The following is a 144,179-nucleotide window of genomic DNA, read 5'->3' as shown; positions in this document are numbered from 1 at the left end:
AGATTGTTCTCTTCAGAGCAGAGAAGTTTAAGGGGAGACCTAACAGGTCTTCAGAATTGAGGAGTTTTAACATAGAAAGTAGGGAGAAACTATTTCCTCTGGCAAGTGGGTCAGTAACTAGAAGTCATAGATTTAAAATAAATAGCAAAAGAACTAGAGGGGAAGTCAGGAGATATTATTTTACTCAGTGTGGTATGATCTGGAATGCACAACCTGAAAAGGTGGTGGAATCGGATGCTTATAAGAATGTGTGCATGCACATAACTAACCCATATAAATTTTAAAGTCAGGATTTTATGTATTGTAAAACAGGAAGCTATAAATTACCCTTTTGTTCCAATTGGTTAACTATAAATCAGAGATAAGGAAGGGGAGTCCTAACAGAGTAGGAACTGACGTTTTGCTGCAAAGGATGTAGCAAAAAGGTTTTACATTTACATAATTCTGAAAGCCAATGATTGTAATATTTTTACATAGCTCCCCTTTTGCCACCAATGAAAGTTTAATTGAGAACTTAATAATCTGCCAGGCACTGAGTGGAAAATTGACAAAATTTGAATAGCGATCCGTACAAAACTCCTTGCAGCTTTTCACATGAAATCTGACGAGGGATAGAAATTTAGTTTAGTTTAGAGATACAGCACTGGAACAGGCCCTTCGGCCCACCAAGTCTGTGCCGACCATCAACCACCCATTTATACTAATCCCATATTCCTACCACATCCCCACCTGTCCCTATATTTCCCTACCACCTACCTATACTAGGGGCAATTTATAGTGGCCAATTTACCTACCAACCTGCAAGTCTTTTGGCTTGTGGGAGGAAACCGGAGCACCCGGAGGAAACCCACGCAGACACAGGGAGAACTTGCAAACTCCACACAGGCAGTACCCAGAATTGAACCCGGGTCACTGGAGCTGTGAGGCTGCGGTGCTAACCACTGCGCCACTGTGCCGCCCTACAATTGTTACAAGGGGTTGATTTCACTAAGGCCAATCAGTTATTAAAGTTGGCTTGTGTGCCAGAATCATCAACAAAACCTAATTACAAAGAATTAACTGGGGATTGGCCTTTTAAACATGCCTGTTGCTTTCTCTTGCAATGCTTTAGATTTGGGGAATAGATCAAATGAAGCCTGCTGTGACAGCAGGCAAATCCATCAAAACAACCACCACAGCACTTAATGACAGGTGATCACACTTTAACGAGGTGCAAACAGCTGCTGAACTGTCCAAAATAGCCAGCACGCTTAATACGGTTTAAGCAATGCCTTTGTAATTAATTGACAACAATGATGATGGGAAATGGTTCGCTCAATGTAGGCGACTATCCGGGTTAAGCAGGGATAGTGTAAGTGGTGGGGGAGTAAAATGACGCCCTCCTCAACTCTCAACCATGGACGGGATCAATACAACAGTTGGCTGTATACCTTTTAACTGATCTATTATAATCACAAATGCAATCTGCAAACCAGTCTTGATGCTGTTCGTTTTCTGTAGTGCCTTTTATAATGAAAGACGAGATGTTTTTGCACAGACCTAAATATTGAAAGCAACAGCTAGGAAGATTAGTTCCCACTGAATTTGTCAGAGTTAAATAAGCATTGCAAATCTCCATGTTTGTACAGTGGTAATATAAGTAAGCAGATGCAGGATTTATTATAGTTGTACAGCAGTTGTGCTGACTTCCTGTAGCTCTGCAGATCTATAGCCAACCTGGGGAACAGGATTTGAGTCAGCATTATAGTGACACTTTAGATTAAGTGACATTCCTATGTCACTTTCAGTTTATCGATGAGAATTCAAGTTAAAATATGAATTATGAGCTATAAGACATAAGTTACAAGTAATTTTTCTCAATTGAAAATTTCTTTTAAAAAAAAAAATCTGCAAACCTGCTTAAGAGGTAGAGTTTCGAAATTGATTTCCACAGCAACTAATTCAGCCTCTTAACTAACTGAACTTGTAGTTAATCACAGAGCATGAATTCCATTTTTCTCTTCTATGCTTGTGAATTATCCAGTGACAGTGTTATGCAAGTTGGTTTCAGCTTTGCACTTTTAAATCCTACACTTAAATAAAAACATTACATTCTTAAACTTTATGAGCAACTACGTTTTCATATATTTTATTCATCTTTTATCTTTCCCTCTGCCTGTCTACCCCCCTGACTAACTTTTATGTTTTTTTCCATTGATTTTTCTGCTTGAAAGTAGTTCTTTAACCATGCTGTCAAAATTGTGTTAGAACAATTTCATCAATGGTTATGGACCTCCTCAGTTGGTATTGATGAAACTGTCTTAGGTATTCTCTCTTTTCACCCATTAATTTTGCTTTTCAACCAGATTATTGACTTGTATTTAAGTAAACAATTTTACTCCTTTATATTAAAAAAGGACGTCCACAGTTGTAAAGTTTTAAAAGTAATTGTATGGCTTTCATATTCTTGTGATTAATTCAGTGGTGTGTGCTTTTATTGTTGTAGGTACTACCATTACCTGTACACTCATTACCTGCCTGCCAGTCTAAAGAACATGGTGGACCAACTGGCCAACTGTGAAGATATCTTGATGAATTTTTTGGTGTCAGCTGTCACCAAGCTGCCTCCAGTTAAAGTCACTCAGAAAAAGCAGTATAAAGAGACAATGATGCAGCAGGTAACTTAATTGTGTGAAAAGTGAAAGAATCCAGACATCCTGGATTTTATAGCCTGTGAGTTGGATTTGTTGAACTTCGAGCCTGATGCAATACCGAGGTTTAGGGATTGGATTAAATCCCAAGCTTCTGGCTTTTGTGGAAACTGTGTTGAATTCAAGTGTTTTTTTTCTTTTAATCGTGCCTCTCCTGAAGATAATGACCACAAAATTCATTTGCGTAGCGCCGCTTCTCACTATGCAGACTTAGCTTGATTCCTTGGGGGCAGACAGTGCCACAGGCTCCTGCAGCGTTCACCTTTGATTTGGATGCACACAGATGCGCCTCTGCATGTGCCTGAACATATGAAAGCGACATCACAGTTCCTGGCAATGTCTGCATTGACTATTCTTAAAAGAAGTGTGAAGCAGCCTGGCCCTGAAGTAGCATTTCTTAAAGGGCCAGGCAGCTTCATTGCAGTTAAGTAAAAATTATGGAACTTTTTCTATTGGGAAGTGTCTGATAGTACCCTGGAGTATTTTTGGAGGTATTTTGGAACATTTGCCAGAGAATGTTGCTGCATCTGCACAGTGATGGCAGAGAAACAGGTGGCCTGTCCACACACAGTCTGCAACTGGATTTGGGGCAACAGTAGCAGTGCCTCTGGATCTGCAGCATGGCAAGACGATGAAGCAAAGGCTGCGGAGAGGGCACTCTCCGCGCCATGCCCTCTGCCAAATTGGAGCCGGACTACTCTTCATACTCCTTGACAGTGACAGGAGGCTGTCTGGCAGACCAGTCAGTGCTCCCAACATCTCGATGTGCATGCCCATTCAGTGGTCTCCTGCATGCCATCCATTGAGGTCCTCATCTGAGTCTTCTGCAGTAGTACTTATCTGCCACCTCACCCTTCAGTGAGCTGGCAAACAAACCATCCTTTAACACTGTCATGCTTGCAATCTGTTTCTGCCCTATCATGTGCTGATCCTAACTCTATGCTAGCCTCCAAGATAGGTGCAGTACCAGTGTCTGATCTATTGGCTATGAGTGTCAGATCAAGTGATAGGGCCTCTTCATCAGGGCTGATACTTTTCTCTCTCCCTTTCTCCTTGGATTCCTGTGGCTGGGCAGGTGGCAGTTCTTGAGTGTCTGAAACCAAGAACTCAGAATGGGAAGAGGATGGGGTGGGAAGCAAGAGATCCAGGGTTATGCCATTAGCAGCCAGCTTATCATGCCAGATAGCAGGATGAGGGTATGCTGGGAGTTGAGAAGTAGCATAAGGCCCTGCTGCTGTTAACGTTGAGAAGAAGAGACTGTCACTAGAGTTGAAGGTAATGGTGCTGAAATCATTGCCATGCAGATGGCAGTAGACCAGTTTTGTCATACCCACCAGGAAGATGGATGGAGTCAGTATCTAGGGAATTGAGTTTGTGCTGGAGAGTGAAGACAGTGGTGTTCCCGATATTTAGTTGGAAATTTATACTCATCCGGGACTGAATGTTGGACAAGCATCATAACAAATCAGAGACAGTCGAGGAGTTGACTGAGGTGCTGGTGAAGTAAAGCTGGGTGTCATCAGCATATATGTGAGGTGAGAGTGATTGTCCTCGATATCAAGGCAGCATTTGACTGAGTATGGCATCAAGGAGCCCTAGCAAATGTGAAATCAGTGGGAATTGGGGGTGGGGGGAACTCTCCACTCGATGGATTCATACCTAGCACAAAAGAAGATGGCTGTGGTTGTTGGAGGCCAATCACCTCAGCCCCAGCAGGAGCTCCTCAGGGTAGTTCCTCAGCTACTTCATCAATGACCTTCCCACCATCATAAGGTCAGAAGTGGGGATGTTTGCTGATTGCACAATGCTCAGCCCCATTCACAACTCTTCAGATGCTGAAGCTGTCCATGTCCAAATGCAGCAAGACCTGGACAACATTCAGGCTTGGGCTGATAAGTAGCAAGTAACATTCATGCCACACAAGTTCCAGGCAATGGCAGTCTCCAAGAAGAGAGAATCTAACCATCTCCTCTTGACATACGATGGCATTACTATCGTTGATTCCCCCACTATCAACATCCTGGGAGCTACCATCGACCAGAAGCTGATCTGAAGTAGTCACATAAATACTGTGGCTACAAAACCAGGTCAGAGGCTGGAAATTCTGTGGCAAGCTAACTCACCACCTGAGTCCCCAAACCTGTCCACTATCTACAAGGCACAAGTCAGGAGTGTGATGGAAAACTCTCCACTTGCCTGGATGAGTGTGGCTCATATAACACTCAGGAAGCTCGACACCATCCAGGACAAAGCAGCCCACTTGATCATCCACCACGATAAACATTCACTCCCTCCACCAGAGACGCACAGTGGCAGCAGTGTGTACCATATACAAGATGTACTGCAGCAACGCACCAAGGCTCCTTCGACAGCACCTTCCAAACTAGCAACCTCTACCACTTAGATGGACAAGATTGGCAGACACATGGAAACACCACCATCTCCAAGCCACAATCCTGTCTTGGAAATATATCACCGTTCCTTCACTGTCAAAATCCTGGAACTCCCTCCCTAACAGTATTGTGGGTGTACCAGCATCAGAAGGACTGCAGCAGTTCAAGAAGGCAGCTCACCACCACCTTCTCAAAGGCACTTAGGGATGGGCAGCAAATTCTGGCCTTGCCAGTGGCGCCCACATCCCATGAAAAGCAGATTTAAACTCACGTGTCTTCAGATAATGTTGATGGACAGCATGTATATGAGAAATGAGGAAGTCTAGGATAGTGCCTTGAGGAGCTTCAGAGGTGTGGGAACAGGAAGGGAAGCCATTGTAGGTTATTTCCTGGCTTCAACTGGATAGATAAGAATGAAACCAGGCAAAAGCTGTACCACCCAGCTAGAAAACAGAAACAAATATGAAGAACAACATGTTTTCAAGACTTGCAGCCCTAGAAGAGCAGTGGTCATGATACAAGCAGTAAAGATAAAAAGAATGCATTGACAAAAGGTTTATGCCTGAAAAATTAACCTGTTTTTTCTCTCTCCACATATTGATGGACCTACAATTTTTACCAACATATGCTTTTTTTCTTTTATTAAGCTTAACCTATATTGTGTGTATTGTGTTTTATTGTACTACGTGGCAAAAAATTCTGTTCACACTGTTCCTGTATTTTTGAGCTCAGATAAATGTAATTGACTTTCTACTTTTCAGTCCTCCAGAGCTTCCCGATGGGCTGATCCTGATCACTTTGCTCAGCGGCAGACCTGCATGAACACGTTTGCAAGTTGGTTTGGATCCATGCCTTTGATCCACTCCCAGATGAGACTAGATCCAGTTCTTTTCAAAGACCAGGTCTCCATACTGAGAAAGAAGTATCGGGACATTGAGCGACTCTAACAAACACAAAACCATTGATTGTTGGGCAGCATTCTGATTAAAGCCAGTATATAGAACGTCCATCCTGAGCTCAGCAAATAACACTCTGTGCAAGGTGACTCTTGGTTGTCACACTTTGACGCACCTGAAAAACTTTCCTGACTCGAGGATTACTACCATTGGCTTATTGACTGACAGATCTATATGACCATTGAGATTTAATCTTTTTTAATCGTTTTATCAATCCTGAGTGACAGGTTTGATGCCCTGTCAAGAGGAATATAAATCAAAAGTCCATGAATTGCAAGTGTGAAGATCAATGAACTATTATTTCATCAGCACTGTGAAGAACAAAGTGAAACACTACTTAGTTGATCACAATCGAGTGTCTTAATTTTTGGCCTGAAATGATTTAAGGCCAACTTATACCACCTAAGCTGAGTTTGCATTAGGAAAAGCGAACAATGTTTGGAGTGGGTAGCCATCAGACTTGTATAGGAATGGGCAGTAGGGCTGTCATGACTGATGAGCGTGTGATTGGGTTTCACCAATAATGTCTACTATGTTTACTATTAGCATGCAAAATAATTTTTTTTTTAGAAAAGACACACACAACCATATTTACTACAGGATAACCCTTTAATATGTATGTAGGAACTCTATCCTCATCAGCTGAGGGGGGGTGGGGGTCGGTGTCTGATGCTGCCACGCAAATACAAATTGCTAGTTGAAATGTGTGCACATACCTGCATGTTAATATGCCTTACAGATGACTTCCTGTATGGCTTTTACAGGGTCACTGGGCTGACCTTTGGAATTAAACATTGGCTGTGTGTATTTTAAAGTGAATGGCACATATGGTGCTCAGACAAGGGGTAGCTCCTTGTTTCTATATAAAGTTCTATTTTTTAAATGGCAAGGCTATGTTAGCCTTTGCTCACAGGTACTTGAATGTCTGAAGACTTGAAGGAGTGCTGAGCGTGTGGCCTTTTAATCACTTTATTTTGGTTAATAATGTTTCAACCTAGTTTTTATATCTGTAATTCATTTATTTTAAATAGATATCCCAGTTCATCTCATGTGCTGAATTTCCAATCAATGTTTAGTCATTTCATAATTAAGGATGTGAAAAATGGGCCTTGTAATGTACATAATCTTGTATATTTATTATTTTGACAGAATTGTGTATAGTGTATGGTTACAAATTGACAAAGCAATGTGGGAATAATTAGATGGTTAACTGTAAAGCAAAACAAAAAAAATATTTTGTATAAGATGTACATTTCTGAGGTTTTCTAACATATTTCCAATGTTTTTCATAGTGTATCATTGCTTTATATAAAAAAAAATTCCCTACTGGTTGGGAATGACATGACTACACACAGTTAGTGGGATTAAACCTACAGAGGAGTGAAAAGAATACAAAGCCATATATTGTGATTTACTGCGTTAGCTTTCAACACATTATAGTTCCATCAAAGGTAGCCTTTGTATAGATAGTATCACCAAAGACTCTTCCATCTGATACGCAGATGTTTTCATTAAATTAATTGTATTCTTAGAGGCATTTGCAACTTAAATATGTCTGTGCTATTGAACATGAATATTGTAAAATGGATATTTGTTTTTTCACTACATTTTCTGCTGCTTTTTCTGTTTCCCCTTTTTGTAGCTTGGGAGCATTTGCACTCTTCCTATTGGCTACCATTTTACCATTTACAAATGTATGCTGATTTAATTGTATGTCATAATTCTCGCTAGTTCTGGTAAAGGAGAGTTTACATGCTGGGCTGCTGTCACTCCAGAGCCATTACAGTTGCAGTTTTCTTTCCCCCACACAATCTCTTCATCACTTGTTGATCCATTTCATACATTTGGAATGAACTAAGTGTTCATTTTTCTTTTGTGCTTAAGACTGATGTAGAAGCAAGGTGCTATCTAAGGGGATTACTGCAATAAAATTTACCAACAGAGCAGAGAGGAAAGTAGAGTTGCAAAAAAAAGCCAGAAAAATTAAGGACAAGGAAAACAGCTGTAGGTATTAAGTCCCAAGTTTGCTTTATTGCCTGTTAACTACCTTTCAATGTTTATTTTTTAATTCTTAGTTTTACATTTTCTGCAAGTTATCAGTGGCATGAGTGGTGGTTATCTGTGGTGTGAAAATATTGATCTTCAATTAAATTATCAGTGCAGTTGAAGAAATTCTGCCAAGTCAATATGATCATTTTAAAATTTAGTGCTGGAAGGTAATTTAGTTTTGAAAGTTGTTGACTAATTTGTTTGAACTTTTAAATCAACTTTTTAGAATTTTACATTTTAAGGAGTAAACATTCATCAGATTATCTGCTAAAGTGGGTTGAGCTTGCTATTACCACATTTGAAATAAATACAGCTGAGAAAAATATTCCTTTAAATCCAAAGGTCCTATTAAAATATGACCAAGAAAATGGCTTCCTACAGTTATTGTTGAGTGAAGCTGAAATTTTAAATTTTACGGGGTGGGGGGGTTGCGGGGGAAGGACCTAAGACTCAGTTGTTTTTAAAATAAATAATTGTATGAGTCATTTTGCTCATAGAATTGCAGTCAAAAATTTGGGTTTGAATGTGGCCTTTTTTCAGAACATGTACAGAAAGCTGGAACTGTATCTCTCTGGAGCCACTCCACTGACATGAAAGCTCTTTGAGACTTCCATACCACGTACAGAAAAAAACTTTCCATGTAAACCTTTAGACCAGTCCTGCCATGTTTTCAAGTCTTACCCAGAGGCAGAAATGGTTGTATTAGGGGAATTCAGAATGTTTTGTCTTTAGTTCCTCTTCCCTAAGGTGGCCCTTTTGCTTCAGGAGCACTGGAATAAATATTAGATGATTATTGACATTCCTGGGGAATTTTTCTTTTCAGTCCCAAGGGTACAGATTCTAGTGCTGCATGTTTCTTTATGGTTATTAATTTTGCCTATTTATAATTTTGTTCCACACGCAAAGTATTCCATTATCCCTTGTACCCCACCATACCCTAAGTTTCTGCCTCTGTAATTAGTATTACATTGGTTCACTTTTCTAAATATAAATGATTAAAAAACTAGAAAATAAATGGAAATTTTGTAAGATTTGTTTTTTGTTAAAAATAAATGATATTTGATAATACTGTCATTTGATATTTTAATTTTCTTAGTCACTAGAAGGATTACTATTTTCTTTGCTTCTCTCTTGTGCTTCAGGTGGTTTTCCAGTAACCTTTTCAATGTATTATTTACCTGTAGCCAAGTTTGTGCGCTGCAACTGATATGCTTCTTCCTCTTGTGCACTTTGCTCTTTAGGTATTGTATTTTATAGGTCGATCTGGGAAGGCCAATCAAATGGCTTGTTATTTTGTCTCCTCAGTTTACAGAAATGACTGGCAACGTCTTTTCTGCTAATGGCCAAGATGAATTTCTACTCCAGTATCTCTGCTTTAGGAAACTACTGCCACATGGCATAAAGATTTCTCAGCAGAGGTTTGCATATATAAAACTTAAAAACATATGATGGCAAATGCTGTAAAACTAGTTATTTTTGTGCTCATTTTTTATGGGACTGCTGACTTTGCAAATACAGGAAGTTAGTGCCATGCATTGACTTTTCTTCCTCAGTTTCTTGTGGAAAGTGTGGTGCCCTTTTAAGTTTAACACTTTCTCTGTATCCCTAAAGACATTACACTTCTTTGGCTGTTTATCAGGCATTGCAATAAATTTATTGCAGGCTGTGAGATAGATTATGTGGAAGGTAAATAGCTAATTCCTGAAAATAGAATAGTACAGCACAGAAGGGTGCTTTTCAGTCTGTCAAGGCTGTGCCAGCTCTTTTGATGAGCAATCCAGTCAGTCCCACTTCCTGCTTTCTCTCCATATCCCTTAAATGTTTTTCTCTTTCAAGTATTTATCCAATTCACTTTTGAAAGCTACTGTTCAATCAGTCAGGTACTGCATTCCAAACCCTAACCATTCATTGCGTAAAAGAGATGTTTCTCCTATTGACTCTGGTGTTTTTGCCAATTACAGGAAGTCCGTGGCCTTTGGTTATCAGCCTTTCAACAATTGGAAATAGTTTCTCTTTTCTACATCTAAACCCTTCATGCTTTTGTTTAGTGTTACGACCAAGGCGGGAAGAGTGCATTGTCTTTTTCTAGTTCCACTTCTCCACAGGTCACAGCATATATTTAAATGTTTAACCAGTTACTGATGCAGTTAATCACAGACTCTACTTGTTATCCCAGAATAGAATACATGAACCAGGTTTCTTTAATAGACAACAAAATTATCAGTTTATTATGAAACAAGACTTATCCAGTAACAAAGCAAAGCATTGACACACAGGTTGAAATATAAAAGTTCCCTTTTTAAATACCTAACACACACTCAGAGGTAAAAGAAAAAAAATGTTTTAAATTTTCTCACTGCAGAGGTCTTTTACAAAAAAAGTAGACAAAAAATAATACTTTGGCCAAATGCTTGCGAATTCTTGAAAAAGGATGAGATATGTTGTGTCCTAAAAATGGCATACAGTCTGGTGTCCCAGTACACATAGATAGTTCGCTGGGATATTTTCTGGAGCAGTTCTTTTCCAGTGGCGTCGAAAAGTAATCTGGCAGGCTTTCCAGGTGCTTATCAGGAGAAATGCAGCATCAGGGGTTTTAGCTCTCACACATTGGATTCGCAGGGTTTTTTCAAAGAGGTAGAGAAAGAGGAGCTGGGTGTTTCTTTTCAGCAGGCTACAAACCCAACTGCCTTCAAACCAGTCCGTACCCCAACTGAACCAAAACAATATCCCAAAAACAAAACCTCCTGACCACCATTAATCTTGATATGTCACTTCTCCAAACATCTTCCCCGAGTCAGATCCTTGTAAAAACAAAATCCATGGAATCTTTTCAGTTTTTCCAAATGAAGCAACGTCCTTAATTATAAAATATGAGCCCATTAAAAATAGAAGTACTTTCATAACAATAGATTTAGCATAATTTTCTAGCTTTTGTACTCTGCTTTCATTTATAAAGCTCAGGATCCCATATGTTTTATTAATTTTCTTCATTAACCTGTCCCGCCTGCTTCAAAGATTTATGCACAAACACTCCCAGGTCTCTGTTTTTGCACCCCCTTTAAAATTGTACCATTTAGCTTGTATTGGCTGTCCTAACTTTTCTTCCCAAAATGTAGTATCTCTGTGTTGAATCATTAACCTGTTGAAATCTATCACTATCTTCCACACTGTTTACTACACTTCCAAGTTTCCTGTCAACTGCAAATTTCAAAATTGTGTCCTGCAGGCACATCCCTCCCCCACCCCTCCCCCAAGTCTTGGTCATTGATGTATATCAAATACAGCAGCATCATATTCGATAAGGTGCCACATAAAAGATTATTAGGCAGGATAAGGTCTCATGGTGTTGGGGGTAATATATTAGCATGGATAGAGAATTGGTTAGACAGGAGGAAGCAGAAAGTGAGCATAAATGGGGCATTTTCAAGTTGGCAGGCAGTGAATAGTGGGGTGCCGCAAGGATTAATCCTGGGGACTCAGCTATTTATGCTCTATATTAATGATTTGGATGAAGAGACATGTATCTAAGTTTGCTGATGATACAAAGCTCGGTGGAAAGGTAAGCTGCGGGGACGATGTAGAGAGGATGCAAAAGTTATGTGACTGGGCAACAAGATGGCAAATGGAGTATAATGTAGGGAAGTGTGAAGTTGTTCACTTTGGTCATAAAAATAGAATATTTTCTAAAAGGTGTGAAACTGGTAAGTGTTGATGTTCAGAGAGACTTGGGGGTACTCATACAAGGAATGCACAAAGTTAACATTCAGGTGCAGCAGGCTATTAGGAAGGCAAATGGCATGTTGGCCTTTATTGCAAGAGGATTGGAGTACAGGAATAAAGAAGTCTTACAAAAATTATACAGAGCTTTGGTGAGACTGCACCTGGAATACTGTGTGCAGTTTTGGCCTCCACATTTAAGAAAAGATATGCTTGCACTGGAGGCAGTGCAGCAAAGATTTACTAAATTGATGTCTGGGATGAGGGGGTTGTCCTATGATGAGAGGCTGAGTAAATTGGGCCTATATTCTCTGGAGTTTAGAAGAATGAGAGGTGATCGAATTGAGACATACAAGATTCTGAAAGGGCTTGATAGGGTAGAAGCTGAGAGATTCTTCCCACTGATCAGGGAATCTAGAACACGGGGACACAGTCTCAGGATAAGGGGTCAATCATTCAGGTCTGAGATGAGGAGAAATTACTTCACTCAAAGGGTTGTGAATCTCTGGAATTCTCTACCCCAAAGGGTTGTGGATGCTTCATCATTGAATACATTTAAGGCTGGGATAGATCGATTTTTGGTGTCTCAGGGAATCCAGGGATATGGCGAATGGGCAGGAAAGTGGAATTTTTTTTTATTCATTCATGGGATGTGTGTGTCGCTGGCTGGGCCAGCATTTATTTCCCATCCCTAATTGCCCTTGAGAAGGTGGTGGTGAGCTGCCTACTTGAACCACTGCAGTCTATGTGTGGTAGGTACACCTACAGCGCTGGTAGGAAGGGAAATCCAGGATTTTATCCCAGTGACAGTGAAGAATGGCGAAATAGTTCCAAGTCAGGATGGTGTGTGACTTGGAGGGGAACTTGCAGGTGGTGGTGTTCCTACGCATTTGCTGCCCTTGTCCTTTTAGGTGGTAGAGGTCGCGGGTTTGGAAGGTGCTCTAAGGAGCCTTGGTGTGTTGCTGCAGTGCATCTTGTAGATGGTACATACTGCTGCCACTGTGAGTCGGTGGTGGAGGAAGTGAATGTTTGTGGATGGGGTGCCAATCAAGCGGGCTGCTTTATCCCTGATGGTTCAAGCTTCGAGTGTTGTTGGAGCTGCACCCACTCAGGCAAGTAGAGAGTATTCCATCACACTCCTGACTTGTGCCTTGTAGATGGTGGACAGGCTTTGGGGAGTCAGGAGGTGAGTTACTCGCCCTAGGATTCCTAGCCTCTCACCTGCTCTTGTAGCCATGCTATTTATATGACTACTCCAGTTCCGTTTCTGGTCGATGGTAGCCACTAGGATGTTGATAGTGGAGGATTCAGCGATGGTAATGCCATTGAAGATCAAGGGGAGATGGTTAGATTCTCTCGTTGGATATGGTCATTGCCTGGCACTTGGGTGGCACGAATGTTACTTTCCACTTGTCAACCCAAGCCTGGGTATTGTCCAGGTCTTGCTGCATTTCTGCATGGACTGCTTCAGTATCTGAGGAGTCACGAATGGTACTGAACGTTGTGCAATCATCAGCAAACAACCCCACTTCTGACCTTATGAGTGAAGGAAGGTCATTGATGAAGCAGCTGAAGATGGTTGGGTCTAGGACACTATCCTGAGGAACTCCTGCAGTGATGTCCTGGAGCTCAGATGATTGACCTCCAAAAACCACAACCATCTTCCTTTGCGCTAGGTATGACTCCAACCAGCAGAGAGTTTTCCCCCTGCTTCCTATTGACTTCAGTTTTGCTAGGGCTCTTTGATGCCATACTCGGTCAAATGCTGCCTTGATATCAAGGGCAGTCACTCTCACCTCACCTCTTGAGTTCAGCTCTTTTGTCCATGTTTGAACCAAGGCTGTAATGAGGTCAGGAGTTGAGTGGCCCTGGTGGAACTCAAACTGAGCATCACTGAGCAGGTTATTACTAAGCAAGTGCCGCTTGATGACGTTGATGACACCTTCCATCACTTTACTGATAATTGAGAGTAGGCTGATGGGGCGCTAATTGGCCGGGTTAGACTTGTCCTGCTTTTTGTGTACAGGACATACCTGGGCAATTTTCTACATTGTTGGATAGATGCCAGTGTTGTAGCTGTAATGGAACAGCTTGGCTAGGGGCGCAGCAAGTTCTGGAGCACAGGTCTTCAGTACAATTGCTGGAATATTGTCAGGGCCCATAGCCTTTGCAGCATCCAGTGCCTTCAGTCGTTTCTTGATATCACACGGAGTGAATCGAATTGGCTGAAGTCTGGCATCTGTGATGCTGGGGTCTTCAGCAGGAGGCCAAGATGGATCATTAACTCGGCACTTCTGGCTGTTGCAAATGTTTCAGCCTTATCTTTCGCACTGATGTGCTGGGCTCCCCCATCATTGAGGATAGGGATATTTGTGGAGCCACCTCTGCCAGTTAGATGTTTAGTTTATCACCACCATTCATGGTTGGATGTGGCAGGACTGCAGAGCTTAGATCTGATCCGTTGGTTATGGAATCGCTTAGCTCTGTCTATTGCATGCTGCTTATGCAGTTTGGCACGCAAGTAGTCTTGGGTTGTAGCTTCACCAGGTTGACACCTCATTTTGAGGTGTACCTGGTGCTGCTCCTGGCATGCCCTGCACTCTTCATTGAACCAGGGTTGGTCTCCTGGCTTGTTGGTAATGGTAAAATGGGGGATATGCCGGGCCATGAGGTTATAGATTGTGGTTGAGTTCAATTCGGCTGCTGCTGATGGCCCACAGTGCCTCATGGATGCCCAGTTTTGCATTGCTAGATCTATTCGAAATCTATCCCATTTAGCACGGTGGTAGTGCCACACAACATGATGGAGGGCATCCTCAATGTGAAGGCGGGAGTTCGTCTCTACAAGGACTGTGCGGTGGTCACTCCTCCCAATACTATTATGGACAGATGCATCAGTGGCAGGCAGATTGGTGAGGACGAGATCAAGTATGTTTTTCCCTCTTGGTTCCCTCACCATCTGCCGCATACCCAGTCTAGCAGCTATATCCTTTAGGACTCAGCCAGCTCGGTCAATAGTGGTGCTACTGAGCCACAGTTCATCTGCTGCTGAAATGTTCATTCATGCCTTTTTTACCACTAGACTTGATTATTCCAACACACTCATTACAGCCTTGGTCCAAACATGGACAAAAGAGCTGAACTCAAGAGGTGAGGCGAGAGTGACTGTCCTTGATATTAAGGCAGCATTTGATAGAGTATGGCATCACGGAGCCCTAGCATCACTGGAGTCAATGGGAATCGGAGCAATCTCTCCGCTGGTTGGAGTCATATCTAGCACAAAGGAAGATAGTTGTGGTTGTTGGAGGTCAATCATCTCAGCCCAAGGACATCACTGCAGGAGTTCCTCAGGGTAGTGTCCTAGGCCGAACAATCTTCAGCCATTTTATCAATGACCTTCCCTCCATCATAAGGTCAGAAGTGGGGATGTTCGCTGATTGCACAATGTTCAGCACCATTTGTGACTCCTCAGATACTGAAGCAGTCTGTGTCCTTATGCAGCAAGACCTGGATAACTGGCCACCTCGACATGAAAAATATAAAATGGGCCTGGGGTATAAAAGCCACCTAAAAAAAAAAAGGGGGGGTGGGGAAACGGGGTTAGATACAGAGTAAAGCTCCCTCTACACTGTCCCCATCAAACACTCCCAGGACAGGTAAAAAAAAAAGGGGGAAAAAAACAGGGTTAGAAAAAAAAAAAGACCTGGATAACATTCAGGCTTGGGCTGATAAGTGGCAAGTAACATTTGTGCCACAGAAGTTCCAGGCAATGACCAGCTCAAACAAGAGAGAATCTAACCATCTCCCCTTGACATTCAATGGCATTACCATCGCTAAATCCCCCACTATCAACATCCTGGGGGTTACCATTGACCAGAAACGGAACTGGACCAGCCATATAAGTACTGTGGCTACAAGAGCAGGTCAGAGACTGGGAATTCTGCGGCGAATAACTCACCTCCTGATTCCCCAAAGCCTGTCCACCATCCACAAGTCAGGAGTGTGATGGAATATTCTCCACTTGCCTGGGTGAGTGCAGCTCCAACAACACTCAAGAAGCTTGACACCATCCAGGACAAAGAAACCTGCTTGATTGGCACCCCAATCCACCACCATAAACATTCAATACATTCAACATTCACTCCCTTCACCACTGATGCACAGTGGCAGCAGTATGTACCATCTACAAGATGCACTGCAGCAACTCACCAAGGCTCCTTCAACAGCATCTTCCAAACCCACCACCTCTACCACCTAGAAGGACAGGGCAGCAAATGCATGGGAGCACCACCACTTGCAAGTTCCTCTCCAAGCCACACACCATTCTGACTTGAAACTTTAGGGTGGCGCAGTGGTTAGCACCGCAGCCTCACAGCTCCAGGGACCCAGGTTCACTTCTGGGTACTGCCTGTGTGGAGTTTGCAAGTTCTCTCTGTGACCGCGTGGGTTTCCGCCGGGTGTTCCGGTTTCCTCCCACAGCCAAAGACTTGCAGGTGATAGGTAAATTGGCCATTGTAAATTGCCCCTAGTATAGGTAGGTGGTAGGGAATATGGGATTACTGTAGGGTTAGTATAAATGGGTGGTTGATGGTCAGCACAGACTCAGTGGGCCGAAGGGCCTGTTTCAGTGCTGTATCTCTAAATAAAATAAAATAAATATATCACTGTTCCTTCACTGTCGCTGGGTCAAAATCCTGGTACTCTCTTCCTAACAGCACTGTGGATACACCCTAAGGACTGCAGCAGTTCAAGAAGGCAGCTCACCACCACCTTCTCAAAGGCAATTAGGGATCTGTAATAAATGCTGGCCTAGGCAGCGATGCCCACATCCCCAGAAAGAATTGAAAAAAACATTCCTGGCTGGCCTCCCAGATTCTATCCTCCATAAATTGGAGGTCAAGCAATACTCTGCTACCCATGTCTTTCCTTGCACTAAATCCCACTCACTTATCAGCCCTGTACTTGCTGGCCTACATTGGCTCCCGGTCAAGCAATGTGTTGATTTTAAAATGCTCGTCCTTCTTTAAAATGCCTCCGTGACCTCACACCTCCCTATCACTGTAATCTCCTACAGTCCCACAACCCTCTGAGATATCTGCACTCATCAAATTCTGGACCCTTGAGCATTCCAGACTTTAATTGCCATTTTGGTGGCCGTGCCTTCAGCTGCCTCAGCCCTACGCTCTGAAATTCCCTCCCTATACCTCGCCGACTCTCTACTCTTTCCTCCTTTAAGGTGATCCTGAAAACCTACCACTTTGACATCTGTCCTAATATCGCCTTATGTGGCTCACTGTCTAATTTTGCTTTATCACGCTCCTGTGAAGCACCTTGGGATGTTTTGTTATGTTAAAAGTGCTATATAAATATAAGTTGTTAAGCAACCAAGAAACATAATTTCCTCTACTGCCTATGAGTAATAACATAATAAACAAATGTGGGAAACAGTTCCTGCTCTGGATTTGGAACATATCTTCCTGGATTTTCTGAATTTGTTTACAAAATCACACAAAATGATGAGAAAAACTATCCAAAGTGATGGAAGGCAGGGGTTTCCATGCTCACTGGAGGTGAAAAAAATTCCATTGAGTTGCTAACCAAAAGATTTGCCAAATATGCCCTTGTCCATTTGGGCTGTCATGGTAAGAAAATAGAGCCCTGGTCTTGCTATCTTTGGTAATTTGAATGAATTGATTTCAGTACTTTTTTTTGTTAAGTAAGCATGAGCTATATTTAGGGACCATCTGGAGACTGGGGGAGGGGGTCAATATGCATCTTTTTTCTTATTAATAGTGGAAACCATGGGTTGGCAACAGTTATCTCCTTTGAGACGGTGAGAATGCAATTTAATATAGTCCTCCTTGCTTCATTTTGTGAGTTGTAATTTATGCAGCAGCTGACAATTTGGAGAGTCTCCAAACGACCTCACTATAATCAACATGAGACAGAATTAATACATTGTATACTGGTAATTACTGTGCTTTGTAGGCCTTCTAATTCACACGTTTCTCTTTCAGCAAATCCCATTATCCCCAGTGGACTTTGTTTCTTGAGATAAGCTGTTGAGTGCCAACGTTTTCAGAAAGCTGGAAAAATGTAATTTAAAATTTGATGTATTTAAAAATAAATTCTATTTTTCTAATATTTCACTGCTGTGATGTGATCCTTGAAGACAATGTTCCTCTCTAATTGCATTATCCACCTCACCATCTGTTCAACGAGGGGAGATGGAAAATTCCCTCAGGCTTACGGCATTTTCAAAGTATAAAAAAACTTCTTGTCTTGAATCACATACCAACTACTTCACCGATGCATACCAGAGACTGCATCACTTCCCTATTTTTCTCCCACCGTTCTTTTCCCATGTGACCTACTTAAAACCTATTACATTTTAACTTTTCCCAGTTCTATGAAAGGTCATAGAGCTGAAACGTTAACTTTGTTTCTTTCTCCACATATGTTGCCAGGCCTACCGAGTATTTCCAGCATTTTCTGTTTTTATTTCACATTTCCAGCAGCTGCAGTATTTTGCTTTTATTTTAGTGTTTAATTCACTGCCACTTCTCTTCCAGGAATGCCAACCTTGAAGTTCTGCTCTTCTCTCTGACGGGATTTCCATTTGTCTCTTTGTCCTTGTTCATCTTCATTGCTTTCTATTTCCCTTCACGTATTTGATTCCAACTAAAATTCCACCCTTCATATTTCGATTCCACCCTGGATTACAGGTATCTCCGATGCATACAATGTTCCTTGGACTGCTATTCTTGCCACATCCTGAGATCCACACTCAGTGCCATGCGCCGCCACATGTACACACTCGACATCTCTCTTCAGCAACATCATCTTACCCGATCTCAAAGTGTCCTGCTCCGCAGTTTCATTTCATCCTTTGTCTCATCCAACACTTCACCAAAAACATTCCTCTACCTTTCAGGTTAAGGATCACAAGCTCCAGCAGCTCATGGGTACCAATGCCCCTCCAGATCCTTTTTCCCCTCACTTCCCTTTGACCCCATCCCTTAATCTCACCTCTTGTCATGTATTCATGGTACCCTCTGACCTTCCCACATCTGACCCTAAGAGATCTGTCCTTCGAAAAGGATTCAGCTTTATCCCCTTACGCCCTCACCTCAATGAATTTTGAACCTTCACCTCCACGCCCACTCATTTGGCCAGGAGTCCTCACTCTGCATAGAAGGCCCTTTTACCTGTCTCCAGTACTTTCCCTCCACCTGGACCCATCCCTCTGGCATCTTATCCTCTCTTGATCTTTTCATTAAGAACTCACGGCATGACATCAGCTGTCTCAATTTCTTTGCCGCTCTCACTTACTCTAACTTGTGTCCCTCTGAACCTGTTGCATTCCGCTCTCTCAGATCCAACCCTAACGTTGTTATCAAACCTGCTGACAAGGGTGGTATTGTTGTCTGGCAAACTGACCGCTACCTAGCAGAGGCTGAACGCCAACTCTCCGACACTTCTTCCTTGGCTCATGACCCTACTACCAAACATCAAACCGTTGTTTCCAAGGCCATCACTGACCTCATCTCTGGAGATCTTCCTTCCACGGCCTCCAACACTTCTACCTCCTTCCCAAGATCCACAAGCACCACTACCCTGGTAGACCTATCATTTCAGCCTGTGCCTGTCCCTGCCCCACTGAACTGATTTCTTCCAATCTTGACTCTTTTTTTCCAGTCTCTCCCCACCTACATCCGTGACTCTTCCGATGCCCTCCATTACTTTAACAGTTTCCAAATTCCTGGCCCTAACTGTCTCCTCTTCATCATGGACGTCCAATCTCTCTACACTTCCAACCCCACTGCGATGGTCTGACAGCTTCTTCCTCGAACGGAGGTCCAACCAATTTCCATCCACCACCACCCTCCTCCATCTGGCTGAACTTGTTCTCACATTGAACAACTTTTCCTTCAACTCATTTCATTTCCTCCAAATAAAAGGTGTTGCTATGGGTACCCGCATGGGTCCTAGCTACGGCTGTCTTTTTGTGGGCTATGTGGAACATTTCTTGTTCCAGTCCTACTCAGGGCCCCCTCCCTCAACTCTTTTCCCGGTACATTGATGACTGTATTGGTGCCGTTTGCTGCTCTCACTCTGAACTGGAGAACTTCATCAACTTTGTTTCCAATTTCCACCCTTCTCTCCCCTTCGCATAGTCCGTCTCTGATTTTTCCCTTCCCTTCTTTGACTTCTCTTGTCTCCATTTCTGGGGATAGGCTATCCACATATATTCCTTATAAGTCCACTGACTTCCACAGCTATCTCAACAACACTTACTCACATCTTGCTTCCTGCAAGGACTCAGTTCCATTCTCCCAGTTTCTCTGTCTCTGTCGCAATTGTTCTGATGATTTTTTAAAAATTCATTCAGGGATGTGGGTGTCGCTGGCTAGGCCAGCATTTATTGCCCATCCCTAATTGCCCTTGAGAAGGTGGTGGTGATGCAACCTTCCACGCCAACGCTTCTGATGCATCTTCCTTTTTCCTCAACTGAGTATTTCCCCCCCCCACCATGGTTAACCAGGCGCTTGACTGTGTCCAACCCATTTCCCGCACGTTTGTTTTCACTCCTTCCCTCCCTCCCACAACCACAATAGGGTTCCCTTATCCTTATCTTCCACCCCACCAGTCTCCAAATTCAACGGATCATCCTCCACCATTTTCCCCTTCCCTCCCCTTTCAACATTCCAAAGGGACCATTCCCTCCGCGACACCCTGTCCCCTCCCTGGGGCATCTTCCCATGCAAGCACAGGAGGTGTAACACCTGCTCTTTCACCTCCTCTCTCCTCACCATTCAAGTCCCCAAACACTCCTTTCATGTGAAACAGTGGTTTATGTGTACTTCTCTCAATTTAGTATGGTCATCAACCTGAAATGTTAACTCTGTTTCTGTCTCCACAGAAGCTGCCAGATCTGCTGAGTATTTGCAGCACTTTCTGTTTTTAGTATTCTTTTCCCTTTGCTTCCTTTGCTGAACATGGTAACACCTGTTAATTCCACAGTAGTCAGTCGCGATTTTGTACCTCCCCCAAATGGCTGTTATTCATGTGTGAGCAGGTCATTTTCATAAGAGGTAGGTTATCACAGCTGAGCAATTACAATCATACTCTTCTAGTAGAGGTTATTAAATATTGTTCAGGATTGGGAATCTGGCTGATTTTCTGCTCCCTAGCCCAGGGATGCTGACACCAATTGTAAATCCCTATTACTGTGCCAACTGAGTTTATCTAATTCAGCATATACTAGGAATTGAACCTGGAGCCTTGGTCTTTATGACTTAGATACTTTATTTTGATATTGTTCTTAGCATGTGGGTGATGCTGACAAGGCTGCACTTATCCCTCGTTGCCCTGAACGTGATAGTGGGTTTTCTCCTTGAATCACTGCAGTTCTAATGATGTTGCTCCCATGATGATATTAAGCAGAGATTTCCAGGATTCTGACTTAATGACAATGAAAGAAAATTGATATATGTTCCAATCAGGATTGTGTGGAACTTGAAGGTGATGATGTTTCCATGACATTGCTGTGTATGTCTTGGTGGTAAAGTGTTGGGACCTTTGCTTTTCCTGATATATATTAATGACCTAGACCTTGGTGTACAGGGCACAATTTCAAAGTTTGTGGATAATACAAAATTTGGAAACATTGTGAACTTGAGAAAGATTGTGTAGAACTGCAAAGGGACATAGACAAGTTGGTGGAATGGGTGGATAGGTGGCAGATGAAGTTCAATGCAGAGAAATGTGAAGTGCTACATTTTGGTAGGAAGAACATGGAGAGACAATATAAAATAAAAGGTACAATTCTAAAGGGGGTGCAGGAGCAGATGGACCTGGGTGTGTATGGACATAAGTTATTGAAGGTGGCAGGACAGGTTGAGAGAGTGGGCTTTATTAATAGAGGCATAGAGTACAAGAGCAAGGAAGTTATGTTGAACTTGTATAAGACACTAGTTCGGCCTCAGCTGGAGTATTGCATCCAGTTCTGGGCACCATACTTTAGGAAAGACGTGAGGACATTGGAGAGAGTACAGAAAAGATTCACGAGAATAGTTCCAGGGATGAGGAACTTCAGTTATGAAGATAGATTGGAGAAGTTAGGACTGTTTTCCTTGGAGAAGAGAAGGCTGAGAGGTGATTTGATAGAGGTATTCAAAATCATGAGGGGTCTGGATAAAGTAGAAAGGGAGACACTGTTCCCACTCATGAAAGGGTCGAGAACGAAAGGGCACAGATTTAAAGTAATGGGTAAGAGAAGCAAAAGCGACATGAGGAAAAACTTTTTCACGCAGTGAGTGGTTAAAGTCTACAATGCACTGCCTGAGAATGTGGTGGAGGCAGATTCAATTGAAGCATTCAAAAGGGAATTAGACAGTTATATGAACAGGAAAAATGTGCAGTATTACGGGGAGAAGGCAGGGGAATGGCACTGTGAATTGCTTTTTCGGAGAGCCAGTGCAGAACATGATGGGACGAATGGCATCCTTTTGCGCTGTAACTATTCTGTGATTCTGTGAGGTCTCAGGGGAGGGGGATGCTGCAGTGCATCGTGTAATATTGCAACCAAAATGTACTTGGTGTGGAGGGGATAGTAGGGGTGCTGACAAATGATCTGCTTTGTTCTGGTTGCTGTTGAGCTTCTAGTGTGTTGTTGCAGTGGCACTCATCCAGGTGAGTGATAACTATTCCAGCACACTCCTGACTTGAGCCTTGTAGGTTGGGTAGAGGCTTTAAGGAGTCAGGAGATGAACCACTTGTCAAAAAATACTCAGTCTACTAATCAGTTAATCTGCTGGTTAATATTGGCCCCAAGATTTTGATGGTTGAAAGTGGTGTTGTCATTGAAGGTTGGGCTTTCTAACTGAGACATCTGGGAGCTGTACGTGATTTTTCAAGCAATTTCTCATTACATATCTGCTTAAAGCTTAGAAAAACATGATTGATTATTTCCGAGTTAATGCAAAAATAATTTTAACCAAATATTCAAAATATACTTTAATCTCAGGAATGTTAATTTTATCAAATATTCAAATTATTTTCAATAGCTATTAAGAGGATTCTCTGGCATGTTGCGAGTATGAAGCAGACATATAATGAATTTGTTTAGAGTGAGATGCCTATCATCTCTGGGAGAAAAATTTCATCCTTTCTTCAACTAATTCCCTTTCAATGGATTTAGCTTATTTTTGATAGTATGTTAAGACATACAAGGGTATTAAGAGTGAGTTCAGGATATACAAGATTTTAAAAGACAAGCACATCTTATGGATTTCATTATTTCAACATATGGGGAGTAAAGGTCCAAAAACAGACCCTGCGGAATAAAATTTCAACTTGTTTTAAATTACTTTCTTTTTGAATACAATACATTTGAGGTAGGCCTGAACAAAATTTCTTTCACCTTTACTTCGATTAAAAGTTCTTAAATCTGTTCCAAAGGATGTCTCCATTCACCACATTTCTGCAGCTACTGATCTTAACCATGCCCTCACCTCCACCTTTGATGCCACAGTCCCCATCAAAAACATTACTCTTTCGCATTCTGGCCATTCCCCTAGTACGGCCCTCATCTCTGCTCCCTTAAGTCCAAGGGATACAGACTTGAACACATATGGCAGACAACTGGGTTTAGCCATTCATCACTAGATCTGGCTGGACCACATGAAGCACTATTGGGTCCTGCTCTCATCCACCAAAACTGCTCACTGTTCCAGGATCATCTTGGAATGCAAAGATAGCCCCCAGCTTCTTTTCTCTACTTTACACCATCTTTTTAAACCTTTCCCCCTCCCCTGTCTCCTCTACCCTCATCTCCAACAAGTGTGAGAAGCTCATGGACCTCTTTGCTGCTAAGATTGAGATCATCTGATCAACTGCCTCTGTCACTTCCCCCTCTTCCACTAGTCCACCAGGCCAAACTTCCTCTAAAGCTCCCCGCTGCCCTAGCCCTGAACTCACATTGTTCTCTAGTTACACTCCCATATCCCCACATGCCCTCTCTGAGATCAGCTTGTCCATGATACCCGCCTCCTGCTCCCTTAACCCTATTCCCACTGAACTGTTGACCAATTTCCCTTCCTGGTTCTCTTGTTGATTGATATTGTTAATGGTTCTGTCTCCTCAGATACTGTCTCCCTCTTCTTCAAATCTGCCTTTATCACACCTCCCCTCAAAAAAGAATCCCTGAATCCACCGTTCATGCAAGCTACTGCCCCATTTCCAAACTCCATTTCCTCTCCAAAGTGCTTGGACACGTTGTGCCTCTCAAATCCATGCCCACCTTTTACGGAACTTCAATCTTTCCAATCAGGATTCCACCCCCACCACAGTCCTGAAAAGGCTCTTATCATCTCATATGCCTAATAATAGCATCAGATTCTTCTGTGCTCTAATAGATATTGGATACAATAAGTTTCTTTCAGCTCTTGAAGGCCATCGGAAATATTAAATATGGGGGTATCAGTCTCGATCGTGTTTGGAATCAAGGCACACATGTCCTCCTAATGTTGCTCTGACAAGAAAACTCATCTTAAAAGTTGGATTTGGCTCCAGTGTGATTTATGGTTCCAAATAGATGAAAGTTCTTGATAAACATATCTATTCTGCTGGCATAAATGCACAACTGCAAATTGCATTTAGTGTCTTTAACATTAAAAAAATTCCAAACTGCTTTACATAAGAAAAACATGCTAAAGTGAGAAAAGGAGGGAGGTCATAAAATGTGTTTAAAGGTTTTTAAGAGAGAATAATGGAATGGGTTTATGGAAGGAATTCCTGAGTGTAGGCCTCAACACCTGAAGGCTGTGCTTCCAATGGTGGGATGGAGGAAGGGATACCCAAGAGATGAGTTAGAGGAACTGAGATGGAATATAGTGCTGAAGAAGATTGAAGAGGATGTGGGCCAGGCTATGGAAGATGAGAACTATAAACTGAAGGTGTTGAGTGCAGGAAGCCAATGTCAGTCAACAAAGAGTTTGATATTGGGCAATCAAACAGAGTGTTGCAGAGTTTTGGATAAGTTGGAGTTTATGGAAGAAGCATACTCAGAGGTTGCTAATGTGCACCCAACTTTGCTAGCTTGAGTGAAGCACCATTCTGCATGGTGCTCCGAGGCCATGCAGATCTAAACTTAGCTCTCGTAAATCCTCTGTCGAAGATTGTCCAAAAGTTAAGTCCTTCATCGTGGTAGCACTGTTTGAAATAGTCTATATACTGTCTCAAATGGACAAGGAGAAAGCATCAAAGACTTCTATGAGTTAATAGGAAGTCCTAATAATTTCCCTTCATCTCTTGCTTGGAAGACTTGAAATTTTCTGTGCAATGTTGGAGAATTGTCCACCAGATAAATACTTCATGGTGGAAGGATGCACCTTGATATTGATATCTATTAATGACTTAAACTAAGTAGATAACATAACTGGTTTTGGCTTTAAATTGTGTTCCATTTCTGTTGCACAGCTTTATCTAGACATGACTTTTCCAATTCACTCCTGGCCAGCCTCCCATCTTCCACCCTTTATAAACTTAAGTTCATCCAAAACCCTGCTGCCCTTATCTGACCTCACAGCAAGTCCCGTTCACCAATCACCCCTGTGTTCGCTGACCTACATTGGCTCCTGCATAGGCAACACCACAATTTTAAAATTTTCATTCTTGTTTTCAAATCCCTCCATGGCCTCACCCTCTCTATCTCTGTAACCATCTCCGGGCCAAAAACCTCCAAGAAGAGACGGGTGGGAGTCGTTTATAGGCCCCGAAGAGTTGCCTCACTGTAGGACAAAGTATAAATCGGGAAATAATGGAGGCGTGTAAGGGCGCTACAATTGTCATGGGTGATTTTAATCTGCATATTGACTGGACAAATCAGATTGGCAGAGATAACATAGAAGACGAATTTGTAGAGTGCATCAGGGATTGTTACTTAGAGCAATACGTTGCAGAACCTACAGGGAACAGGTTATTTTATATCTAGTAATGTGTAATGAGGTAGGATTAATAAGAGATATCGTAGTTAAGGATCCTCTAGGGGGTAGTGATCACAACATGGTAGAATTTCAAATTCAGTTTGAATTTCAGCAACTCGGGTCTCAAACCAGTGTCCTCAACTTAAACAAGGGCAATTACAGAGTTATGAAGAAAGAGTTGTCTAAAGCGGGCTGGGAAAATAGACTAAAGGGAAAGGTCAGTGGATGAGCAGTGGCAGACATTTAAGCAGATATTTCATAACGCTCAGCAAAAATTTATCTCTGTCAAAAAGGACTCGATGAGAAGGATGAACCACCTGTGGTTAACAAAGGTGGTCAAGGAGAGTATCCAATCAAAAACTAAGGCATACAAAGCAGCGAAAACTAGTGGTAGGCCAGAGGATTGGGAATTTTTTAGGAACCAGCAGCGGATGACTAAAAAGCTAATAAAGAGGAAGAAAATTGATTATGAAAGTAAATTGGCAAGAAATATAAAAAGAAACAGCCAGAGCTTCTACGGGTATATAAAAAGAGAGTAGTTAACGTGAGCGTGGGACCCTTGGAGGATGCGACTGGAGAATTGATAACGGGGAACAGGGAAATGGCAGATAATTTAAACCAATATTTTGCATCAGTCTTCATGGTGGAAGACACTATAAACATCCCACAGATATCAGATAAGCAAGGGGCTAATGGGAGGAAAGATCTTGTAACAGTCTCTATCACGAGGGACAAAGTATTTGACAAACTAATGGGACTAAAGGCAAACAAGTCACCAGGACCTGATGGCCTACATCCAAGGGTTTTAAAGGAAGTGGTGCAGTGATAGTGGAGATATTGGTCGAAATATTCCAGAACCCTCTGGATTCCAGGAGGGTGCCAGCGGATTGGAAAACCGCTAATGTGGCACACCTGTTCAAGAAGGGAGGGAGACAAAAAGCAGGAAACTATAGGCCAGTCAGCCTAACATCGGTCATTGGGAAAATGCTAGAGTCCATTATTAAGGAAGAAATAGCAGGACATTTAGAAAAGCTTAACGCAATCAATCAGAGTCAACATGGTTTTGTGAAAGGGAAATCATGTTTGACAAATTTGCTAGAGTTCTTTGAGGATATAACAAGCAGAGTTGATAAAGGGGAACCGGTAGATGTAGTGTATTTAGATTTCCAGAAGGCATTTGATAAGGTGCCACATAAAAGATTATTGCACAAGATAGGAGCTCACAGTATTGGGGGTAATGTATTAGCATGGATTGAGGATTGGTTAACTCACAGAAGACAGAGGGTCGGGATTAATGGGGCTTCTTCAGGTTGAAAAGACGTAACTAGTGGAGTGCCACAAGGATCAGTCCTCGGGCCTCAATTATTTACTATCTATATTAATGACTTGGAGGAGGGGGCAGAGTGTAATATATCCAAATTTGCTGACAATACAAACATAGGTGGGAGGACATGTTGTGAGGAGGTCATAAGGAATCTGCAAGATGATATAGATAGGTTGAGTGAGTGGGCAAAAACTTGGCAGATGGAGTTTAATGCAGGAAAGTGTGAGATCATCCACTTTGGTAGGAAGAATCAAAAGGCAGACTATTATTTAAATGGAGAGAGACTTCAAAAAAGTGCAGCACAGAGGGATCTGGGTGTTCTTGTGCATGAAACACAAAAGGTTAGCATGCAGGTGCAGCAAGTAATTAAGAAAGCAAATGGAATTTTGGCCTTTATTGCTTGGGGGGGTTGGAATTTAAAAATAGGGAAGTCTTGTTACAACTGTACAGGGTGTTGGTGACGCTGGAGTACTGTGTACAGTTTTGATCCCCGTATTTAAGAAAGGATATACTGGCATTGGAGGCAGTTCAAAAGAGATTCACTCGGCTGATTCCTGGGATGAAGGGGTTGACTTATCAAGAACGACTGAACAGTTTAGGTCTTTGTTCATTAGAGTTTAGGGGAATGAGGGGTGATCTTATTGAAACGTACAAGATTCTGAAGGGGCTTGACAAGGTAGATGTTGAGAAGATGTTCCCACTAGTGGGGGAATCTCGAACTAGGGGACATAGTTACAGAATAAGGGGACACTCATTTAAAACTTAGATGCAAAGGAATTTCTTCTCTCAGAGGGTAGTGAACATCTGGAATTCTCTGCCCCAGAGAGTTGTGGAGGCTAGATCACTGAAAGTATTTAAAGAGGAGGTAAATAGATTTTTGAAATATTGGGGAGTTGAGGGCTATGAGGAGCTGGCACGAAAGAAGAGTTGCGGTCTGGAACAGATCAGCCATGACCTTTTTGAATGGCGGGACAGGCTTGAGGGACCGAATGGCCTACTCCTGCTCCTATTTCTTATGTCCTTATGTTCCTCTAATTCTGACCTTTTGCTCATTCCCAATTTTAATCACTCCACCACTGCTGGTTGTCCCTTTAGCTGCCATTCCCCATGCTCTGGAATTTCCTCCCTAAATCTCTCTGCCCCACTACCTCTCTTTCCTCCTTTAAAGCTCCCTAAAACTTGCTCCATCTGTCCTAATATCTCCTTCTGTGGGTCGGTGTCCAACTTTGGTTGACCACACTCCTGTGAAGTGCCTTGGGACGTTTTACTATGTTAAAGTCACTTCATAAATGGAAGTTGTTGCTATTGCATGCTCTCTGCTTCTGTATGCTTTGATTGATATATTTATAAATCAAGCACTGTCAACTCTAATCCTATTTCCCTGCCCTTTTCCAATATTCTACTTTAAAAATATTTAATCCAATTCCCTTTTAAATTATGTTATATTCTCTACTTCAATATATGTCTGTGGTAAAGCATTTCAAGTTCCAATAGTCCTCCGTGCAAAAATATTCTTCTAGCTTCCCACTTCGTTCTTCTTGTGATAACTCAGAATCTATGTCTCCTTGTAACCATTTTGCCAATCAGTGGAAACAATAATTATGCTTTCCAAATCTTTTATAATTTGGAAGATTTAAGTTGAAGAGTTCAATGGCGTACCACTACCAACTATTTATGGTACAACAAGCCATAGTTCAGTACTGGATTTTATGATCATTGAATTTTCCGTATTTCTCTTCCACCTCCTTTAGGATCTGCGACCAACTCTTTCATTTCACACAAGTTCCCATCTGTGCACCGCCTTCTAACTGACGTTGTCTTCAGCTGCCGTTCCTCTAATGATTTCCCAAGCTTTTTCACTGTGGCTTCAGAATCTATTGCTGTCTGAAATACCTGCAGGGCATACTGGGTTATCTCTATTTTCCTCTTGTTACCAAGACAAATGTCATGATGTAACTAAACCCTCTGTAGACAATCTTGGGAGTTTATGCAGAGTGAAAAAAAAATTATCTTGAAAAAACTTTCCCCACTGAGACCTTGTTCAATCTTCTTGACAAAATGGCAGCTGTTTCCCAGCTATTAACTCAAAGTAAACGATGATATTGATAACAGTGCCCCACCCACCATCACCGCTACCATGCCTGTCATGAGGAGAACTGAGAAGGTTCTGGAAAAGTATGCCATTTTTCCTTTGGTGAAGACCGTACCTGCGGAGTTTGGGATTAAAATGAAACTGCTGTCAGTCGGGAATTGTGGATGCATCTTGGAAGACAGGATACGGAGACCTACCTGAGGAATTTCAGGGTTCTGAAAAACTGTGTAACTGTAATTTGGGGCCATACATGCTGAAAGGACTACCAAGAGGACTCCTGAGACCCATCTTTGTTACATCTTATAATTAACGTGTAATCTTTAAGGCTATATATATATATATATCGACCGTGATTTAACTGTTAGTTCATGTTTAATTTATGTTGGTCTTGGTTTGAGTGTTAAAGTAAAATTTATAAAAGAGAAATCTTGCCTGTTTGGTTTTTGTTTCCTAAATTGGGGTCAGTCGGCAGATTCAATTCTTTTGGTTTGCTGGTGATCTCCACGGGGATCATAACAAGACTTGGTGTTCACCCTCATCTGTAAAGAATGATTAGTTGGAATTGTACGGCAGGGCTGCTGATACCCATGGAACTATATCCCACGCAAGTCACCATTTTCAGGGGAGGATGTAAAGGATTAGATTGCTGGAAAGAAAAGAGAGCACCACATAATCCAACAAGAAAGCTGTCACAACTTCTCTGTTGTGGATCACTTGGTAGTATTCTAGGTGATAACAACAAAGCCCACGTTTCCTGAAATTGAATGCTTGGCTTGGAAAAGTATATTTGAACAAATGTGGCCTTGCCTATGTTTTCCACAGCCTGAGAACAAATTTAAAAATGGCCTTGATATGGCCATTGGACTGACCTCTGAGTGGTTGTAGCACTAACTATATGAAGTCATCAAGCATTCCAAGTCTGCTTAACCACAGTGATCTTAAAAAAAGAACAAAAGCATTTGTTAATTTAAAATTAGGCACCAAGAGACGTAAACAAAATGTACATCAGGGTAGTATTGCATTACAACAAATTAATCAGTTAGGATGGAGTGAAATTAGTCACTCATGCCTGCTGTATTCATGGGTTATGTGGCTCCATGTTCTTTGATGATTTATTTTCCTTAATCTATCACTTACTGACATATGTCCACTAGGTATTTACAGATAGATTTCTGAAGTGTATCATTAGGCTCAAAATGACTGAGACAGTAATTTGGTATCAATCTGATCTGTGTGAATCATGTCTGCGAAAAGCTTCAGTAAATGTTGATGGGGAAAGGGAAACAGGATTTGACAAAATTTGGAACAATCAACATAAAGATCTTAAGTGCATTTTGACTAGTGAGACTTTCTCATCAAATCTGTGCCTCATTTGGTTAAAGCTCACACCTGCAACCTGTTTCTCGGTTGTTAAGTGCTCAATTTTTCCTCTTAGCCTAATCCTTTGACGAGCATATTGGAAATCAACTTCAAATACACGGGGCTGAATTTTATAGACCCCCCGATATTGGGGGTTGTGGCTGTGGGAGGCTGGAAAATGCCTCCGGGAGAGGCCTGCCACGGATCTCGACACTGGGATGGCCCGGCCCCATATTGCCAGGGCCGGCGAGGCCACGTGGCGGCCACCCGTGCCACTCAGCGATGGGAACCTAATTTACATATGTAAAATAATTTACATACCTGAAATAATGACCATTGCACTCCCGCCGTCTATCCTGGAGCATATTGGTCCCAGTGACCGGCACGCCCGCGCCTTCGGATCCCTGGATAGGGATCTGATGTGGAACACTGGTGAGGAGGGGGGAGCAGGTAAGTTTTTCAGTGTGGGGTGGGGGGGGATGGCAATAGAGTGATTTCATTGGTGTAGGGGATGGTGGGAAGGGGTAAAGATTAAGTTTATGAACTTTGTGGGGGGGGGAAGGTCAGGTGGGCAGGGGATGTGTTTTGCGGGGGAAAGGTCAAGTAAGTAATTTTATGGTTATTGGAGGGTGGGACAGGGGCAATTTAAATGGATCTAAAAATTTTTTATTGCATTTATCCCTAAAAATTTAAATTAAATGGAAGGGCTCGAAGCCCTTTAAAAATGGTGTCAGCGCCTGCACAAAGGCTGCTGACACCATTGCCAGGGACGGACAGCACACCCCCTCCAAGACATGGGGGTGGGCAGTCCACCCCAGCTATTTAAATGAGCCGCCACACACATCGCGGCAGCAATATAAAATGAAGCCCACTATGATATATTTTTGTTAGGCAAGGGTATTAAGCATTATGGAATCAAGGCTGGTAGGTGAGTTAAAATGCAGATCAGCCATAAGATAATTGACTAGCCAAACAAGCTTGAAGGACTGAATGACCTACCCCTGTTCTATTATGCATTCTCTTCCATTCTGACAACATGGTCATCAAAACTTTAGAGTAAGAAGATAGACCTGGCATCCAAACTTTACATCCCAATACTTTTATGTATTTTGTATTGGGGATGCAGATTATTGCTTGATAGACTTATAGTAACAATATCCTGATTATTAGTCCTCTTGTAGCAGTGTCATGGAGCACAATGAATGTTACTGCTGGCACAAAACCAGTCAAAAATAGAGTAAAACATAACATAAAAGCAAACATATTTCCTCAAACAATTGATGCCAAGTAATGTAAGCAATGCCAAGAGTTCATATGCTGTCAAATGCTGCTCAGGCTCAATTAATTGCTGAGAAGATCTTAAGTATGTTAAGACCCCTATGTCCTTTGTGGGTTCTCAGGATGGTAGGTACACATCCACAGAACTGAATTATACAAATCCAGGTGTGATTTGTGGTCAGTGTTGAGCGAGCTGATCTCAAATGGAACGGTGATAGGCTATGGTGAATTGGTCTACAAAATTGTGGGAGAGGCAGTAGAAAAGTCAGCAACTGATGCCACCTGCTGGAAATGTGTGTGTTTGATAGTCCAAAGTAAGATTGGGCTCAGTCATAAGGGGGCTCATTAGTGATTATCCTGCTGAAATTCAATGTACAAGCTCAAGAATGAAGAACTGTGATTTCAATAAGGTACCACAGGTTTATATCCCAGCATAGGTCAGCATCTTTATGAGGACAGGAAAAATAGAAATTGTGGTGCTGCTGTCCTCTTTAAGATATTCAGATCATTATTTCGTAAATTGCTCTCTGATCTCTTCCCAACAGAAAACAACAGTCATGACCTCCACATGTTTTTTATTATTGATACAGGAAGAATTTCAGACTCCACTCCCATCACATGCACCCTCCCACCCCCAAAGAAAGGCCAGTTTGATGCTAGTCAGAGCTCTGCTCTGACAAAATAGTTATCTCTGACAGATACTAATCTGTTTATTGTTGGAATTAGATCAGAACGAAAGCTCCAGAGCACAGAAATCAGACAGTCTGCTGATGTTCAGAGATTGTGATGTGTAGTCTGACTTCAGTAACAGCTGAGTAAGCTATTTCATGATGATAAACAATTGGTTTATATCCATATCAAGACTCAAGGTTGGTGCAGGCAGTGGTAAATATGTTTATATAACCTTTGAAGTTTTGAATTACTGCTGTACAAAGCATTAGGGCTGGAAGACCTCTCATCTGTTAAATGACTTTAACCAGAAACTGAGTGTAAAAAGAAATAGGAAAATGTTTGATTTGGATTAGTTTCTTTAAATGCTTCACATTGTGATATATAAAGAAATATTTTTGATTCACTTTCTACTCCTAAGTTTTTGAAGATGGCTTAACTGAAAGTTTTCTTAAAAGCTTAAGACCACATAAAAACATTAAGCAATACCTTGAACAATTCCCTATCAGACAACTCCCAGGCCTATACAATGTGTAACAAATCATTCTGGTGTTCTGATATTGTATTTCCTTTATAAATTTGTGTTCTCAGGTATCTTGACACTTAAAGTCTGTCAGTCACATCTACACATTTTTCAATAAAAGTTCTTGGTTGATATTTTTGTAGATGTACAATATCAGAGCAGCCCAATTATTTGAGCTGGGGGGAAGGAGAGGGAGAAAAAGACCTCCATTGTTTCCTCAGTAATGTGCCAGAGTGGCACTTTGGTAACTCTGTGTTCCAGTTTCAGTTGGGCTGATAAGGAAAAGGGTTGAGCCAGTTAAAAGTAAGGAAATAGAAAGACAACTCAAACTGCAAAGCTGTTGTACTCCTGGCAGTTGGATTAATAGGCCAGTCCGATTCTCAGTTGGAGAATGGGGGAATAAAGGGAAAGTAGCAAAAAAAATGTATTATGCGGAACTGGTCTGTTGTGCAGGTGTTTACCCACAGGAGTGTGCCTGGGTGCATGTGTGCACATGCAGGTATGTGTAGGGGAGTTGAAATGAATCATGGAAAATAATGTACATGAGAAAGAAAAGCATTTTATCACATATCAGTCACAGTGTTTTGCATGCTTCTGTGGTTAGATTAATAACACCATTAAGTCAGTCCACTTTTTGAAAGCATTTGTCAAAGTTGCAGAACTTTGGTTTGGATGGTGGCCATTCAGCAATACTACCTGTACTAACTCCTGTACTATCTACACCCCGCTCAAGTTTTGCCAATTGTATAATTGTTTGGGCCTCAAAGATAAGAATATTCTGACTTCCATCACCTTAGTGAAGAATCACTAGATCAGAAAATAAAGATGTGGAAGGCCATTTTAGGTAGTACAGTAAATAGTGTAGATGGGAATAGAAAGTTGCAAAGAGATATTGATAGATTGAATGAGTGGACAAAATTGAATTCCATCCATCACAATTTGGGTAAATGTGAGATCATCCACTTTGAGACGAAGGAAGATGGATCAGAGTATTTCCTGAACGGTGAGAAATGTGGAGGAGCAAAGAGATTTACAGGTTCAAGTACAAAATCACTAAAAAAACTAATAAGTACAAAAAATAATTTTTAAGGCTAATGGAATTTTAGCCTTTATTTCAATGGGGCTGGAATACAAAAGCTTGGTAGTGATGAACAGTTATATAAAGTTCTGATTAGATCCCATCTGCAGTATTGTATTCAGCTCTGGACAATGACCTCAGGAAGGATATACTGGCCTTGGAGGGGGTGCAGCACAGATTCACCAGAATGATACTAGAACTAAAAGGGTTAAATTATGAGGACCCGTTTCATAGACTAAACTTGTATTCCCTTGAGTGTAGAAGATTTAGGGATGATCTAATTGAGGTATTTAAGATGATAAAAGGCTTTGAAAGGGTAGGTAGAAACTATTTCCTGATATATAGAGGAGTCCAGAACAAAGGTGCACAACTTTAAAATTAGAGCTAGGCCGTACAGGGATGATGTTGAGAAGTGCTTCTTTGAACAAAGGGCAGTGGAAATCTGGAACACTGTCTCCCCCAAAAAGCTGTTGAGGCTAGATCAATTGAAAATTTCAAAACTGAAATTGATTTTTTGTTAGTTAAGAGCATTAAGGGATAGGAAAGTAAGTCATAGAGTCACAGAATTATACAGCACAGAAACAGGCCATTCAGCCCATCGTGTCCGTGCTGGCCATCAAGCACCTATCTATTCTAATCCCATTTTCCAGCACTTGGTCCGTAGCCTTGTATGCTATGGCATTTCAAGTGTTCATCTAAATACTTCTTAAACGTTGTGAGGGTTCCAGCCTCTACCTTCAGGCAGTGTGTTCCAGATTGCAACCACCCTCTGGGTGTAAACGTTTTTCCTCAAATCCCATCTAAGCCTCCTGCCCCTTACCTTAAATCTTTGCCCCCTTTTATTGACCCCTCCGCTAAGGGAAAAAGTTTCTTCCTATCTACCCTATCAATGCCCCTCATAATTTTGTATACCTCAATCAGGTCCCCCCTCAGCCTTCTCTGCTCTAAGGCAAACAACCCTAGCCTATCCAGTCTCTCTTCACAGCTGAAATCCTCCAGCCCAGGCAACATCCTGGTGAATCTCCTCTGCACCCTCTCCAGTGCAATCACATCCTTCCTATAGTGTGGTGACCAGAACTGTATACAGTACTCCAGCTGTGGCCTAACTAGCATTTTATACAACTCCATCATAACCTCCCTGCACTTTTTTTCTATGCCTCAGCTAATAAAGGCAAGTATCCCTATGCCTTCCTAACCACCTTACCTACCTGTGCTGCTGCCTTCAGTGATCTATGGACAAGTACACCAAGGTCCCTCTGACCTTCTGTACCTCCTAGGGTCCTACCATCCATTGTATATTCCCTTGCCTTGGTATTCCTCCCAAAATGCATCACTTCACACTTCTCAGGATTAAATTCCATTTGCCACTGCTCTGCCCATCTTACCAGCCCATCTATATCATCCTGTAATCTAAGGCTTTCCTCCTCACTATTTACAACACTGCCAATTTTCATGTCATCTGTGAACTTACTGATTATACCTCCTATATTCACATCTAAATCATTAATGTACACTACAAACAGCAAGGGTCCCAGCACCGATCCCTGCGGTATACCACTGGTCACAGGCTTCCACTTGCAAAAACAACCCTCAACCATCACCCTCTGCCTCCTGTCACTAAGCCAATTTTGGATCCTATTTGCCAAATTGCCCTGGATCCCATGGGCTCTTAACTTCTTAACCAATCTCCCATGCAAGACCTTATCAAAAGCCTTACTGAAGTCAATGTAGACTACATCAACTGCTTTACCCTCATCTACACATCTAGTCACCTCCTTGAAAAATTCAATCAAGTTTGTTAAACATGATCTCCCTCAGTTCAGGTAAATGAGTTAAGATACACATCAGCCATGATCTAATTACATGGAAGAGCAGGCTCAAGGGGCTGAATGGCCTACTCCTGTTCCTATGTATTTTCTCTATCTTGATTTATTCATCCAAAAAGATGTGAAAGCCCTCCATTTTCAACATTCAAGTGTTTCTTGAGTGATTCCTGGATTTTCCCTCCACAATTCCATATGTAAGTCCCTGCTGTGTGTGATTACTTATTCTGTGAGGAAGAGCTACCTAATTCAATTTGGCTTTTACTAATTTGAACTTGTATCCCTTCATTCTGATCTTACAATTTATTTTAAAGTAGTATTTTGGATTGATCTTATCCGTTCCCTTAATGTACCTCTGTCATATCACCTCTAAGACACCTCCTTTCCAGGCTTTAAACCTAAGTTTCTCCTGTCTTTCCTCATAACTCAGACAACAACTTGCATTTATATAGTACCTTTCACATAGTAAATACTTCTCAAGGTGCTTCACAGGAGCCTTATCAAACAAAGTTTGACACCAAGCTAAATAAGGAGCCATAAGGACAGGTGACCAAAAGCATGGTTAAAGACGTAGGCTTTAAGGAATGACTTAAAGGAGGAGAGAAATGTAGAGAGCTGGAAAGGCAAGAAGAGAGTCTAGAACTAGGGGACATAGTCTCAGGATAAGGCGTCAACCATTTAGAACTGAGATGAGGAGAAATTTCTTCACTCAGATGAATCTTTGTTGTGAATGTTTTGAAATCTTTGAAATTCTTTATATCAGAGGTCTGTGGATGCTCAGTCATTGAGTATATTCAATGCTGAGATCAATTGATTTTTGAACTCTCAGGGATTCAAGGGATATGGAGATCGGGCAGGAAAATGGTGTTGAAATTGAAGATCAGTCATGATCTTATTGAATGGTGGAGCAGGCTCAAGGGGGCCATTATGGCCTAAACATTCTCTTATTTATGTTCTTATGTTAGAATTGGAAGAGTGGAGAGATCTCAAGGGAAGGTGATCCAAGATGCAAACATGAATCTCCAGGCAAGTGATGGAGGCACCCAGCACACAACTCAGTATTTGATGGTGGCTGAAGTGGTGGTGCAGCATGTGGTGGGAGTGAGGAGGTTTACCCTTGGTACCAATCCATCCTCATCGATCAACACTTCAGCATGCCTGCAAGGAGGTGGAGCAAAATGTTAGGCCACAGCTATTGCTGTCGCTGAATCTGCCACCCTGTGTTGCATGGCAGATATTGGTGTGCTTGCCGCAGATAGTACAGTGCAGCAATCATCACTTTGCTGGCACAGGTACTGAGAAAACTGTTCCCCATGGTCATTACCAGGTAGGTATGTTGGGCCTGCAGAAATGGCATTTTGGTGGGTATGGAACATCAGGTAATGCTGGCTTGTGATCAGTCTGGCAGGCCTTCTTTCATGCTGTGCCACTGAAAGGATGACATATCTGATTGCCTGGACTGGTTACCAAGTGGGCCATGAAACCATCCGCTGGGTTAACACAACAACCCAGGTTGGCTCCTGGCAAAGTTTTCCAAGTCCACTGCCACCCGCTCCCGCCTCCCCTCTTTTCACTTAGAGGAGCAGTCAAATGTTGACATATGGCCCATATGTAGCATCTTCCAGTTTGTACCCTTTAAATCACCCTCTCCAGTATATCTTATGTCTCACTCTTCAAAGTATTTTACTTTAATCTCTGCTACACATCACCCCTTCATACATTTGCATTCATTAAGTCTCTCAGTTACAATGCACACTTTAATTCATTGCAGCATATCTTTTGATGATAAATCTGAAGTACATAGACATTTCTGGACGTCATTTCATCATAAGCCAGTACAAGAAGCACTTCAACACCCATATGCCTATGTTGCAGGTTCTGGGGAGATGAATTCAGCAGGTAGTTGAAGTGTTTGAGTCTGTCCAGAGATTTGTCAGCAAGCACAGACAAGTGGACACAAGTCAGAAAGCAGTTACTTTTAGTGTAGAATGCTTCTAGTTGGCAAGTGCTGATATTTCTGTCTAATCACGTTGAGGATACTTTAAGATTTGAGGTGAAATAAGGGCAAGATTCTGGGACTGCATCTTCTGTTTTGGGTAAGAACATAAACACCAACTTGATTCCAATACCAGGGGAGCAGCACTGAAACATAACAGATCATTTTATGAAATACAACATGACATGGGCTTAAATATCATGATAGAAACATGACCCCTCCGTAAATGACTCTCAGAAAAAATAATTATTCGTAACATATCCATCAATGAAAGAAAGTCTGTGCCAATGAAAGCAGTAGATGCTTCTGAATATTGCAGTATATTATTGCGCAACATATTATTAAAATAATTGAATTGAAAGAGTTTTTTTTCAATGATAAGGCTAACGTTTTCATCGCTGAATTCACCACATCCCCAACTTCCTCTAACTGTGGCCATGATCTAATTGCTGTGTTTTCACTCTGTATTTTCCTGACTGATAGTTGTTAAGAATCCTTGAGGCTCTGCACTAATGACACTGAGGCACCTATTTTGTGGATGACATAGCATCCTTTTGATTGTAACTGAGCCATTAGAGCTTTGTGGTACAAGCAGGAGCACTTTGCAAGAGGCAGGCAGGGAGGATAAGCTGGTGGGTTAGTGAATTTGGTTTACTTTTATGCACTTCCTGACAGTAATTACAGTGCTATTGCCAAAAGCCTTTGAGAAGACTAGTCATATAGTCTTGCAATTAGAAAGATGAACAGACTTGTGAAAGGGATGGAAGAGAAGGCAAATGAATTAAGCATGGCAAAGGTAAAGAACTGTCAGCTTTGGCTCAGTGGTAGCATTCTCACCTCAGCCAGAAGGTTGTGGATTCTAGTCCTACTCCCGAGATTCATGTGCAGTAAGTAAAGGCCTGCTTGGGTCGGCAAAAAAAAAACCAGACCCGAACCCAACAGAACCACATTCGACCCAGCCCGAGCCCTTCCATTTTTACCCGCGCCCGACCCGACCCGACCCGACTCAACCATCAGTTAACTCGCCTTCCATTTTTCACTTTGTTGCTGATTTGCAGAAGCTTAAAATAACTGTAACAAAATCACCTTTCTAGTCAAAAAATTACAGTGGAGCCACTTACCTGTGATAGAGCATGTCCGACCCGGCCCGGCCCGACCCGACCCGAGCCCAAATGCCACACCTGGAAGTGCAACCCAACCCAACCCAAACCCAACACATGTCGTCGGGTCCCATCGGGTTCGGGTCGGGTAGTAGGCCTTTAGTACTGAGGGAGTGCTACACTGTCGGAAGTGCCGTCCTTTGGATGAGACATTAAACCAAGGCTCTGTCTGCCTTCTCAGGTGGAAGTGAAAGATCCCACAGCACATTTTGAAGAACAGCAGAGAAGTTCTCCCTTTGTCCATGTCAACATTTGCCTCAGCCAACATCACTAAAAACAGATTATCTGGGCATTTCTCACATTGCTGTTTGTGAGTTCCTGCTGTGTGCAAATTGGCTGCTGAATTTCCTACATCATAACATTGACTATACTTCAAAAGTACTTCAATGGCTGGAATGCCCTTTGAGAAGTTCTAAGGTCATGAAAGGCAATATAGTCTTTATTTAACTATACATCCTCATTTATCTGTTTTCACAATAAACCTGAAACATTTTAAAATAACTGACACTGCAAATAGAACATACATTAAATTACAATTCTGCATCATTACTTCATGTTTGATCAAATGTAAAGTAGCGGAGTCAGCAGTTTTACATTCAACATTAATTAGAGTCATAGAGTTATACAGCACAAACAGGCCCTTCGGCCCATCGTGTCCGTGCCAGCCATCAAGCACCTAACTATTCTAATCTTATTTTCCAGCACTTGGCCTGTAGCCTTGTATGCTATGGCATTTCAAGTGCTCATCCAAATACTTCTTCAATGTTGTGAGGGTTCCTGCCTCTACCACCTCTTTAGGTAGTGCGTTCCAGAGTCCAACCCCTCTCTGGGTGAAATTCTTTTTCCTCAGATCCCCTCTAATCCTCCTGTCCCTTACCTTAAATCTATTCCCCTGGTTATTGACCGCTAAGGGAAAAAGTTTCTTCCTATCTAACCTATCAATGCCCCTCACAATTTTGTACACCTCAATCATGTCTCCCCTCAGCCTTCTCTGCTCTAAGGAAAACAACCCTCGCCTTTTCAGTTTCTCTTCATAGCTGAAATGCTCCAGCCCAGGCAGCCCAATTCTGACAGTGTTAAAATAATAGGACTTAAGAAAGTGTATTTACTTAAAGGCTTCTTACCTGGTGCCAAGCCAATGCAGGAGCCACCAGACTGTATATACACACAAGCTCTGGAATTACACATGTCCAGAACAGAATTGTGAGGTGTTCTCAGGTAACCTGAGAAGGGAGCCAGGTTGTGTGGAATGCACATCATCACACATGTGCAGAACAAATTGCAGGGCATTCTGGGCCAACCTCATTGGCAATGCTGATTTTGTCAGCAAACACTAGTGACTATTAACTGTCAGTTCCAATGTATGGACTTGAGATCTCTGATCTCAGCAGGAAAATGGCAACACATATTTCAACTAAGTGCAGCAAAATTTCCTCAGTAATAGGCTGAAATGGGTGTAACACTTTCTTTCCTTACACTTATTTTCATGTTCATGGCTAAATTATAGTTTCCATAAACAGCCAAAAACTGTACCTTTATTCACTGCATGTACAGGTTACTATGCCCAGTCTTAAGAATTAATCTTCAATTGTAGTATCTCATTCACAGGAGAATGTGAAGTGTTAATTGCATCCTCCTATTACCTTTAAACACAAAGTAGCAAGTCCCCATTCCAATGCCTATAAGCTAAAATAATTGGGTCAGATTGATTTGCAGATAAAATAACATACATTACTGAAGTGAGAACTGCATAATTATCTGACGAGAGAAAATTTGCAGAGCTATGGGGAAAAGATGGGGGAGTAGGACTAGGTGAGTTGCTCTTTTGGAAAGCTGGCATGGACACAACCGGCCGATTGACCTCCTTCTGTGCTGTAACCATTCTGCGATAAAGTACATAGCAAGATACCAATACAGTTCAGTAACTAAGCGTGCACTGCATGCAAACTAAGCTGATTATTTGATCTTGATTGTAATCCAACCCATCATCTGGAACAAGGTGAATCAGCAGCTAAAATCAGTATCATCAACTTACTGCCCACTCCCCTCATTAATTTGTGACTGCTATTATTACTCTGCAATTGCTTGAGGCCACAAATGCACCTGTCAGAAGTCCTGCCCAGTGTCAGAGTAAAACTTAGCACCATTGACTTCACAAACTGACTAAAGAAGTACAGGAATACAGAAAGTGTAGGGGTGAAATTAAAAAAAAAAATTAGGAAAGGAAAGCGAGTGCATGGAAAAATATTTGCAAGTAAAATCAAGGAAAACCCAAAGATGATTAAAAAATACACGGAGCTATTCAGTCAGTCCCACTCCCCCACTCAATCCACGTAGCTCTGCAAAATCTATTTCCTTCAAGTGGCCATCCAAATTTCCTTTTTGAAGTCATTGATCGTCTCCACTTCCATCACCTTTGTGAGCAGCAAGTTCCAGGTCATTAACACCCACTGCGTAAAAAAGTTCTTCCACATATTCCCCTGCATCTCTTGCCCAAAACCTTCAATCTGTGCCCCCTATTTCTTGTACCATCAGTTAATGGGAACAGTATTTCCTTGTCTAACTAATTTACACCTGTCATAATCTTGTACACCACTATCAAATCTCTCCTGTATCTCACACAGACATACACACACACACCAGGTGCTGGGAACTGGAACAGCGGTTTCCCAACTTCGACAGATTTGGGGTTTTCCGGCGGGTTCCAATATTTTACACAAAGAAAAAAAAGGATAACTAAGGGAAGACTATAGGCCTATTAGAGAACAAAAATGTAAAACTGTATGTGGAGGTGGAAGACGTGGGCATGCCTAGTTCTTCAGCACAAGTCTCCAATACTACAGCCGGGATGTTGTTGGGGCTCACAGTCTTCAGCCGTTTCTTGATATCATGTGGGGGATTCAGCGATAGTAATGCCATTGAATTTCAAGGGGAGATGGTCATTGTTTGGCACATGTGTGGTGCGAATGTTATGTGCCAATTATTGGCCCAAATGTTGTCCAGGTCTTGCTGCATCGATCTTCAGTATCTGACAAATTTTGAATGGTGCTGAACATTGTGCAATCGTGAGCAAACATCCCCACCTCTGACCTTATGATGGAGGGAAGGTCATTGATGAAGCAGCTGAAGATGGTTGAGCCTAGGACACTACCCTGAGGAACTCCTGCAGTGATGTCCTGGGACTGAGATGATCGGCCTGCAAGATCCACAACCATTTTCCTTTGTGCTCGGTATGACTCCAATCAGTGGCCGCTGGAAAACCCAGAAGCCATCCGAAGTAGGGAAACTGCTGTTCCTGTTGTCAGCACCTGTTAGCTATGAAACTGACAGTGTGAATCTTTTTTTAAAAACTGACCAACCACAAAGCTGCTGTGCTAACTGCTCTCACTCTCTGCAACTGTCAGAGAGACTGGGAGGGGGGAGAGAGAGAGAGATGGGGGCAGAGAGAGAAAGAGGGGGCGCTGAGAGAGAAAAGGGGGGCCAGAGAGGGAGGTACAGAGAGAGCAAGGATGACATGGTGGGGAGTGGGGGGGACAACACACAGAGAGACAGAGGGAGAGAGAGTGATCAAGATCACTTCTGATAGATGGACATCTATCCGGAATACTTTGCATCCGTGTGGGCCAACATTGACAACTTGTGCAACCAAAAACTGCCAGGCATGTCACTAAATCAGTATCTAACATAGTGATGAGAAAATAAGTCAATAAATTAATCTTCTCATTTAAAGCTTCTTCACAAAAATGCACATTTGTTGTTGTTTTGATTAATAGTAAGATAAATTTTTAATGCCTTTATCTTTCTGAAATTGTCTCACCGGCCCCCTATGTAAGACAAAAATTATAATGTGGCCCCCCCACACAAAAAGGTTGGACAACCCTGGTTCAGCATAACTTCCCTGCTTTTGTACTCAATGCTGCTATTTATGAAGCCCAATATCCCATATGCTTTACTAACCACTCTCTCAATATGTCCTGCCACCTTCAAGGATCGATGCACATGGACCCCCAGGTCCCTCTGTTTCTGCACACTCTTTAGAACTGTGCTATTAAGTCTATTTGGCCTCACCCTGTCCCCTCTGCCAAAATGCATCACCTCACACCTGTCTGTATTAAATTCCATCTGCGACTTGTCTGCCCATTCTGCTAGCCTATCTATGTCCTGTCGTAGATGGTTTGTATCATTCTCACTGTTTGCCACTCCTCCAAGTTTGATATTGTCAGCAAATTTTGAAATTCTACTCTGTATTCCAAGATCCAAGTCATTTACATGCAGCAAGAAAAGCAGTGGTCCCAGCACTGATCCGTGGGGAACACCAGTGTCTACCATCCTCCAGTCTGAAAAACAACCATTTACCACAATTTGCTGTTTTCTGTCTTTAAGCCAATTTTTTATGCAGTTGTACACTGACCTTCCTGTTCCACAAGCCTCAATTTTGTTAGCCAGCCTTTTATGTGGTACTTTATCAAAAATGTTCTTAAAATCCATATAGACAGCATCCCTTTACCAACCTTCTCTGTTACTTCATCAAAACATTCAATTAGATTAGTCAAACATGATCTGTCTTTTAGAAATCCATGCTGGCTGTCTTTAATTAACCCAAACCTCTCCAGGTGTCTGTTGATTTTTTTCCCCTGATTATTATTTCTAAAACTTTACCCATGACTGATGTTAAACTAACTGGCGTGTGGTGGCTAGGACTGTCTTTACACCCTTTCTTGAATAAGGGTGTCACATTTGCCATTCGCTAATCCACCGGCACCTTCCCCATATCTAGGGAAGATTGGAAGATTATGGCAAGCCTTTCCGCTATCTCCACCCCCATTTCCTTTAGCAACCTGGGATGCAAGCCATCCGGACAAGGTGCCTTATCTACCCTAAGCATAGCCACATCCTATGAATGAATAAATAAAAAATCTTCCACGAACTCCTCCCCCTTTTTTTTTGCAGTTTGCTGTTATTTTCCTGGCCTATTTTAGGATAATTGAAGGTCCACATTATCAGTACTCTAAAAAGGTGCAGGAGCAGATGGATCTGGGTGTATATGTGCATAAGACATTGAAGGTGGCAGGACTGGTTGAGAGAGCAGTTAATAAAGTATGCATTATTCTAGGCTTTATTAATAGAGGCATTGTGTGCAAGAGCAAGGAGGTTATGTTGAACTTATATAAGACACTAATTCGGCCTCAGCTGGAGTACTGCGTCCAGGTCTGGGCGCTGCACTTTAAGAAAGATGTGAGGGCATTGCAGAGAGTGCCGAAAAGATTCACGAGAATGATTCCAGGCATGGAGAACTTCAGTTATGAAGATAGATCTGAGAAGTTGGGACTGTTTTCCTTGAAAAAGAGAAGGCTGATTTGATAGAGGTATTCAAAATCATGAAGGAGCTAGACAGAGTAGATAGAGAGAAACTGTTCCCACTCATGAAAGGATCTAGAATGAGAGGGCACAGATTTAAAGTAATTGGTAAAAGAAGAAAAAGTGACATGAGGAAGAACTTTTTCACGCAGTGAGTGGTTAGGATCTGGAATGCGTTGCCTGAGAGTGTGGTGGAGGCAGGTTCAATTGAAGCATTCAAAAGGGAATTAGACTGTTATATGAAAAGGAAGAATGTGCAGGGTTACGGGGAGAAGGCGGGGAAATGGCAGGATGAATTGCTGTTTCAGAGAGCAGGTGCAGACACAATGAGCCTAATGGCCTCCTTCTGTGCTGTAACAACTCTGTGATTCTGCGATTCTGTGAAGTTCTTGCTTTTTTCTGCAATTTGCCTGCAAATATGTTACTCTCTTTTCCACTATTTGATGGCCAATAATGTACATTCAAAGCATAATCCTCTATTGTGCCTTAATTCAAAGCAAATATGTTCTGTCTTTGAACCCTCAAAATCATCATCGCTTTCTAGTGTTGTAACAGTATCTTTGAACAATATTGCCAACCTGTCCTATATTTCCTTCCCTATTGTCCTGAATATATTTTAATCATTAATGTTAAGTGTCCATCCCTCACCTTGTTTGAGCCAGATCTCTGTTATTGCCATTAGATGAACTAATGGCACAAATGGAGGTAAATGATTAAGATCTAATCGCCATCATAGAGACATGGTGATCAAGGTTGGGAAATAAATATTCTAGGGTACACAATATTTTGGAAAGACAGACAGAATAGCAAAGGAGGAGGAGTAGCACTGATGGGAAAGGATCACATAAGGACATTAGTGAGAAAGGATCTGGTCTCAGATGATCATGAAGTAGAATCAATATGGGTGGAAATAAGGAATAGCAAGAATCAGAAAACACTGGTGGAAGTAGTTTATAGGCCCCCTAACAGTAGTTATACCATTGGACAGAGCATTAAACAAAAAATTATTGGAGCTTGTTACAAAGGCAATTGTGGGGCACTTTAATCTTCATATAGACTGGGACAATGAAATTGGCAGGAGTGGTCTAGAAGAAGAGTTTGTAGAATGCTTTTGGGACAGTTTCTTATAGCAATACGTTGTGCCAACTTAGGATAAAGCTATCTTAGACCTAGTATTGTGTAATGAACCAGGGTTAATAAGCAATGTCATAGTAAAAGATCCACTGGGAAACAGTGATCATAATACCATAATTCCATGTTAAGTTTGAAGGTGACATGCTGCAATCACAAACAAGAATTTTAAACTTAAACAAAGCCATTAGGTAGGTATGAGGGGAGAACTAGCTAAGGTAAATTGGGTAAATAGACTAAAAGGTATGGCGGTAAATGAACAGTGGGAAACATTTAAAGAAACAATTCAAAATGTTCAACAAAAATACATTCCTTCGAAAAACAAATACTCAACTACAAAGACCCATCTGTGGCTCATTCAGGAAGTTAAGGTTAGTTTTAGATTAAAGGCTTACAATGTTGCAAACAAGAGTGGCAAGTCTGAGGATTGTGAGTGTTCTAGAAACCAAAGAGCCACCAAAAAGTTGATCAAGAAGGAAAAAATGGAATGAGAGTAAACTAGCCAGTAACATAAAAACAGATTGTAAAAGCTTTTATAGGTATATCAAAAGGAAAAGAGTAGCTAAAGTAAATGTTGGTCCTTTGGAAGCAGAGACAGGAGAAATTATCATGGGGAATGAGGAAATGGCAGAGGTATTGAACAAATATTTTGTGTAGAAGACACAAGTTCCATACCAGAAATAGATAGTAACCTAGGGACTAAAAAGAGTGAGGAAATTAAGGAAATACATATCAGCAGAAAAAAAGTATTGGAGAAAGTTAAGGGACTAAAATCTGAAAAATCTCCAGGACCTGATGGATTACATCTTCGGGTTCTAAAAGAGATAGCTACAGATATGGTGGATGCGACTCAGGAACGGTCCCATCAGATTGGAAGTAGGCAAATGTTACACCCTTTTCAAGAAAGGAGGGAGAGATTAAACAGGGAACTACAGGCTAGTTAGCTTAACATCTGTCATTAGGAAAATTATGGAACCTATGATTAAGGAAGTCTTAACAATGCACTTAGAAAAGCACAGTATGATTAGAACAAGTCAACATGGTTTTACTAAAGGGAAATCCTGTTTGATGTATTAGAGTTTTTTGAAGATGTAACTGGTAGGGTAGATAAAGGGGAACCAGTAGATGTAGTATACTTGGATTTCCAAAAGGCATTCGATAAGGTGCCACACAAAAGCTTAATTGGCAAGATAAGGGCTCATGGAGTTGGGGGTAATATATTAGTGTGGATAGAGGATTGATTAACAGACAGGAAGCAACGAGTGGGCATAAATGGGGTATTTTCAAGTTGGCAGGCAGTAAATAGTGGAGTGCCACAAGGATCAGTGCTGGGGCCTCAGCTATTTATTTAATTTAGAGATACAGCACTGAAACAGGCCCTTTGGCCCACCGTGTCTGTGCCGACCATCAACCACCCATTTATACTAATCCTACAGTAATCCCATATTCCTACCACATCTCCACCTTCCCTATATCCCCCTACCACCTACCTATACTAGGGGCAATTTATAATGGTCAATTTACCTATCAACCTGCAAGTCTTTGGCTGTGGGAGGAAACCGGAGCATCCGGCAAAAACCCACGCGGTCACAGGGAGAACTTGCAAACTCCGCACAGGCAGTACCCAGAATTGAACCTGGGTCGCTGGAGCTGTGAGGCTGCAGTGCTAACCACTGCGCCACTGTGCTGCCATATTACAAGCTATATTAATGACTTGATGAAGCGACAATGAGTATAGTATCTATATTTGCTGATGGTACAAAGGTAGGTGGAAAGGTAAGCTGTGTGGGGAGGACATATAGAGGCTGCAAAGAGATATAGACAGGTTAAATGAGTGGGCAACAAGATGGCAGATGGAGTATATTTTAGGGAAGTGTAAAGTTATGCACTTTGGTCATAAGAACAGAAAAGCAGAATATTTTTTAAAAGGTGTGAAACTTAAGTGTTGATGTTCAAAGAGACTTGGGTTTACTTGTACAAGGAATGCAGAAAGTTAACATGCAGGTACAACAGGCAATTAGAAAGGTAAATGGCAAGTTAGCCTTTATTGCAAGGGGATTGGAGTACAGAAATAAGGAAGTATTATTACAACTGTACAAGGTTTAGGTGAGACCACATCTGGAATACTGTGTGCAGCTTTGGTCTCCACATTTAAGAAAATATATACTTGCATTGGAGGCAGTGCAGCGAGGGTTCACTAGATTGGTCCCTGGGATGAGGGGTTTGTCCTATGATGAGAGACTAAGTAAATTGGGCCTGTATTCTCTGGAGTTTGGAAGAATGAGAGGTAATCTCATTGAAACATATAAGATTCTAAAGGGGCTGGATAGGGTAGACACTCCGCTGGTCGGGGAATCTAGAACACGGGAACACAGTCTCAGGATAAGGAGTCAATCATTCAGGACTGAGATGAGAAGAAATTTCTTTACTCAACGGGTTGTGAATCTTTGGAATTCTCTATCCCAGAGGATTGTGGATGCTCCATCGTTGAATACATTTAAAGCTGGGATAGATAGATTTATGGTCTCTCAGGGAATCAAGGGATATAGTGAGCGGGTGGGAAAGGGGAGTTAAGTCCTAAGATCAGCTATGATCATTTGAATGGCAGAGCAGACTCAATGGGCCATATGGTCTACTCCTGCTCCTGTTTCTTTTGGCCCTTGTGTCCTATATCATAATCCTATGTGGCTACTTGTGCCTGCATTTTACCAATCTTATTTAGCATGCTCTGTGCATTTACTTGCACATACTTCAAACCCATTTTAGTCTGCCCTGGGTCTGACTCCTCCTATTCCTGAACTACTCTTTATTCTAATGCAGTTTGTCTTTCATAGTCCTCTGTGTATCTCCTCTCTGCTGCTTCATACTGGTTGCCTTTCCCCTGCCAAATCAAACTCTCCCCTACAGCACTAGTTAATCTCCCTACAAGGACGCTGGTCCGAAATTTGTTGAGGTGCAACTCTTCCATCTTGTACAGGTCCCTCCTGTCCAGAACTGGTCCCAATACCCCAGGAATCTGAAGCTGTCCCTAATGCACCATTTCCTCAGCTACATGTTAACCTGTCTAATCTTACTGCTGCTATATTCACCAGCACATGGCATTGAATAATCCACAGATTGAGTTCCTGCTCTTTAACTTCCTCCCTAGTTCCTGAAACTCTGTCTTTAGGACCTCAGCCCTTTTCCTACCTATGTCATTAGCTTCAATATGGATCACAACTTCTCATTGTTTTCTTCCCCTCACAGAATGTCCTGCACCCATTTAGTGATATACTTTACACTGGCACTAGGGACTCACAGCGGTGGTTGCAGAAGTGCCGATCTATCTGCCTGAGTATCAAATCCCCTAAGACTACTGCATTTCTATACTTTGCTTTGCAGTAATTTGCACAACAGTGTAGTGGATGTGCTCTAGTCTGCACTACCCTCGCGTGTTGGCACCCTCACAGATATTTATCACTGTAAACCACTTTGAGAGTGCCACATTGCCAGAGGATTTCTGCACCGCCTATGCTGTAGGATGGCCACCCACTTACTATCCTCTTGAACTCTGTAGCTGGGGGGTGGCCACCTCCTGGAACGTGCACTCCGGGAAATTCTCAGCCTTCCTTATGCCCTGCATTGACTCCAGCCACTCCTCAAACTCAGAAACTAGAGGCACTTCCTGCACATGTAGTTATCCAAGACACGGGTGTCTGGAGTTCCCACCAGGCACAGGAATTACAGGCAACAGGTTTCAGCTGTCCCACCACTTTACTTAGGAGTCTATCTACTATGTTACATATATCCCCTTACTCATTTATTATTGAGATATACCATATTTTATTTAATGGAATTCAGATCCCTTTAATGTTGGCATCCAGTACTTAGTAAATTTCAATTGTATCCCCTTGCATCTAATTAATTTTTATGATAATTTATATATTTGCTTATTTATGGTTGCTCCATGATTTAATTACTTAGCACCTCCTTACCCACTTCATTGAAATCCCCCTCTCACCAAATCAGTGTTGTCAATCTGTTTAGCAGATTCACCCAACTCTGCGCTGTGGCAAATATCCCTCTAATATATATCCTTTAGAAATCCAGTCAACTTCTAACCATGATAATTAACACCTGGCCAGGGACCCACTTACAGCAGATTGATTGTTAACTGCCACTGACTTGCAGTTTTTTTAAAGATAGAAAGGCAAGTTAGGTTTCAGTTTGATATCTGCTCTACTCACCCACTACCTAACAGTGAATTTGCACTTGCACCACAACTTTCTGTTGTCACTGTTTAGCAAGACACTCTGATCATCAAATTCAGTCAACTCTCACCTAGCTCTGTACTCACAGTTCTTTCTTTTGATGACTTCATTGGGCCAAATGACATGGAGAGGTTTCTAGCACAACAGTAAGAAAGAGCTGAATTGCTCTTTGGCAGAAATCATGGGTTATATTTTATGATTTAATGTTCCCGGCAAGGAGCTTTGAGCAAAGATAAGTGCACACAATTTTCAAACCATTCCAACTAATGGATGGAGAATCATGCAAGCCTTGGCTAGGCAATGACATTCTGTTATGTTGCTAGATCTTCTCTAACCTTCTTACCTTAGAATATTTTAACTGTCATACCTGAGATCACCCTCACTCCCTGCATCTTCGAGAGTTTCTACACTTGCCTTGAAGGTAAGAACTATGGGTCATAAATACAGAACAGTCACTAATGAATCCAATAGGGAATTCAAAAGAAAGAAAAACTTGCATTTATATTGCACCTTTCCTGATCTCAGGCCTTCCAAAAACACTTTACAGCCAATTAAGTACTTTAGAAATATAGTTATTGTTATAATGTAGGAAATGTGGCAACCAATTTGTGCACAGCAAGCTCCCACAAACAGGACACTGGGGATAACTTCCCTATTCTTCTTCAAAATAGTGCCATGGGGATATTTTACGTCCACCTGAGGGGCCTCAGTATAACATCTCATCCGAAAGACGGAGTTTCGGGAGAAACCTCTTGATGCAGAGAGTTCTGAGAATATAGAACTTCCTGTCACATGGAGTGGTTGAGGCGAATAGTTTTGATGCATTTAAGGGGCAGCTAGGTTACTACATGAGGGAGAAAGGAATTGAAGGATAGGCTGATAAGGTTACATGAAGTAAGGTGGGAGGAGGTTCATGTGGAGCTTAAACACTGGCATAGACCAGTTAGCTGAATGGCCTGTTTCTGTGCTGTAAATTCTTTGTAATCTATATAATTCTCAAGTAGTTAAAATAATTTTTTAAAATGCTGTTCCAAAAACTAAGCTAATCTTTTGTAATTAACTTTCATATACACACAGCATTTCACCTTTAAGGAATATTGAACTGGTTGATAGGGGCTGTGTTTCTCTGAGTTCTTAAAATGCTTCCACATGAAGTATTCCAACTAATTTAAAGTGAAATCACTCTTCATATCTCGGAATAGAGTTACCAGGACCTCTTAGGGTAAATTTTCCTCTATGGGTACCCGCTGGGCATCCAACATATGCAGTGTACCTGAAGTGCACCTCAGAGGAAGCAGCTGCCCATGTGTTTCCTCCTCCAGGCCATTTGTATTGTCCAGAGAAACGTCAGGGACAGGTCCACCCCATGGGTAGGCTTTGTGGTTTTGTACTGAGAAGGAAATTGGTGCATAGCTGCCGGGGTTTGCAACCCTCCAAGATTGGCCTGGAATCTTCAGGAATTAAACATTAATCTCCTGGACACTGCTGCGAGCAACCCAGGAGAAAAATCAAAAGCATTTTAATAGAATGTGTTTTTTTTTTGTTTTCTTTGAACGCTTTCATTTATTAGTTCTAAAAAATATTGGTAGATGTGGATCTGCAGGTGTTTGGAGATGGGAGGTCATGTGATGAAATCTCCAGGAACATGTCCAGCCAGCACTGGTAACCCTAACAGTTATGCTCCTGACCATCAATGAGGGGGCCTTCTGGCTGCAGTTGGCAATCAGCAGCTAGAAAACCCTGAGTGTTCCAAATCATTCTAGTTGGTGTAACTTTTTTTTTTGAAACAAGCCTACATCCTCCTCAGCTTGCCTCCAGTGTTCCTGCAGACCCTTGAGTCTATGGGGATGGGGGAGCAAACTCTTGTACCATTACAATACCAATCCCGGGCCCATTTACATTGGGGAAGCCTCAGAAAATCCTGAGATTTCCAAGGTGCAGAGAAGAAAAAATCTGCCCTTTTTAGTTTTGAAAAAAAAAATCAATTAAATAAAAACCGAAGCAATCACACAATATTGTTTAAATCTCAATTATTACCCTCTCAAGCCTGAAACTGGTGAATGGCCTAAAAAAAATCTCTTCTTTTACCTTTCTCAAGAGATTATGTGATGGTGTGAGGGATGATATTGTATGAAAGTTACACCATGTCAGAACGGGACAGGCTTAATGGACCAGCTGGTCTTTTCATGTCCTTTTTCGTATATTGCCTCAGTATATAAGACAGTAAATAAACAAAATACATTTAGGATTAACAGGAACATAAACAGGAACTTTGAGATTTAACTTTTGACCCAGAATTTTGTATTCTGCTTCCAAAATATTATCACTTGAGTCATTAACCAGACCAAGGAAAGTGAGAAACATGAGCAATGCTCAGGAAATCTCTTCTGGATGAAAAGAAAAGCAAGACCAAATGCACACAGGAAATAGGAGGCTAGATTGCAGAGGAATCATAGGATCACATTTCTATCCCACAAAGAAAGATAACCTGATAAATCACAGGGAACAAAGCTGCAAGTAAGTTCCGATTATCAACATAATCTTAAACGACTTAAACATCGTGTCCCTTCTTGTTTTTCAGTTTATATCATGTTAAGTTAATATGATTAAAGTTAGGTTAAATATGCATTTCAAATGCAATTAAATTGACCCACAGGTTCCAGAGTGATTACAGTGTATTACATGAAAACATTTGCTAGCTTCTGTCAGGTTCATTTGTTCTGCAATTTGACCCCATTTTCATAGACTATGCAAAATATTAATTTTCATGTATTATAAATAGTTTAAAATAGTGGATTTGTTCTCATGAGAAGGCACAAGTTTATAATAAAAATAAAAACAGAAAGTGCTGGAAATACTCAGCAGGTCTGGCAGCATCTGTGGGCAGTGAAAGAGTTAACATTTCAGGTCTGTGACCTTTCATCAGAATTGGCAAAAGTTAGAAATGTAATAAGCTTTGAGTAAGCGAAAGTGGTGGGGAAGAAGAACAAAAGGGAAAGTGTGTGATAGGGCAGAGGGCAGGAGAGATTCATGACGGCGATGTCACAGAGCGAAAGGCAAAGAGAATGCTGATAGTTGTAGTAAAAGACAAAGCATGTGTCAAGAGGGATGTTAACGGCAGAAATTTGTTTTGAGTAGTCAGAGAATTCCTTGGGTGCATACACTGCCCAGTGGAGTAATGAGATAAAAATGCTTATCAACAGTCATTGTCCTAGTGTCTATACTCGAGAGCTGGCTGAGTGGGAGGGGTGGAAACTGAACTCCTGGTCATTAACAAGTCATAGGTGGATGTCAGGCAAAAGGTGGATTGGACTTGGTTATGATCCCCCACACTGAATACCCTGCAGGACTTTTACTGTCTCGCCTCAGTACATATGAGGCATACCTCAGTTAGAGAAGGGGAGAAAATTAATAAAAAATAAATTTAAATCTTTATTGCATCATCCTATTAAAAACTATTGAGCACACCATATAATCTGACACTTGGCTCATACACAGAAATAGCAGTAGGCCACTCAGCCCCTCAAGTCTGTTCCACTATTCAATTAGACCATCTCAATTCCATTTATCTGCCTTTGCTCGATATCCCTTGGTATTCTTACCGAATAGAGATCTATCAATGTCAATCTTGAAAATTTTAATGGACTTGGCATCCACTGCCTTTTGCAGGAAGAGTTCCAGATTTCTAATATCCTTTGTGTGAAAAAGTGCTTTCTAATGCCACTCCTAAAAGGCTAAACTTCAATTATAAGATTATGCCCCCAAGTCATAAATATATATTGTGAAAAGCTGAGGCCCCAGTTCAGATCTCTGGGAGTTGAGTGGAGTTTGAAGGCCTCTGAGCAGAAGGCTTGTTCTCACTCATGGGGGCTTATAGTTGCAGTCTCTCTTGGGCTGTAGCATGACAGGGAGATGAAGCATAGGCAGCAGAGAAGGGGGGGAAGAACTCTCAACAGAAGGCCATACCTACCTAGGATATTCAGACAGCATTTCTCCTACCTCCCCCTCAGCCAGGTACAATATCTGGGGTGGCTATGATTACCGAGGAGGTGGTCACAAACTGCACCATGTCCTCCATCCAGACCTGCAGCCACAGAGCAGATGAGGATGGCACTGCCAGTGCCCATCAAGGTCACCATTGCTCTCAATTTCTATGCATCAGGATTCTTCCAGGCTGGAGCCGGCAACAGCAGCAACATTTCTTAGTTTGCTGTGCATCACTGTATCAGGGTGGTCACCGAGGCCCCATATGCGTCTTTCTAAGTAGACAGAAGCAGGAAGAGCAGGTGCGTAGCTTTCCCAGGGCAGCAGGATTCCCCATGGTGCAGGAAGACATCTCAATGCACGTGCATGGCTTTGCAGGCGCCACATATAAACAAGGAAATGGACCACAACCGCAAGGGTTACCATTCCCTTAGTGTGCAGTTGGTGTAAGACCAAGCACAGAGCATCATGTTAGTGAATGGTAGCTATCCTAGCAGCAGCCATGACACTTACATCCTGCACCAGTCAGCTATTCCCACCATCTTTGAGTCGCCACAAACAACCAGAGGGTAGCTGCTTGGTGACAAGAGTTACTTGCTTTACACATTGCTCATGATTCCCCTCCACCACCCAACCACATGTGGCTGCAGCATGGCTGGTGGAAGGCTGCTGACTTTCAGGTGGGGAGACTGCAAATGGCTTTGCAGGGTGCCCTCGGGCAGTTCTGGATCTTGAGGGCACTGCTACAGACTGCACACTGTGATGGAATACTCTCCACTTGCCTGGCTGGGTGCAGCTCCAATAACATTCAAGAAGCTCGACACCATCCAGGCCAAAGCAGCCCGCTTGATTGGCACCCCATCCACAAATATTCACTCCCTCCATCACCGACGCACAGTGACAGCAGTGTGTACCACCTACAAGATGCACTGCAGCTACTCACCAAAGCTCCTTAGACAGCACCTTTCAAACTCATGACCTCTACCAACTAGAAGGACAAGGGCAGAAAATGCATGGGAACACCATCCAAGCCACACACCATCCTGACTTGGAACTATATCACTGTTTCTTCACTGTCGCTGGGTCAAAATCCTGGAACTCCCTCCCTAACAGCACTATGGGTGTATCTACCCCACATGACTGCAGCGGTTCAAGAAGGCAGCTCACCACCACCTTCTCAACAGCAGTTAGGAATGGGCAATAAATGGTGGCCTAGCCAGTGACGCCCACATCCCATAAACCAATTTTAAAAATCCCTCCTCGGCATGGGCAGCAGCAGTCTGGACTGGTTGGTTGACAGGCATCAGCAGGGGCACTGGCAGAGTTGCAGTGCTGGGAGCATGAATGCTGTTGGCCTGAGAGTGAGCAGCAGGTTCATGCTCCATTGAGCCACTGTCACTCCCCGGGGTGAGGCTGCGCAACCCTAGTAATCTGTTGGAGCATAGATTACTGGGCTGATGTGAGACCCTGCAAGCCCTTTTGAACACTGGTATCTACAGCCACAATGTCAGAAATCTGAGCCTGTATGGCACCAAGCTGGCTTACATGGCAACAAAGATTTAATGGCCTCAGTCTGAGCTTCCACTACAGCACTCAGATGTTGGGTGGTTTCTGCAATGGAAGCCGAGACATTGGCGATTAGGTGCTGCATCAAGATTGGGTCCGCAAGTGTTCTCATGGAGTTGGCTACCACTTCCATGCTGGAAAGGATAGCTCCAAGCTCTGCACAAATCCCTGTGCCAAGTTGGAGCTGGACTCTTCCATGCTCCTTGACAATGGCAACAGGCTCCCTGGCAGGTTTGCCAGTGCACCAAGCATTTCAGTGTGCATACCCATCAGACTTTTCCTGTATGCCACCCCATCAAAGTGCTCATCTGAGTCTCTGCAGTGAAACCCGTCTGCAACCTAGCCCTCCAGTGAGCCGGCACATTATACTTCCCATTTGTGCCAATGACTCACCCTATCCTAATTCTACCTCTATACTACCCTCTAAGATATGTGTGGTGCCTATATCTGAGCTGGTGGCTGCAGGTGTCAGATCAAGTGACTGTGCTTTATCATCAGGCGTTTGTTCTTGCTTGCCCTCCATCGTGAGACGAAAATACAGCTTGGATGGGGGTGAATGGAAAGCAAGAGGTGCATGGTTACATAATCTGCAGCCTGTACATCATATAAGAGTATGGGATGACAGTGAAGGGGGGATTTGAGAAGGTGCATAAGGCAGGAACATATGATCATCCTTGATGGTTTCATTGACACCAGTTGTAACAGCGTCAGTCGCTGCTGTGCTAATCATCTCTTCCAAGGGGCTCAGATGATGCAGTTATGCCTAACCCCCACTGTCTCTCTGCTGCCCCATCCTGTTATGTACCACCTACTTGTGTAAGGGAGAGGAAAGAGTGTCAGTGAGTGCATTGCATTGTGTTTGGGTAATGTGCCTGTCATTGCTGAATAGCTGGAAGTTTGTAGAAGCTTTGAGACGTGGATGTGAGGCTTGCAATAGTGGTAAATATGAGGTTCAGGTGGAGGATAGGAACATTAGGCTTAAGTTGATTGCTAGAGATTGCTGATGTAATGAGGCTATGATGCATTAAGCAGTGTGTGGGGTTGGTGATGGAATTTGAAGATGCATTCACTGATCTTGACCACTTGTGTGAGGTCATTGAACTTTTTGTAGTATTGCACCGAGGTCCTTGGGGCCATACCCCTTGCCTCTGTGCCTACCTGCTCCCATTCCTTTTGCATTCTATGCCTGGAGAGCCTTCTGTGGACACATAATGTCTCTCCTCCTTTCTATCTCCTGAAGTAAGGCCTCCAGTGCTGCATCAGAGAACCTAGGAGCCCTTTCTCTGGTCTGCTGCGCCATTGTTATTCTTTATTCCTAAGAGAATCACTTTTCCCAATAGTTCCAATAGCTGCTGCCAGAAAGTACTTCCACTTTAAAAGGTTCAGGCTACCTTTAACTCATGCTATCCTCGCAGGCAACTGGGCTCCATTCTGAGTGTGCAGTTAGTGTGTTTAGCACTGGGCAGCACACTGCAATCATGGTGATGAGCAGGCAGCATAAAATTTGCATGTTGCCTGTATCACCTCGACCCAGTGCAGTGCAATCATGCATCGCGATCTTCACACCCATGAACTGGCCATCATCAAATTGTTAGCTCTGCATGTATCATTAAGGAACCTGTGATCTGATTGGTTAAGGAGATACACAGTTGTTTGCCCTGTTCAGTGGTTCCTGATCCAGAGGGCACTGTGCTCTTTTGGATTTTGAATCACCACAAGCTCCAGTGCAAAAACCCATAGAAAGTCTGGGGACAAGTGTAAATGTACTGAAGTGAGCGCGCTTCATTCACGGCTTTCCTTAAAATTTTGGCCAATGATGCATTTCTATCAATATCAAAAAATGTGCACTTTTTAATGCATAAAATAAAGGTATATTTGTGTTATGTTTCTGCCCTTTCAGTATTCTGGTCTATTAATAGATTGTCTAGTTTCTGTTCACATATCTAATGTGAGACATTCAATTATGAATTATGGCAAATCTAATTCAGCATTTTTCAGTTATTAATGTGACAAATCACAGACGAGAGACAGACAATGCTTCTGGCAGTGCAAATAACTACATTGTTACTGCATTATTACATCTTACAATGATTGAGGTGAGCATTGTTGCCAAAGACCAGGATTCATTTCGCAGGGCAGTTGTACATTATTGAAATTATGACAACAGTAAAATAAACTGCATCTTCCTCCACTTAAACTGAAGTCATGCAACATTAAATTTAATCCATATTTGGTGCATGTTCCATTAATTTTCAATGTTAAGTCAATTAAGTGCTAGCTTTGTAGCTTTTAATTAAAAGAAATCTAATTGGTGTTCTCTGCGATCTGACACCTTATTGTACCTGTGATTAGTCACATTAATCATTCAATAATTACCATGAGTTAGATGACAGAGGTTTCAGTGTGTAAGCAAGCTTAATTATTGATAGACTGGTGTATCTAGGATTGGTATTGAAACATCTAGAATTATATTGATATGTAAACCATAATTTTTCAGTAGAAGGCTTTTATTTTTTTTTTAAGAGATACAGCACTGAAACAGGCCCTTCAGCCCACCGAGTCTGTGCCGACCATCAACCACCCATTTATACTAATCCTACACTAATCCCATATTCCTACCACATCCCCACCTGTCCCCATATTTCCCTGCCACCTACCTATACTAGGGGCAATTTATAATGACCAATTTACCTACCAACCTGCAAGTCTTTTGGCTTGTGGGAGGAAACCGGAGCAATTATATGCAATTATAGAATAATTTCTAGGCTTGAATCTTTTACAATGCAAGCTAAAAGTGCCACCACATAAGCTGGACAAAATGACCAGTTTCTGGTCTTCTTTGACACGTCGGGATTATGCCCTTATACATCCCAAGAGCTTAAAATCCTTCTTTCAGACTTTGATGTAAAGCATGTTGAAGCTCCAATTGTGCTGGGTAACAGACTCATACAAACACAATTGTGTGCGCCAAATCCTGCATTATTAAATGTAGGGTAACTTAGTTCAAATTTATTTATTTGGATATTTAAAAGATGATTTCACCCAGTATATTTTAAGTAATAAAACATTTTTGTGCAGTTTCTTAAAACAAAGACTGCAATAAAGCAAAAAGAAAATTGCTATTTCATTTATTGTTTTTAAAATTTTTGGTCAGTTGACATTCCAAATGTCAAGAGTAAAAGGTCAACAGAAATTTCCCATCATTAGAGTCATCTGGCTACATATATAAATTTAGATGTTTGTGGATCCAAGATGAATTTCTCTCTCCAGATTTTAACATTTATTTCAATTAAACTAGAAAATAAAACATAAATATACATCCAGCACATAAAGCATTATCCAGTAGTTACACAAGAGGCTCAAAGAACATATTTCAAGGTGCAATTTGACAGAATAAAATAAAAAAGCAGGATTAAAAAGTACAGACTTTACAAAAGAACAATGCAATGTAACAATACTCAACTCCACAATTGTGTTTTTAAAGCAATGAAACTACAAAAAAAACAATGTTTATCAATGTCTTTTAATGCTGATTGAGAAAGCATACTACTGAATTTGAGAAATTTATATGGAGCTTAAAGCAGTTATTTTATCAACAAAATTTTATGTTGACGAACAATGAAAATCATGTATATTATGTAAAGTACTTCAAACTGGGCCACAAGGTGGGTTATCACACTGTTCTTTCACCACTGGAATCTCAAATCCAATCCAATAAATGATAACCAATTTTTAAACAAGATCAAGTATTCTTAAAAGAAATTGTAGATCAATGAAGGCAACCCTTTCCTTGAACTGCTCATTATTTTTTTAAGCAATGTCCTGCTCTGTTTAACCTACATGGTTTGAAAGATCCAAGTGTTAAATGTAGTGCACACATTCATTTTATCATGACATTTGTGTTCATTAAACTTAAGGGTTTGAAATTCACTGCCACTATTATAAAATTTCAGCTTGAAATGCTTTTGTGCAGTGCCTCCCCTCCAAAAAAGTAGAAATGAATCCAATGGTTATGCAAGTCACAAACAACAGTTCTTACAGCTTCATTAAAAGACATGCTATGATGAACTTTAAAAGGCTGGAATTTACAGCATGTTAACGTCAAGTAAATTTTTCAATAACATTTTGCCTCCACTCCTCACAGTTAATCTCGTGCAAGCATAAACCTCAAGTAAGTTTGGGTAGGTGAAGTGTGTGAGATGGTGATGGTAAGGAAGAAATCAAAGAAAAAGAGCACCACTGAATCAAACAAATCTTGAACCTGTCATTACCAGATGTCCATACTCATACTCTCACCCACACACACGCAGGGGCCCGCTAAATTAGGAATGGGGTCCTGGCCAGATTTATCTTAATCTAGTAGTACTAAGGCAGATTGTGGCACACTGCCCTGGCTGAGATTACCCATCTCTGCACAAACTAGTAATTCAACCAGGGGCACTTCAGCTAACTAGTACTAACATCAGGGGACTTGTGCAAAAATTGGGAGAGCTATCCCATAGATTAGTCGAGTGACAACCTGACTTAGTCAAACTCTCAAAATCAGACCTTTCAGCCCATGTCCCAGACTCCTCCATCACCTTCCCCAGGTACGCCCTGTTCCACTTGTACTGCGGAAAATACTTAGGAGTGGCCCTGGGAGATCGCAACATTGACCAGACTTCATGAATTCTCATGGCAGCAGCTCAAATATGGGCTGATTATCACCTACCACCCTCCCTCAGCTAATGAATCAGTATTCCATGGTGAACACTGCCTAGAAAAGTGCTGAGGATAGCAAGGACAGAGAATGTACTCTGAGTGAGGATTTCAATATTCAGCACCAAGAGTGGCTCAGTGGCACCAGTACTGACTGAGCTGACTGAGTTCTGAACGACATAGCTGCCAGACTGGGTTTGCGGGTAGGTGTCGGGAGAGCTGACACAATGGAAAAATCCACGACCTCATTCTCACCAATCTACCTGTCGCAGACGCATCTGTCTATGACAGTCTTGGTAGTGGTGACCATTGCACAGTCCTTATGGAGACCTGTCCTCTCATCACACTGAGTGGACCCTCTATTGTGTTGTGTGGCACTACCACCTTGCTAAATAGATTCAGAATAGATCTAGCAGCTCAAAGTTGGGCATCCATGAGGTGTTGTGGCTCAGCAGCAGAAAAGTTTTATTCCACCACTATCTAACCAAATAGCCTGCCATATCCCTTACTCTACCATTACTATTCATCTAGGGGACCAACCCTGGTTCAATGAGAAGTGTAGAAAAGCATGTCAGGAGCAGCACCAAGCATACCTAAAAATGAGGTGCTAATCTGATGAAGCTACAACAGAGGACTACATGCATACCAGTGAAAGCAGCATGCTACAAACAGAGTTAAGCGATTTCACAAACAATGGATCAAAGCTCTGCATGCTTTGCCACATGCACTAGTGAGTGATGGTGAACCAGTAAATAACTAATAGAAGGAGAAGGCTCCATGAACATCCCCATTCTCAATGATGGCGGAGTCCAACACGTGACTACATAAGACAAGGCTGAAGACTTTTCAACCACTTTCAGCCAGAAGTGCAGAGTGGATGATCCATCACGGCTTCCTCTTGCGATCCTCACCATAGGGAAGCACAGTGGTTAGCACCGCAGCCTCACAGCTCCAGCGACCCGGGTTCAGTTCTGGGTACTGCCTATGCGGAGTTTGCAAGTTCTCCCTGTGACCGCGTGGGTTTCCACCGGGTGCGCCGGTTTCCTCCCACAGCCAAAGACTTGCAGGTTGATAGGTAAATTGGCCATTGTAAATTGCCCCTACTGTAGGTAGCTGGTAGGAGAATGGTGGGGATGTGGTAGGGAATATGGGATTAATGTAGGATTAGTATAAATGGGTGGTTGTTGGTCGAAGGGTCTGTTTCAGTGCTGTATCTCTAAATAAAATAAATCACAGAAGCCTGTGTTCAGCCAATTCAACTCACTCCACGTAATATCAAGAGAGCTGAGCACACTGGATTCTGCCCTACAAGGCTGAAATCAATAGATTTTTGGACTCAAAAGGAATCATGGGACATCAGGATCAGGTGGGAAAGTGAAATTGAGGTGGGTATCAGCCATGATTTTATTAAATGGCAAAACAGGCTCAAGGGGCTGTATGACCTACTCCTGTTCCCATTTCTTATGTTCTATATTCTAAGGTGATACCAGAATGACAATGAATCAAAAAAGCGATAAACCATTTAAGTATGAAATACAAATGCATGGAAATTAGGGAATTATTCATAAAAACAGAAATCGAATTTGCAATATATTTCATGTTGTGTTTCATTTATGCAACAACTTTAACCTAATGTTAAGTAAGATCATAGCTCTTTTAATTGCAAAATGTATTTCAAATCACAACAGCAGATCTACACCAGGGCACAGCAGATGCCATTCCTAAATTATTTGCAGTAAAGCAGTGGCATAGCAAGATGTGAATCAATTACAGCAATAGCACGATGCAGAACATTAAAATGACAAACACAACTATAAAATCCTGCAAAAATTTGTCCTTACCATCCCAACTGCTGCAATATAAAGTGGCCTAAGGGCAAAAAGGTCACTATAAAGCAGCTCAGTTGCAAGTATCTGCGCTCCACCTCCCCTTTCTGATCCAAATTTAGTTTACACGACACCTGATGAATAGAACCATGACCTTTGGACTAAACCTCTGTTCCAAACATGCATTGTGAAATTACTAATTGTTCTAGGGAACAAAAGGATTCCTATTAATATACAAATTAGTCCAATTTGAAATCAGCAACTTCTAAGTAGGTAAACAAATTTGAATTAACACGTGATCCAAAGCAAAAACAGCAAGAAATACAGTAGAGATCCGCATTTAAAGTTGTAGTGCATTTCACCAATCAATTCCTTGCACTTTATACCATATGAGCTGTGGTTGCACAGAGGAATAAAATGGGTCATGGATAAACATTTTGATGCCCCGATTGAATTAAGAGGTGACTCTTAAATGTTCGGTTTGTTTCCTTTTAAAAAGGGACAGGCAGCAATGCACACCTTTTTGATATTAGAACAAAAGGGATACTCTTAGTGTTAGAAGAAAAAAAACAATTCTTTCAGCACTGCATTATCTAAATTATAAGATTAGATAGATATCTGCAAATTAAAAACTTTGCAGTCAATAAGAATGTGTAGGGAACAAGTTTTGCAGAGCTCGTGGTAGCTTAAGAAAGCTTTCAGAACTCAACGGTTTAATGTTCAAAACAAACAAAATCTGACAATATACATACTGGACACTGAATTTTTCATTAATAAAATTCAGCTTTTATCTCAATAAACATGAGGTGCTGATCGCAGTCATTAATCCACTCAGCAGATCATCGTCCTGCATCAACATGGACTGTCGGCATTGGCAGCCAATAATGTCTTCTCCTCTAAAAACTAAGATCCTAGATAAAATTACAACTATTTGTATATTATAAAATACAATTGATTTCAAGGCTGAAATTTAATTTGCAGGTTCAGCTAATCATAAACGACTTGAGGCTTGTCCTTGTGGTTCATTATGTCATCTGAACTCTGTTGATTAGACTTATTGCCTTGTACCCTGTATAGCAATTAGTCCCAGGATTCAACTACTTTCTGTGGATGTGTGGAATAGCTGTTCATTGTTGCTCACACTTTTCCAAAAACAAATATCCTCTATGTATTACTTTATAAAACTGACCTTAAATTATCTAATATTTTTACAGTACCCTGGAACAAATCAAGTGTAAAATATAGAATTATCAAAATAAAGATTTACAGTTCAGCAGAAATAAACAAATAATTTTCCAAAAAGCTCTCAAAAGATTAGAATTTCTATACAACAGAAGGAATGAACTGGAACAATGTAGTTCAATAAATCAGGACTTCTACATCAAGGGAATGGGTTGCAACAATGTTTTACAGATCAGGATTACACTACATCTAAAGTGATTGATGTATTGGAAATCTATTCTTGGATTAGGCATGAGTTTCTCTAAACTCATGTTAAGTTTGAAAAGTTTTAGAGCAAGCCCAGTTTCAAAGACAGCAGCCATGGACATTGCAGATTTTAAAATCTAATCAGGACATCAAGAAACAAAAGGCTCAGCTGCAAATGTAACATGAATTCTCAAAAGGAAAAGCAAACACAAACCTGTTTAAGAAAAGGTAAACACACTAATCCTGTGGCTCCAGCAGTCAGCTACACAGAATTGGAGTAAGGGTTAGCGATAGAGCTACCTCATATAATCACAATTCCCTTTTTTCAGCATTGTACCCAATTCCCTGTGGGATTAGTGTTTCTACCCTATACTGTATCAACATGGATAACATGATGTTTGTTACACAAGTAGATTAAATATGTTTCTAAAATTAATTTACTGTATCACAAAGTGACCTTCAGCTCTGGATGAGTTTTTCTGTGCACATCAAGGTACAATTTTTTGCATACGGATTTAAAACTGCACATCAGCCATTAACCTTGGTTAACAGGTGCTGGCTCCGATTATCATCATGAACGTGCATACATTCAGTCAAAATATTAACAGATTAAATACTTTGACTCAGTTTCTCATTGCTAGCATTGCATTAATGTCCCAAATCAGGTTCCGCAGTTGATCCATTATTTGCTTCAGCTGCTGGTTTTTCTGTTTAAGGTTCTGTGAAGAAAGACATTGAAAATGTTCAGTCAACAACTGGGATCATGCCTTTCACTTTATTTTTGTCAGTGTTACAAAGGAAAGCCTTATTTCCCACATGCAGATTAAGCAATCTCATTTGCTGCACGGCACACCCTGGGAAATAATCAATGGGAAATAATCCCAAACACTATAGTCCTCTTGGGAATTTTTCCATTTACAGGATTGCAAATCTATGCATGTTTGGTGTGTGTACTGGATCGAAGGCAGTGTTTTTCCTGAAGAGTACAACAGATCCACTTTCTATACTTTTTTTGTTGGGTGGTTGGGGGGGAGGGGGGTGGTGGAGAAACGGAGGAGGAAATGTGAAACAAAAATGTTAAAGACTAAAAAGTTTGATAACATTATTACAGCTGTCCATATGAAGTTAGTTTATTTTAAATAGTTTTCAAATGCCCATACCAAAGAGACCAATAGTACAATTCTCCAAAAAGCATAACTGCAAACCATTACCCACACTCGTTTTCACCCTCTTATTTCTGTGGCAATTCTAGAAGAGAATTGTATGCACTGGATTCCAGTGACAGTACCTTCAACTGTAAGATGGCAATAATGTGGTATAGTTATAGTGGGATGCACGAAGGTTCTCTGTACATCTGAGATTCACCTGTATGTAGCCACCAAAATGAATGTAGGATAAATAACTTGGTTGTACTTTGCAAAAATCCCAGGATGTGCTGGAATGTATTTGATGGAATTAAGGTGAAGCTTGGATACAATTACATTTTTAAATAAATCCAAAAATTGGATCTTCTTGCACTTGAAGGACTGAATCCTTTACAGAAACTCCTTAGGGTTCCATATGTCTCCATCTGCACCCATTGAGGCACTGGCAGAACCCCAAGTTAGGCTAGATATCTGCTGTTTCAGAATTTCCTTCATACCTTGTGAGGGATAGAAGGTCTGTCTGACCATTACAAGTCAAATGACAGGCTGCATAGGGACTTCACTGAGCTGGGAATTCCTGCTCGTGTACCTGGAAGGAGGCCTGACAGTGCAGTGGCAGCCGATATGTACAGTGAGATGGGGCGTACCAGTCTCCTCAATGAATGCAGGTCCCAGCAGTCTGATCCAGGCTGTTCCGAAGAAGGGTCACTGACCCGAAACGTTAACTCTGCTTCTCTTTTCACAGATGCTGCCAGACCTGCTGAGTGGTTCCAGCATTTCTTGTTTTTATTTCAGATTTCCAGCATCCGCAGTATTTTGCTTTTATTTTAGACAACTGGCCTGATGGATTGGCCCTCTCATCTCACCCCCAATCCAGGCAGGACGAGGCTGATGTTGGCATAGCAGGTGTCTGAAATATGCCCAAAGTGTTGTTTATGCTTGCCTGCTCCAAGGCATGAGGTACCCTCTCACTGATCCTACAAGTTCTGGCAAGGTTGATGTTGGAGGGCACCGTCAGGCATGACCCCAGCACAACGGCCTGAAGAGACCTGAGCAATTGAGGTTATAGTTTCTTTCCCAAATATAAGTAATTTTATTGTACAGTGCATATAAAATAGGCTTCATTACCCATGTTGATTTCCCCCTCCCAAAAGTGGTGAATGTTGGCAGGCTAATCATATCAGGGATCATCATAGCAAAGCCTGATCCTGTTCTCACCCAAAGTCTGTTGGTTAGGTGTTGCTATTCAAGACTTTATATTTATCCCAGGTTTCTGTGGCTAACTGGATTACACCTACCATTATGCTGGCTAAAATTGGTTAATCCAGTATAGATTAGGGATTGTATCAGAGAACTTCCAGTTGTAAGGCTGACCTACTTATTCTGGGTAGCCTGAGGCAGTATTTGCTAGGATATCAAGAGGGAAAACCTCTTCTCATAGGAAGGGAGAACATAATAAGTAGATGATTCTATACTTGATCATTTTGAATGAGGGTTAAAACCTGATGTTTGGCTTACTTATGGTATGGTACTAAACCATCAAATCCAAGGTTCAATCCTTCAGGCAAGACAAGAGAATTGCACACAGCAAATAGCCTCGATATACCTGGCTGGTCAGGATGGGCCAGGCTGAGGGGAGAAAAGTGAGACAAAAACATGCAGGGTTCCAACTCTTGACTTCAAGCTATTGATCACAGAAGTATGAACGCTGTGAGTTGCCTGTTGATGCTCACTATTTGAGTTCACACAAGATGTAACTACTTGCACAAGGTATCAAAGGGTTTTTGGCACTCTACATGGGTATGAGTTATTGCTTTAAAGGGAGGAAAGACACATCTGATGAAACATTACATTGGTGCGCTGGATGGATTACTTAAATTCGTGAATGATCACAACATAAATTCTTCCTCTTCCTCTGGACAATGGCATAATAAACTGTATTCTATTTCATAATTCATCATCAAGCTGACAAATTAATTAATACCCCTATACATACATATATATTTATCCATTTAACTGAGGCCGTCTTCCAGCTAAAGGGCTTCCTATTATGCACATTTTACTACTGTTATAAAATATGCAATTATAATATTCAGACACTCATTGCCACGTGACTCATTATAAGTATTATTAGGTCTAATTCCACTGTAATTAGCTTGGTTGAAGTATAAAGCTTACAAACCAGAGGACTACAGTACAACATAATAGCTACTGCAAAGCATACTGACACGAGTGCAGGAACAGAGAACAAATTGCATATTATACCTCACTTACGAAAATCATGATGCTTGGTACGCATCTGTGATTAGCAACATTCAGACACCCACAAGATTTGCATACAGCAATATGCATACTTGGAGTGTCACATTTCTCGGTTTCAAAAAGTGGAAGTGAGAAATTACACCACAACTAGCAAGCAATTGGCTTTTTGAAAGAATAGGAAAACCACGTTCAGGATTCTCCCAGTGGCTCAATAACCCATGTGGTGCACCAAAGATGCCAAGTTCTCACAAATTCTCCATTTAAGCTGAGTTAGCCATTGCAAGCCAGGCCAGTGAGCAGGCACAACCGTCCTCAGTCTTCTCTCTTCCTAGCCTGGAGGCACTAAATAAAATGAAAAAGTCAGCAGGTTTTCCATCCCTAACTGTTTTTCAGAGGACAGAATTTGGTCAAGGAAAAAGGAATATGTGGAATTGTACGAAGTTATCAACTTTAGATGATGAGTTCTCATCATTACTTAGTTTGCCAGAATTTTAGAGTCAAGTATCAATTATCATTTATACTCAGTTAATTTTGTCTGGAACTACACATGGCAATGTATTTACTAAATGAGATTTAAACTCCAGTGCCTGATGTTGTTTACCCTCCCAGGTCCCTCCCACCCCCAATCCCAACTCTCCCCTTAAGCATACTTTGGTCACTTATTAACTGTCCTCGATTACTGGCAGGCTTTCCACTTACTACATAAAATGTTTACAGCCATTTGCCCTTTCCATTTATTTATTTTCTCTTAATTTCCAATTAACTGTCCTGACTTCCACCAGTGCTTTCCTTAGCTATCTATCACAGTGTACAAAAGAACCCTGGGATGACCTGCCCTCTGATTATATTGCTGTCCAGGAAATTTTCTGGCTTTGGGCTTGTTACCTCCTACGGATAGCATATCCAAGATCAAGAATTCACTGAAGCTGAATAAAGTATTTTGACACAAACAACAGGTACTCTCACTTAAATCAGGAGTGGGTTAATATAAGCACAAGGGTGTACTTCTGAGAACCTGTAAGACCCAATTAAACTGAAGTAGAATGTCAGAGTCATACAGCATAGAGACAGGCCATTCAGCCCACCACGTCCATGCCGACCATAATGCCTATCTATACTAATCCCACCTGCCTGCATTAATTCCATATCCCTCTGTGCCTTGCTCATTCAAGTACTTGTCCAGATGCCTCTTAAATGTCGCTACTGTTCCTGCCTCCACCACCTCCTCAGGCAGCTCATTCCAGATACCCACTATTCTTTGTGTGAAAAATTTACCCCTTTGATCCCCTTTAAACCTCCTCCCTCTCACCTTAAATCTATGGTCTTTAGTTTTAGTCACCCCTACCATGGGAAACAGACTCTGGCTATCTACCCCATCTATGCCTCTCATAATTTTATATACTTCTATCATGTATCCTCTCAGCCTCCTTCGCTCCAGGGAAAACAGACCCAGCCTATCTAATCTCTCTTTATACCTCAAGCCCTCCAAACCAGGCAACATCCTTGATGAATCTTTTCTGCACCCTCTCGAGCTTAATCACATCTTTCCTGTAGCGCAGCGACCAGAACTGCACACAGTACTCCAAATGCAGCCTAACCAACGTCATGTACAACTGTAACATGACGTCCCAACTCTTGTACTCAGTGTCTCGGCCAATGAAGGCAAGCATGCCATACGCCTTCTTCACCACCCTGTCTACCTGTGTTGATGGTGACAAACTTTTGAGGGCAGCCAAATTTGAGCAGGATGTTCTATAAGCCTGTACAATTGACAGAGTCAAAGGCTTTTGTGAGGTTGAGAAAGGCCGTGTGCAGCGGTTGGCATTCCTGCATTTCTCTCGGATTTGCTGTGCAATGAAGATCATGTCGGTGGTGCCTCTTGGGCAAAACCACAGTGACTCTGGAAGGAGCTCTTCGGCCAATGGGAGGAGGACGATCCTTGCAATGATCTCATGTGCTTTAAATTCATCTATCCTTTTACAAATGTTAAAAACCACCTCCAAAAAAAGTCTTTATAATAGTTCACACTCGTCAAAATGTCATGCATCTGTTATTTTCTGATGTTTCACTCCAAAATAAAAGTCAAAAGTATTTCTTCAGGTAGATTTAAATCACATCATCCATTTTACAAAGATAACATTGTGGGCCATTGTGCTGTTATCATAATGTTCCTCTTTCGAGCTAAAACTATTTACGACTGGAGTGCTCCAGTCTCATGCATTAATAATGAAAGACACTCTTGTCAGCTACTAAACTTAAAGGCAGCAACAAACACTCTCCAGATCTCTATGAATTCTCTTATCAAGATATGGAATTCCAAGGAAACTTAAAATCTCTAAACATCGGAAGTTCTGACAGGAATGTTCTTTAAACTTCCACCTCTTGTAGTTTGCAGCTGCATTACAGTTAGGAAAGGAGGGATGAGGCTAGCATTCCAATTGATCTATATCTGAGATCTAGCAAATTCCAAGGAATCTGAGCAATAATGGCTAAGGAAAACCATAGATAGTTTGCATTGCTTCTATGTAAATTGAAGTTTTAGTCTGAGATTTAGGTATTAGTGCTCCTGTTAACGCAAAGATCTTTTCTTTATCTTTCAAGAACCGTGTGAAATAAAAGAATGTATTACATTCAGTTAATACTACCCTGCTGGGCTTGGACTGGACAGGCAGGTTTCAGAGTGGTCTGTTTGGTGTACATTTGAGAGAAATTTCCAGGCATCAATTGGTCTACAGATATTTTTTTAAATGATCCACCCTCTACTTCTGTATTTAATGATGTGCAAGGATCAATTATTCGGTTTAATTACGTTTCATTATTAGAGTGCAGCAGTAAAGATGTTTCAACTGGCCTTGGTATCCCTGGGTTATGAGTTATAAAGGGTAGTGGAAAAAAGGAAGAAAATAATTAGCTAGGGCTACTGTCCTGAGTGCATTTAAAAACAAAAATCAAGCTCAGCAATGATAGTCAAATAGGTTGATGGAACTGTCCAGGTTCACACAGAAGGAATGGCACATGGACAAGGAACTAGAAAGCACCCAAGGAATCCTATCCTCATGAGTCACTACTATCAAGAGAGAAGGTGAGCACTTTGAAAGGAAAAACAGAAACAAATTATCTAGTCAAAAGTTCTATGGATAATCCTGTGGCTTTACTATAGGTGTAGCAGCCATGAAAAAGGTCATCCTTAATATTAGTTAAGTTTCTGGGAGCACAAGTCAAAATATAGTTTGAAGATCTCAGCATTTTGATTGCATACATTTTGAAAGCTTTTAAACATTTGCTGGAAGGGCATGAACTAATCTTTGACATTTCAAACACAGCATAAGTTATAAACAGACATCAGTGAAACCTCAGGTCCACCACTAAACTTTTTCAGCAGCAAGAAACAGAAAGACTAGCTATAAGAAGAAAGGTTCCTTGCATAACCCTGGTGCTTGATGGTTTGGTTTAGATCTGTGGTATACACAATATATTGAAAATAAAAGCTCTACAGGCTGATTTACAAATGTTATCAGTAATCTGATGGATTTAGATTCAGGACAGAAAAATGTATAAACTGCTTCAGCACAATTTTGCATTTTGGAAATGTTTGGTCAATGCTTTGCAATTCCTGGAATGCTATTAACTGAGAATGATGGATTACAACCAGTGACATGAACAGATACTTAACTTTCACATATATTTAAAACATTTTAATAGCCGCTGAACAGACTGGACAACTTTTTTTTAAAAAAACAAAAATCACTTTCATAAAATACATGAACTTCAATTTACACTCAATGACATTTCCTTTTATTTTAAAAATAAGGCAAACTGATGTGTCATGCTCATGAGAAGTGCAACGATGAAAAAACTCAAACTGAAGTTGATATTACTTTTTTTTTTAAATGGACAATGCTGCAAAAGATGGCTGCATGCATATTCAAACATTGCCACACTGCCTGTTTAGAACAACGGATGCCTAACCAGGTTGAGGGGTGTCAATTACCCCCATCCTGAATTGAATGGGTTCTTCTGAAACAAAGGTGTGAAGTAGCCACATTCTGGGCCATTGTCAGTTACTACAGGGAAGAAAATCGCTGTCTCCCAGTGGAAGTGAGATATGAGAAACTTTTAGCTTTTAAGGTAGCACTCTGGGGGTGGGGGGCATTGGGGAACAAAGAGAGAGGGAGAGCCAGAAAGAAGCATCACCAAAAAGCTTGTCCAGCTATGAGGCTGGGAGAAATCCAGTAAGCCAGAAGGGAGACACCCGGCTGTGAATTCTACATTTCGAAACTATGCAGCAGTGAATTGAAAATGATGTTCTGTCTTCAAAATAAACTTTCAGCCAACAGAGAAATCTACAGACACCGCAGGCCTGCAACCAATGAGAACTTGACTTCTGAGAGAATTCAACAGGTTTACCGTGCTACCTACCTCGCTTGAAAACCATTTACCCCTTTTCCTCTCCATCTGTCTCTTGTTGTGTGCTTGTGCGCATGTGCATACGTGAGTGGATGCAGTTGCGACAATTTTGGGATAAGGTGCCTTGCTCAATAAATAATTAATCTTCTGTTTTAAACCTACAAGAAAACCTGTCACTGTCTGTTTATTTGACAAATAAAACAAAGGGGTTAAAACCCTAATAACAAAAAACACTTGCTGCAGTCAGGTGGAGTTGAACAGTGAGAACCACCAACACCCCTCACCATGTGGCTGTAACAGATGTCATAATCTAAGCTAATACATATATTTCAATAGATACCATATCTGCTGTTCTCAATTACTATCATACTTGAGCAGCAAACTGCCTTTTCAGAGAGAGATGAAACCTTACGTTTTGCATATTATAACCAAAGTGCTCATCTTGAAGTTACTGTAGACCATGCATGCATATCCAAAACTTGTGGGCTCTCAATTATTCACCAATTTCGATTACCTACGAGAGTATCAGCTACATTATGACAGATGATGAAAATACTGAAATCTTGGAGGGAAAAAAAATGTTTATGCCAATTTTAGCAAGATGATGTTGCAACATCTGTATCTGTGAATTACAAGAGGCAAAAGTGTTACCCAATATCAGATCAGTTCATATTCAAAGGGGCCCAGATGGTGTACAGCTTGGTCACCCTATTTCAAAGGATACAGATGCCTTACAAAGGTTGCAAAGACTGGCCAGATACTTACAGGCCTTATGGAAATAAATTATGAAGAAATCCATAATTTCTGGCTTACAACTGCACAATACAGACACTGGGTGCCCGCAGTGCAGAAGCTTTCTATTGCCCATCATTCACTTCCCAACCTTGATGAGCACAACACGGCACCAAAAATCATGTTCCATTGCATTTGTTCATAATTGCTTTCATGAACATTAAACCACATCTTACAACAGGCACGGTTTTAGAAACGATAATCCGGAATAAAATTAAAAATTGGACAAATGTGGATTAATTAAGGAAACCCAGCATGGATTTGTTAAGGGCAAACCATGCTTAACTAATCTGATTGCATTTTTCCATGAGGTAACAGAGGGTTGATGAGGTGTACATGGTCTTTCAAAATGCATTTGATAAAGTGCCACATAACTGGCTCATCAGCAAAGTTGAAGCCCATGGACTAAAAGGGACAGAGACAGTATGGATACAACGTTGGCTGAGTGACAGGAAGCAGACAGTAGTGGTGAACGGTTGTTTTTCGGACTGGAGAAAGGTATATAGTGGGGTTCCCAGGGGATTGGTATTTGGACCACTGGTTTTCTTGATCTACATCAATGACCTCTAGACTTGGGTTTGGAGGGCACAATTTCACAATCTGCAGATGACACAAAACTTGAAAGTATTGTGAATTGTGAGGAGGATAGCGACAGACTTCAAGAGGACATAGATAGACTGATGGAATGGGTGGACACATGGCAGATGAAATTTAATGTAAAAAAGTGTGAGCTGATGCATTTTGGTAGGAAGAACAAGGAATGGCAATATAAGATAAAGAACACAATTCTAAATGGGTGGTGCAGGAGCAGAGGGATCTGGTGGTATATGTACACAAATTGTTGAAGGTAGCAGGACAGGTTGAGAAAATGGTTAATAAAGCATATGGGATCCTGGGCTTTATAAATTGAGGCAGAGAGAACAAAAGCAAGGAAGTTGTGTTGAACCTGTATAAAATACTGGTTCGCCTCAACTGGAGTAGCGTGTCTATTTCTGGGCACGACACTTTAGGAAGGATGTGAAGGCTTAGAAGAGGGTGCAGAAAAGATTTGAGAATGGTTCCAGGGATGAACGACTTCAGTTACATGGATAGGAACATAGGAAATAGAAACAGGAGTAGGCCACTCAGCCCCTCGAGCCTGCTCTGCCATTCAACTAGATCATGGCTGATCATCTACCTCAATGCCATTTTTCTACAGTATCCCCATATCCCTTGATATCTTTAATTAAGGAGACCAAAACTGTGCACCATGCTCCAGGTGTGGTCTCACCAAGGTGCTATACAACTGGAGCAAGACTTGTTTATTCCTGTATTCAATATAGGCCAACATACCATTTGCCTTCTTAACAGCTTGCTGCACCTGCTTTCAGTGGCTTATTAACAAAGACATCCAGGTCCCTTTGGATATCAACACTTCCTAATCTCACCATTTAAGAAATACTGTGCATTTTTGTTTTTCCTACCAAAGTGAATAACTTCACATTTTTCTACATTATATTCCATCTGCCTATTTGACAGATTGGTGAAGCTGGGGCTGTGCTCCTTGGAGAAGCTTGAGAGGAAATTTGATAGAGGTGATTAAAATCATGATGGGTCTGGACAGAGTACATGGGAAAAAACTGTTCCCATCGGTGGAAGGGTCGCGAACCAGAGGACACCAACTTAAGGTGATTGGCAAAATAAAACAGAGGCGACATGACGAAAAACCTTTTTTTTAAACCACAGTGAGTGGTTAGGATCAGGAATACACTGCCTGAGAATGTGGTGGTGGCAGATTCAATCATGGCTTTCAAAAGGGAATTGGGTAATTATCTGAAGCGAAAAAAAATTGCAGGGCTACAGGGGAAAAGGCAGGGTAGTGGGACTAGCCAAGTTGCTCTTAGAGAAACTGTACAGAAATGACGGGCTGAATGTGCCATAACCATTTTATGATGCTATGAAAACCACAAAACTTGCATAAATATATTTTAATAAAATTAATGAAAAAAATTTGCTGTACCTTATTTACCTCTACAATTTCCCGCCTCTCTTCATTTGCTAAGTGGAGTTGATTCGCCAAACTACGATCTTCGTGTTTTGTACCATCATCATCCACATAAGGAATAAGTTGCTATGGACAAATAACAAAACTTTAATGAAATTGTGCTTTATTCCCCCAAGTGACATGCAGTGCCTTCTGTTCAGCGGGCACTGTTTTTACTCGTCCCGAGTTGCATATTCAAATGCCATCTGGAGGAACTGAGGCACAGTCCTTCTTAACATACAGACTGTCGCCTCAGTACTAAGTAAGGAAACACCATCTTTCAATTGATGCATTAAATGTATGCTCTGTCTGCCGGTCCTGGATGATACTCCACTAACTGCAGATTAGTCCTGGTAAATATTCTCCTCACTCAACCCAACAGGGAGTAATATTTTCAACTTTCCTGCATTACCTTGGGTTAAGGAATATCCTATAATGGTCTGATCCTCAAGTACTGAACTACTATTCCTAAGACAGTTTAATGAGACATGACATTTCAGTGCCCAGCCTCAGCCTACCTGCAAATCCCCACTGTTGCTTATTCACAGGAACATTTCTTTGTCATTAAAAGACATAGAAGCAGAGGTTTTATGTTGCTGTTTACCTATTTTATGATATTAACAAAAAGAGACATTGGACAAAACTTTGAAGATAAAGTTTCTTTTTATCTCAGATGTTAGAAAATATGCTTTAAATTCCAACTGCAATTAAATAGAGCAAGATTCATTCACATTTCTGTAGCATTACTCAGGGGCTACCATTGACCAGAAACTGAACTGGAGTAGCCACATAAATACCGTGGCTACAAGAGGTCAGAGGCTAGGAATCCTGCAGCGAGTAACTCATCTCCTGACTCCCCAAAGCCTGCCAACCATCTACAAGGCACAAATCAGGAGTGTGATGGAATACTCTCCACTTGCCTGGATGGGTGCAGCTCCAACAACACTCAAGAAGCTCGACAACATCCAGGACAAAGCAGCCCGGTTTGATTGGTACCCCATCTACAAACATTCACTCCCTCCACCACTGACACACAGTGGCAGCAGTGTGTACCATCTACAAGATGCACTGCAGCAAGGCCCCTTAGACAACACCTTCCAAACCAACGACCTCTACCAACTAGAAGGACAAGGGCAGCAAATACATGGGAACGCCACCACCTGCAAGTTCCCCTTCAAGTCACACACCATCCTGACTTGGAACTATATCGCCGTTCCTTCACTGTCGCTGAGTCAAAATCCTGGAACTCCCTTCCTAACAGCACTGTGGGTGTACCTACCTCACATGGACTGCAGTGGTTCAAGAAGGCAGCTCACCACCACCTTCTCAAGGACAATTAGGGATGGGCAATAAATGCTGGCCTAGCCAGCGACACCCACATCCCATGAATGAATTTTTAAAAAGTTGAGACTTTCAAAGCTTTTGAATCCAATTTACATATAATCTGTGCTGCAGTGGCTTCCTAAAGGGGCTCAACACTATACAAACCACCAGGCAGAAGACTCCAGTTTCACCTGGTCTGTGATGCAAACCAATAGACTGCGGTATGACAAAGTGGGCCATGGTTCTTTAATCATGTTAATAGTGATTTTAACATAGAGCCCTTGTTTGAAATGCAGGAATTTCCAGACAGTCTCCTTTTTAAAAATATCCACAGTTCCAAGCTTTTTATTTTAATTCCCATTTTGCCAAGGGTTACAATGATGAGAATCCACTTCTATAAAAAAAGTTCACAAAACTTGAAGAGTCCTAACATGGGCAGCTAATAGTACAATTCCATTAATTATATGTTGTTAGTTTACTAGAAAACAAACTTCACACATTATTTCCAAAATGAAGTTATCCTACCTTTATAAAGGTTGGAAGGTGGATGCACATGGTTCGGGATTTATTGATGAATCAGGTTACTGTATAATACATGTGTAAAGGATGTTAGTTAATAGATCCTCATATTTTAAAACTACATCCTCTGCTTTTAGCTTTTACTCTGCAACAAAGAGAAATGCTAAGGAATGGAATTTCCATTGATGTAAGGTTTGGCAAAATGGAAATTAAAACAAAAGATTAAAATTTAAATCCATTAAAGGAAGCTGGTCTACAAATCTCTTGAATAAAATCGGACTCAAAACAACTTATATTTATAGAGTGCCTTTGACATAATAAAACGTCCCAAAGCTCTTCACAGAAGCTTTATAAAACAACACGACACCAAACCACATAAAGAGAAAGTCGGCTGAATTTTATATTGCCACCACCGGTAAAAAATGTCGGCCCGCACACACGGGCTTTACTCCACGGAACCGCCGCAACATTAAACGCAGCGGCTCATTTACATGGCCAGGGCGGAACACCCCCCCCCCCCCCACCCATGACGTGGGCAGGACAGTCTGTCCCTGGCAATGGCATCCGGCGCCATTTTTAAAGGACTTAGAGCCCTAAAGTAGAATTCAAATTTTAAAGGGACATTTGTTGAAAAATAAATTTACTGATCGACACCCTCTCCCAACGCCCCCCAACAATGGTAGTTCATTCCTTGCTCCCTCCCCCTACAAAATACTTACCTTGTGTACCCGACCATTCCCCTCCCACCAAAGTTTATAAACTTTTACCTTCAACCCCTTCCCACCATCCCCTAGACCAATCAGGATAGTTTGACCCTGCTCCCCCACACTGAAATACTTACCTGCTACCCCCTCCCCACCAGTGTCCCGCATCGGATCTCCGAACAGGAGTGAGTATTTAATTCATTAATTTACCTAAATTAGCATATTTAAATGTTGGTTCCATCGCCGAGTGGCGTGGGGGCGGGGGCACAGGGCCTCGCCGCTGCCAATATCGGGCCAGGCCTTCCCAGCAAGGAGGCCCGTAGCGGGCCTCTCACGGATGCATTTACTGGCCTTCCACCCTCACCACGACCTGCGACGTCGGCAGGCCTGTAAAATCCAGCCCATTAGGTCAGATGATCAAAAGCTTGATCAAAGAGGTAGGTTTTAAGGAGTGTCTTAAAGGAGGAAAGCAAGGTAGACTGTCGGCGAGATATAGTGAGGTAATTCCAGAGCTCAGGGCCTGGGCAACTGAAGACACAGTCACCATTAGTATAGCGATTAAAATCAGGAATGCTCAAGAGAGTTGTGGGGCTAGAGGAGATTATAGACATCGGGATGGGTGAGGACATGGAGTGATTCGAAAACAAGGATGAAAATTTTAAAATCAAGACACCGCTTGACCGGGAGCCAATGCAAGTATAAGGGCGACAGATGAACAGGACTCAATCTAGTAAGGACACAGGCAGCAGAGTTTTGGATGACCTCAAGTTTATGGAGAGTAGAATGTGGGAGATCAGCCAGGAGTATGCTGAAAGAGTCAAATCCAGAAGTAACAAAGGCATGAATGAAGCAGGGGCGAAGCTGGGCAATATATCGGAGATTGAAATAGATGGTCTTAGAGATGGCACGTGTATGTGGTTGGAAGATCATTTCAGGGTCAAATATAACACCAAGTTTGCTAACAGTTTAGTTTGGTCTCAAACAGTTGCTAGGGAATGGAGTTTGCAGCAGGAACTGAAAATGATGGCTTCAATCTTCCCAATATTTAATTAGAGGAAATGTCTGCGCATCCAGTACTGGATGTCGGATAAGCAGTCTGATAACTAAGCAACAGTGGAGTCGTCGAGAGACGTGGTACTGAGGTAGAGCTGAGTGTTGTCAGCATACATGTGAAAACTAACGCTGTGCTTTCAGATGATGTTGCCGAGGGGCAGCATCTAGATGAGAAATAAGAGGGGGCCAAAGGTAAACCCCTTGGGGCACACCAGATGTAAAGTTGTGGGAGCAGGAAGAGAAACCAAAGAGACACATGTACCAAAATCAGCATTATAGTGATTTAAGAACTATGTTACAGAAACTGGAAAAGACGTAGGAGCCCATCCCTTTTGCAAGGAAATCATGAACAGCACCCAGTGGAATCTTGGTGTCAAATGTGGCAACTGCAACATTTATTTAAAAGAATTAAAACATACCCCAAATTCCTTTTACTATTAGTGTTGTAGCACCTCAGTTTTACACCTCACAGCTCTTCAACCTGTAGAGAAACTCCTTCTCCGATCGACTCTACTTCCCAAATTGCTTTATCCTCACGTAAAAATAAGTATGCCTTTAAAATGGGGACTAAACTACCTGTATGCACCCTGGTCCAATTATTCCTCACTTCTAACTTTAACATATTAACCTGCTTCCCCTACCTTTGTCTTGAGTCCTCACGTGAAATGCCACAGGAGATAAACTAGTTTACAATTATATTCATACAAAAATACTTCACAATGGAGTGATGCTTCAACATACACCAAGTCATCCCTATTCCATTCTACTTGGTAATTATTTCTTCCTGAGGCAATCATTTAGCAGCTGAGGGGCCAACAAGCTACTTCCTTCCAGGTTTCTGCTTGTTTCACTCTAGGTAGTTGCAACGAGATGCACAAGTGCCTTCCCTGCTGGCTCACTTGGCTGACTATGCACTCACCCTAACCTGCTTTACACAATTGGTAAAATATACTTGGGCACATCTGGGTTTGATCACCATTAGCACTGCACATTAACACGCCAATGCACTGCACCACACATGGTCCTGAATGCAATTTTCAGAGTGATGGAGCTCATGGAATATATTGATAAAGCCTTACTTCAAATGAAGTCCAAGTAAAAGTGACACAAGCATTTCTATAAGAACAAACAATTTCTCTTGGGCAGAAATTACTTTTCAGAAATGTGAACCAAATGTTTAGGTGCAAAGATTTTATTTTATTACATACTTAACCCCAATTGATTCTCACGTCAGATCAAACCCACCTTATTCTACTGGTGCAGCAGCCCAGTCTCAGATAAACACAACATTAAACCAAAATGTCATTAATAGAATTAAATACCTTAAAAAAAAATTAGCCAAAATCAGCTAGAGGCTTTTTTTTTTTTGAAGAGTGTGGAGCAGAACAGAATATAGACCTGGCTACCAGACAGAGGTTAAAGACTTTTTTTTAAAAATTTGTTCATTAAATATGGGCGTCACTGGCAAGGCCAGCATTTATTGCCTATCCCTAATCAAGGAGGTAATGGTGAGTCACCTTCTTGACCAGCTGCAGTCCATGCGGTGTAGGTAAACCCACAGCGTTGTTAGGGAGGGAGTTCCAGGATTTTGGGCCAGCAACAGTGAAGGACGATGCTGAGGGGTCTGTTGGCTTTATTTTCATTATGATTTGATACAACTGAGTAGCTTGCCAGGCCATTTCAAAGAGCAGTTAAAAGTCAACCACATTGCTGAGGGTCTGGAATCACATGTAGGCCAGACCAGATAAGAATGACAGATTTCCTTCCCTGAAGGACATTAGTGAACCAGGTGGATTTTTTACTATTCAGTAGTTTCATGGTCACCACGACTGTGATTAGCTTTTTAATTCCAGACTTATTTAATTGAAATACGTTCACGAGTTCCTCGGCCTGTTTCACTTGCAGTTCTGATGAAAAATCACTGACCTGAAACGTAAACTCTGCTTCTCTCTCCATAGATGCTGCCAGACCTGCTGAATATTTCCAGCATTTCTTGTTTTTATTTCAGATTTCCAGCATCCGCAGTATTTTGCTTTTATTTATAGGAGCAGTTGTTTCCCTTCCCATTCATACATTTTTGAAATGATTCATACCCCCCCTCTCTAACTCCTAGAGTTACCCAGGACGTGCCAAACTCTTTACATATTGTTGTGCCTCTGACAGTTGTCCTCTAAATAAATCACAAACCAATTCCAGATGTTTCTTACCTCCATCGGAACAGGATCCAAGCCAGCACAATTTTCATTGCATTTGTCATAGACTAGTCGCAATTTCCTGAAAAGCACAGACAGTTGGCGAAGATGTTCTTGCAACTTCCCCTGCCTGTCCTGGTGGGTGGCAGTGTGATATGATACACCATTTGGTAACTGAAATTCAGATAGATTAGTTGAGACTTTTATCTTAAAAGATAAATAATTATCACACCACTGTGGCTGTAGGCAATCCATTAACAAATCCTTGAGACGATCCAAAGCAACACTGTTTGGAGTTAACAAATAAAATAGTGTTATCACAGAAGTCATTGGGTGCTATAAGAATTATTTATTGATGAAGATTTCTCTCAAGTTTGCCACGAACATGGGTGTAGGTTTAGTTTAAGCACAATATACTTTAGTCAGAAAGTTTGCAAAGTCAACATACATACAAAAACACTTGCCTACGGAAAGAGCAGATATTTTACTTAGCTGAGCTGTAGGAAGCTGTGGACTGGTGTGCACTACCACAATGACCAGTTCCTACAGCAACTGGGCAACAAGCGCCGACGTCAAAAATAATTCAGCGTCACTTGGCAGCTTCACCTGCAGCACTTGTGGCAGAACCTGCTTCTCAAGGATTGGCCTTCACAGCCATCAATAAAGGTGCACCAAGAGAAGACACCCCACTTAAATGGACTGTTTGCTGCGTGTCCATCATCTTTCGTAGATGGAAGGATGCCAACCATTCATTCAGGAATCAGGAAAACTTATGACGATCCAAGTGTGGTGACAAAATTATATATTTTCCTGACAGGTTAGATCTGCCAGACTTAATTCAATATTTCAAAAGCAAAAAACCGTTTCTATTCAACCTGGGAAAAGAGGGAACCACGGAGATCTGGATGGACGATAGAGATGAGCAGGAAAAGACAACTAGATTAAGAGACAAGAAACATGTAGTCAGAGACTAAAACAGTGATCTTTCTAAAGAAATGTTTTTGCCATACTGAAGTATCAGAAAAATCCTTCCCCCATCTCCAAAAACCCTGGCAGTTACATAGCTGACTTGGGGGAAAAGGTAGGCTCTTTTACAGTATGATTCCCTTTGCAGTTACACAAACAGCCTTCTCCCATATACATGGGTAAAAAGATACAGTAGATGAAGATAAACAAATACACTAACTGCATTTCTCCTCATTTAGATTTTTGCCAATTATCTTAAACCTGTGACCTCTTGTTACTGACCCTCCCGCCAGTGGCAAAGGTTGTTCCCCATCTTCTCTAACAAAACCCTTCATTGTTTTGAGCAACTCAACAAATCCTCCCCTTAATCTTTCCTGTTCTAAAATGAACAATACCAGCATCTTGTCTTTCCACATAACTGAAGTCCCTCATCAATGACACCATTCTGGTAAATACCCTCTGCACCCTTCCCAACCTTCCTGAAGTGTGGTTCCCAGAATTGGACAACATACTCCAGCAAGAGCCTAACCAGTTTATCATAACTTCATTGCTTCTATACTCTATGCCTTTATTCATAAATCCAAGGGTTCCAAGTGCATTTTTTTTTTAAAAAAAACCTGATCAACTTTTCATGCCACCTTCAAAAATGTATTTGTGAACCTCCCATGTCTCTCTATTCCTGCATCCACTGTAAAATTGTATCTAGTTTATTTTGTCTCATTTTTTCCTTTAAAAATTCATTACTTCACACGTCGCTGCATTAAATTTCATCTGCCATGTATTTGTCAATTTTGTCAGTCCATCACTATCCTCCTCACTGTTCACTACATTTCCACCTTTGAATCATCTGCAAACTTTGAAATGATGACCCCCATACACAAGTTCAGGCCAGTGATGTACAACAAGAGAAGTAGTCCTGATACTGACCCCTGGGAAACACCACTGTGTACTTCCCTACAGTCTGAAAAACAACTACCTTAATTCTCTCGGCAAACCAAGGATGCATCCCATCTGGATTGGGTGACTTTTCTACTTTTGAGCACTGCTAGCTATTTAATTACATCATCTTTGTATTTCTAACCATCTAACTTCTTTACACCTTCTTCCTATACTGTGACATTAGCAGCATCCTTTTCTTTCGTGAAGACAGATGCAAAGTACTCATTTAGTATCTCAGCCATGTGCTCCATGGCCACAAAATTTCCTTTTCAGACCCTAATCAGCACCATTCTTCCTTTAACTATCTTTTTATTCTTTATGTTTATTAAATACTTGTGTTCCTTTTATGTTACCCATTAATCTCTCATACATTTGCTTTGCCCCTCTTATTTCCTTTGTCAGTTCTCCTTTGCACTCTCTGTATTCTGCGAGATTCTCTATTGTATTACGATCCTGACATTTATCACAAGCCTGCCTTTTGCCAGGGATGGACAGTTTAGCTCCTCCACATGATCGGGGGTGGGGGAAAACGGTCCGCCCCAGCTATTTAAATGAGCCGCCGCTCTCTGGCGCGCGCCCACGTGGGTGGGCGGCCAGTCATTTTTTCACCCATGCCGAAATTGGCGACGGGCTTATAAAATTCAGCCCATTGAAATTAGCCTTCTTCCAGTTGAATATTTTCACCTTTTATTGTTCCTTGCCTTTTTCCATAACTATTAGAAATCTAATTTTTAAAAATTCTTTCATGGGATGTGGGCATAACTGATGAGGCCTGCATTTGTTGCCCATCCCCAATCGCCCTCGAGAAGGTGGTGAGCTGCCTTCTTGAACCACTGCAGTCCTTGTGCTGTAGGTGCATCCACAGTGCTGTTAGGAAGGGAGTTCCAAGATTTTGATCCAGTGACAGTGAAGAAACAGCAGTTATAGTTCCACCAGGTAGTGGTGTTGCCATGCACTTGCTGCCTTTGTCCTTCTAGGTGGTAGAGGTCACGGGTTTGGAAGGTGCTGTCGAAGGAGCCTTGGTGAGTTCCTGCAGTGCATCTTGTATATAGTACATGCTGCTGCCATCGTGCGCGGCGGTGAAGGAAGTGAACGTTTAAGGTGGTGGATCCAGGGCTTTCAGCCGTTTCTTGATATCACATGGAATGAATCAAATTGGCTGAGGATTGGCATCCGTGATGCTGGAGATCTCAGGAGGAGGCCGAGATGGATCATCCACTTGGCACTTCTGGCTGAAGATAGTTGCAAATGCTTCAGTCTAGTCTTTTGCACTAACGTGCTGAACCTCCTCATTGAGGATATTTTAATCATTGTTTCCCAAATACACTCCCACTAAAAGATACTCCACTTACCCCTGAACAAGATCCAACACTGCCTCCTTCCTCATTGGGCTGGAAACACATTTACAGTCCAACTTAAAGTTAAATTTTCTCTTACGAGTGCAATGCCAAACAAATCTTAAATGATTCTGTGCAGTACAATGGTCCGAATTAATACCAATTCATCTGTTTACCATATGATTCTCAGAAATTTGATTTGATAGAAATTGCAACAATTCAGGTTGTTCTGAAGGAAAACTAAATTTTATCTCTAGCCTCCTCCACACACACCCTTACCATAAAACGATAAAACAATTCTCCCTGCAGAGGCTATGTGAAAGATAGTCAAGCTTCTAGCGTTTTTAATACTATATAATTCAAAGAATGCATAAGACCCTAAGGTAGGTAATCTTGTTTTCATCCTTGTTACAATATAGTAGGGGCCCAATGGAACGCTGGCTCTCAGGATTATTAGTTTCTTACCTAATAATGCAGAACTGGGAGTACTCAAATCATCACAGATACTTTCTTGGCTAATGTCCCTAATTATCCTCCTTTGTGGGGGTGGGGGGGGGGGGGTGGTGGGGGAATGGTGTTACAAATTTCAGGTCTGCCCTAGATACTTTCTTAGCTTCAGCATCACTGGTCAATTTCATGACCCAACACGGTGTCCTCTGCAATCAGCAGTTATGTCTCAACTGCATTATCCAGTTATAGAATAGCATGATTCGAAGGCTATAACAATAAAATGCTATATTGAGTGCACTGGATTCTGTGCCCTATGTAGATTTCTCCTGTATTCTAGAAGGTGGATGGATGAACACTGGTGAAATGGAGCCAATTGCAAACCAACAAACTGGTTTATTTTACATGAAATATGGGCGACACAGTGGTTAGCACCGCAGCCTCACAGCTCCAGCGACCCGGGTTCAATTCTGGGTACTGCCTGCGCGGAGTTTGCAAGTTCTCCCTGTGACTGCGTGGGTTTCCGCCGGGTGCTCCGGTTTCCTCCCACAGCCAAAGACTTGCAGGTTGATCGGTAAATTGGCCATTGTAAATTGCCCCTAGTATAGGTAGGTGGTAGGGGAATTGAGGGAAGGTGGGGATGTGGTAGGAATATGGGATTAATGTAGGATTAGTATAAATAGGTGGCTGATGGTCAGCACAGACTCGGTGGGCCGAAGGGCCTGTTTCAGTGCTGTATCTCTAAATAAAATAAATAAATATGACTGAACAGAATACTGGTTTCACAGTGCGTTTTACCTCTTTTTTTGTTGATCAAAGATAATAAATTATACATACTTTACTTTTGATATGGGCCAATTGCACTTTTCCAGTCAGTATTGCTGAGTGACTGGCACACACTTAAAAATGAGAGCTTTCTGCTTCCAATAATTCCAAACTGACTTTTACAGAGAGAGAGAGAGAATCCAAGACAGAGCACGCTAGAGTGAGCAAGAGCCAGAAGTCAATTTCTGTCTCATCCTAGATGCGCCAAGGATTGTTTTAGCCAATATGAACTGTCACCACACATGATAAGCCACCCCTCCTTGGTGTAAGTGTTACTGCAACCACACATTGTGAAACTCATAAGACTCCTTGCCAAAACCTCTGAATGGAAACCAATTTAGGGCGGCACAGTGGCGCAGTGGATGTCACCGCAGCCTCACAGCTCCAGGGACCCGGGTTCGATTCCGGGTACTGCCTGTGTGGAGTTTGCAAGTTCTCCCTGTGTCTGCGTGGGTTTTCTCCGGGTGCTCCGGTTTCCTCCCACAAGCCAAAAGACTTGCAGGTTGATAGGTAAATTGGCCATTATAAATTGTCACTAGTATAGGTAGGTGGTAGGGAAATATAGGGACAGGTGGGGATGTTTGGTAGGAATATGGGATTAGTGTAGGATTAGTATAAACGGGTGGTTGATGTTCGGCACAGACTCGGTGGGCCGAAGGGCCTGTTTCAGTGCTGTATCTCTAATCTAATCTAATCTAATCTTAACAGTAGAGGTGCAAATATCTTGAGGTGGTATTGGACAAACCTCAGTGGCTGAAACCAATAAGGCCTGCACGAAACACAATTTTGTTAGTCCCTTTGTCTGGTAACAAAAGGTAATTGATCAAATCAAAATCACAGAAAGCTGCTAAAAGTTTACCCCTTGTGGACTGAATTTCACTTTACAGGAACATCTTGCAAATTAACTCAAATCCCTTCTAGGCCAAATAGGCAAAATTCCCAAAGTGTAACAGTACAATATTTACATTCATTTTTGCACTATTTGTATGGCAGCATAAGCCAAAAGGTACTCCGTGCTAACCAGCATTGGGAACCTCAGTTAACACCTTTTTTGGTGGGACAAAGATTTTTTTTCTTGGTGATGTATATGCAGCTGGTCTGGCAGCTAGCCTCCTGAAGGAACTGGGTATGATCAGTATGTGTCTACAAGACATTTATTGCTAACATTCTCTGTGCCAATCAATTCTTGTAGATTCCACCCATTCCAGTTGACATCATGTTCCCATTTCTCATTGATGTCATTAAGTCAGTGGCACTGTCTCATGCCAACATTTTCTTAACATTAATCTATACAGGTAATTATTCAGTGATGTCTGGCTGGGCATAGCTATATTTTTTAAGGCTTACTGTGCTTACCAATATTAGTCTGAATGAGTGAGGAACATGGTACAGCAATTCTCAAGGAAAATGCTGCTCGTCATCGTGTCATGTTTTGTAGATGAATATTCTATGCAACCATAGAAATATGGCATCCCAACTTGTACAGGCCTAGCTAGACCATACCATATGAATACAGCCCAGCTGGGACAAACATTGTAATGAGTGCAAAATTACTATTTTTTAGGCTCTGCTCCTTTTGTATGCTCATTTTGTTTGTGCCTGCTCTATTTGCTCTCGCAATGGTTTAAAAAATGTATGATATGCCAATGGTGTAAACAACATAATCGATCTCAACTAAAGCAACTGTCCTCTCTCTTGTTCCTTTCCTGATCTGCAATCAGCCAGAATGCCCATTACTGACTGTTATTCATAACCTTTGCTAAAAGGTGTATGGGAATAAGGAACAGCTCTAGTTATAATCCCTCCTGTAATCAAATAGTCTAACAAGATCTGTTGTCCAGGCTGACTCAATGAAGACACCACTTGATTGGAGTACTGCAGGGCAGTGTGCACCAATAGCACTGTATCCTCGACTTCCTGTCTTTGAGTTTCTGGCATAAATGTGAAAAGGACAAGTGACTTTACGGTCTTAAAAAGAGTGAGAGTGAGCAAGCGTGAGATGGCTAAGTAGCAAGGCCTTTCAGGACATAAAGGGAGGAATTTCCCAGGGAGGCCCAGGAACTCCCCTTGACATGTTCCTATTATCTTGAGTGGGATGCAGGGGTGGGGGCAGATAGAAGATCCATCTATTGGTTCCCTAGCCATAATTTCATGGCCAGGTCGAAAATGAATACTTCATTAAACATTTAAATTATTTCCTCTTCATCTAGAATTTCACTATTTTCATCCTGCAGCATCTGACTTTCCCCTCTGTTATATTATGGTTATGCTAGATAACAGCAAAGGATGTTTAGTAAAAAGCTATCTTTTTTGCAGCCTAATATCCCTTTTAATCTGTTTTAGCACATTCTTATGCTGCGCTCAGTTTTCTCTGATCGCTTTTCCCTTTAGATCTTGTATAAATTGTTTCTCTATTTATTTCCATTTTAATTGTCCTATTAATTCATTTTGAAAACTACATATTTAATTTATATTTTCTTTTAATGAGCATATGCTGATTTGGCCAATATTCTTTATCTATAGGTGCATCAAATGTTGTGCGTCTATAGTGCTGAATGTTACACAATTAATATCAGTCAATTTTCTCAGACTTCACTGGTCCAATCTCTTTGATTGATAGGACAGTCAATCTGTGAATATGAGGGATGTAAAAGGTCAATCGATCAATCAGCTAAGATGTCACAGACTACAAACCAATAAGGAACTTGTAGTGCCACTTTTCCAGGTAGCTACCACCGGACTATATTTTCTGCCTTCTCCCAATACTTCTACCCCTTGTGCTCCATTCCACAGCCTGGATCTACCCTGGGGTCCATAGCAAGGCATGGGCCTTAATCCTACCTTTGGTTTAACTAATGGGGATTCTACCCATAATCTTGTACCATAAAACAAAGAATGTAATTTACATACTAACAAATTAAATAACCGGTGAATAAAGTTCTAAGTTTCTTAGCAGTCAAGAACTGCGCCACATCCACACATTAACAGCACTAGAAAAACATCACTCAGTTGCACACAGAATCTAATTACAACGGTAAATTCAGCTGGTTAACCTCCCTTTATATTACAGAACACTAACAATACTGCAATGAGCACCAAATTGGACAACAAAATACATTGAAACTGAAAATGTGAAAACATCACATTGAGAATGGATAAAAGAAAAAAGGATAAAAAGTGTTAGATTGAAAAGTAGTTGATTTTGGTCAGATGAAAGAGGACCTAGCCCATATGATTTGTTTGGAAAATTTGACATGTTGAAACAGCAGATAATCAAATGTTATGAAAAAGTCCTCCGGAACTCAATCTAATTTTACGGATGCAAAAGTGATCATGCGTGTGGTTTCCAGCATAATTGTTTTCTGAAGGACCCAACTGGCAGGTGGAAGACATGTACCACACTAAGTGAAAATCTCAAAAGATAATTAAGTTAAGCAACAAACAAAAAATTACTTACTGATGCACAAGAGCTGTTCCAGGGATTGCCAACAAAGTTGTTTTCAATAGAAATCCTGACAGCACAGTATTACGATCAGGTGAGGAGGGGTCGCAAGGCTCCCCTCTTGCCCTTCCTCTTGTTTGACCGCAACAGATTTTATTCCTTTTTAAACTGTGGTTGTGCTTACCACTTCAGTGAGTGTTTTACCTTTTCCTTTGTTGTGATCGTAAAGAACCAATTGGACAGGTTTTCGAGTTTAATCAGGAAAGAGGCGAGTTTATTATACTTAAGAAACAAACCCGATCTAGATAAAATAATAAAACTATGCTACATTTTCACTCACACACACATACGAGAATAACACACAGAGTACAGAGTGATAAGAAATAGTTTGGTTTGGATTAGATTCCAGAACAAGTAAAAATTAATATAAAGTCTGCGGGGTCAGCTAATTCCATTGTCTTCTGGCTGTAGTTGTGCTCTTGGAGTTTTTGGCTGGTAGAAGTGTACTTCGTGGCTAGCCCACCTGACTCAGGGTTTTCTTGGAGACACAATTGTAGGTGGCTTTCTTCCCTTGGAGTCTGTCTGTAGCCATCTGTCGGCTTGGATGGTCCACAGTCGCAGATAGTTTTCAAACTTGCGATATTATCTGGAGAGGAGGGAGAGGGACACAGCCCTACTGGGGTTCTGCCTGGTTAGCACTCAAATCGCGTTTGCTTCAAAGTCTCAGGAGCTTGTCTGCTGTGTGTAACAAAACTCCCAGTTTTACACAGCCTGGGGAGACTGTCACATGATTCTCTCAATCCCGTTTTTAAATTAGGTCCAAAGTCTAAAATCCAAATCCCTCTCAGGTGGTATTGCCAGTGTTTACCTCCAGAGGGACATCTCCACTCATGAATGCCTCAAAATGGCTTTGAATGTCCTGCTAACAAGGGTGATATGGATAATCTACTCAGTTAGCCAAAGCATTGTCCTGGATGGGATGCTTGTTAGATACGTGTCTCCAATTCGATGTCCTGGAATGTGAGGTATTTCAGATGCAAACTGTGGTGTCCATCTTGGCTGCCAGCTTTTTAAAAATTAACTGCAGGACCCCAGCTTTCCTTTTTAAAAGCTTAATATCAGTTTCCAATCGATAAACTAAAAAATCCTGTCTTGGCATAGCATGTGTTCTTGACAACAGAGGTGAATGCTTTTAAAGTTATTAAGATGACATATATGTTCAGTGCCTGCAAATGAAAAGATTTGTAGACAGTTCCCAGGTTGCATATTTTCAAAAGAATCCAGTGTGGAAAGGATATCAAATGAAGTTTTGTAAAAACTGAGCAAAGCATTAATAGTTATTATTGAGCTGAAAATAAATCAGCCACTGAAGATTGATGATCGGGATTACACATTTAAGCAGCGAGTTAGCTCTAGTTTTAAGCCTCGTAAATATAACTGATTTTCCCTGGTCAAGTACCAGCAATAGAAACAGCAAGGTTTCTCACCACCATAAAACATATACATATAGCAGAGCCCAGGAAAAAGGAGTCAGATGGCTCATCTGCAGATACCCACAGAGCAAGGTCATGGCCCAAGAGTCTTCTATATGTAAGGTTCAGGATTTCAGAAGTTTCAGTCCACAATAATTAATAAAATTGCAATTAAAAGAACTCGAGAGAAACATCAATAATCCACTAACTGCACCCTAACAAGCGTAAATGGAGCATTCCTGCAAAACACTGCAGGAAGTACTATGAATCAAATATATTAAAAATTACAGTATCTGCAGATTATATCCCATAGTTCAACACAGCCTAGTGTCAAAATCTAAAACTACATATGAAAACCTTTTATTGCACACATTACCAGACCTTGTTCCGTCTTGGACAGCTTTACCCATCTTATCTTTCGGACCTGCGTGTTAGAACATAGAACATAGAACAGTACAGCACAGTACAGGCCCTTCGGCCCACGATGTTGTGCCGAACCTTTAACCTACTCTAGGATCAAACTACCTACATACCCTTCATTCTACTATCATCCATGTACCTATCCAAGAGTCGCTTAAATGCCCCTAATGTATCTGCTTCTACTACCACCGCTGGCAGTGCATTCCACGCACCCACCACTCTCTGTGTAAAGAACCTACCTCTGATATCTCCCCAAAACCTTCCTCCAATCACCTTAAAATTATGCCCCCTGGTGATAGCCCTTTCCACCCTGGGAAAAAGTCTCTGGCTAGCCACTCTATCTATGCCTCTCATCATCTTGTACCCCTCTATCAAGTCACCTCTCATCCTTCTTCGCTCCAATGAGAAAAGCCCTAGCTCCCTCAACCTTTTTTCGTAAGACATGCCCTCCAGTCCAGGCAGCATCCTGGTAAATCTCCTCTGCACCCTCTCTAAAGCTTCCACATCCTTCCTATAATGAGGCAACCAGAACTGAACACAATATTCCAAGTGTGGTCTAACCAGGGCTTCATAGAGCTGCAGCATAACCTCGCGGCTCTTAAACGCAATCCTCCTGTTAATGAAAGCCAACACACCATACGCTTTCTTAACAACCCTATCAACAGTGGCGCAGTGGTTAGCACCGCAGCCTCACAGCTCCAGCGACTCGGGTTCAATTCTGGGTACTGCCTGTGTGGAGTTTGCAAGTTCTCCGTGTCTGCGGGGGTTTTCTCCGGGTGTTCCGGTTTCCTCCCACAAGCTAAAAGACTTGCAGGTTGGTAGGTAAATTGGCCATTATAAATTGCCCCTAGTATAGGTAGGTGGTAGGGAAATATAGGAACAGGTGGGGATGTGGTAGGAATATGGGATTAGTGTAGGATTAGCATAAATGGGTGGTTGATGGTCGGCACAGACTGGGTGGGCCGAAGGGCCTGTTTCAGTGCTGTATCTCTAAACTAAACTAAAAAACTTGGGTGGCAACTTTGAGCGATCTATGCACATGGACCCCAAGATCCCTCTGTTCCTCCACACTACCAAGAATCCTGTCTTTAAGCCTGTATTCTGCATTCAAATTCGACCTTCCAAAATGAATCACTTCACATTTTTCCAGGTTGAACTCCATCTGCCACTTCTCAGCCCAGCTCTGCACCCTGTCAATGTCCCGTTGCAACCTACAACAGCCTTCCACACTATCCACAACTCCAGAAACCTTCGTGTCATCGGCAAACTTGCTAACCCAGCCTTCCACTTCCTCATCCAAGTCATTTATAAAAATCACAAAGAGCAGAGGTCCCAGAACAGATCCCTGCGGAACACCACTGGTCACCGAGCTCCAGGCTGAATACTTTCCATCTACTACCACCCTCTGTCTTCTATGGGCCAGCCAATTCTGTATCCAGACAGCCAACTTTCCCTGTATCCCATGCCTCCTTACTTTCTGAATGAGCCTACCATGGGGAACCTTATCAAACGCCTTGCTAAAATCCATATACACCACATCCACTGCTCTTCCTTCATCAATGTGTTTTGTCACATCTTCAAAGAATTCAATAAGGCTTGAGAGGCATGACCTGCCCCTCACAAAGCCATGCTGACGGTCTCTAATCAAACTATGCTTTTCCAAATAATCATAAATCCTGTCTCTCAGAATCCTCTCCAATAATTTGCCCACGACTGACATAAGACTGACTGGTCTATAATTCCCAGGGTTATCACTATTCCCTTTCTTGAACAAGGGAATAACATTTGCCACCCTCCAATCATCTGGTACTACTCCAGTGGACAGTGAGGATGCAAAGATCATCGCTAAAGGCGTGGCAATCTTTTCCCTCGCTTCCCGTAATATCCTTGGGTATATCCCGTCTGGCCCCGGGGACCTATCTGTCCTCATGTCTTTCAAAATTTACAGCACATCCTCCCTCTTAACCTCAACCTGTTCGAGCATATCAGCTTGTTTCACACTGTCCTCACAAACGACCAGGTCCCTCTCACTAGTGAATACTGCAGCAAAGTATTCATTTAGGACCTCCCCTACCTCTTCCGACTCTAGGCACAAGTTCCCTCCACTATCCCTGATCGGCCCTACCCTCACTCTGGCCATCCTCTTGTTCCTCACGTAAGTGTAGAACGCCTTGGGATTTTCCTTAATCTTACCCGCCAAGACTTTTTCATGTCCCCTTCTAGCTCTCCTAAGTCCATTCTTCAGTTCCTTCCTGGCTACCTTGTAACCCTCTAGAGCCCTGTCTGATCCTTGCTTCCTCAACCTTAACTGTTAACTGTGTTTAATTCGATTCAGGTGGTGGGAATGAACTGGAGATTCACTTGTGTTCATACCTAAAGGAACTGCTAAACTTGTGGTTGTTGAATTGGAGGTGCATGATACATAAAAACTTGTATTTACAAAGACAGGCATTAAGTGTCAGAAAACACTCCAGTTCTATTTTTCACTGCCTGGCTCTGAGTTCTAACACTGGGTTCCAATTCTGTGCATGTGCGTATAAAGAGTTCATGTAAAATGAATTTGGGCATTAAATGCTCATGTTGGCAATAAAGGGTAGATTTTATGAATTTACAATTAATTAAAAAATTAATGGACAGAAAATACTGCAGGGCTCAAATTTCAACATGTAATATGGGTGAACTAAGTTCTGTGCTGAGTGTGCAAATTTGTAAAAAGAACATAAGAACACAAGAAATAGGAGTAAGGAATAGGTCATATGGTCCCTTGAGCCTGCTCCACCATTCAATAAGATCAAGGCTGATCTAATCTTGGCCTCAACTCCATTTTTCCTGTTCCCCATAATCCTAGATTCCCCTATGGTTCAAGAATATATATATTTTTTAATTTGTTCGTGGAATGCGAGGGTCACTGGCTAGGCCAGCATTTATTACCCATCCCTAGTTGGCGTGAGAAGGTGGTGGTGAGCTACCTTCTTGAACTGCTGCAGTCCTATTTCAGCCTTGAACATTTTCAATGACTCAACCTCCACTGCTCTCTGGGTAGAGAATTTCAAAGATTCACAACCCTCATAGAAGAAATTCTTCCTCATCTGTGTCTTAAATGACCTTTTATTCTGAAACTATGCCCCCCAGGTTCCAGATTCCCCCAGGGGGGGGAAAAGAGATATCCTCTCAGCATCTACCCTGTCGAGACCCCTCAGAATCTTCTGTTTCAATTAGATCACCTCATTCTTCTAAACTCAAATGAGTATCAGCCCTACCTGCTCAACCTTTTCTCATAAGGCAACCCCTTCATCCCAGGAATCATTCTGATGACCCTTCTCTGAACTGCTTCCAATGCAAGCATATCCCTCCTTAAAAAAGACCAAAACTGAACACCGTACCCTAAGTGTCGTCTCACCAATGCCCTGTACAGTCGTGGCAAGACTTCCCTACTCTTATACTCCGTACACCTTGCAATAAAGGCCAAAATTCCATTTGTCTTCCGAATCACTTGCTGTACCTGAATGCTAACTTCTTGAGTTTCAGGTACGAGGACACCCAGATCCCTCTGTACCACAGCATTCTGTAGTGTCTCTACATTTAAATACTTCGCTTTTCTATTCTTCCTACCAAAGTGGATAGCCTCACATTTTCCCACATTATACTCCTATACTCCAACTGCCAAATGTTTGCCCACTCACTTACCTATTGTCACAAAAACTTGCTAGGTCAAATGACCATTTTTTAATCCACAGGCTGGAAACCCGAATATAAAACTGGAGACAAACCACTCTAACCTTGCAAGCTTCGGTGACCGTGAGCACGGAGACATACTCCCTGCTGCAGACTGTAGTGTTCAGTGGTTTAATTGATCTGTGTTTGATTGCACTAGCCTGTTCACCAATCGATGCTCACTGTGCTTAATTACTTAGGGCTGAGGGGGGAGCGACTGAGTAGAGGAGTCTCCAGAAGGAACAGACAAGACTCCCTTGAAGGAAATCAGCTGCATCGCTGTCTGCTGGAGAACCACCAAACAAGCATCCACATCTTCAAACCGGAAGCCTCAGGACCACCCGCTTCCAATTTCTCGTTTGTTTTTGCTTTGATCCTGGGCAAGCCCCCAAATTTTTGTTACAATCAGGTGAGAAGGGGTCGAAAGGCTCCCCTCTTTTTCCTCTCCTCGTTTGACCACAACAGGATTATGTCTTTTCGAAGTGGATATACTTGTCAATTCAGTGAGTGTTTAACTACCTGCCGCGATCATAAAAAGAACCAGACAAGTTTTCTCTTGTGTAACAAAGAAAGAGGCGAGCTTTATTGTGCTTAAACTGATTTAAGTAAAAATAAAATACACTCCAGTTTCCTCTCTGACACTCACGCACGCGCGCACACTCACACAAATAGGTTACTGAGTGGGGAAGGGTAGAATGGTCAAATTAGAGTCCAGAGAAATTAAAAGAGTATACAATCTGTGGAGGTTGGTGTCTCTGCTGGCTTCAGGCTAAATTCGGTGGTCGTACGACGTATATCCGTCCAAAAGCTCGGAAACCTGAAATCCTAAAGCTTTGAAATTGAAACTGAAGAACTGGAGAGGGGCATAGAATCTGTAACAGACAAGCATTAGTCAAGATACAGCTGGAACAGCAGAGACTAGAGCTAGAATTCAAAGAAAAAAGAAAGACACAGAATTACGGGAAGGGAGACAGAATTAGAGGAAAGGGAGAGAAAAAGAGCTTTTCAGAAGGAGGAGGAGGAAAGAAAGTGAAGACAGCTCGAACCGAATAAGCGAAGACCCTATGTACCCAGTGAAGGCACTGCTGGTGACAGAACTACCCCTAGCTCACGACCGAGTGCTGATCTCAAAGTTCTCCCAATTGATACTAAAGTTTGATGAGGGGAATGTGGAAGCATCTTTCATCTCATTTGAAAAACTTGCAAAACAGTTGAAGTGGCCAGCAGAGGGCTGGACCCTGCTACTGCAAAGCAAATTAACAGGAAAAGCTCATGAGGTTTATTGCCCATTATCTGACAAGAGTTCATCAAAGTATGCGATCACCAAAAATGCTATCCTAAGCACGTGAGGTGTACCAAAAATTCTGAACTCTCCAAAAATGGCCGAAACAAACACATCAAATTTGGAAGGGTTAAGCAACTTGCTTTCGCCCAATGGATACGGGCGCTTAAGGCAGATCCCATCTATGAGAGCCTCAGAAATGTGATCCTCTTCGTAGAGTTCAAAAACTTGCTTCCCCTCTCCATAAAAACCAGCGTGGCGGGACAAAAGTTTCCAACAGCCAGGAGGGCAGCAACCCTGGTTGATAATTATCAGCTTGTCCACAAGCCCTTGCTTCAAGGGAAACTCTTACCTAGTGACCTCCAAAAACCTGAAAAGGATAGAAGATGGGAGGGTGACAGGAGGATGAACGGCCATGAGCGAGAAAGGAAAGCTGGAAACAAAGGGGACCCTCCTCTGGCCAAAAAGGAGGTTGCTGAGAACAGGAGTGATTCCTAAAGTCTGTATGTTTCCACTGCAACAAGGCAGGTCACTTTCGAATTGACTGCTGGTAGTTACGGGGAAAACCCATAGGTATAGTCAAGGTATCAGTGCAGGAAAAGGGGTCCTGATGGAGAGCACGGCAGACCAGGCGGTGGCAGTATGTCCCTGCAAACTTACCACGGAGAATGCGGGAGAGTTACCAGGATCCTGTATCCCAAGGAAAAAAGTGACCCCATACCCCTCGAGTGAGGCAATAAGCAGATAGTCACACTTAGGGATACAGGGGCTACCCAGTCCCTTCTGCTGAGAAAAGGCATGAACTTTCCCCCAGAGAGTACATTCGATGCCAAAATATTAGTGAACGGTATCGGGGGAAGGTATATGCCCATTCCTTTATATCTGGTTCACCTGGAATGCGACCTTATTTCAGGACTGGTAACTGTGGGATTTGTCCCTAATTTACCTGTGGACGGTGTCGACCTGCTCCTTGGTAATGACCTAGCAAAGGCCAAACGTGGTGGCTTCCCCAGTTGTCTTAGAGAGGCCAAACGAGGTCAGGGAGACAGAGCAGTTACAGGAGAAGGTCCCTGGCATCTTGTAGTGACACGGTCGATGGCCAAACAAGCTCAGACAGAGGAGGCTGAACTAGCACTGCAGACAGATGACTCTGCTGTCTGGTTATCTGAAATCTTTTTCGGGAATTTAGAGAAACAAAAGGAAGTGTTAAGCAGATCTTACTTGGTCGAGGCTCAGCAAGTCAACCCAGTGTTAAAAAAGTTAGCACAGACTGCCCTAACTGAAGCTGAAGCAGAGGGAGTTCCAGAGTACTACTATTTAAAGGAGGAGGTGCCAATGAGGAAGTGGAGAGCTCCTCACAGACTTGCAGATGAAAAATGGACAGGTAGTGGTGCTGCCGAGGTACCGCACGGAAATATTGAGAATAGCCCATGCAATTCCAATGGTTGGACATGTCGATATCCGAAAAACCCAAGCCTGCATCATTTGTGCTGTTCACAACTCCACAAGGATGTGGTGGAGTTCTGTAACACTTGCCAGATGTGCAGGTTGTGGGGAAGTCCCAACTTGCAATAAAACCTGTGCCCCTATTTCGCCTACCGACTTTTGGGGAACCATTCAGCTGAGTGCTGGTGGACTGTGTTGGGCCCCTGCTGAAAACAAAAGGGGGCTACCAGTATCTTCTCACCATTATGGATGTGGCTACCCGATTCGCAGAGGCCATCCCTTTAAGAACTATCTCTGCCAAGGTAGTGGTGGAAGGGGTAACCCAATTCTTGGCCCAATATGGGCTGCCTGCTGAGATCCAGTCAGATCAGGGCATGAAGTTCATTTCCAGTATATTTCAAAAGGTCACGGGTAATCGGAACATAACCCAGCTAAAGACCTCAGCCTACCACCCATAGTCACAAGGGGCTTTGGAACGGCTACATGGGATTCACCCAATGAGTCCATTGGCTTTAGTCCCTTTGAATTAGTTTATGGACACAAGGTAAGAGGTCATCTTAAACGAATCAAGGAGAGATTTTTAGGACATCGAGGCCCCATACCTCCAGAGGTCGCCCACCACAGGCATCCAGAGCAACGCGGCAATGCACTGAGCAGACTGCCGCCACCTTAGCTGCTAATGCTGGGGTTGCACCGAGATGTAGTGGTAGGAAAAGAAAAATTTAACATTTGAGCACGAAGGTAGCACGGGTGTTGTAAATATTGTACATAGATTAATGTCGTTTCAATATAGATTTATTTGCTTTACTATTTAATGCACTCTCGTAAATCATTCGCTTTGTTTCAGATGAAAAGGAAAATGTTTATTGGAGGCTTATGGCAGGAACGCATTGCAAGCATCAATGCATTTCTGAAGACAGTCAGTGTGCTTTTACCCTTTTGAGTCTTCAGTCTTCAATGACGGGTGTTTGTCATTTGAAGATTTTGCACTTTATTCCTTACCAACATGCCTTCCAACTGTAGTTCTGAGGTCACCCCCTTACATTCCTTCACATAGGTGTTGCTGCAGGTTCATCATAACCCAGAAAAGATTTGATCTGCCAGTTACAAAGTGCTTCAATGTTCCAGCATCCTGTGAGGGGTAATGCCTTGATGCAGAACACTATTTCCATGGAGACGCAGGTCGCTTTCAATGAAGTTGATAGCAAACAGGCCATTCGACACATCTCCACTAAGTTCATGTACTGTTGTCAAAAAAGCCCTTGTAAATTACAGCAATGAATCAGAATACAGGCTTTTGTGACCATATTTTGAAATTTTTTTTCCTCCCAATGTTCCTTTATTAAGTGCTTCAATGTTGGCTGAAATGTGCAAATATGAGGTTCTCCCTGATGTCCCTTGCATGTCTCTCCATGGCCCTTATATCCATGATGGCATATCTATATTGTTATGCTCCTCCTCACCCTTTTCATAGTCATCCTCATCTGAGAAGGACTGGTGTTCCTCCGCATGCAAAATATGACTGCATCTAACTACCAGGTCGTGCAATGAACAGCAAAAAACGATTATTCGTGAGACTGTGGTACATAATGAAGAACCCCTCCAGACCAGTCAAGGCAGCGGAAGCGCATTTTCAACATGCCAGTGGTGTATTCGATGATGGCTCTGGTGGATGCGTGCGCAGCATTATATCGCTCTTCTGTTGCGCTTTGGGGATGCCGCACTGGTGTCATCCATGTCCAAAGCGGGTAACCCTTGTCACCCATTATCCAGCCGTCCACTTTGGCTGGTTCATCAAAAATTCCTGGCAGCTGTGAGTTCCACAAAATGTATAAGTTGTGACAGCTCCCTGGACAACGGGCGCATACCTGCATGATTCTGCGCCTGTGGTCGCAAACCAGTTCTATGTTCAAAGAGTGGAAGCCTTTGCTATTCACAAATGCTGCAGGCTGGTCACAGGGAGCTCTAATGGCCACGAGTGCAGTTGATTACCCCTTGCACTCTAGGGACCCCAGTAATGGCGCCGAAGGGCGCAGACCATGCTGCCTGGCTATCCTAATTAACATGGAAGTAGATGAAATCATTGGCACGACGAAATAGGGCATTGGTCACTTCTTTGATACACCTATGGGTTGCAGACTGTGATGTGTCACATTAGTCACCTGTTGATCCCTGGAAGGCCCCGCTAGCCAAAAAAAAAGAGTGCAGCAGTCACTTTGAGGGCACCAGGCATGGGATTCCCACTAAATCCAAGCTGTTGCAAGTCATGCTGCAGGATCCTACAAATTTCTGTGACCATTACATGTGACATCCTTAGGCGTCTCTGGCATTATCTCTGACATTTGAAGGTAATTTGTCCTTGTCCCAAGGATGCCATGATGCACCAGCGCCCGTCCTCGAGAACGCCTTTCCTGGATGGCATCATTCTGAGCATCCTCACCTTGTTCTGTCTGCTGCTGGCATTTAGGCATCATCTACTGAGGAAAAAGAGCCCTCCTCAGTCGATCCCTCTGCTCTTCTTCCCACGGTAGGAGACCAATTGAGTGTATGAGACACGTATCTTTGCAGCTTTGCAAATATTGAAATGAGCACAGCATTCCAATTCAGCCTACCGTTGCTATTCAGCTGAACCATTGAGATAATGAGCAAATTGCTTTTATGTGCTGCAAAATTGCACCCAGCAGGAAATCCCACCCACCATTAGTCTCCTCCCACTCTACTTGCACTCGTTGAGTGGCCACGTGGTTTGTATTATCTTTTAAGAAAATGTTGTGTCTGCATTGCCAGGCATGTTTCCCCATCTTCCAATCTCCTCCTGCCACCATCACCACTGATCCACCCAATGCAAATTTACATCTTCCCTCTGTTACCATTGAACCTCCTCCCATTACCTTGGACTGAATCATCATCAATTTATTCATGTCATCCCTACCAGTCCTACTCCTGTGACCATTCAACTGCCGACTCTCACCCCGGTCCTCCTAAAATCCACCTTGATGTAGTCGCCGAGTCCCGTTCCACTCCCTATGTCTTGGAATACCCAACCCGAAGTCTCGACCTTCCCCCCTAGGAAATCCAAATGCCCCGTCACTGTGATCATTCCCTCTGCCTGCCAGTGCTCTGATTTCGTCTCACAGGACCCGACATAGACAGCACTCATTCCTCCCTTCAGGCCCCTCATGACTATCCGTTTACTGGCATGCACACATCAATCCACCACCCCTGGAACCAACCACAGCCAGCTTCAGCATCAATAACAACGATTACACATCCTGAACGCTGTCCTCTTCCCTCGTCTGATCCTCCACCCACCCGAGACTCCACCCTGTCCTGCCCGAGTACCCTCTCCTGGTCCTCCATGCACCCGATAACCCCACCCTGTATCCTCGCCGGCTATCCTTGCTGTGCTTCCATGCACACCCCCCCGCCCCATGAATTCCCCACCATCCCGAGAAGAATCGAGCCTGCAGCCAAACATCCATTCCAATGTTGGTCTCCCTTGTGCCGATTAGTGCAAGATATGAAACAACTGACCTCAGACACAATTGCACAAAGCCGACTGGTGTACATCACCTTTAAACGAGTGTGCACCAGGTGGCACAGGAATACTGTTTGCCACTAACTTAATTCGGCAGTTGGACTGAATTTGAAATAATTGTAGGGTAATGAGTATTCATAGTATGAAAATGCATGCAAAGCTGCAATCCACCACTATGCGGGGGAGCACCGGACTACCGCAAACATAATTGTAATTGTGATGCAAAAACCTGCCGTCGTAAATCTGAAAAAGCAAATCGCGCCTAATTAACTAACCTGCCCGCCACCAAAGCTGCTCTTGCAGGACCCATAAAATTTTCCTAGTCTGTCTGCAAAAGCCTTTACTAGCCTAATTTTTGATGACAGGAGTCGTTAGTACAGAACTTTTGGCATGTCAGTGTGCCTCCTCAAGGCAATTTCAAAGGTTAATAATGGTCCCATCTTCAACAGACAAACATGTTGTTTGGCAGTACAGCAGGGGATCATCTAACCTGTCCATCCATGTTGCCAGGTAGAAAAGTGTCCATTTTCCTGTAGCTTAGTTCAACAGCTTACATTTATTTCATAATTCCTCCAGTTCATTTCATATTTCATCACTGTTCCCTCCATGGGCATGACACATCCTCAACTTCCTTAGTTAGCCATGGATAGTTCACCCTTCTCGTAGAATCTTTCTTCCTCAATGGAATATATCTTTGTTGAGAATTATGAAATATCTCCTTAAATGTCAGCTACTGCTTATATACCATCTTACCATTTAATCTATTTCCCAGTCCACTTTAGCCAACTCTGCCTTCATACCTTTATAATTGCCTTTATTTAAGTTTAAGACACTAGTTTCAGGCCCAAGTTTCTCACCCTGAAACTGAATGCGAAATTCTATCATGTACTCTTAAAAAACTGTCCAGTAACTAGATAGTGAAATGAACATGTAAGGATCAGAGAGAGTGTTCAACGAAAGGTATGGTTAAAAATAAAGGAAGCATAATATTTCAATTGACACATATAGTTCTGATACCCAGCCCTTTAGCCCTTTACCATGTGTATCCAAGCAAGCATCATTGGCGGGTTGGGGGGTGGGCACAGGTGACTAAAATGTATAGCCTCTTTACAATCAAAGCACGTAAGTAAATAATGAGAGAAATGTGATCCTTAATTTTAGATAGCAAATTGACAATGCCTCACAGCGATAGTGCAATGTCTCACACACCAAATACTGCATTAGCAGAATCTGCTATTGTAGCAATTCTGTACCCATAGACCAGGAGATTTGATAAGCTATACAGTGTACACCGGCCAGGTGGTTGAAGTTTCAGTAGGGGACTACTTTGGGAATAGTGATCACAATTCCGTAAGTTTTAGAATACTCATGGACAAAGACGAGAGTGGTCCTAAAGGAAGAGTGCTAAATTGGGGGAAGGCCAACTATACCAAAATTCGGCAGGAGCTGGGAAATGTAGATTGGGAGCAGCTGTTTGAAGATAAATCCACATTTGATATGTGGGAGGCTTTTAAAGAGAGGTTGATTAGTGTGCAGGAGAGACATGTTCCTGTGAAAATGAGGGATAGAAATGGCAAGATTAGGGAACCATGTATGACAGGTGAAATTGTGAAACTAGCTAAGAGGAAAAAGGAAGCATACATAAGGTCTAGGCGGCTGAAGAAAGACGAAGCTTTGGAAGAATATCGGGAATGTAGGACCAATCTGAAACGAGGAATTAAGAGGGCTAAAAGGGGTCATGAAATATCTTTAGCAAACAGGTTTAAGGAAAATCCCAAAGCCTTTTATTCATATATAAGGAGCAAGAGGGTAACTAGAGAAAGGATTGGCCCACTCAAGGACAAAGGAGGAAAATTATGCGTGGAGTCAGAGAAAATGGGTGAGATTCTAAATGAGTACTTTGCATCGGTATTCACCGAGGAGAGGGACATGACGGATGTTGAGGTTAGGGATAGATGTTTGATTACTCTGGGTCAAGTCGGCATAAGGAGGGAGGAAGTGTTGGGTATTCTAAAAGGCATTAAGGTGGACAAGTCCCCAGGTCCGGATGGGATCTATCCCAGGTTACTGAGGGAAATAGCTGGGGCCTTACAGATATCTTTGCAGCATCCTTAAACATGGGTGAAGTCCCGGAGGACTGGAGAATTGCTAATGTTGTCCCCTTGTTTAAGAAGGGTAGCAGGGATAATCCAGGTAATTATAGACCGGTGAGCTTGACGTCAGTGGTAGGGAAGCTGCTGGAGAAGATACTGAGGGATAGGATCTATTCCCATTTGAAAGAAAATGGGCTTATCAGTGATAGGCAACATGGTTTTGTGCAGGGAAGGTCATGTCTTACCAACTTAACAGAATTCTTTGAGGAAGTGACAAAGTTGATTGATGAGGGAAGGGCTGTAGATGTCATATACATGGACTTCAGTAAGGCGTTTGATAAGGTTCCCCATGGTAGGTTGATGGAGAAAGTGAAGTCGCATGGGGTCCAGGGTGTACTAGCTAGATGGATAAAGAACTGGCTGGGCAACAGGAGACAGAGAGTAGCAGTGGAAGGGAGTTTCTCAAAATGGAGACGTGTGACCAGTGGTGTTCCACAGGGATCCGTGCTGGGACCACTGTTGTTTGTGATATACATAAATGATTTGGAGGAAAGTATAGGTGGTCTGATTAGCAAGTTTGCAGACGACACTAAGATTGGTGGAGTAGCAGATAGTGAAGGGGACTGTCAGAGAATACAGCAGAATATAGATAGATTGGAGAGTTGGGCAGAGAAATGGCAGATGGAGTTCAATCAGGGCAAATGCGAGGTGATGCATTTTGGAAGATCCAATTCAAGAGTGAACTATACAGTAAATGGAAAAGTCCTGGGGAAAATTGATGCACAGAGAGATTTGGGTGTTCAGGTCCATTGTTCCCTGAAGGTGGCAACGCAGGTCAATAGAGTGGTCAAGAAGGCATACGGCATGCTTTCCTTCATCGGACAGGGTATTGAGTACAAGAGTTGGCAGGTCATGTTACAGTTGTATAAGATTTTGGTTCGGCCACATTTGGAATACTGCGTGCAGTTCTGGTCGCCACATTACCAAAAGGATGTAGATGCTTTGGAGAGGGTGCAGAGGAGGTTCACCAGGATGTTGCCTGGTATGGAGGGCACTAGCTATGAAGAGAGGTTGAGTAGATTAGGATTATTTTCATTAGAAAGACGGAGGTTGAGGGGGGACCTGATTGAGGTGTACAAAATCATGAGAGGTATAGACAGGGTGGATAGCAAGAAGCTTTTTCCCCAGAGTGGGGGATTCAATTACTAGGGGTCGCGAGTTCAAAGTGAGAGGGGAAAAGTTTACGGGGGGATATGCGTGGAAAGTTCTTTACGCAGAGGGTGGTGGGTGCCTGGAACGCGTTGCCAGTGGAGGTGGTAGACACGGGCACGATAGCGTCTTTTAAGATGTATCTAGACAGATACATGAATGGGCAGGAAGCAAAGAGATACAGACCCTTAGAAAATAGGCGACAGGTTTAGATAGAGGATCTGGATCGGCGCAGGCTTGGAGGGCCGAAGGGCCTGTTCCTGTGCTGTAATTTTCTTTGTTCTTTGTGTTTGATTTCTCAACTTTACCACAGTTTAATTAATTAGCAAGTGACTGATATTTTTTAATTAACTAACTGGAACAGGATAGAATAAAGTTGTTACTTTTGGATAATGGAATCAAATATTTTTATGAGTATTTATGAGCACTTTACAAAGGGGACTTATTTTTAGAAAATAAAATGATGCAATAACTGCCCAAAAACAAACAAGTTTCACCAACACAGAACAAAGCTGAGTCCAGAAGGAATTTTTTAGGAACTGAGGAGCAGGAGTAGGCCATTCTGCCCTTTGAGCCTGCTCCACCAGTCTAGATCACGGCTGATTGTCTACCTCAATGCCATATTCCCGTACTATCCCCATATCCCTTGATGTCATTAGCAACTAGAAATCTATCGATCTCTGTCTTGAACTTACTCAGCGACTGAGCTTCCACCACCCTCTGGGGGTAGAGAATTCCAAAGATTCACCACCCTCAGAGTGAAGAGGTTCCTCCTCAACTCAGTCCTAAATGGCTTGCCCTTTATTCTGAGATTGTGTCCCCTGGTTCTAGATCCCACAGCCAGGGGAAACATCCTATCTGCATTTACCTTGTCTATCCATTTAAGAATTTTGTAAGCTTCTATGAGATCACCTTTCATTCTTCTAAACTTTGGAGAATACAGGTCCAGTCTCCTCAATCTCTCCTCATAGGACAATCCCACCATCCCAGGAATCAGTCTGGTGAACCTCTGCTGTACTCCCTCCACGTCAAGTATATCCTTCCTCAGGCAAGAGGACCAGAACTGCATGCATCATTCCAGGTGCAGCCTCACCAATGCTATATTCAATTGAACCAAGACTTTTTTGCTCCTCTACTCCAATCCTCATGATAAAGGCTAACATACCGTTTGCCTTCCTAATTGCTTGCTGCACTTGCATGCTGGCTTTCAGTGACTGATGAACAACGACACCTAGGTCCCTTTGGACATGAACACTTTCCAATCTCTCACCAAATATTCTGCACCTCTGTTTCTCCTACCAAAATGGATAACCTCACACTTATCCACATTATAATCCATCTGCCATGTCCTCGCCCACTCACTTAGCCTGTCCAAATCCCCTTGAAGTCTCTTTGCATCCTCCTCACAATTCACATTCCCACCAAGTTTTGTGTCATCTGCAAACTTGGAAATATTAAATTGTTCCCCACATCCAAATCATTGACATAGATTGTGCACAGCTGGGGCCCCAAGCACTGACCCTTGTGGTACCCCACTGGTCACAGCCTGCCAACCTCAGAATGATCCATTTATTCCTACTCTGTTTTCTGCCTGTTACCCAATTCTCTACCCATGATAGTATATTACCCCTAATCCCATGTGATTTAATTTTGCTTAGTAACCGCCTATGTGGGACTTTATTAAAAGCCTTCTGAAAGTCCAAATACACCACATCCACTGGTTCCTCCTTATCTACTCTGCTACTAACATCCTCAAAAAACTCTAACAAGTTTGTCAAACATGATTTCCCCTTCATAAATCCATGTTGACTCTGCCCAATCAGACCATTATTTTCTAAGTGTCCAGTAATGACAACCTTTATAATAGATTCTAGTATTTCCCTACTACCGACTTCAGGCTAACAGGTCTGTAGTTCCCCGTTTTCTCTCTCCCTCCATTCTTAAACATTGGGGTTATGTTGCAACATTCCAATCTGCAGGAACCACTGCAGAATTTATAGAATTTTGAAAGATAATTATCAATGCATCCACTATCTCCGTAGCTATCTCTTAACACTCTAGGGTGAAGATCACCAGGTTCCAGGGATTTGTAAACTTTCAATCCCATTAATTTCTCCAATACTACTTTTTTTACTCGTCCTAATTTCTTTCAGTTCCTCATTCTCAGTAGACCCTTGGCTCTCAATTATTTCAGGGAGACTTCTTGTATGAAGACAGACACTAAAGTAATTATTTAGATTCTCTGCCATTTTCCTATTTCCTATTATAAATTTCCTGTCTCTGCCTGCAATGGACCCACATTTGTCTTCGCTATTTTTTCTTTTTTTTCCTTAAATGCTCGGGTGTTCCATGTGGAAGCATTTGTCACAACTGAAGGAGCGGGTGGCGCAGTGGTTAGCACCGCAGCCTCACAGCTCCAGCGACCCGGGATCGATTCTGGGTACTGCCTGTGTGGAGTTTGCAAGTTCTCCCTGTGACCGCGTGGGTTTTTGCCGGGTGCTCTGGTTTCCTCCCACAGCCAAAGATTGGCAGGTTGATAGGTAAATTGGCCATTATAAATTGCCCCTAGTATAGATAGGTGAAATGGGAATTGAGAGAAGGTGGGGATGTGAGAGGGTAATGGGATTAATTTAGGATTAGTATAAATGGGTGGTTGATGGTCAGCACAGACTCAGTGGGCCGAAGGGCCTGTTTCAGGTTTGTGTCTCTAAATTTAAAAAAAAGCGCACACAACCAGTAAACTCAGTGACATCCTCACATAGGTTTGTTTATTCCCTTACTTGCAAACCAGGAAACAGACACAAGAGAATTTATATTACTTATGTCAGATGAGCAAGCAAGTCAAATCAGATTGTCAATCCTCAACTGGCAGCTTCAAAATATAGTTAGTTCCATCATAAAGCCCAAAGTCTGTTCCCCTCCATTGCTGCCGTTGTTTTGATAAAACCTCTAAGTTGGATCTATCTACATTTACATGAAAGTAACTGCATGGACACTAACAAATGAACAATCCCTCTACAATCAGAATGTGTCAGACTGTCCAAGAATACTGCAATTGCGTAGATATGGCACTTTGTAATTAATCAACGACTGGAACCTGGTTCCTAGTGATAAAGTAAACAACAAGCCTGATTTGGATCTAAAGATTTATCCACAAATTGCAATTTTAATTATTCATGCATTACTAAAATTTACAACACAGGAAGAGGCAATTAGGCTGCTGCTAGTTCTTCAACTGAAGCTAACTAACTTATCATTCTTTTCAAATATTTATTCAATTCCTTTTTAAGTGATTAGGTCATAGATCTGAAATGTTAACTGTTTTTCTCTCCACAAATGCTGCCTGACCTGAGTATTTCCAGTATTTTCTGTTTTTGTTTCAGATTTCCAGCATCTGCAGTATTTTGCTTTTGTATCAGTATAGTGTAGATTGACATGTTGAAGCAGTCTCAGATCATAGTCATACCACATGCCAAAGCTTCTTATTGGGTAGTTATTTAGAAGGACCACAGACGATGATTTTATGACAAAATTTGTGCTTCAAAGGTAATAAAACCTCCAAAACAAATTTGTGAATAATAGCCATTCGAAAAAAAGGTTTCTAAAATCATAGAAATTTACAGCATGGATGGAGACCATTCGGCCCATTGCGTTTACGCCAGCTGACAAGTAACCATCGAGCCTAATCCCACTTTCCAGCTCTTGGTCCATAGCCTTTTAGTTTACGGCACTTCAAGTGCATGTCCAAGTACTTTTTAAATGTTCTGAGGGTCTCCACTTCTACCACCCTTTCAGGCAGTGAGTTCCAGAACCCTACAACCCTCTGGGTGAAAGAAATTCCTCTTGAATCCACTCTAAACCTCCTACCTCTTACCCTAAATCTATGCCCCCTCATTATGGACCCCTCAACCAAGTAAAATAGGATTATACACTTCAATTCGGCCGCCCCTCAGCTTCCTCTGTTCCAACGAAAACAACCCTAGCCTTTCCAATCTTCCCTCATAACTAAAATTCTCCAGTCCAGGCAACATCCTCGTAAATCTCCACTGTACCCTCTCTAGTGCAATCACATCTTTCCTTTAGTGCGGCGACCAGAACTGTACGCAGTACTCCAGTGTGGCCTAACTAGTGTTTGATACAGTTCCGCAAAACCTCCCAGTTGTTATATTCTCGTCTTGTATTCACCCAATTTGATGTAAACTTCAACAGAGCTACTTAAATCTGTAATGCATTACTATTAGTCAATCAAGTTATCATGGGCTGTCATGCAGACCCCCATCTGCCAAGAATGAGGCATATTAATTTCATCATATAAACATTGATTTTAAACTGTTGCTGGAGCGAAGATATGGCTCGTTAAAGAGACCACCAGACTTTTGACTGGAGGACATTTGCATACTAAGACGGTGCATGTGCAGACAAATAACTACTCCCTGGGCAAATTAATCCAAGTGAATTTTGATCACCAAACATGGAAGGTATAAGGAAACACATTCCAGGGACTGCGAAGATGATACAATCCACACAGCCAGGACTGGTTAAACCAGCTGGTCACATGACTAACTGGGTGGTCCAGGCTTTTGAATGGGACACAGGACAGTTTGAATTGAAACTGCAGGCAGTTTGCAACTGAAGCGGGAACAAGGAAGCCTCTTTCCTGGCTGTCTCTCGCTTTCTCCCAAGCCACCGGATCCACAGAAGACATGTAAACCTCAAGAGAAAAAAGACTCCGACATCGAAACAAGTTGAAGCGTGCACTGGGCCCCAACGAATTGTGGGACTTATCAGCAACCGAAGACTCCACATTGAACTTAAAGGACTATAATTATAATCCCGATATTGCGTCAAACTTTTCCCCTTTATTCTTTTCTACTTTTTCTGTCTCTATCTGCATGTGTGTTTATCGCATTTGCATGCTAGTGTGGTTGCGTCACATATTTGTAGTCGTTAACTGGATTAGAGTTTAAGATTAATAAACTTCCACCTTTCTTGTTTAAATCTAAGGAAACCTGTCTGATTTCTTTGCCTTACAACTGGAGCAGTGAATAAGGATTCACTGAGAGGGAGCTAAAAACACTGTTTTTAAAATTAAACCCTGTTAAGGTTAAACCAGGCAAAGGCTGAGAGAGAATCCTAGATCCCTTCTCACCTGGTCATAACATGGACACTCCAGGCTGTTTGCAGTGTATCAGAATACTGGTTCCATTCACTGCGCCTACTGCAACATAGGCAAAAAGCAATCACTGACCTGCATGTTCCTTAGAAGCTGGAAGATCTCCATGGTTCTTGAGACAATATCTTGCACCGTCTCTTGGCCAATTCGACACAGAGAAGCTGTATTAACTTCACGTCCAGCCTGGCCCTGTGGTCCAGAAAATGTTCCAGGCATCCCTGAACCAGGCACCGGGGGTGTTGCCATGACTCCCTGTCTTCCAACTCGTCAATGTTATGAAAATGCTGGCAGAAAGGATTTTGTACAAACAAGAAGATATGAATGTTTCAAAGGATGACAATTTAGCAAAGAAATTAAGAATGCTGTATGCATGCATTGCACAAGATGTCCATATCAATTTATCTATCAATGCTTAAAGCATAAAAACTTCTTGATTCTGATATAGTGGAATGATATCAAGGTTTTAACACACGCGTGAGATCCTGATGATGCCATTAACGAACAGAGAAACATTCAGCATATTTACAATGATACCAGAACCCCAGGTGTGCTGTTGCATCACAAAAACCATTCCTTGCGACTTATTATCCATATACCCTATTTATTATTATACCCTATTTCATTCCCATTTATTTACTGTGCACGGAAGCCTTCCAGATTCTACCTGATCAAAGTCTAACTCTTCTGCTTCAATGAACTGCAAATGCGTGTACTCGGTGACATGAATATTTGACTGTTATTGAGATTTACAATGTAAGGAGTTAACTATGAGATGATAAAAGAATCAGGATTTTACTGAGAAATAAGTTCTCTTACAGCAGTTGCATACTAGGGTTTAAAAAAATTATAATAGCATGTTTTCTTATTTTCAAGGTAATGGTTGTCACTGTTGGTTGGTTGGGGGGGGGGGGGGGGGGGCGCGGCAGTACCAGAGTGCCAACGATAGACCAATTTTGGCACATGATGTCTGCATCAGTCAGATCAAAGATGCTTTTAAGCTGCCCCAACAAAGTGCCTTAACCCCGATCTCAGGAAAAACCCAATGTAACCACATCAACCATTCTGTGGCTTCATGGAACATTATCAATTCAGCATCAATTAGTGACAATTATTAGTGTTGTGAGATTACACACACACACATACGGAAACATGGTGCACCATTACAAAGAACAGTACAGCACAGGAACAGGCCATTCTGCCCTCCAAGCCTGCGCCGATCTTGATGCCTGCCTAAACTAACACCTTCTGCACTTCCGGGGCCCATATCCCTCTATTCCCTTCCTAGTCATATATTTGTCAAGATGTCTCTTAAACGTCGCTGTCGTATCTGCTTCCACCACCTCCCCTGGCAGCAAGTTCCAGGCACTCACCACCCTCTGTGTAAAAAAAACTTGCCTCGCACATCCCCTCGAAACTTTGCCCCTCGCACCTTAAACCTATGTCCCCCAGTAACTGACTCTTCCACCCTGGGAAAAAGCTTCTGACTATCCACTCTGTCCATGCCACTCATAACTTTGTAAACCTCTATCATGTCGCCCCTCCACCTCCGTCGTTCCAGTGAAAATAATCCAAGTTTTTCCAACCTCTCCTCATAGCTAATGCCCTCCAGACCAGGCAACATCCTGGTAAACCTCCTCTGTACCCTCTCCAAAGCCTCCACGTCCTTCTGGTAGTGTGGCGATCAGAATTGCACGCAATATTCTAAGTGTGGCCTAACTAAGGTTCTGTACAGCTGCAACATGACTTGCCAATTTTTATACTCTATGCCCCGACCGATGAAGGCAAGCATGCCGTATGCCTTCTTGACTACCTTATCCAACTGCGTTGCCACTTTCAGTGACCTGTGGACCTGTACGCCCAGATCCCTCTGCCTGTCAATACTCCTAATGGTTCTGCCATTTACTGTATACTTCCCACCTGCATTAGACCTTCCAAAATGCATTACCTCACATTTGTCCTGATTAAACTCCGTCTGCCATTTCTCCGCCCAAGTCTCCAACCGATCTATATCCTGCTGTATCCTCCGACAATTCTCATCATTATCCGCAACTCCACCAACCTTTGTGTCGCCCGCAAACTTACTAATCAGACCAGCTACATTTTCCTCCAAATCATTTATATATACTACAAACAGCAAAGGTCCCAGCACTGATCCCTGCGGAACACCACTAGTCACATCCCTCCATTCAGAAAAACACCCATCCACTGTTACATTTAATAAGATCATGACTGATCTGTATCTTAACTTCAACTACCTGTTTTGGTTCCATAACCTTTTCTACCCTTAACTAGCAAGAATCTATCACTCAGATTTAAAATTATAAATTGAGTGTACATCTTTTGTGCGAGAGTGTTCCATACTTCTACCATCCTTTTCATGAAGTAGTATTTCCTAACTTCTCACCTGAATGGTCTGGCTCTGATTTTAAGGTATTGTCACTTGCGCTAGATTCCCCTACCAGCAGAAAAAGTCTCTCTTTATCTTCCCTATCAATCAATTTCACAATCCTAAAATCAATAAAATTACCATTTAACTTTCTATATCCCGGGAAATACAAGCCTACTTTATGTAATCTCAACTAAAACTAACCCTTGGAGCCCTGGTAACATTCTGGTAAATCTGTGCTGCAGTCTTTCCAAGACCAATTTATCCTTTCTGGAGGTGCAATGCTCAGAACTCTACACAGTGCTTCAGGTGATGGTCTAACCAGGATTTTGTATAGCTGTCACAAGACTTCCTCCCCGAAACTTTCTGATTATTCTTTGTAACTACTACATCTTCTGTGATCTGTATACATAGATTCCTAACTCTCTTTGGATCGCCACTGTTTCTAGCTTTACATCAGTTCAATAATAACTCCGATCTATCCTTTTTTAGTCCAAAATGGATGACCTCACACTTACCTGCATTGAAATACATCTGGCACAGTTTTGCCTGCTAAATGTGTCCATTTCTGTCCACCATACTTTAGGAAGGATGCGAAGATCCTCGAGAGTGTGCAGGAGAGATTTACCAGAATGGTGCCAGGGATGATGGAATTTAGCTCTAAGGTTAGGTTGGAGAAACTGGGGTTGTTCTCCTTGGAGCAATGGAAGTTGCGGGGAGATCTCATATAGGTGTACAAGATGATGACAGGTTTAGATAAGGTAGACAAAGAAAAACTGTTCCCATTAGCCGATGCTACATTGACTAAAGGACACTTTAATGTTTTGGACAAGAGATACAGTGGGGATGTGAGGAAGAACTTTTTGACACCGAGTGATAATGACCTGGAACTTGCTGCTTATGAGGGTGGTGGAAGTAGAGACCATCAATGATTTCAAAAAGGAAATTAAATAGGTATTTGAGGGAAATAAACTTGCAGGGCTACAAAGAGAAAGTGAAGGATTGGGACTGACTGGATTGCTCTACAGAGAGCCGGCATGGACTCGATGGGCCGAATGGCCTCCTTCTGTGCCATAATGACTCCATGTCTCATTGTAATTTTATGCTTCCATCTTACTAAACTGGTTTATCAGCAAACTTTGAAATATGGTTCTCTATTATGATACACACACACACCCCCCTTACTCTCAAAAGATAGGAGCTCACACTATTGCTATAGACTATTTTATTCCCCAACTGTGAAGGACTTTGTTCATTGAATCACAGAAACTTACAACATAGAAGGAGGCCATTCGGCTCATCATGCCTGTGGTGACTCTTCCAAAGAATAATTGTGCTGAATCCAATATCCCCACTTTTTGTCCGTAACTCTAAGTTCCCCAGTTTTACATACCTATCCAACTCCCATTTAAAATTATTTATGGAATCAGCTTCCACCACCTTTTCAGGTAGAGCGTTCCAGATCCTGACAACTCAGAACTGTTCGAATCCATTATGACATAAGATCCCTACATATGATATAGATTAGTTGTGGTCTGTCTTTTAAAACTATAGATTTTCCTTTCAAATGTTTCATGGCAATTTCCACACGTAAGCTTCATGATCAGGCCATTTTACATTTTTACTTGACCTGCCTTTTAGCAACTACAGTAACTTGCATACTGGAAGTTACGTGGACAAACTGAATGTTTTCAGCCACATAAGTAGATCAAGTACCACCACAGACTAGAGCCTTGGACAGGTTAACAGAACAATAATATTTATTATAAATTTCAAGAGGACAAAGCAGCATAGGAACTAGAATTAATATGCTAAGCAGTACAATAATAAACTATAAATTTTCTTTGCACAATCCACAAGGGATTAAATTGCCTTCTCAATGTCCTAATGTAGAATGAAAATAAAAAAAGTTAGTTTTCCTCAGCAAAGTTATGCAAATACTGCTGTAGGCAAAGCCTTTTCCCTCAATCCCTCCAGGAGAGGTGAGGTGAGAGTGACTGTCCTTGACATCAAGGCAACATTTGACCGAGTATGGCATCAAGGAGCCCTAGCAAAACTGGAGTCAATAGGAATCAAGGGGAAAACTCTCCGCTGGTTGGAGTCATACCTAGCGCAAAGGAAGATGGTTGTGGTTGTTGGAAGTCAATCATCTCAGCTCCAGGACATCACTGCAGGAGTTCCTCAGGATAGTGTCCTAGGCCCAACCATCTTCAGCTGCTTCATCAATGACCTTCCTTCAATCATAAGGTCAGAAGTGGGATGTTCACTGATGATTGCACAATGCTCCGCACCATCCGTGACTCCTCAGATACTGAAGCAATCCGTGTAGAAATGCAGCAAGACTTGGACAATATTCAGGCTTGGGCTGATAAGTGGCAAGTAACATTCGTGCCACACAAGTGCCAGGCAATGACCAACTCCAACAAGAGAGAATCCAGCCATCGCCCATTGACATTCGATGGCATTACCATCACTGAATCTCCCACTATCAACATCCTGGGGGCTTACCACTGACCAGAAACTGAACTGGAGTAGCCACATAAATACCATGGCTACAAGAGTAGATCAGAGGCTAGGAATCCTGAGGCGAGTAACTCACCTCCTGACTCCCCAAAGCCTGTCCACCATCTACAAGGCACAAGTCAGGAGTGTGATGGAATACTCTCCACTTGCCTGGATGGGTGCAGTTGCAACAACACTCAAGAAGCTCGACACCATCCAGGAAAAAGCAGCTCACTTGATTGGCACCTCATCCACAAACATTCACTCCCTCCATCACTGATGCACAGTGGCAGCAGTGTGTATCATCTACAAGATGCACTGCAGCAATGCACCAAGGCTCCTTAGACAGCACTTTCCAAACCCGCCACCTCTACCACCTAGAAAGACAAGGGCAGCAAATGCATGGGAACACCACCACCAGCAAGTTTCCTTCCAAGCCACACACCATCCTGACTTGGAATTATATCACCGTTTATTCACTGTCGCTGGGTCAAAATCCTGGAACTCCCTTCCTAACAGCACTGTAGGTGTACCTACCCCACATGGACTGCAGCAGTTCAAGAAGGCAGGCTCTCCACCACCTGTTCAAGGGCACTTAGGGATGGACAATAAATGCTGGCCTTGCCATCAATGCCCACATCCCAGGAATGAATAAAAAAAACAGATTCACGGATGATTATTTCCACCCTGCTACTTACTAAAGTGATGAACAATGTTGCACTTGAAATAAAATCCAAGGCAGAATCTTAAACTTGGAACAATCAATTTCCACACATCTGGTCAATGACAATCAACTCTTTGCACACCATCACTACCAACTCCAGAGCGGTCATCTGACTGTCGAGCCACATTAAATCATTGACAGCACAACTTCTCACAACATCAGCAACAATGAAGCCATGCAGCTCCATTTTTACCACCAATTAAGTGCCCCCACATTGAATTCCATTAACCTCCCTAGTTCCCTTGTGGAGCCTAGTGCTATATTTTATATTTAGAGATACAGCACTGAAACAGGCCCTTCGGCCCACCGAGTCTGTGCCGACCAACAACCACCCATTTATACTAACCCTGCAACCGACCAACACTAGGGGCCATTTACAATGGCCAATTTACCTATCAACCTGCAAGTCTTTGGCTGTGGGAGGAAACCAGAGCACCCGGCAAAAACCCACGCGGTCACAGGGAGAACTTGCAAACTCCGCAGTCAGTACCCAAAATCGAACCCGGGTTCCTGGAGCTGTGAGGCTGCGGTGCTAACCACTGCGCCACTGTACAACCTCAAAAGTTTTATTCAACTTTGTGCCAAGTTACTGATGTTACTTCTGATTTCACATAATAAATAGGAGTAGGCGATTCAGCCCTTCGAGTCTGCTCCACCATACAATGAGATCATGACTGATCATCTACTTCAACACCATTTTCCTGCATTATCCCCCTAACCCTTGATGTTTTTAATATGCAGAAATCTATCGATCGGAGTCTTGAACATACTCAATGACTGAGCCTCCACAGCCCTCTGGGGCAGAGAATTCCAAACATTCGCCACTCTGAGAGAAGAAATTCCTCATCTCTGTTCTAAATGGCCTGTCCCTTATTCTGAGACTGTGTTCCCTTGTCCCGGACTCCCAAGCCAGGGGAAACATCCTTCCTACATCAACCTTGTCGAGCCCTTCAAGAATTTTGTATGTTCGAATGAGATCACCTCTCATTCTTCTAAACTCCAGAGAGTAAAGGACCATTCTGTTTAATTTTTCTTAAAGGTCAATCCCTCCAACCCAGGAATTAGTTTGAACCTTTGTTGCACTCCCTCTATGGCAAGCATATCTTTCCTTAGGTAAAGAAACCAAAACTGCTCACAATACTCCAGGTGCAGTCTCACCAAGGCTCTATATAATTACAGTAAAACATCTTTACTCTTATAGTCAAATCCTCTTGTAATGAAGGCCAACATACCACTTACCTTCTTAATTGCTTGCTGTACCTGCACGTTAGCTTTCACTGACTCATGAAGAAGGACACCCAAGTCCTTTTGAAATTCAACACTTCCCAGCCCCTCAGCATTTAAGGAGGACTAGACAGGCTAGATGCAGGCAGGATGCTCCTGATGGCTGGGGAGTCCAGAACCACGGTCACAGTCTCAGGATATGGGGTATGCCATTTAGAACCGAGATGAGGAGAAATTTCTTCACTCAGAGGGTGGTGAACCTGTGGAATTCTCTACGGCAGAAGACAGTGGAGGCCAAGTCATTAAATATATTCAAGAAGGAGATATTTCTTAACGCCAAAGGGATCAAAGGATATGGGGAGAAAGCAGGAAAAGGGTACTGAATTAGACGATCAGCCATGATCTTTTTTGAATGGCGAAGCAGGCCCAAAGGGCCGAATGGCCTACTCGTGCTCCAATTTAACTTCACATTTCTCCACATTGTATTCCATCTGCTAAATTTTTGCCCACTCGCTTAGCCTCTCCAAATCCCCTTGAAGCATCTTTGCATCCTCCTCATAACCCACATTTTCACCTAGTTTGGGTCATCTCCAAACTTGGAAATATTACATTTAATCCCCACATCCAAATCATTGATATAGATTGTGAATAGCTGGGCCCCAAGCACTGATCCTCACTAGTCACAGCCTGCCAATCCGAAAATGACCCATTTACTCCTACTCTGTCTTCTGTCCGTGAACCAGTTCTCAATCCATGCCAGTATATTCCCCCAATCCCATGTGCTCTAATTTTGCTTACAACCTCTTGCGTGGGACCTTATCAAAGGTTGCTGAAAATCCAAATACATCACATCCACTGGTCGCCCCTTATCTATTTTGCGAGTTACAGCCTCAAAAAATTCCAACAGTTTTGTTAAACATGACATAAATCCATGTTGACTCTGCCTAAACAGACCATTATTTTCTAAATGTCCTGTTATCAGATCCTTTGTTATAGATTCCAGCATTTTCCCTACGACTAATGTTGGGCCAACAGGTCTGCAGTTCACTGTTTTCTCTCTCCTTCCTATCTTAAATAGTGGGGTTACACTTGCCACTTTCCAATTTGCAGGAACCATTCCAGAGTCTATAGAATTTTGAAAGATGACCACCAAAGAACCTACTATCTCTACAGCCTCCTCTTTCACCACTCTGGTATGTAGATCAACAGGTCCAAGGGATTTATCTATTTAAGCTCCATTAATTTCTCCAGTACTTTTTTTTAACTAATATTAATATCTTGCAATTCTTCATTTACATCAGTCACTTCTGTCTGTCTTCAAGGAGGAAGCATTTGTTTAGTTTCTTTGCCATTTCTCTATTCCCCACTATTAATTCTGCTGACTCCTCTTGTAATGGACCCACATTTGTCTTTGCTAATCTTTTCCTTTTTACATACATATAGAAGTTTTTACAGTCTGTATTATTTTTCTTGCTGGTTTACTCTCATTCTATTTTCCCTTCCTTAATCGTTTTCTTGGTCCTCCTTTGCAGAATTCTGAAATGCTCCCAATCCTCTGGCTTAACATTTTTTAGGCAACTTTATACGCCTCTTCCTTTGCTCTAATACAATCCTTGATTTCTTTCATTAGTCATGGTTGTAACACTTTCCTTGCTGGGTTTTTGTGCATTAAAGGAATGTATTTTTGTTGTAAATGTATATGGATTTCAGTAAGGCGTTTGATAAGGTTCCCCACGGTAGGCTATTGCAGAAAATACGGAAGTATGGGGTTGAAGGTGATTTAGAGCTTTGGATCAGAAATTGGCTAGCTGAAAGAAGACAGAGGGTGGTGGTTGATGGCAGATGTTCATCCTGGAGTTTAGTTACTAGTGGTGTACCTCAAGGATCTGTTTTGGGGCCATTGCTGTTTGTCATTTTTATAAATGACCTGGAAGAGGGTGTAGAAGGGTGGGTTAGTAAATTTGCAGATGACACTAAGGTCGGTGGAGTTGTGGATAGTGCCGAAGGATGTTGTAGGGTACAGAGAGACATAGATAGGCTGCAGAGCTGGGCTGAGAGATGGCAAATGGAGTTTAATGCGGAAAAGTGTGAGGTGATACACTTTGGAAGGAGTAACAGGAATGCAGAGTACTGGGCTAATGGGAAGATTCTTGTTAGTGTAGATGAGCAGAGAGATCTTGGTGTCCAGGTGCATAAATCACTGAAGGTTGCTAACCAGGTTAATAGGGCTGTCAAGAAGGCATATGGTGTGTTAGCTTTTATTAGTAGGGGGGTCGAGTTTCGGAGCCACGAGGTCATGCTGCAGCTGTACAAGACTCTGGTGAGACCGCAGCTGGAGTATTGCGTGCAGTTCTGGTCACCGCATTATAGAAAGGATGTGGAAGCTATGGAAAGGGTGCAGAGGAGATTTACTAGGATGTTGCCTGGTATGGAGGGAAGGTCTTACGAGGAAAGGCTGAGGGACTTGAGGTTGTTTTCGTTGGAGAGAAGGAGGAGGAGAGGTGACTTAATAGAGACATATAAGATAATCAGAGGGTTAGATAGGGTGGATAGTGAGCGTCTTTTTCCTCGGATGGTGATGGCAAACACGAGGGGACATAGCTTCAAGTTGAGGGGTGATAGATATAGGACAGATGTGAGAGGTAGTTTCTTTACTCAGAGAGTAGTAAGGGCGTGGAATGCCCTGCCTGCAGCAGTAGTAGATTCGCCAACTTTAAGGGCATTTAAGTGGACATTGGATAGACACATGGATGAAAATGGAATAGTGTAGGTCAGATGGTTTCACAGCTCGGCGCAACATCGAGGGCCGAAGGGCCTGTACTGCGCTGTAATATTCTAATTCTAATTCTAAACTATGTATTAGTTCTTTAAATGTTAGCCATTGCCTGACTGCCATCATAACTTTTAACATAGTTTCACAATCTACCATAGCCAATTTGCCCCTCATACCTCCATAGTTTCCTTTGCTTAGATTTAAGACCCTAGTTTCTGATGGAACGACATCACTTTCAAACTTAATGTAAAATTCTATATTATGGTCACTCTTTCCTAAAGGCTCCTTCACAAGATTACTAATTAGCCTTTTTCATTGCACAATACTAGATCTAATAGCCTGTTCCGAGTTGGTTCCTCAATGTACTGTTCTAGAAAACCATCTTGCATACATTCCAAGAATTCATGCTCCACAACATCAGTACTAATAAAGCTTACCTAGTCTATATGTAGATTGAAATCCCCCATGATCCCCCTTGTTACATGCATCTCTAATTTCCTGATTTATACTGTGATTTACATTACCTCTGCTGTCTGGTGGCTTATAAACAACTCCAACAGCCCCTTGCTGTTTCTTAGTTCCACCCAAACTGATTCTACGTCACGATCTTTAGAACTAAGGTCATGTCTCACTACAGTACAAATTCCCTCTTTAATTAACAGAGCTACCCCACCACATGTTCCCAGCTTCCTGTCATTCCTGAATGTCACATACCCTTGGATATTCAGGTCCCAGCTTTGGTTTCCTTGTAGTTACGTCTCTGTAGTTTAGTTTTAGTTTAGAGATACAGCACTGAAACAGGCCCTTCGGCCCACCGAGTCTGTGCCGACCATCAACCACCCATTTATACTAATCCTACACTAATCCCATATTCCTACCACATCCCCACCTGTCCCTATATATTTCCCTACCACCTACCTATACTAGGGGCAATTTGTAATGGCCAATTAACCTATCAACCTGCAAGTCTTTGGCGTGTGGGAGGAAACCGGAGCACCCGGAGGAAACCCACGCAGACACAGGGAGAACTTGCAAACTCCGCACAGGCAGTACCCAGAATCGAACCCGGGTCCCTGGAGCTGTGAGGCTGCGGTGCTAACCACTGCGCCACTGTGCCGCCCCAATGGCAGTCAGGTCATACATATGAATTTCTATTTGAGCTGACAATTCATCTGTTTTACTCTGAGACACATTGAGACCGGGAGCAGCCCTGACACAGACCATGGTCCCGTTGCCCATTACTGACCCCCCACCCTCCCTCCCCGCTGGCTCGGAGACACATTGAGACCGGGAGCAGCCCTGACACAGACCCTGGTCCCGCTCCCCATTACTGACCCTCCCACCCGGCTCTGAGACACATTGAGATCAGAAGCAGCCCTGACACAGCTCATGGTCTCGTTCCCCATTACTGACTCCCCGGTGTGAGACACTGACAGTACCTGCAGCGCCTTTCACCCTATTCGAGTTATCTTCTCCAACCATGCACCAACTCCAGATTAGTCATTACTGGCACTTCTAGCCAATTTTTGGCAACGCCCTACATCACTCTATAAGGCGTTTATTTTTCAACTATGTCCCCGTCCTTTGGGATTTCCTTTCAAAACTACTCTACCCTATCTCTCTCACTTTTAAAAGCCTCCTAAAAACTAATCACCTATTCCTTTAATTTAATTTTTGCTTGTCCATCTCTGCCCCTGTGAAATACTCTATTATGTGAAGAGCATTATATTGATGCCAAAAACTAATACCAATCATCATTTGTCTTAATTCTGACTGTCTTTTCACTTAAACAAACAGCAGTATCTCCTCTCAGGTAAAGATCTTTAAATGTTAAAAAAACCTAATTGCCTTGCAGCTGCACCTGCTCTTAGGCAATTTACAGTGGTGCTGGCAGAGGCCGAGCAGCAAGTCACTATTCTATGAGCTATAATTAATGTGCAGATTGGGAAATTAAACAAAAGAGGGATTTCAGACCCTCAAAAAAGGTAAGAGACAGCAGATGCCAAGCACATACTTGCTTTAGATATGCTGTGTATGGAGGACAAACAACAGGCATTCCTCAAGGGGTTTATCATTGCCTGAGAAACCGGGTCAGAAACACACAGCTGCAATTCCTTCGGGCCACCTACACTTAAAATGGTAGCATTGGTAACATAGCTTAATGCTGATCTAAACTGCTAGGATCTATTAGAAAACTATGTAAGCATTTCAGTCCTGGTGCACATGCAATTCCTCTAAGATCGTGGGTTGCTTGGCTGACCTTGCGCTGCTGTTAATGCTGTTCCTCAGCCAGTATCTAAAGAGGTATGAGCTACCTCCATCCAATGTTGGGGGGGGGGGGGGGGGGGAGAAGAGGGCAAGAAGGGTAAAGAAATCAAAAAGTGATATTTACCTTTTAGCAAAGAGAGACATTCTCTTGTTTCTTCATGTTTAACAACTTACAAAACTGTGGGAGCTTGCAGCTTTAAAACAATTATTTCAGGGCAGTTGATGATGGAATTGCAAGCCCAACGTATTTATTCACAAGTAAATACCTGACCTCACATAACACAGTCAAGAACCTTACCTGCGTGGAGTAAACCTTTTCAGCAGTCCATCACAGTGCAAGAAAAATACTGCCTGTCGCTATTAAAGGAGGCGCCACTTTAAAATAAAAACCCAAACCTTTGGCTGGTTGATACCAACAGAAGCACATGACTTATTCTCCCACGGACACATGCTACTTAATCAGATGAGCTCCTTTACTTCATAAAACTCGCAAATCATGGAACTTTTCAAAATGTAAACACTATTACTATCTGTCGAAGTGTTACTCCTTCAGCCCTGACAAACAAGCCCAGAGTGCCAGCCGCAGCATGAAGAAACACAGATGTTTGCATCAAAGCACCGTCTCGATGATGAAACGTTACTCGCTTCAATACTCACAACCCAACCTCATACCAGGTCCCCAATCCGCAGGAAGGAAACCAAACCACTGTTCATTAACACACACACAACTCGCAGCTGCTTGATGCGGCAACCCGCACATGCGCACAGACCCAGACTCTGCCCCGCCCCCTAGTCTGCTCACACTCAGAGCCGCAGCCTCGCGAGAGCTGCTTGATTGACAGGCAGCGCGGGGCAGTGTTTCGCGTGCAGCGCCGATTGCAGCAGAGAGCGTGCAAATTCTGTTCACAAACGCACACAGCAGGGTGCAAGGTCATGGTCCTTATTGGTATCAATGATATAGAGGGACGAGGTTCTACAGGCAAATTTCAGGGAGCTGAGAAAGGAATTGAAGAGTGGGACCTCAGAGGCAGTAATCTCCAGATTACACCCTGTGTCGCCTGAGAAGTCGGAATATAGTGCAGGTGAATGTGTGCCTGGAGAGATGGTGCACGAGGGAGCGCTTTAGATACCTGTACAATTTGGATGGTTTGCACCTCAACAGGGCTGGGACCAATATCTTGCTGAAGAGGTTTGCTATTGGTGTCAGGGAGGATTTAAAATAGCTTGATAGGGTGATGGGAACCCAAACATGGATTCAGAAGGAAGAGAAACAAAACTGGAAATAGTCACAGTCATACAGCGCAGAAACAGGCCCTTCAGGCCATTCTGTCTGTGCCGGCCATGAAGCACCTACTTATTCTAATCCCATTTTCCAGCACTTGGCCCGTAGTCTTGTATGCTATGGCATTTCAAGTGCTCATCTAAATACTTCTTAAATGTTGTGATGGTTCCTGCCTCTACCACCTCTTCAGGCAGTACGTTCCAGATTCCAACCACCTTCAGGGTGAAAATTTTTTCCTCAAATCCCCTCTAAACCTCCTGCCCCTTACCTTAAATCTATGCCCCTGGTTATTGACCCCTCCCTTAAGGGAAAAAAGTTTATTCCTATCTAATCTTTTAATGCCCCTCATAATTTTATATACCTCAATCATGTCCCCCCTCAGCCTTCCCTGCTCTAAGGAAAACAACCCTAGCCATTTCAGTCTCTCTTCATAGCTGAAACACTCCAGCCCAGGCAACATCCTGGTGAATTTCCTCTGCACCCTCTGCAGTGCAATCACATCCTTCCTATAGTGTGGTGACCAGAACTGTACACAGTACTCCAGCTGTGGCCTAACTAGCATTTTATACAGCTCCATCATAACCTCCCTGCTCTTATATTCTATGCCTCGGCTACTAAAGGCAAGTATCCAGTATGCCTTCCTAACCACCTTATTTACCTGTGCTGCTGCCTTCAGTGATCCATGGACAAGTACACCAAGGTCCCTCTGACCTTCCATTGCATATTCCATTGCCTTGTTAGTCGCCCAAAATGCATCACCTCACACTTCTCAGGATTAAATTCCATTTGCCACAGCTCCGCCCATCTTACCAGCCCATCTATATCCTCCTGTAATCTAAGGCTTTCCTCCTCACTATTTACGACACCACCAATTTTCGTCGCATCTGTGAACTTACTGATCATACCTCCTATATTCACGTCTAAATCATGAATGTACACTACAAACAGCAAGATTCCCAGCACTGATCCCTGCGGTACACCACTGGTCACATGCTTCCACTCACAGAAACAACCAAAGAACAAAGAAAATTACAGCACAGGAACAGGCCCTTCAGCCCTCCAAGCCTACGCCGATCCAGATCCTCTATCTAAACCTGTCGCCTATTTTCTAAGGGTCTGTATCTCTTTACTTCCTGCCCATTCATGAATCTGTCTAGATACATCTTAAAAGACGCTATCGTGCCCGCGTCTACCACCTCCGCTGGCAACGCGTTCCAGGCACCCACCACCCTCTGCGTAAAGAACTTTTCACGCATATCCCCCCTAAACTTTTCCCCTTTCACTTTGAACTCGTGTCCCCTAGTAATTGAATCCCCCACTCTGGGAAAAAGCTTCTTGCTATCCAACCTGTCTATACCTCTCATAATTTTGTACACCTCAATCAGGTCCCTCCTCAACCTCCGTCTTTCTAATGAAAATAATCCTAATCTACTCAACCTCTCTTCATAGCTAGCGCCCTCCATACCAGGCAACATTCTGGTGAACCTCCTCTGCACCCTCTCCAAAGCATCCACATCCTTTTGGTAATGTGGCGACCAGAACTGCATGCAGTATTCCAAATGTGGCCGAACCAAAGTTCTATACAACTGTAACATGACCTGCCAACTCTTGTACTCAATACCCCGTCCGATGAAGGAAAGCATGCCGTATGCCTTCTTGACCACTCTATTGACCTGCGTTGCCACCTTCAGGGAACAATGGACCTGAACACCCAAATCTCTCTGTACATCAATTTTCCCCAGGACTTTTCCATTTACTGTATAGTTCACTCTTAAATTGGATCTTCCAAAATGCATCACCTCGCATTTGCCCTGATTGAACTCCATCTGCCATTTCTCTGCCCAACTCTCCAATCTATCTATATTCTGCTGTATTCTCTGACAGTCCCCTTCACTATCTGCTACTCCACCAATCTTAGTGTCGTCTGCAAACTTGCTAATCAGACCACCTATACTTTCCTCCAAATCATTTATGTATATCACAAACAACAGTGGTCCCAGCACGGATCCCTGTGGAACACCACTGGTTACACGTCTCCATTTTGAGAAACTCCCTTCCACTGCTACTCTCTGTCTCCTGTTGCCCAGCCAGTTCTTTATCCATCTAGCTAGTACACCTTGGACCCCATGCGCCTTCACTTTCTCCATCAGCCTACCATGGGGAACCTTATCGAACGCCTTACTGAAGTCCATGTATACGACATGTACAGCCCTTCCCTCATCAATCAACTTTGTCACTTCCTCAAAGAATTCTATTAAGTTGGTAGGACATGACCTTCCCTGCACAAAACCATGTTGCCTATCACTGATAAGCCCATTTTCTTCCAAATGGGAACAGATCCTATCCCTCAGTATTTTCTCCAGAAGCTTCCCTACCACTGACGTCAGGCTCACTGGTCTATAATTACCTGGATTATCCCTGCTACCCTTCTTAAACAAGGGGACAACATTAGCAATTCTCCGGTCCTCCGGGACCTCACCCGTGTTTAAGGATGTTGCAAAGATACCAGTTAAGGCCCCAGCTATTTCCTCTCTCGCTTCCCACAGTAACCTGGGATAGATCCCATCCGGACCTGGGGACTTGTCCACCTTAATGCCTTTTACAATACCCAACACTTCCTCCCTCCTTATGCCGACTTGACCGAGAGTAATCAAACATCTGTTCCTACTAGTAAGACTCCTTGCATTATAATAGATGCAATCCAGCTTTGCATTTTTCACTTGTGCCTTAACAGCTCGATATTTGCTCTGCCTTCCAGACTGACTCTGTTTCTCTTCTATATTTGACTGTGCATCACCCCTTACTGTACCTCCACTCTGTATCCCACCCCCCTGCCAAATTAGTTTAAACCCCCCCCCACAACAGCACTAGCAAACCTCCCAGCAAGGATGTTGGTCCCGTTCCGGTTCAGATGCAACCTGTCCAACTTGTACAGGTCCCACCTTTGCCAGAAACAGTCCCAGTGATCCAGGAAACTAAAGCCCTCCCTCCTGCACCATCTCCTCAGCCACACATTCATCTGCTCTATCCTCCTATTCCAATACTTACTAGCACATGGCACTGGGAGCAATCCAGAGATTACAACCTTTGAGGTCCTGCTTTTTAATCTGCTACCTTGCTCCCTAAATTCTTGTTGCAGGACCTCATCCCTCTTTCTACCTATGTCGTTGGTACCAATGTGTACCACGACCTCTGACTGTTCACCCTCCCCCTTCAGAATGTCCTGCAGCCGCTCCATGACATCCCTGACCCTAGCACCAGGGAAGCAACATACCATCCTGGAGTCACGTTTGCAGCCACTGAAACACCTATCTTTAGCCCTTACGATAGAACCCCCTATCACTATAGCTCTCCCACTCCTTTTCCTTCCCTCCTGTGCAGCTGAGCCACCCGTGGTGCCATAGACTTGGCTCTTGCTGCATTCCCCTGAGAAGCTATCGCCCCCAACAGTATCCAAAGTGGAAAATCTATTAGAAAAGGAGATGGACCCAGGGGACTCCTGCACTACCTGCCTAGTTCATCTACTCTGCCTGGCGGTCACCCATTCCCTTTCTGCCTGAGCAGTCTTTACCTGCGGTCTAACCACCTCCTTGTACATGCTATCCACAATAATCTCAGACTCGCGGATGCTCCACAATGTCTCCAGCCGCTGCTCCAGATCCAAAATGCGGATTTCGAGTAGCTGCAGCTGGAGACATGTCCTGCACACATGTTCGCCCTGGACACTGGATGTGCCCCTGACTTCCCACATTGCACAGGAGGAACACTCCACGTTGCCGAGCTGCCCTGACATGACTTACCCATAATTTAATTTATCCCCTTAAATTACCCAACAATTAGATTATTTATACTAGGGATCTTGATTCCCTAAAAAAAGAACACTACCTACTATAGTAAAAAAAACTGTAGAACTTTCCCTTTACTTTAGTTACTTACCCAGCCATTTAGTTATTCCCTAACAGCAGTGACTCACCAACCAATCACCTTGCAGCTTTTCTGTGATGTCACTGTTGGCTTTTTTTTTCAAAACTCCGGCGGACTCGAAGAGGTCCGACTGCTCTCGGCTCCTGAAGGTAAGTGAGATGATGAAAACTAAATGCATTGCAGGCAAAAATAGAAGGCAGAAAGTTAGGAAGTGTGGAAGGTTGAGGAATCAAAGTATGATATAGCTAGTACTGACACATGGCTTAAAGAAGGGCTGGAATGGCTGCTCAACATTCCTGGTTGCAGGGTTTTCAGACAGGTTAGAGAGGGGCGTGGGGGTGGGTGTGCAACATTAGTTAAAGAAACAATCACAGCTGTGAGGAGGGATGATGTGCTGGAAGGATCATCAAATTAAGCCATATGGGTTGAACTGAGGAACAAAAAAGGGACAGTCACACTACTGGGAGTGTACTACAGACCCCCAAACAGTCAGAGGGAGATAGAAGAGCAAATATAAGAACATAAGAAATAGGAGCAGGAGTAGGCCATTCGGCCCCTCAAGCCTGCCCCGCCATTCAATAAGATCATGGCTGATCTGCCCCTGACCTTAACTCCTCTTTTGTGCCAGCTCCTCATAGCCCTCAACTCCCTGATATTTCAAAAATCTATTGACTTCCTCTTTAAATACTTTCAGTGATCTAGCCTCCACAACTGTGTGTAGGCAAATTGCTGAAAACAAAAGGGCAGTAAGAGCATACAGAGTAGGATAAGGCAAAAAAGAAGAAAGCCTATGTCAGATGCCAAGAGCTGAATACTGCAGAAAGCCTCGAGGAGTATAGGAAGTGCAGGTGAGAAATTAAAAAGGAAATTAGGGATAGAATCTTTCCGGTCCCGTGGAGATGGGTTTGAAGGCAGGACAGGAAGCACAAATGGATATGAGGGTGTTGGGTCAACATGCTCCTGCCGCCAGATGATTTTGCCAGAGGTGGGTTATCAAAGGCAGTGGCTACATGCCCGGCAGCGGCAGGTAGCCAATAATTACCAATTAGGAGCTTGATGGGGAGGATCTTTCTGGCATTGGAGCGACCTCCCACTGAGTGCCAAGACGGCAGTCTGTGAAGGCAGCCTCCCAGCTGCAGGCGGGGTCCATCGGAGCCAGAGGTTCCATGCCCAAATAACGGGGCCGCGGGCCAAACGATTCCTCTGCAGTGGTTCCACCTCCATTTTGAGGCACCCTTGTGCTCTCCTTGCTGCCTGAGCAGCGCCCACAACTCCCGGTGGGGCTGCTGGCATTCCAAAGCTGCAGACCTTCTGATTGGGCCTACAGCTTCAGGAATCTGCGCGCCGTCCTTAATTGCACCTTGCTCAAGGAGGTGGCCTCTTAATTGGCAGATGAGGCTCACAGACCACTGGGGACGGGACCCGCAATGTCCCCGATGGAAGAATATTTTCAAAGATGGTACAGGCATGATGCTGGAGGACTGCAGGGCTGCTAATGTTGTAACATTGTTTAAAAAGGGAGGAAGGAATAGCCTGTGTAATTACAGGCCAGTCGCTCTAACCTCGGCAGTGGGAAAATTATCGTAAAAAATTCTGAAAGGTAGTATAAATCATCATTAAGAGAGGAACGGATTAATCATGGATAGTCAGCATAGATTCGTTATAGGAATGTTGTGTCTGACTAACTTTATTGAATTTTCTGAAGAAGTAACAAGTAGGGTTGATGAGGGTAGCACATTTGATGTAGTCTATATGGATTTTAGCAAGGTTTTTGACGAGGTTCCACACAGCAGACTGGTCAGAAAAATAAGGCTTGTGGGATCTAAGGGAAAGTGGCAAGTTGGATCCAAAATTGGCTCAGTTGCAGGAAGCAAAGGATAATGGTTGACGGGTGTTTTTGTGACTGGAAGGCTGTTTCCAGTGGGGTTCAACAGGGCCCAGTACTGAGGCCCTTGCTGTTCATGGTATATATCAATGAGTTAGACTTTAATGTAGGCAGCATGATTAAGAAGTTTGCAGATGATATGAAAATTGATCATGTGCTGGATAGTGAGGAAGAAACTGTAAACTACAGGAAAATATCAATGAACTGGTCAGATGGGCAGAAAAGTGGCAAATGGAATTCAATCTGGAGAAGTGTGAGGTAATGCACTTGGGGAGGACGAACAAGGCAAGGGAATGCACAAGAAATGGTAGGATTCTGAGAAGTGTAGAGCAACAGAAAGACCTTGGAATGCCTACAGATTCCTTAAGGCAGGACAGGTAAATAAGGTAGTCAAGAAATCATATGTGATTCTTTCCTTTATTGGCTGAGGCACAGGGAAGTTATGCTAGAACTGTACAAAACACTAGTTAGACTGCAACTAGAGTACTGCATACAGTTCTGGTCACATTACAGAAAGGATGTGATCATACTAGAGAGGGCATAGAAGCGATTCACAAAGATGTTGCAAGGATTGGAAAATTTTAGCTCTGAGGAAAGATTGGATAGGGTGACGTTGTTTTCTTTGGAACAGTAGAAGCTGAGGGGAGATTTAGTTGAGGTCTATAAAATTATGAGGGGCCTAGACAGAGTGAATAGGAAGGACCTATTTCCGTTGCAGAGGGGTTAATAACCAGGGGCATAGATTTAAAGTAATAGGTGGAAGGATTCGAGGGGAGTTGAGGAAGAAAGGCTGATTGAGCCAGAAACCCTCAATGCATTGACAAAATACTTGGATATGCACTTGAGGTGCCATAACCTACAGGGCTACAGACAAAGTGTTGGAAGGTGGGATTAGACTGGATGGCTCTTTTTCAGCCAGCACGGACATGATGGGCCAAATTACCTCCTTCTGTGCCATTAATCTTGCAGTGTTTCTGCCCAGACTCTCCCCTGCACATACCAAGAGCAGGAAGCAAGGCTCAGGCTCTGCCCCAGTGTCTCCCCTGCACACACACAGAGGCTAGAATGTTATGTCGGGCCAGAGCCCTGCCCACTGGCAAAAAAATGTCAGTGGCGAGCCTGCCTCTGCTGGCCCTGGAAGCCACACTGTAACTTTATATGGTCCAGGCCCTGAATTGGCCTTGGGCAGAACTTACGCCCCTCTGAAACAGGACGTCCCGCATCCAAGAGCTGCCGGCCAATCAGCGAGCCCACAACCTTCCGGCTCAGAGGCAAGTTGCTACCAACTGAGCCATCGCTGACCCTTGCAAGTCTACCTTCCAAGATCCAATTATTGTATTGTTACGACCGGGTAAGAAAGGTGTTTAGGAGTCCCTCTCAGCCTTTACCTGGTCTTACCATATCAGGGTTTAATTTTAAACATACCGTGTTTTAGCTCCCCCTTGGTGAATCCTTGTTCAACGCTTTCCAATTATAAGGCAAATAAACCAGCACAAACAGGTTTGCTTAGGTTTAAAAAAGAAAAGGATACACAGCATGCCCATGCTAGCATGCATCCGTGATACACATGTGCAAATAGAGACAGAAAAGAGCAGAAGAAAAAATAAAGTGGAAAAGTTAAGGCAATATCTGAAGAGTTTTTGTTACGGTTCTTTGAGTGCACAGTAGAGTCCTTGATTGCAGGTAGATCTTGCTTTTCGTTGGGGCCCAGTATTCTTCTTAAACCTTGTTTAAATCTTGCTCTTGTTTGATTGGGAACCATCTGACTTCCCACTTGCAATTTATCTCGTTTGTCTGTGGGTAAAATCCAGAACGGTAGCACCCAAATTTCTGTTACGACCAGGTGAGCAAGGTGTCTAGGTTTCCCTCTCAGCCTTCACCGGGTCTTAACGTAACTGGGTTTAATTTTAAACACATCGTGTTTTTAGCTCCCCCTTGGTGAATCCTTGTTCAATGCTTTCCAATTATAAGAGCGCATGGATGAACTGCAACAATTGTTTCTCCCTGTCTGGTGCAAAAGTAAAACGGGAAAGGTAGCCAAACCCTGGCTTACAAGGGAAAGTCGAGATAGCATTAGATCCAAGGAAGAGGCACATAAATTTGTTAGAAAAAACAACAGACCTGAGGATTGGGAGCAGTTTAGAATTCAGCAAAGGAGGACCAAAGGATTGATTAAGAAAGGGAAAATAGAGTACGAGAGCAAGCTTGCGGGGAACATAAAAACTGACTGTAAAAGTTTTTATAGGTATGTGAAGAGAAAAAGATTGATGAAGACAAATGTAGGTCCCTTACAGTCAGAAACAAGGGAATTTATTATGGGGAATAAAGAAATGACTGACCAGCTAAATGCATACTTTGGTTCTGTCTTCACAAAGGAGGACACAAATATCATACCAGAAATGTTGGGGAACACAGGGCTTAGTGAGAGAACTGAAGGAAATCAGTATTAGTAGAGAAATGATGTTGGGGAAATTGATGGGATTGAAGGCTGATAAATCCCCAGGGCCTGATGGTATGCATCCCAGAGTACTTAAGGAAGTGGCCCTAGAAATAGTGGATGCATTGGTGGTCATCTTCCAAGATTCTATAGACTCTGGAACAGTTCCTACAGATTGGAGGGTAGCTAATGTAACCCCACTATTTAAAAAGGGAGGTAGAGAAAGCAGGGAATTATAGACCAGTCAGCCTGAAATCGGTAGTGGGGAAAATTCTAGAGTCCATTATCAAAGGTTTTATAGCAGAGCACTTAGAGAAAGGTGGGAGATTGGGGCAGAGTCAGCATGGATTTACGAAAGGGAAATCATGCTTGACAAATCTACTAGAATTCTTCGAGGATGTAACTGGTAGAGTTGATGAGGGGGAGCCAGTGGATGTGGTTTATTTGGACTTTGATGTGGTTTATTTGGACTTTCAGAAGGCTTTCGACAAAATCCCACATAAGAGATTAGCATGTAAAATTAAAGCGCATGAGATTGGGGTAGTGTATTGCGATGGATAGAAAATTGGTTGGCAGACAGGAAACAAAGAGTAGTGATAAATGGGTCTTTTTCCGAATGGCAGGCAGTGACTAGTGGGGTACCGCAGGGATTGGTGCTAGGTACCCAGCTATTCACAATATATATTAATGATTTAGATGAGGGAACTAAATGTAATATCTCCAAATTTGCAGATGACACAAAACTGGGTGGGAGGGTGAGTTGTGAGGAGGATGCAGAGAGGCTTCAGGGTGATTTGGACAAGTTGAGTGAGTGGGCAAATGCATGGCAGATGCAGTATAATGTGGATAAATGTGAGGTTATCCACTTTGGTAGCAAAAACAGGAAGGCACATTATTATCTGAATGACTATAAACTGAGAGAGGGGAATATGCAGCGAGACCTAGGTGTTCTCATACACCAGTCGCTGAAGGTAAGCATGCAGGTGCACAGGCGGTAAAAAAGGCAAATGTTATGTTGGCCTTCATAGTGAGAGGATTCGAGTACAGGAGCAGGGATGTCTTGCTGCAATTATACAGGGCCTTGATGAGGCCACATCTGGAATATTGTGTGCAGTTTTGGTCTCCTTATCTGAGGAAGGATGGTCTTGCTATAGAGGGAGTGCAGCGAAGGTTTACCAGTCTGATTCCTGAGATGGCGGGACTGACGTATGAGGAGAGATTGAGTCAGTTAGGATTATATTCGCTGGAGTTCAGAAGAGTGAGGGGGGATCTCATGGAAACCTATAAAATTCTGACAGGACTTAGGGTAGATGCAGGAAGGATGTTCCCGATGGTGGGGGAGTCTAGAACCAGGGGTCATAGTCTAAGGATATGGGGTACACCTTTCAGGACTGAGATGAGGAGAAATGTCTTCACCCAGAGAGTGGTGAGCCTGTGGAATTCGTTACCACAGAAAACAGTTGAGGCTAAAACATTGTACGTTTTCAAGGAGTTAGATATAGCTCTTGGGTCTAAAGGGATCAAAGGATATGGGGCGAAAGTGGGAACAGGTTACTGAGTTGGCTGATTAGCCATAATCATAATGAATGGTGGAGCAGGCTTGAAGGGCCAAGTAGCCTACTCCTGTTCCTATTTTCTATGTTTCTATTTTTCTAAGACTAAGAAACCAGCACAAACAGGTTTTCTTAGGTTTATAAAAGAAACATTGAAATTTATTAAACTTAAACTCCAATTTGGTTGTGCCTACAGATAAACGATGCGCCCACGCTCGCATGCATACGCGCTACAGACATGCAAATAGAGACAGAAAAGAGCAAAAGAAACAATAAAGTGGAAACGTTTGAAGCAATATCTGAAGAGTTTTTGTTATGGTTCTTCGAGCTCACTGTAGAGTCCTTGATTGTCAGTAGATCTTGCTTTTCGTTGGGGCCCAATATTTTTCTTAAATCTTGTTTGCTGTAGGAGACTTTTCTCTCTTGGGGTTCATGTGTCTTCAGTGGATTCAGAGGCTTGTGAGAAAGAGATGGGAGCAAACTGGAGAGATCTTCTCAGTCCAAGAGCAATAGTCTTTTTTTAGTTCAAACTGTCTGTGGCTAGTTCAAAAGACCCTGGAGCAGCCAGTTTGTCATGTGACCAGCTGGTCAAACCAGTCCTGGATTCTATCACTTTAGCAGTCTCTGGAATGCTCCTCTTACACACAATTCCTGGTGATCAAGGTCCATTGTGGGTTGAATGTGTCAGGGAATGGTCTTTTGTCCTTCCAAGCTCTATCTGTTAATATGCAAATGTCTTTTCCAGCCACGGCTGATCTGTTTAACAAGTCATTTTCTTGCTCCAGCAACAGTTTAAAATCAATGTTCATGACAAAATTAATGTGCCTCATTCTTGGCAGGTGGGGGCCGAGCATGACAGTACCCTTGAGAGATTTTGAGTGTTGAGCAACAAAGCTCAAATACTGAAATTAAAAACAGCAAATGCTGTAAACACTCAGCTGGTCAAGCAACATCTGCGGAGAGAGAAATGGAGTCCACTTCTCAGGTCCATGACCTTTCAACATACTGTTCCAATACTTATTGTCGGATCCACCAGTAATGATGCTTCGCAAGACTGAGATTTAACTTGCTGCACAGACTTTATTCCACCATCTTCACTCTCCAGATACAGCCCTTCAACATGTGCTATCTGACCTTTGATCCCCCAGGTCATATGACCTCCTAATGAATACAGCATGTACCGTATTGTATCTAATATGTGAGTACTGTATTGTACCTACTATGTGAGTACCGTATTGTATCTAATATGCAAGTCCACATAACATTCAGTTATCATCAGATATCCCTCCCTTATCAGACTGAAAACTTGTCCATATTTTTTCTGGTATTACACAAATGAATACATGCACATTAGATAAAATCCTTATATCTCTTGGGTGGTCTCCTCTGAAGCATGGCTTAGGAACTGTGGTTATTGGCCCCGAATTTGATGGTATCATCTTCCTTTCAGGATCCTTTACCTGTGCCCCTGGACTGCAAGCTGTCAGCCTGCTGTCAGAAACTGGAATCTCTGGTCCGTGGTCCAACTGGTAGCAATGTGCTGCGTATTTGTTCAGCTGGGTTGGGTCAGCTAATGACTTGACATCCATGACATGATTCGACAAATTTTTCTGTATCCTTCTCTTTTCCAGGCCAAACCTTGGTCCTCAGGTTCTGCTTCGTACTGACCACTCCTAAATTACCTTCATGAGCCAATGCCACCATTCTATTCCTTATCTGCTTTCGCACTACAAATCCATTGCCTCTGAGCACACATTTCCCCATTGTGCACAGTTCATTTCTCACAGCAACATAGAACTTGTGTATATACTTCTCCCAGTCTCCTGTCTGGATCCTCTGCCTGATGTCTTTTAGTTCTGGATCTCTGGTTGACTCTCTCTCAATCTTCCTAGTTGTCATTGTTACGGGTGTTGAGTGTACTGCTACAAATCGCACAAACAATTCCACTTCCTTCTCTAGCATAGACCCTTCCATCTTATCCACCTTCAATAGTCTTGATAGCGAATCCGCAATGTACATCTTCCTTGCAAAGTGACTAGCCTTGTACTTGTATTGCTGAAGTCTAAGTAATAATCTCAGCACATGGTTTTGACCTCGGAGAGAATATTGCCTCCAGTGGTTTATGGTCTTTCAGCAACTCAAATTCAACGCCAAACAAGTATGCATGAAATCTTTCACATGCCCAGACCAGTCCTAAGGCCTCTTTTTCTGTCTGAGAATATTGCCTCTCCACATCCGTCAAAGACTGGCTTTTGTAAGCGATGACTCTTGGTCCTCTACCATGTGTCTGCTCTAGCACTGCTCCTCATCTCACAAGACTGGTATACACAATGACCTTCATAGGTCATAATATCCAAGAGCATGAGCACTCATCAAATTTTCCCTCAGTGCTCTGAATGCATCCTTCTGCTGTTGGCCAAACACAAATTGTTCATTCTTCCTCGTTTAGCTCCTCAATGGATCAGCCAAAGTTTGGTATGAATTTTGCACAATAGTATATTAGACCAATAAAACTCCTCACCTCACTAGCATTTTGTGGTTCTCTTGCCTCTGCCACTGCTTTAACTTTCTCTCTGGCTGGATTAATACCTTGACTTATCAACGTGGGATCCATAAATACCAGCTCTGACACTCCGAATAGGCATTTGTCTATATTCACCATTAAACTTGCTGCTTGCTGCTTGTAGCCTTTCCAACACTAGTCTCAACCTCTCGTCATATTCCTCATGAGAGACACCATGAACAATGATGTCATCTGAAATATTGGCTGCTCCTGGCACACCTTGAATTATTTTATGGATCTCATGCTGGTAAATCTCAGGTGCTGCGTTTATGCCAATTAAGTCTTTATATTGATACAGTCCACAGTGTGTGACAAATGTTATCACCTTCCTAGACTCTGGGTGCAATTCTAGCTGTTGGTACCCCCACTTTAAGTCCAACATGGAAAACATCTTACTTGTCTACATCTTCTGGAGTATCTCATCTACAATTAGTATAGAATAATGTTCTTTAACCACTGCCTCATTCACCTGTATCATGTCAATGCACAGTCTGATGTCTACATTTGGCTTGAGCACTACTAATACTGGACTCATCCAAGGTGTTGGTCTTTCTACTGGTTCAACAATGTCTTGATCAATGAGCTCCAGAATCTTGGCTTCAACCTAACTCCTCAGTAAAAAAATGTGTTCTTCGTCCAGGCTGAGCTACTGGCTTGATGTTGTCTTCAATGGTCAGCTTCACCTGATGATCATGAAGCTTTCCTATTGCTTAGAAATCAGTTCAGTATATGACTTCAGCAAGTTCACCTTCAAGCCAATATGCAGGACTGTTAAGGCTTGAGCTGTCTCTCTGCCCATGAGTGGTTTCCCCTTTCTCTTCGATGACCACAAACTCTGCATCTACCTTTTCATCACCTACTTGCATTACAGTCTTGAAACATTTCACAGTTTGAAGCAGTATATTTATGGGTACAACTTCTGCACACATTTCCATGATGTGACTCTATGTGCACTCAATTCTCTTCTTCTTAAGTTCTCCCCACAATGTCCTCTCAATCACATTACTATCACTTCCAGAATCCACAATGATGTCCACCTTCACCCCACCATTCAGCACTGTAACTTTATCATGTTTCCCATCATTGACTGCAAACATGTTTCCCTCATCACATTCACCATAATTTTTGCCGTCATCCTCTATTCGGCAAACATTTCTGCCTTGTTCATTCCTCTGTCCTGTTTTCCTTTCCAGACTTTCCACTCTTCTCAGTTTTGCTTCTGCACTTCCTAGCTAAGTGATCCTTTCCCCTGCAATTTCTGCAGGTCTTGCCTTTAGCAGGGCAGCAAGAATCCTTCACAAAATGTCCCAAATTTCCACATTTGAAATACTCTTTCTCCATCTTACGTGGGCTTCTTCTGCCTTGACCTCTGGAGGATCTAAGCTTGTTCACTTGACTTGAGTTTGATTCAGGATACCCTGAAGCTTCCAATTTCATCAACTGGAATTGAGCCTCCACAGCTTCAAACGAAGCTGCCACCCTCAATGTTTTTGCCAAGGTTAACACACCTTTTTGCACCTCAAATAGCTTGACCGGCAATTTTGTACAACTGAACCCTGAGCAGATTATCCAAATCATTTCCATAATTACATACCTTAGATGCTTGGCGCAGTCTGGTGACAAATTGCACAACAGTTTCCCCATCTGTCTGCTTCATCTGTCGAAAAACATATCGTTGAAATGTTGCATTTATCTTTACCACATAATGACTGTTTAATGCATCCACAGCCTTGTCAAAATCATCAGTGCCATGAAAGCGTTTTGATTGTGTCTCAGCATTGTAGAGCAACATTGCACTTCTGATGAAAGGTCACTGACCTGAAACGTTAACTCTGCTTCTCCCTACACAGAGGCTGCCTGACCTGCTGAGTATTTCCAGCATTTCTTGTTCTTATTTCAGATTTCCAGCATCTTCAGTATTTTGCTTTTACTCCATTGCACTTGCTGTGTTGGTGTCACCCCCTTGAGAAACAGGCCCCTACTGTCTACGTAAGCCTCATCTCTTCCAGCCATGCGACCCATTGTGAACTCACGACACTGGCTTCACTGTTGGGATCAAACGGAGTTACACCTCTAATCCCAGCAGAGTCCAATCCGCCAATATCTAACTGCAACAGCTCAGCAAACTAATGCAGTATTTTAATTCTTGTCGCCATTGTTGGATCTTCCAGTCATGACACATAGCAAGACTGATATTTAACTTGCTTCAGACTTTATTCAGCCATCTTCACTCTCCAGACACAGCCCTTCAACATTTGCTTACTGACCTTTGAACCCCCAGGTCAGATGACCTCCTAACTAGTACAGCATGTATTGAATCTAATATGTCAGTACTGTATGGTATCTAATATGTGAGTACCATATTGTATCTATATGCAAGTCCACATAACACTCAGTTATCATTATGACACTTACAGCCACAGTTTTAGAAGATTCACAAACAACTTCAACCCTTAGCATTTCCAGCTTCAGCAGTATTTGGCTTTTGCAGTAGTTTCAACCCCTTCTCTGTTCAAATTCTAAGGCATGCCCAGACAAGGTTGACAAGTCCCTGTACCGCAGGGGTGAATTTTTTTAATTCATTCTTGGGATATGGGCATCGCTGGCAATGCCAGCATTTATTGCCCATCCCTAATTACCCTTGAGAAGGTGATGGTGAGCCACCGTCTTGAAGCACAGCAGTCCATGTAGTGAGGTATATCCACAGTGCTGTTAGGGAGGGAGTTCCAGGATTTTGACCCAGTGACAGTCAAAAATGGCCATATAGTCGCAAGTCAGAGTGGTGAGTGACTTGGAGGGGAAATTGCAGGTAATAGTGTTCCCATGCCTCTGCTCCCTTATCCTTCTAGGTGGTAGAGGTCACGGGTTTAGAAGGTGCTTTTGAAGGCGCCTTGGTGCGTTGCTGCAGTGCATCTTGCAGATGGTGCACACTGCTGCTACTGTGCACCACTGGTGGAGGGAGTGAATGTTTAAGATGGTGAATGGGGTCGCAATCAAGCGGGCCACTTTGTCTTGGATGGTGTTGAGCTTCTTAAGTGTTGGTGGAGCTACACTCGACCAGGCAAGTGGAGAGTATTCCATCACACTCCTTACTTGTGCCTTGAAGATGGTGGACAGGCTTTGGGGAGTCAGGAGGTGAGTTACTCACCACAGGATTCCCTGTCCCAGACCTGCTCTTGTAGCCACAGTATTGATATGACTGGTCCAGTAAGGTTTCTGGTGAATGGTAACACCCGGATGTTGATGTTGGGGGATTCAGTGATGCTAATTCTGTTGAATAACATAAAGGGTACAATTCTAAAGGGGATGCAAGAGCAGAGCGACCTGAGGGTATATGTGCATAAGTCGTTGAAGGTGGCAGGACAGGTTGAGAGAGTAGTTAATAAAGCATACAGTATCCTGGGCTTTATTAATAGGGGCAGAGAGTACAAGAGCAAGGAGGTTATATTGAACTTGTATTAGACACTAGTTCAGCCTCAGCTGGAGTATTGCGTCCAGTTCTGGGTACTGCACTTTGAAAAGATGTGAACGCATTGGAAAGAGTACAGAAAAGATTCATGAGAATGGTTCCAGAAATGAGGAACTTCAGGTATGAAGATAGATTGGAGAAGTTGGGATTGTTTTCTTTGGAGAAGAGAAGGTTGAGAGGAGATTTGATAGAGGTATTCAAACTTTTGCGGGGTCAGGACAGAGTAGATAGAGAGATACTGTTCCCACTCATGAAAGGATCGAGAATGAGAGGGTACAGATTTAAAATGATTGGCAAAAGAAGCAAAAGCGACGTGAGTAAAAACTTCTTCACGCAGCAAGTTGTTAGGATCTGGAATTAACTGCCTGACAGTGTGGTGGAGGCAGGTTCAATTGAGGCATTCAAAAGGGAATTTGATTGTTATCTGAAAAGGAAAAATATGCAGGGTTATGGGGAGAAGGCGAGGGAATGGCATTCGGTGAATTGCTCATTCGGGGAGCCGGTGCAGACGAGATGGGCCACATGGCTTCCTTCTGTTCTGTAACAATTCTGTGATTCTGTCTTTCTGTGAATGTCAAGGGTGATGGTTAGGTGGTCATTGCCTGGCATTTCTGTGACACGAATGTTATTTGCCAATTATCTGCCCAAGCCCGAAAGTTGTCCAGGTCTTGCTGTCTACGGGCACAGACTGCTTCAGTATCTGAGGAGTCACGAGTGGTACTGAACACAGTGCAATCATCAGCAAACATCCCCACTTCTGATCTGATGATGAAGGGAAGGTCATTAATGAAGCAGCTGAAGATGGTTGGGGCTCGGACACTACCCTTTGGAACTCCTGCAGTGATGTCCTAGTGCTGAGATGATTGGCCTCCAACAAACACAATCATCTTACTTTGTATAATAAAAGCATCTTACTTTGTGCTACGTATGACTCCAACCAATGGAGAGTTTTTCCCCTGATTCTCATTGACTTCAATTTTCCTAGGGTTCCTTGATTCACACTTGGTCAAGTGTCTCCTTGATATCAAACGCAATTACTCTCACCTCACCCCAGAATTCAGCTCTTTTCTCCATGCTTGGACCAAGGATATAATAAGGTCTGGAGCTGAATGTCCATGGTGGAACCCAAACTGAGCATCGGTGAGCAGGTTGTTGCTGCGTAAGTGTCACTTGATAACACTGTCGTTGACACCTTCCATCACTTTGCTGATGAATGAGAGAGTAGACTGATGGGGCGGTAATTGGCTGGATTGGATCTGTCCTGCTTTTTGTGGACAGGACATAACTGGGCAATTTTGAAAATTGTTGGGTAGATACCTATGTTGTAGCTGTACTGGAACAGCTTGGCTAAGGGCTTGACTAGTTCTGGAGCACAAGTCTTCAGTACTATCGGTGGGATATTGTCAGGGCCCTTAGCCTTTGCTGTATTCTATGCCTTCAGCTGTTTCTTAATTTCATGTGGAGTGAATTCAATTGTCTGAAGACTGGCATCTATGTTTTTTTATTATATCTTTCATGGGATGTGAGCAAGACAGGCAAAGCTAGCATTTGTTGCCCATCACTAATTGCAGTTGAGAGCGTGCGGTGAGCCACCTTCTTGAACCGCTGCAGTCCATGTGGCATAAGTATACCCACAGTGTTGTTACGAAGGGAGTTCCAGGTTTTTGACCCAGCAATGATGGTGGGGTCCTGAGAAGGAGGCTGAGATGGATCATCCACTTGGCACTTCAGGCTGAAGATGTTTGCAAATGCTTCAGCCTTGTCTTTTGCACTGATGTGTTGCGCTCCTCATTATTGAAGATGGCATGTTTTTGAAGTCTCCTCCAGTTAGTTGTTTAATTGTCCACCATCATTCACGACTGGATATGGTAGGACTACAGAGCTTTGATTTGATCCGTTGGTTGTGGGATCACTTAACTTTGTCTATTGCATGCTGCTTCTGCTGTTAAGCATTCAAGTACTCCTGTTGCATCTTCACCAGGTTGGCACTTCATTTTTAGGTATGCCTGGTACTGCTCCTGGCATACACTCCTCCACTCCTCATTAAACCAGGATTTGTCCCCTGGCTTGATGGTAATGGTAGAGTGAGGGATATGCAGGGCCATGAGATTACAGATTGTGGTTGAATACAATTCCGCTGATGGCCCACAGTGCCTCATGGATGCCCAGTTTTGGGTTCTGAGTCTATCCCATTTAGCACAGTGGTAGTACCACAGAACATGATGGAGGGTGTCCTCAGAGTGAAGATGGGATATTGTCTCCACTAGCACTGTGCTCAGAGTGTGCCTTTTTCGTTTACGGTGCCTATGTTAATGCCAGGTTGTATGTCTGATTTTATTCTTATTTGACTTTTCTGTAGTGGTTTGATACAATGGAGTGGCTTGCTAGGCCATTTCAGAGGGAGTTAAGAGTCAAATACATTGCTGTGGGTTTGGAGTCACATATAGGCCAGACTGGGTAGGGACAGCAGATTTCCTAGCCTGAAGGGTACTAGTGAATCAAATGGGCTTTTACAACAATCCAGTAGTTTCATGTTCACTGTCAATGAAACTAGCATTTTATTCCAGATTTATTAATTAATTGAATTTAAATTCTCCCAGCTGCCATGGTGGAATTTGAACTTATGTCTCTGGAGCATTAGTCCGGGCCCTTGAATTACTAGTCCAGTAATATTATCACTATGCTATCATAGCCCCAGTGGGGGTAAAGAGTTTAATCTCTGCTTTGTTTTAGAACTATTACTGGGTGTTGATGAAGGAAACTCTATTGGATATTTTGCTATGACCGATCACTCAAGCCAAAGCCCCCAATCAAAATATATGATTCTAATTGCAGTGGGGGAAACGCACTGTCAATTCAGTCCCGTCCCTCCACAGATCACCTAACATATCACTTTAAACTTTCCAAATTTAAGAAAACCACAGCCATATTGATTAATCTATTAACCCCCGAATGAAGCGAACCAAACCAGGTATCTTTAGATCAACAAATTAACTGTTTATTAGAAAAACTAAATTCTTAAACACTACTAAGATATAAACAACATTTATGAAAAAAATAAAGTCCTTGCAGATTTACACTCCTGCCGAAGTGGAATCTTCCAATGTGGAACTGTCCAAGGTTGCTTGAAGTCCTCCTAGCCGTCCGATGGGGGAAAAAAGGTTCTTCAACTAGGGCAGTCAATACCCTAGTTTAGCAGTTGAAGTGACGCTCTTTTTTTTTTAGTTTTAGTTTAGAGATACAGCACTGAAACAGGCCCTTTGGCCCACCGAGTCTGTGCCAACCATCAACCACCCATTTACACTAATCCCATATTCCTACCACATCCCCACCTGTCCCTATATTTCCCTACAACCTACCTATACTAGGGGCAATTTATAATGGCCAATTTACCTACCAACCTGCAAGTCTTTTTGGCTTGTGGGAGGAAACTGGAGCACCCGGAGAAAACCCACGCAGACACAGGGAGAACTTGCAAACTCCACACAGGCAGTACCCAGAATTCGGCTGGAGCTGTGAGGCTGTGGTGCTAACCACTGCGCCACTGTGCCGCTTCTTCTTTTCCATCGATGAATTCAGCAATTACAGTTCAGTAGTTAAAATAATTGGTTATTTTCTCTTAAGAAATTAGTTTGGCTTGACTTTTCAGAATTCTGAGAGTATAATAAATAGGGTTTAAACAGACAGAGGGAGAGCTCTCTTATTTCCTTCAGTATATGCTGGCAGACAGTCTGTGTGTCTGTGTCTCAACTGTCTCTGCAAAAGCCAATTTTTTAGCTAGTTTTAAACAGCTAATCTTAACATTACATATTTAACTTTAGTCTCTGAGTGACTGTATCTGGGGCAACCAAGATGCACTTTCCTTGGTAACTTCTCAGGCTGGCTTGTTCTCCCTCTCTGTATGGCTGTATCCAACGGCAACCAGAATGCACCTTCCCTAACTCCTGAGGCATGCTTGTTCTTAAAGCAATACCGATCCTTTGCTGTCTTAAAGACACACCGCATACTTCCCAAAAAAAACCCAGGATCAAAACAACTTTCAGAGCTTCAAAAGAATTCACCATACTACATTTTACAGACTACCAACATCAAAGGAATGTTAGGAGTGAAATTTGTGATTGCCAAGTCTGGATATAGCAAAACCCATTCAACCATGTTTCCCTACCCTAATGCACACGTGTAAAACACAGAGAACGCTGCCTAGTTTAAAGCCTTTCAAGGACAGACAAACACAACAACATAGGAGCATTGCAAGTACCCCAGCGATAGTTTCAGGTGCTGTCCATGGGAGGATTCAATGTCTGTGGTGTCAATTAAGGTATGGCGCCAAGTCAAAAATGAATAAGAAAATCTAGTTGGTGAGGGAAGTGAGAACAGACATTTGAAACTCTAGTCCAATGTGATAAGATGAAATCAATTTTCTGAGCTGGCATTTTCAACCAAGTTCTTAATGCTGCAAGTCCAAAGAAAATGAGGTGACCAAATATTCCAATATTGACAAATTGTAGATGTGTTGGTAAATGAGGATGGAGAATAGCTGAAAGGTTCCATGTCAGTCTTGTACTTACTATATGATGTGCAAGTAATGCAATCTGATTGTTGTGACACGGTCAAGTATTTGGATATGTTGCATGGTTGCAGTTAAAAGGGCTGTACTTTTTTCAATGAAGCTAAATTTAACTTTTCGTTCACCCAAAAAACTGATGCATAAAACTTAGTTAGAGTAGGTATGATACTTTTGAATTAGAAGAACTGTATTGTGGCAGAGTGATAACAGACCACAAGGACTGCGAAATTATAGAAAAGCACAAAACAAAATGTTTATGGATTCGAGATGGGGAGGGACATGCACCAGTATTACTTAGGAATCAAAATTTTCCTTTCTCTGCTAATTCAGTCACTTATATGCCAATTACAAGATAATTAGCTTTATGGTGGCGTCTTCAATAACATATACAGAGAATATATTATAGCAACACCTGGAAGGTTCGAACACTCAACAGTGGCCTATGCTGAAGTATTTAAATCATTTTGCTGTATGATAGTAACACCTGAATCAGATTAATGCTGGTCTGTTTGTTTGTTCTTTCCTATCAATAATTTAGAATAACCTTGTAAGGTGGTTGCAGGCCAAAAAAATGAAGTATGAAGACAAGGCTATTCCTTCAGATAGTGTAACAATGATAGATAGAAAGAAACTTGTATTTTCGGATCCAGCCTGCAATTGCCTCGTTCAGCAAGTTACATTAATTGTTATTTTCTGTTTGCCAGCTAAAAACAAGAATGACTGCAATATCACAATAATGGGGCCAAACTTCAGCAGAACACATTTTTCTTCAAATAAATTGTAAAGGTAAAGAATTTTGCAATGAGATTCCTGTAAATGCAAGTCACTTTTTTCTTGGTGTGGCACCTATATAAGTTTTGTGAAAATTCTGATTTGCAATTATCATGTTTTCATATATTTTTTAAAAAACTGCAACTTGTGGGGCAGCTCCAAAACACACCACAGAAAGTAGGTCACAACTGTTCAACAAAGACCATTAAAAAAATTCTGGCTCCCAGGGATTTGCGGAATTCAGGCAGGTGTGTCCTAATTTGGGATAGAATCTCGGTGACTGGTTTCCTCCCCATTTAATTCACTCTGAAAATTCTGATCCAGGGTTGGGGGTGGGGGTGGGGGTTGGTGGGGGATGGAGGGGGGAAGGTGGATTGTGGCGGGACACAGCTGTCCCCAGCATTTTGGGGATGTGCCTGGGGATATTCATGACATACCTCAGGCATTCCATTTGGCTTGATTCTTTTCTGTCCAGTAGTTGCCAAATCTGCTTAGAGTAGGCGTGGATGTGATTCAATAAATGTAATCCACCTCAGACAACATGCTGTCCTTCTGGTCCCTATCAGCTGTCAGAGAATTTTTAAAAATTTCTTTTTCAGCCTGATGATGACTTAGGGCTCTTCCCCTCAGACTGGCTGGGTACCACTGCAAGTTTCCAACAGCACAGTGAAAAAGATGCCTCTGTTGTACCTTTTAGGCATGAGGCGCCCTCCCCAATTATTCAAATGAGCCTGATCCCACATTTTAGGCTGGGATTATGGGAGGCCAAGGTGGCAAGTGAATGTTCCATTTCATTACACTTCTTCTGCACTGCAGAAGTTCTATATATATTATCTCTTTAGGTTCAGTAACAACTTTTCATTTACCAAAAATCTGGAATTTAAAGCTAGTCTAATGATGGCCATGAAACCATTGTCGATTGTTGTAAAAACCCATCTGGTTCACTAATGTCCTTTAGGGAAGGAAATCTGCTGTCCTTACCTGGTCTGGCCTACATGTGACTCCAGATCCACAGCAATGTGGTTGACTCTTACATGCCCTTGAAATGGCCTAGCAAGCCACTCAGTTCAAGGGCAATTCGGGATGGGCAATAAATGCTGGTCTGGCCTGCGACGTCCACATCCCATGAAAGAATAAAAAAATTTTTTTGCTATAGCATATAAGTGGAGTAAGATAGACAGCAACAGACCAGAAAGAAATTAGATAAAACAAGAATGCTCAAACAATTAATGAGTGAAGTTGAAGAAAGTCCCACAAGTTTCTGAAGGAGCAGAGAAAATTGAAAGCCACAGTCCTATTCTATATTTCCTGTTTGGTGATTAGAGAATAGCAGAGATAATGGCTGCAAGGAAATCCATAAATCAGCCTGTCACAGCCTCTTGACTAAAAGAGGAAATTTGGGCAGTCACAGAGAAGAACTCTTTCTTATGGTCAGCTGGCTATCTGACATGCAATGAAATGCATTGCTGTGTTTAAGAGTTTCCAAATCAACTTACTTTTACGATCAGATGAGGAAGGGGTCTCAGGCTACCCTTTCACCCCTTCTCTGGTTTGTCCATTTTTTACACAGTGATTGAACTTACCACATCAGTGAGCACTTGTTCCTGTTCCTCTAATATAATTGCAAATGAACCAATCAGACAGGCTTTCTTGAGTTTAAACAAGAAAGAAGTAAGTTTATTATGCTTATCACTCTAAACCAGCTAAAATTACTAAAATACCCTACACATTCATGCCCACATTCACACAAGAGCCACACACACACACAAATAGATTGCAAAGGGAAAAAAGA

General features: G+C 42.5%; 2 protein-coding genes across 7 annotated transcripts in view; one reads left to right on the top strand and one right to left on the bottom strand.

Annotated features, from left to right (window-relative positions):
- Positions 1-9,103, top strand: part of LOC137370079 (exostosin-1-like) — a 230,999-nt gene extending 221,896 nt beyond the window's left edge. For both annotated transcript variants that reach the window (XM_068032189.1, XM_068032188.1), the window contains 2 exons: positions 2,486-2,657; positions 5,845-9,103. In XM_068032189.1, coding sequence (XP_067888290.1) covers positions 2,486-2,657; positions 5,845-6,030 — 358 coding nt within the window. In that variant the 3' untranslated portion in view covers positions 6,031-9,103. The remainder of the gene's footprint in view (positions 1-2,485; positions 2,658-5,844) is intronic.
- Positions 9,104-58,496: 49,393 nt separating this feature from the next.
- LOC137370078 (mediator of RNA polymerase II transcription subunit 30-like) lies at positions 58,497-120,708 on the bottom strand. Of its 5 annotated transcripts, XM_068032184.1 has the most exons (6): positions 120,235-120,553; positions 114,911-115,167; positions 108,135-108,343; positions 79,772-79,930; positions 73,942-74,052; positions 58,497-64,055 (listed from the first exon to the last, which is right to left on the bottom strand). In XM_068032184.1, the coding sequence occupies exons 3-6, from the start codon at positions 108,303-108,305 to the stop codon at positions 63,960-63,962; spliced, it is 537 nt and encodes a 178-aa protein (XP_067888285.1). In that variant the 5' UTR covers positions 108,306-108,343; positions 114,911-115,167; positions 120,235-120,553; the 3' UTR covers positions 58,497-63,959. The 5 variants fall into 5 exon arrangements, with proteins under 5 accessions (XP_067888285.1, XP_067888283.1, XP_067888288.1 ...); XM_068032182.1 differs by lacking the exons at positions 114,911-115,167; positions 120,235-120,553 and adding an exon at positions 120,594-120,708; XM_068032187.1 differs by lacking the exons at positions 114,911-115,167; positions 120,235-120,553 and adding an exon at positions 120,594-120,708 and having other exon boundaries at positions 73,951-74,052.
- Positions 120,709-144,179: the final 23,471 nt, after the last annotated feature.

This window comes from Heterodontus francisci, chromosome 5 (assembly GCF_036365525.1).
Source record: "Heterodontus francisci isolate sHetFra1 chromosome 5, sHetFra1.hap1, whole genome shotgun sequence".
NCBI classification, from domain to species: Eukaryota; Metazoa; Chordata; class Chondrichthyes; order Heterodontiformes; family Heterodontidae; genus Heterodontus; species Heterodontus francisci.
Note: the sequence above shows the minus strand (reverse complement) of the source record. Positions and strands in the feature narration are given on the sequence as shown.

Coding starts and splice junctions, on each gene's coding strand:
- LOC137370078 (XM_068032182.1), bottom strand. CDS start 108,305: ATGGCAACACCCCCGGTGCCTGGTTCAGGGATGCCTGGAACATTTTCT. Junction 74,053..79,771: donor TGGATCCTGTTCCGATGGAG/GTAAGAAACATC, acceptor ATTTGTCCATAG/CAACTTATTCCTTATGTGGA. Junction 64,056..73,941: donor AAATTGTAGAGGTAAATAAG/GTACAGCAAATT, acceptor CTTTCTTCACAG/AACCTTAAACAGAAAAACCA.